This window comes from Schistocerca serialis, chromosome 6, assembly GCF_023864345.2.
Source record: "Schistocerca serialis cubense isolate TAMUIC-IGC-003099 chromosome 6, iqSchSeri2.2, whole genome shotgun sequence".
Classification (NCBI taxonomy): domain Eukaryota; kingdom Metazoa; phylum Arthropoda; class Insecta; order Orthoptera; family Acrididae; genus Schistocerca; species Schistocerca serialis.
The window spans coordinates 161,037,539-161,167,165 of record NC_064643.1 but is presented as its reverse complement, the minus strand read 5'-3'; the positions used below and the strand labels follow the sequence as shown (position 1 = coordinate 161,167,165).

The 129,627-nt window shown below is 41.9% G+C and overlaps 1 protein-coding gene across 1 annotated transcript; it reads left to right on the top strand.

Annotated features, from left to right (window-relative positions):
- The first annotated feature begins 29,663 nt into the window (after positions 1-29,663).
- LOC126484003 (cytochrome P450 6k1-like) lies at positions 29,664-100,100 on the top strand. Its single transcript, XM_050107321.1, has 8 exons — positions 29,664-29,781; positions 38,255-38,481; positions 53,452-53,690; positions 64,201-64,463; positions 68,462-68,661; positions 88,106-88,327; positions 92,913-93,164; positions 99,173-100,100. The coding sequence occupies exons 2-8, from the start codon at positions 38,262-38,264 to the stop codon at positions 99,337-99,339; spliced, it is 1,563 nt and encodes a 520-aa protein (XP_049963278.1). The 5' UTR covers positions 29,664-29,781; positions 38,255-38,261; the 3' UTR covers positions 99,340-100,100.
- The last annotated feature ends 29,527 nt before the right edge of the window (positions 100,101-129,627 follow it).

Genomic DNA, 129,627 nt, shown 5'->3' with positions numbered 1-129,627 from the left:
AATGGCAGAGTGATGATGCATTCTAGAGAGGGAGGGAGATGATGTTGCAAGTGATTTGAACATTTTTTCCACTGTTCTGTCAGGATGCATCAGCCACGTGACATAACCTGCGTTTGACTTGTATACAACCACGTGTTCTGTATGAGACTTAGAGCACTGTCTACTGCGATTGTTAACAGCAAACCTCTCGGTCATCAGAGCACTTCCATCTCAAGTGTGATGAAATGTTCCTGTTTCGGCACAAAGATTTATCCAATGTACTCCATTCCATTGTCACATCTTGGGTATAAAATTGACACTTCAGTTTCATAACTAAGATGATTCTAAGTTAGCGATAGGTGTTTACAGAGTTAGTGGCGTCATGGTGTGTAATTTCACATGTCCAACGCTGCTGCTATGCACTATCTGTTTCCTTATAAGATAGCTCTGTTACTAACGATCATTTTATGTAGGACTGATGTGGGCATAGTATAATTTCTGAACTACGATCAGATGTGAACAGTGGACGCTATACATCTCTGGAAAGCTACATTGTGCACGTATCACACTGAATCGATATTTTAAGGAAGTAGTTTTTTTTTTCATTTTACAGTCTGTTACAACAGTTCATCATAGATAGACCTGCAAGAAGGATGTATGTCATGTGATGGAAATATATTTCTTACAATGGAATATTAACAGCGCTGCATTCCACAAGACTGATACGTCAGAAATTGAAGTAATGTAACATTATAGCCTGTTTTAAGTGCGGAACCGTGTAGCCTTAGGCGTGTGTGTTTTTATGTTCCCTCTTACCAGTACCCTCCAGGTACCGATCTCACATACCAGAACAATGCTTCAAAATTGATAACGTAGGTGATTTACATAAAATTCTTCGAAATCTATCTTTCTGGAGCTCCATCATGCATGAAAGTCACCCATTTCTTGTTCTTCTTAACTGTATACTATTACATCACAACTCTTTCAAATCTACTACTACACACCGATAGGGGGTGCTAACATCCTCGACATGGGCGCATCTGGATAAATATTGTGCACTGAGACAGGCGAGAACCCGGTAAGCTCCATTCATTCACAAGACACGGAATGTAGCGGTCTACTTCTGGTCAGCTGCAGATTAAATTGGTAACGGTGCTGCAGGCCAGGTTGGTCAAGGAGAGTGTGAGGGGATCTTTCAGTCTCTAATTTTATTCTATGACTGCGAGAATGCCCTGTGACTCCCATGCATATAGAGATAGATCATAAATTATGCACTATGCTCGAGGTGATAGAAATATGTAGAGCGCTGTCTGGTATACATTCGTGATGTATATGTTCGACAATTAACAATGAATGGACGTACTGCACAGTCATCTATCTACATTCACAATGATACTCGCAAAGTACAGAACGGGTGGTTTAGCGATGACACTGAAATTGGGAAACATGCTGTTGCATCATTGATCACTGTTGAAATTACTGTAAAATTGCTAAAATTGTTCACGCTATCAACTGTGATGCTTATTATTGCAGTACATCGATGGTGTCTTTTCCATCTCATCTGTCCACTAGTACGCTGTTGGTTACCACATAATGATTGACTGACATCGCTTGTTTGAGATGGAGTAAGAGTTTTGGTGGAGGGGCAACACCTTCTGGGGATGGCTAGCACTGAAACAGTGATCGCGTACCTGACTGCAACATGAGGAATCAGTAAAAATAGAATGCAGTGCCATCAGCTATTCCGCCACTGTGACAGATGAGTTTAAATATAGAGGTTGTCATCACCTTTGAACAGCAGTTTGGAAACGCTCCACAACCCTGCCAAACTCTTACAGTTTCCTTATGTTGCAATTGTCTTTTATTTAAAATCATCCAGTGTCTGCGTGGTGTGTTACGTTAGCAGTAGCAACAACACGATTTACACTATGCGACGTTTAGTTTTCTGTGAGAAGCAATGGATCGGAACGTGTTAATGTCATTTTAGAACCTGACACAAATCTCAAAGTTGTGGCGGGGGAAAAAAAAAACGTATGGCAGTCTACAAAGGGTTTCAAACAACAACATATGGTGACAGTGGGTGTCTCTTGCGACTTATAGTTTGTCGGATATGGTCACCCTCCAACAGTACAGGCGATGCAACTTTACACTGATCTGTACATTGGATCAATACCAGAATATTCAATAGGGTCATCACATGTGCTTGATACCGGCATGCAGACAGTATTTGTTTTCGATGTTTGGGAGGAGAGAGGTGTGGTAAAAATCTTATCAAGTTCCCTATCGGATGAAATTAGTGAAATTTTTATAGGTCGTAATTTTTCTTTGTTGGGTGGTACATAATAACGATGATAGCATGTTGGGGTGATAGACATGAATGGGCCCTGAGGGACGTGTATCTGCAATGGACTGGAGTATCTGCATGTAGTTTGGGGACGCACCACAATGCAGTAGCAAAATCCTCGTCCTCCTCCCAGTTCCTATTCTGCCTTTCTTTGTACTACCTCATGTTACAGGAGCAGGCTTCGTTTGGCGCTGACATTACACATTGTACACTGTTGGCGGAGCTATGACAACATGTTCCCATTTCCACCAAATGGTCAAAACACGGACCTGTCGCACTAAGTCAGGTCATTCTGTTTCTACACAGGTTGCAGGAGGTGGCAGATATAGCTCTTTCCGACATCTCCTCAGTTCTGACTTAAATTGGAAAGATCTCACGCGCAAAGCTACACAAATGGCAGCAGTTACAAGAGGCATAGGGACTATCTAAAATTTTACTGTAGCAGATAGGTTCGAAAAGGATGACTCCTTTTGAGATATGGGAGTGCCAAAATACGATTCACTAGTGGCTGTAATCATTAAAAGAATTCTCCATAGGATCCAACGCAGGTATGTAGTGGAATGGAAAGACTTGATTCCGTATCGCCGACAGCATTTCTACCGGAAAGTGTAGCACTAGCCATCTGAAAAGCCTGTATACACTTTACGACCTCAATCAGCACACCATCTGCCGTTTGTGATCATTCTCAATCAACCATCGCCTATAATCCAGTGGATATATTGCAGAACCTCTGACGTGGCACCAAGACAGAATGCATTACAAATACTGGAGGAATATCTAGCAGCGGCATGAGGGAGCTGCAAATACCGTCTTCATACTGCATTCCTTAGCCGAATCACTTTCTAAATTCGGTGATTTTATTACGAGCTTACACAGTCGGCGACTTGTGACCGCCCTTTCGGTCTGTTAATATACGCTCCAGCGATCACCGTCTATATTCTTTGTAGCGGTATTTGCCTGGAAAATCCACTTCATTCGAAGGTAATGCCAAGCCAGTATAGGTTTTACCATGGATACTTGTGTGCACCTATAGAACCAGGAGCGATTGTGATAGTAACATGGTCGTTGCGATCGTGTTTTTTAACATATGGCGGTTTGTAAGACGATTAGGCACCTCTTTCTAAGACACAGTGGTACCACTCGCAGGAAAAACTTATGAGACATGTCCATCCATCGCTGATTTTCGGTCAATATTATTTCGTATCGCCGGCAATCAGTTACTGGCGAACTATTATACTTAGTAGTAGGGGGTGCGTGATAGGTTCGCCATGAGTATCAGGCTTATAAAATATGTGTGTGTTTCCCGACATGTGCAAAGGAAATGACTATGTTCAGTCATAAGGAAGGTATGGATTTAACGTGGAATACTGCGATAGCAAAGTGAAAAGTATGTCAGATCATAAGAATGATACAGATATCTCTATTTCCAGAGCCACAGCCGTCAGTAGGATGTATTAACGATACTCCACGCATTGTCGAATGTTGTCCAGTTGAGAATGCGATCGTAATATTTAATTGTAAGTACAGTTATTAAATATGTATGTAGCCAGTTTTTCCTAAGACGATTCTGTCTAGGGGTGTGTGGCGTGCGGTGGCCATGGCCTGTGGCGGGAATGATTCACATTTCCCACTAACAGCAGGAGCCATTCGAATGGAAAGAGCGGTTGTGGTACAGGAATGTAGGTCACCTTACCATGTCATTCTCTATACAGCCGAATAACGAACTAATACTTAGTATGTGATGGACTGCTTTCGTGAACACATGTAACTTTGAGAAGATTAAGTATGGACTTCTGTTTGCACTGGACCATTATTCCCTCCCATGTAAATTTTCTGGTTGACTGCTTCTGTAAATTTCGCGCTTTTATTTAGTTGAGAGAACACTGATTGTGGTGTGTACACCTAGCAGGTGGTATCAACCCGATGCGTATCTAGCACATTTTTCGCTGATGGCTGGAAATGAGTTGCAGAGACAGTTCCCATATCGCTGGATTGGACGTGGAGGAGATGTGTCGTGGCTGGCTCGTTCTCCAGAGTTGACACCACTGGAGTTTTTCTTGGGGGGACCCGTAAAAGACATTGTTTATAAAGACCCTTGGTACACAACTAAATTTGGAAGGAGAATGTGGGATTTTTGCTAATGACTGTAATAAACGAAGTGCATAGAGCTGGGAAGAAGAGAATCAGAAGGAAGAAGTTGAGGGCAGATGTACAAGCTTCGAATACAAACAGTAAAGTGCAGTCATAGGCAGTCAATGTCTGAGGCGTCTTGCACTCATAGTCGAAAGAGTTCATTCGGAGACACATTCATGCTGCAACAGCTTGTCAAAACAGGCCAGTAAAGTGGGCAGAGATCCAAAGCACAGCTATAGACATGAGGATGCAGGAGGCAATGGAAACTACTGCATTAACCACACAACAAATTTGACATTTAAAGATAGAAGTCAGTATAGAGAATGGCGTTGTAGGACAAGTAGAGCAAAATATGAAACTGGTAGTCAGTCTTAGCAGTAAATCAGTAAGACTGTATATGAGACGTTATGACGTCGAGCTGAGGACACAGAGCAGGCTGCTTCATGTACTGCTCGAAATATTCAGCATTATTCGTGCTACAGTATCCTAATCAGCAACTGACCTCCATATGAGTCTAGTAACAGAGTGATTTAACACCACACTATAAATTTCTCACATTAAATATCACTTACGTTTTCTCTCGATAGTATTCGTCACAGAAAACATCCGATTTGAAGTCATTATTTTAAGAGACAGAAGAAAAGAAGAAACTAGAAACACTAAACTGAAAATCTTTCGCAAGAAGAACAGAACAGAGTAGTGATGCACTGTTGTTTGGAGGACCCATCGGGCAGGTACTGCCATCTAACCTTGCACAACTGTGCCTTCACTTGCTTTGTGTGCAGGTCATGTCTTACGTTTATTGGCTGAGTATATGTGACTACAGTTGGTCCTTGTGTTGGGTGAATTCGTGTTTGTGATGTATGATGAAAGAAGAGATACGTGAAACTCGATGACAGCACACAGCTTAGTCGAACAGCACCAAACAGTGCTTAACATCCACATCTGATGGTCGAATCACCATAAAAGTGTCACACATCCTTACTTGATGAAATCCTGAGAAGAGATTTGAAGTCTAGTGCACGACATTGGCGCAAAGTGTAGCAATCAGTAACTTCATGCAAATACCTTCCCAAAGGCTTGCCGGCCAAATACTAGCTGTAAAAATTCTTCCAACACCAGATTTCAAACCGGTTACCTCCAATTCTGGCATTACCTCACAGGCGTGAACTATGGACATCTGTTTCAAAGGCGAACACCAGAACAAAAGCACGGGACGAATCCTAGATGGATATTGATGACAGACTACAAGTTATATTAATCAGCAGTTATCAGATATCATTCCACGAACTCTTAAGGTCAGCTGCGTGTCAAATGATAGTCAACAAGTATCCGACTACAACACTTTTGATAATTACATAATTCTTTCAGCAAAGAAGGTTAAGTAACTATTCCAGAATTCGAATCAAGAACAGCTCCCAACACAAGGAATTTAGACGGAGATTCCTGCAGTTTAACTATGCAGCTCAAATCACTTCATAAAGGAAAGTCTCACATTATGTACCACCAGTGAAGAAGAGGCCGAAATACTAGACATGGTTTACCACATTGTATATACAATGACATGGTATTGATAGGTGGAACTTCACAAGACATGGCCTGCATTTTAACAGCAAAGGGAGGGGTAAATTGGCTGGGATGATAGTAAAATCTTTAAGGGGGTTCAAAAGGCTCTGAGCACTATGGGACTTAACTTCTGAGGTCATCAGTCCCCTAGAACGTAGAACTACTTAAACCTAACTAACCTAAGGACATCACGCACATCCATGCCCAAGGCAGGATTCGAACCTGTGACCATAGCGGTCGCGCGGTTCTAGACTGAAGCGCCTAGAACCGCTCGGCCACTCTGGCCGGCCTTTAAGGGGGGGGGGGAGGCAATGAAATTCATGGGAGTACTTCTTTTTTAGGCTAAGATCGGTGTCCAATCATTCAACATTGTTTGAAATTAAGCTTAAGCAGTAGCTCAGACGGGCAGGTAATATAGATGTTAAAATATCACAAGAGTCTCATAACAGTACAGTAAAAAATAATGTTAGGATGTCGCAAGACTTTCATAAAAGCACAGTGAAAAATAATGTTACTATATTGCATCAGAATATCAGGGGATTAGATGAGCTCATTGTTTGTTAGAAGATTTAGAAACTGAGGGTGGAACAGATGTATTATGCCTGTCCGAACATTATCGTCACAGGTATGGAAATGGTAAATGTAGGTGGATATAAGCTTTCAGCACATGTAAGTAGGGACACTATGGAGAGAGGAGGAGTCACATATAAGTTAAAATCTGTCATAGTGTGAAAAATTTGGAAACTAAAAATTTTGTGTAGATTACCATATAGAAGTGAGCTTAAACTAAATACTGTTACTTTTATAATTGTAGCCATGTATAGGTCCCCATTGGGAAATTTCCAGTTATTTTTTAAAAAATTGGATTGTTTGTTGTGCTGTCTGTCAGATAAAGGGAAGCGAATAATTGTTTGTGGGGATTTCAACGCAGATTATCTTAAAGAATCTGATAGAAAGCATCACATTGAAGTATTACTTGGTTCTTTCAATTTCAAATCAGTTATTTATTTTCCTACTAGGGTGGTACAGGAAAGCAGCATGCTGATAGATAATATTTTTAAAGACCAAGATAAATTTAATCAAATAAACAAATTTCCTGTTAAGAATGGTCTGTCTGATCATGTTGCACAGCTAGTTACAGTATATGACATAGCTCTATACATAATGCAAAATAGTCCTCCAAAACAGTGCATTCAGTTAAGGACTTAACAACCGAAAAATTTAGGGAAAGATTGTGACAGTTAGGCTGGGGTGAGGTGTACAGGGAACCTGATGCTAATTTAAAATTTAACCTACTTCATGGTGCCTTTGAAAGTATATTTGAAAACAGTTTCCCTAGAAAAACAGTGAAACATAATTGTAAGAAACCATCTCAAAACTTACGGCTTACCAAAGGGATAAAAATATCTTATAAGCAGAAAAGGGAAATGTATGTGATAGCTAGGATGAGTAATTATCCTGAAACAGTGTAGCACTATTAAAACTACTGCAATGTATTAAGAAGATTTATTAAAAAGTCCAGAAGTATGTCATTATGTCTGAGATTTGCACATCTAATAACAAAAATAAACCAATTTGGAATATTGTTAAAAGGGAAACTGAGAGCACAGGAAGACTGTATTTCTATCAAACTCAATGAAAAGTCGTAAGTAGAAAACAATCTTAATAATCATTTTATATGTTGTAGAGAAATTAGGATGCAGTTATTCATTAGAAAACTCAAGGCAGTATATGGAAGAAGCAATACTTACGAGAGTCGATTGAAATTCTACCCACCTGTCCTACTGAAATTTGGAAAACAATAAATTCACTTACAAATAAGAGCTCACAAGGAACTGATGAAGTTTCCAACAGAGTACTAAAAGCTTGTACCCAACACACAAGTAGGATTTTCAGCCACATATGTAGTAGCCCACTGAAACAGGGCACTTTCCAGATAGACTGAAATACACTATTGTTAAATCATTGCATAAAAAAGGGGATGGGTCTGATACTAACAACTACTGCCCATTCTCACTTCTGACAGCTTTATCCAAAATTCTTGAAAAAGAAATGTATTCAAGAGTAGCATCACATAATGTATTCAAGAGTAGCATTGCATAATTGCAAAAATGAACTACTAACAAAATGTCACTTTGGTTTTCAAAAAGGATCTTCAACAGAAAATGATATGTTTTCACTGATTAAATATTAAGTGCACTCAGTAACCAAACATTACCACAGGGATATTTTGTGATCTCTGAAAGGCTTTTGACTGTGCGAATCATGAAATTCTTCTAGTTAAGCTTAAGTATTATGGTATGAGTGGGACAGTGCGCAAATGGTTTAACTCATAAATAACTGGAAGAATTTTGACTACCACAAAATTTTAAGAAAACACAGTATATACAAATCTGTATAGTAAATGACATGTTGTTGTTGTTGTAGTCTTCAGTCCTGAGACTGGTTTGATGCAGCTCTCCATGCTAATCTATCCTGTGCAAGCCCCTTCATCTCCCAGTACTCACTGCAACCTACATCCTTCTGAATCTGCTTAGTGTATTCATCTCTTGGTCTCCCTCTACGATTTTTACCATCCACGCTGCCCTCCAATGCTAAATTTGTGATCCCTTGATGCCCCAGGACGTGTCGTACCAATCGATCCCTTCTTCTAGTCAAGTTGTGCCACAAACTTCTCTTCTCCCCAATCCTATTCAATACCTCCTCATTAGTTACGTGATCTACCCACCTAATCTTCAACATTCTTCTGTAGAACCACATTTCGAAAGCTTCTATTCTCTTCTTGTCCAAACTATTTATTGTACATGGCTACACTCCATACAAATACTTTCAGAAACGACTTCCTGACATTTAAATCTATACTCGATGTTAACAAATTTCTCTTCTTCAGAAACGCTTTCCTTGCCATTGCCAGTCCACATTTTATATCCTCTCTACTTCGACCATCATCAGTTATTTTGCTCCCCAAATAGCAAAACTCCTTTACTACTTTAAGTGTCTCATTTCCTAACCTAATTCCCTCAGCATCACCAGACTTAATTCGACTACATTCCATTATCCTCGTTTTACTTTTGTTGATGTTCATCTTATATCCTCCTTTCAAGACACTGTCCATTCCGCTCTTCCAAGTCCTTTGCTGTCTCTGACAGAATTGCAATGTCGTCGGCGAACCTCAAAGTTTGTATTTCTTCTCCCTGGATTTTAATACCTACTCCGAATTTTTCTTTTGTTTCCTTTACTGCTTACTCAATATACAATAAACAATAATATCGGGGAGAGGCTACAACCCTGTCTCAATCCCTTCCCAACCACTGCTTCCCTTTCATGTCCCTCGACTCATAACTGCCATCTGGTTTCTGAACAAATTGTAAATAGCCTCTCACTCCTTGTATTTTACCCCTGCCATCTTTAGAATTTGAAAGAGAGTATTCCAGTCAACATTGTCAAAAGCTTTCTCTAAATCTACAAATGCTAGAAACGTAGGTTTGCCTTTCCTTAATCTTTCTTCTAAGTCGTATGGTCAGTATCGCCTGACGTGTTCCAACATTTCTATGGAATCCAAACTGATCTTCCACGAGGTCGTTTTCTACCAGTTTTTACATTCGTCTGTAAATAATTCGCGTTAGTATTTTGCAGCTGTGGCTTATTAAACTGATAGTTCGGTAATTTTCACATCTGTCAACTCCTGCTTTCTTTGGGATTGGGATTATTATATTCTTCTTGAAGTCTGAGGGTATTTCGCCTGTCTCATACATCTTGCTCACCAGATGGTAGAGTTTTGTCAGGACTGGCTCTCCCAAGGCCGTCAGTAGTTCTAATGGAATGTTGTCTACTCCCGGGGCCTTGTTTCGACTCAGGTCTTTCAGTGCTCTGTCAAACTCTTCACGCAGTATCATATCTCCCATTTCATCTTCATCTACATCCTCTTCCATTTCCATAATATTGTCCTCAAGTACATCGCCCTTGTAAAGACCCTCTATATACTCTTTCCACCTTTCTGCTTTCCCCTCTTTGCTTAGAACTGGGTTTCCATCTGAGCTCTTGATATTCATACAAGTGGCTCTCTTTTCTCCAAAGGTCTCTTTAATTTTCCTGCAGGCTGTATCTATCTTACCCCTAGTGAGATAAGCCTTACAACCTTGCATTTGTCCTCTAGCCATGCCTGCTTAGTCATTTTGCACTTCCTGTCGATCTCATTTTTGAGATGTTTGTATTCCTTTTTGCCTGCTTCATTTACTGCATTTTTATATTTTCTCCTTTCATCAATTAAATTCAATATTTCTTCTGTTACTCAAGGATTTCTACTAGCCCTCGTCTTTTTACCTACTTGATCGTCTGCTGCCTTCATTACTTCATCCCTCAGAGCTACCCATTCGTCTTCTACTGTATTTCTTTCCCCCATTCCTGACAATTGTTCCCTTATGCTGTCCCTGAATCTCTGCACGACCTCTGGTTTAGTCAGTTTATTCAGGTCCCATCTCCTTAAATTTCCACCTTTTCACAATTTTTTCAGTTTTAATCTACAGTTCATAACCAATAGATTGTGGTCAGAGTCCTACAATTTAAAACCTGGTTCCTAAATCTCTGTCTTACCATTATATAATCTATCTGATACCTTTTAGTATCTCCAGGATTCTTCCATGTATACAACCTTCTTTTATGATTCTTGAACCAAGTGTTAGCTATGATTAAATTATGCTCTGTGCAAAGTTCTACCAGACGGCTTCCTCTTTCATTTCTTAGCCCCAATCCATATTCACCTACTATGTTTCCTTTTCTCCCTTTTCCTACTGTCGAATTCCAGTCACCCATGACTATTAAATTTTCGTCTCCCTTCACCACCTGAATAATTTCTTTTATCTCATCATACATTTCGTCAATTTCTTCGTCATCTGCAGAGCTAGTTGACATATAAACTTGTACTACTGTAGTAGGTGTGGGCTTCGTGTCTATCTTGGCCACTACAATACGTTCACTATGCTGTTTGTAGTAGCTTACCCGCGCTCCTATTTTTTTATTCATTATTAAACCTACTCCTGCATTATCCCTATTTGATTTTGTATTTATAACACTGTATTCACCTGACCAGAAGTCTTGTTCCTCCTGCCACCGAACTTCACTAATTCGCACTATATCTAACTGTAACCTATCCATTCCCCATTTTAAATTTTCTAATCTACCTGCCCGATTAAGGGATCTGACATTCCACGCTCCGATCCGTAGAATGCCAGTTTTCTTTCTCCTGATAACGACGTCCTCTTGAGTAGCCCCCGCCCGGAGATTCGAATGGGGGACTATTTTACCTCTGGCATATTGTACCCAAGAGGACGCCATAATCATTTAACCATACAGTAAAGCAGCATGCCCTCGGGTAAAATTACGGCTGTTGTTTCCCCTTGTTTTCAGCCGTTCGCAGTACCACAACAGCAAGGCCGTTTTGGTTAGTGTTACAAGTGAAACGTCCCCTTTGAAGAATTATACACGACTGTCCTTAACCTGACACACAATATTTTTAGTGCAACGCAATCTGACTTTCAAAATCCCTACAAAAGTATGGCCCTGACTAACATTAAACTATACCTTTCAGAAATCATTTACCTCACAAAAATCTTCATTACTCGAACTACTGCAATACAGCGAGCGCCACTACTGCCAGCTAAATAAAAGATTCAAACTACGGAAGGCACTAACTACTGATAGGGATAGTTAGCAAATGAAAGATATTAATAGAGAACAAACAATGTATTTACCTTGATAGTCATAATATATATAGCAGTTCATGACAAATTACAAAACTCCACCATCTCTCTCCCCACGTCCACCACTCCTGGCGGCTCACCTCCAACTACGCAACGCTACGCGCTGTTCACATCCATCTGCCGCTGCCCAACACTACAATGGCAGACAACAATGGAAACTAGCCACAGACTGCACACAGGTGGCGTTACCAATAAAAAAACCTAAACAGCCTACTTACATAGCCCCCATGCTTCCCACAAAAAAGTTTACAAATTGTTTTGGGCAGTGCCCAATAATGATTTGATAAAATTTTTCATAATTACAATAACAAAGATATCAAATGCACACACTTATTGATACAATGTTGGTCAAAAGCTAAAATTTTCTCACAGTCTATAAAGACAGTCCTGATCATTCATCACAGTAAAATTGCAGTGTTTTTCTCAAAGGCTGAGCAGTAAAAGAAAATGCACATGGTAGTAGTGGACTTCCATGCAGTCTTGAAGAAGTAGTGTTGTCCTTCCAACGGAAAGACAGTGCTGACTCTCGACATGCAGACAGGTAATGGGCCACAACAGAGCAAACCCACAGCAAAGTCAGTCGAAGTTTTGAAGAGTATTGGTAGGTAGGTCATCACAGAGCAGACCCACTGTAGTCCTGGTAGAGGTTACGGTATTGGTGGGCCACCAGAGGTGCAGACCCACTGCAGTCCTTGTAGAAATAATGGTATTGGTGAGTCATCAAAGATGCAGACGCACTGTAGTCTTTGTAGAGACGGCCAGCAAATATCTGTTGTGACTGTGCAGGTGCACAATCACCATCGAAGAGTCTTGCGGAGAATATAGCAAGTCCATGGACCACCACTTGTGCACTCACAAATTTTTTTTTGAAATGTCCTTCGAACCAGCAATGCTGTTATCCAGTCCCTTGCTGAATTATTAACACACGTGCAAACACTATCAGTCCCTACTTCTCACATATTGTCCATATACTATGACCAACAGAAACGTGTGCAGTGAAATGGAATTTACAAGTTAATAATATGATGAACTGGCGTCAATTACAATTTTATAACATGAGAATACAATTACAAAGGTACAAAATACATCATTAAAAACATAATAATACAGATAACATTTGTAGTAATAGGGGCTTTACAAAAGAATACAAATAGACATATACGTCAGTGTTACAGGAATTATGACATGAGTACATACATAAAAGATCAAAATAACTTTCGAAACATCAACTTCACACATGAGCATTAAAACAAAACAGAATAAATAATGTCTAAACATCTTTACAAAGAAAATAACATAGTATTTGAAAAATTCTACAACATAGGTCTCATCAGCTAAACACATAAAGACAGGATGAACACAAATACACAATGGTACTCAAACACATAGAGGGATGACACAAGAGGAAAGGGCAGGGTTTGTTTTACTGCAGTATTTTGCAAATAAAACTTTCTTTACTTCTCGGAGATCTCCCTTCATTCGTCATTATTCCCAAAAAGTCCTATCTATACCTGCTTTCTGTATTCTATTCATATTTCTTTCAAAATAATTATTTCTCAGTGTACAATACTCATTTTGGCCCAAATCCTTTTCATATAACTTCTCAATGCATTTTTTCCCTATTGTCCATAGTCAGTTTCTTATATAGTCTACCTCCTCTTAAGCTAACTTAAATCTACTGAGCTCAGATGCTAAACTAAGGGACGAAGCAATGCACCAGCACAAAACAATTAATACAAACAGCAATGATAAAAAAATACAACTGCCAAAGCAAGCAGCATAAATTATCAGATCAATTGCAATATTACAACTAATATAAGGCAATGTGCAGCAAACAATAAAAATAAATCAGTAGTAAAACTGGCTTAACCCAGTAATACAAAGTCAAAATCATTAACACTATGCCTGGCAAGCAGCAGCAGCAAATGCTATAAACCTAAACATGACAAAGCTCAAGCAGAAAAAATAGTACACTAAAGACAACAACACAGATAAGGGAAATGTCTGTTCACATCTTAATATCTATGTCATTAAAGTGGTGCACCACAAGAAGTTATTCTACCAAAAAGTTACCAAGTACTTAAAAGAAAATTATGAATGCAGTTCCTGTGAAGGTAAATGTCATTTTGTGCTCCCTCATTTTTTTGAAAAATATTATTATTTACTCGATCTGTAGACAGAAAATATTTATATTAGTACATCTAAAAAATTTTATTTTAACCAATGCTGCAGTGCAGCTAGAAACTAGATATTAAACACAATGAGCAATTATGTACAAAGTAAAGCATAAGAACATCATTCAGTAGTCATGAGGCATTTCATAAGTTAGTAGAAAAATCTCTCAACTAGAGAGACAGTAGTCATAATCAGGTGTATAGACGTAAAAATATTTCTCGTCATTTCATTAGGCATTTCAGTAAATATCATAAATTAAGAGTTCCACAGTGTAATCATATGTTATCAAGTTCGACCGTGTCGTTTTTGCGATGCTTTCTACAAAGGAATGTCGATAGCGAGGATAATGGTCTCCCCTTTTTTTTTTCTACCACCTAATGGCTTTTTCTCAAGGTGGCTGGCACACCTGGCCGCTCACGACGCATTACGTGCAGGTGGTCACTTAACTTTCTTACTGAAATATTTACAACACCAGTTTCCGCTACAGTGACAGTCTCATATAAAAAAATTCACAGGTTAAGAATTTGCGTTACAAATCTGTAGAAACAAAATCCTGTAAATATAACAGAGTCCAAAAAATTTTCGCCAGCATTGTGATACATTCACGCATTTACACACATTTCATAACTCTTAAAGTACGGTTCTTGGTTTCCAACAACCTTTTCCACAAATCAGAGTCCCTAAACACTACTCATTATTCCTTACCTCATTATACATATACATATCCATCGACACTTCTTCAATATTTCATCATGAGAAATACGTAGCATAATAAACATTCCTCAACAACATAATACACATCGTCGTCGTAATAATAACATCATAACACCTCAGTTAAATCTCAAAAACGTCATACCTTTCTGCAATAATTTCAAACCCTAAAAAATATTCTCTGCTCATTTCAATAATGTCATCTACCTCAAACGTACTTTAAAAAACATGATCTCATACCAAATACATCATTCAAAGCTCTTGTAGCATCACAATGGTTCCGAAAAAATATGAACAGTTCAAAAAGTACAGACAAAATACAATTTCATAAGTGTGAGGTTATCCAACTGTGTAATTACATAAACATCTGTCACTGATGTAGTAAAAAAAAGTTTCTTTCTCTGTTAAATGATCAGATAGCTGTGTAATTCTGTGTTAGAGAAATATGGTACCGATGTGTAAAGTTGTATAAGCAAATACCATATTAGCTAGGGCTCCTTGTGCTTGCCAAACACATGGTACACAAAGTAGGCGTGTACCCCCCTGAGGATCAATGTAATTATACCCTCAGGTGTTACAGATTACAGCAATGGAATGAAATGTATCACGGAAAAACTTCATATCATTGTACTTCAAATATCTTTAAAAATAAATGTTTTAAGTACAAAATTAATCACTCAAATGCGTGTCCTGTAGCGCTAAATGTGCGTCTTGCTGTAAGATAATTCTGTGGAAGTGTCGTAATTATCGTCCTCCGAAAGCTAAGTTCTGCAGAAGTCAATGTACTTACCCCATCATAAACGAAAGTGAAATGGTTTGTGTATAGATATCGTAGTTATTACATACATTACTGTGATCAAGAAAGTACTATACTGTAAAGTATTGTTGTGCTACGAAAAAGCCCCTCACATTGTAGCTTACTACTAAAACATGTTTTGGTTTCCAGAAGAATTCAGAAAAACTGTGCGGATATAAAACAGATACACCGCAAAAACAACATTGTAAATTGTCACTCATTAGTAGCGTCGTGATATAATCGTGTAGCTGTCAAAGAAACCAAATGCTAAGTCATCATTAATTCCACAGAAAGTACTTTAAATCCAGAATGTATTTTCAAGTAAACCAAAATGTTGCATTAAAATCTCATTAGCAGTACTGGTAAATGTTCTAAGTATGTGAGCCTTATAGTCATTACGTAAACGTGCAACTAACAAGCAAGAATGAACACACACAATAACACTGTGTCGTCTGTTCACAATAACAATGCATTCGTAATTTCTGTTTAAATAAGTTCTCTTGGTTCTTGACTGGATATTTAACTTCAAACATTGTTGCATATTAACAGATTCTAAGTCTGACAAAGCATACTAGTAATGTAAAGTGAAAAGTTATATGACAAAGACAAAGTTAAAAAGCAGATTATCTTTCAATAAACGGTTTTACATGTGAAATGTGGTGTAAACCTTTACTCTTCCTAGTGCGCAGAGTTTCAACTTCAACGCAATTATCATGTTGTATACATCGGTAAAGAATGCTAAAATTTTTCTCAAGGCTAGCGTCTTATGTTATTTTTCTCGGAGCCAGCGGGCACACGCGGCTGCCTGCTGTGCGAGTCATTGTCTGTCTCTTTGTTGGCGCGCGTCGTTATTGGGATTTGGAGACCTAACTTCTACAAATTCACCGTGACGAGAGGGCCCTGCCCTGTTTAAATCCCGCCAGTTCTGATGCAATTCAGGTCTGTCGTTACGATCATATCGTCTGTCGTCATGTCGGTAGATTCCATAGTTTCTTTCTTGTCGGTCACGTGGTGGAGAATTTCCCCCTGAGTCGTAACTGCGCGCTGGACTGTTGCGTCTAAAGTTATTCTGTCTCCCTTGATAATAATTATTTTGGTTCCCAAATTGTCTGTTTCTCTGATTGTCTCTGTGATAGTCACTACTGCGGAGAGGTGATCTTTCCCTGTAATTATTACTACTCTGCCAGTGGTTGTCATATGGGTGGTGTCTGTTTTGGTCACGATATGTGTTGTGAGAATAGCCTTGTCGTGTCCATTTATTGTTTCTGTCGTCACAGAATTGTGACGTATGTGACCTGTAGTGATTGTTTTCCTGTTTTCGCATCCGGCGAGTGTCTGTGTCAATTTCTAATTCTTGTAGGAGTCCCTGAAAAGCTTCAATGTCGTCTTTGCAACGTCCTGCCAAAATAATATTTCTTAAATGTTCAGGCAATTTCATTAAGCAAATGCGGATGAGTTCTGAGGGGCTGTATGGGTTTGACAGGTACTGATTCTTGTGCAACATGTCTTCAAAATATTTCACAAGACTGGAGAATTCTGATTGTTCGAAATGTTTCATCATTATGATGCCATGTTTTACTCGGTCTTGTGTGGCTTGAGACCAATATGCTGAGAGGAAGGCATGGTAAAATTCTCCTTCACAGTGGCAATCGTGAATGACCGATCGCATTCTTACAGCTGGTTCATTCTCTAAGTAGCCACACATAAATTCTAATCTGTGTTCTAACGACCAGTTGGGAGGACAACAATGAGAGAATTGATGGAGCCATGCTTGTGGATGAATGTCGTTGCCAGAACTTTTAAATGTTTTGAATTTACGTGTAGTAATGAACAGCTTATAGTCAAAATCATCGTGTCGGCGAGTAGCATATCGGTCATTGTTACGTCGTGTCGGCGGTTCCATCTCAAAATTCGGTGCACCCTGCCAATTTCTTTCATAACTTCCGAAATGCGCTGTGTTATTATTTTGTGGCTGTTCCGTATTTCTATGTCCCTCTTCCTGTACTGGAGCGCGAGTGTCCTCTGAAATATGTAGTTCTTGTATTACCTGTGTCAGCTGATCTTGTACTTCCCGGATTTCTCTTTGGTGTTGCGTATTAATTTGATTCAGATTTTGTTTCAGTTTCCTAATTTGTTCGCACTCTTCTGTGTCATTAAAGACTACCGGTTTTGTGTCATTCAGATTATCATCTACCTTCGTAGATAAATTAGTGAACTGATCTGAAAGTTCGGCTACCTTCTCCGATAGTGTGCTTATTTCCTCAGTGTGTTTTTCTGAACCAAGTTTCAGAGTGTCCATTTGTGTTGAAATCGAATCTACTGTGTCCTTCAAGTTTTCCTGAGTTTTTGCAAGTTGCGTAACCGAATCACTAGATGCAACAGAGTCAAATTTAGCTTGCAAGGTCTCATGATTTTCATGAACAATAGTTTGCAGTTCTTTTATGGCTGCTTCGCGATTCTGTAATGCATTTTCATGCCGCGAAAAAATAGGTTGAAAATGCTCACAAATTTGTGTTTTTACGTCATTACAGACTTTTTGACATTTCGATTCGATTTTATGTAACTCAGTAGTTAAATCTTCACGTGTTTGTTCAAGTGTGGTGTCTAACTTTTGAAGATTTTGTTCCATTGTGTCTAACTTTTGAAGCTTTTGCTGTGTTTGTCTCTGATTTTGTTCCATTGTGTCTAACTTTTGAAGCTTTTGCTGTGTTTGTCTCTGATTTTGTTCCATTGTGTCTAACTGTTGCTGTGTTTGTCTCTGGTGTTGTTCCATTGTGTCTAACTTTTCAAGCTTTTAGCCCATTTGTTGCATTAATTGTAATAACAATGCACTGGTGTCTGAAACATGTTCCTCAGTGCTTTTCGGCAGTGAATTTGCACCGGCAACATTCACATTTTGACAAGCGGAAAATGTGTCCTGACTCATTTGAGAAAACGGTGAGAACGCAAAACCTGAATCTACAGTATTTGCAAAATTGTGTCCTGTCATTTCGGATTCCTGAGGCGAGCTGTTGCCGAGCGATCGATCGATAATGCTTCCCTGTTCACTACCTGTTTCACTGTCTACGCCATTGTTTGCAGCCCGCTCCATTTCCCTATGCACACTTACCAAATTACTACTTTGAACATTAGTTAATTCATTACTCGGTGGCGCTAACACACTGCTTTCGTCTTCACTGTCATTTCTCAGTTTACTTTGGAGCCTAGTATTACGTTTTTCACACGCCATTATTGTCACAATATTTCACACGATAACACAGAAAAACACAATTTGAAGAGCAACAATAAGAGAACACATTAACATAGCACTGAAAATAATATCTCGTTAATTGCAAGCGCAGCAGCGAAATACTTGGTGCACATTAACATGCATGCCACAACAACAATGAAAGACTGCAACTACAAAGGAGATCCTCTCTACAATTACGCACTAGCAATAAACAAAAGCTACACTAATTACACAAACTACAAGAAAAAAATGAGAAGATTCCAGTGAGGTATCCTCGGCTAAGGGTCGACATATGCAACGTCCCCTTTGAAGAATTATACACGACTGTCCTTAACCTGACACACAATATTTTTAGCGCAACGCAATCTGACTTTCAAAATCCCTACAAAAGAATATCCCTGACTAACATTAAACTATACCTTTCAGAAATCACTTACCTCACAAAAATCTTCATTACTCGAACTACTGCAATACAGCGAGCGCCACTACTGCCAGCTAAATAAAAGATTCAAACTACGGAAGGCACTAACTACTGATAGGGATAGTTAGCAAATGAAAGATATTAATAGAGAACAAACAATGTATTTACCTTGATAGTCATAATATATATAGCAGTTCATGACAAATTACAAAACTCCGCCATCTCTCTCCCCACATCCACCACTGCTGGCGGCTCACCTCCAACTACGCAACGCTACGCGCTGTTCACATCCATCTGCCGCTGCCCAACACTACAATGGCAGACAACAATGCAAACTAGCCACAGACTGCACACAGGTGGCGTTACCAATAAAAAAACCTAAACAGCCTACTTACACAAGGCCTGATCAGTCAATCATCCAGACTGTTGCCCCTGCAACTACTGAAAAGGCTGCTGCCCCTCTTCAGGAACCACACGGTTATCTGGCCTCTGAACAGATACCCCTCCGTTGTGGTTGCACCTACGATACGGCTATCTGTATTGTTGAGGCACGCAAGCCTCCCCACCAACGGCAAGGTCCATGGTTCATAGGGGTTAAATGACATAACATCATTGGTAAATGTAGACCATGAACAGAAGTCTGTTGCTAAGGCAGAATATCAAAATTTCTGGGTGTGTGCATTGATGAGAAATTTAATTAGAAGAAACACATCGATGATCTTCTGAAATGGTTAGGTTCAGCCACTTACGCTATCAAGATTATTGCAAATTTGGGTGATAAACATACCAGTAAATTAGCCTATTATGCCTATTTTCATTCACTACTTTCACGTGGCATCATATTTTGGGGTAATTCATCATTAAGGGAAAAGGTATTCACTCCACAAAAGCGTGAAATCAAAATAATAGCTGGAGGCCACCCAAGAGTTATCCGGGAAGAACCGTATGGTTCGCAGTACATAAACAACGAGTTGTGCGATTAGCTCCCGCGATAACGTGCAGAGAAATCGCGTGTCACGCTGACTAGGAGGCTGCCGTATCGCTGACGAAATTCATCTGACACGCAGATGCGAGCCCGCCGGCTCTTAACTGCTACTTTATTTCAGGGGACTTCCTGTCGCGCGGGTGCTGAGTCACCTTTGCCCAATGACGGCTTTTGTTTTACCTCTTAACAGTAGAAAGTACTACGAGTTTCCGACTTTGATTGGTTTTCTACGCCCACGCTCTTGACATGGAGTACACAAAATAGTGCGTTCAGTAGTAAACCAAGTTCGTTTCGAATTATTATTATTTTGCTTAGTTCTTAGACACGTTTAAAGAGTCAGGAAAATCTCTTTTAAATAAAGGCAAATTTTGTTGCCATTAATGACTTTTGATAAGCTTAATACTTGTAATAGTTACTTTTCCAGTTCTAGACATACGAAAGACAATGCTGCTTTTGGCCAGCAAGCTAATGTGATCGATATCGCAGTTTCATAGAAGTGGGAACAGAAGAAACTCGTGTACAGGTAAGGTATTTTATATCCAAAGCAGTGGACTGATACATTTGGCATCTGATAAAGTGTGTCACTTCATAATAATAACAATAACTAATAACACAATTAAGTCAAATGAACAATCTGCAAATTGTTATTAAAATCTTACCACAATGTATGTGATTCACAATTAAAGGCAGATTTCCCATTTACTCAAGACGTATATACAGTTCTAGGGTCAACTGAACGTACTGACACCGTGACGTAATGATATTGAGATATCATACATACACACAGGGTTAGTCAACAAATAACTGACAATATTTTTTGTGCCTACATTATTTTTTGGAATGAAAGATGTAGTGACAAACTGATCTATATCTTTGTTTAGATAGAAAGGTGACACTTTGTTTATCGAAAGGTTAAGCTAATACCAGTTATGAGAACTTCGTAATTATTCTCCGATAAGAACGGCATAAATAACTGGAGTGGGGCGCTTTTGCAAGACTCAGAATAGCGTATGTATCGAATCACTTGGATATACGTACGTAACCGATCGCAATATGGGCACGAAGTCAGCAGGGATGTTATGTGGCGAATGCGACGCAGATTTTCTTTGAAGCAGCAGTGCCTTAGGCCCATGTGTGATGGTGGTTCCAAGGCTGCGCAAACATGGACAGTTGTCATTCTCTTCACGCAACTGCAGCGAATGGTATATTTCCACATAATCCCTTTCCCTATACCTGGGGAAGTCCCAAAATTCTTTATGTCGCACTTCCCTGGCTTTAGCTCTTGGCTCTTTATATGCAATCCGTAGCTCAGATGAAGTTTTTCGCTAGAGGCCTCTCTGGCCAAAACAAATTCCGTTTCGTTTCTCTTATTGTTGCAATTTGCCCTACCTCTGCAACAATGTTAGGCCACGTGCAGAAGAATTTCATTTCTTACGCAGTGCGAATGCTTCAGGGTAGAATGAACTGTTTATCTAGCGATAAAATAATTTATAATTGGACCAACGAACTGTGCAGTTTCGTAAAGTTCCAAGGAAATTGCCAATAAAATTCATATTACTATTTTGGAAACAAGGCAGGATGTTTAAAGTATGACGTTTTGTCGACTATAAGGTCATTAGAAGCAGAGCAAAAGTACGGACTGGAGAAGGATGGGAAGGAAACTGTACGCACATTTTAAAAGGAACCATCCCAGCAATCGCCTTAACAGACTAAGAGAAATTCAGGGGAACTGACACATGGAGGGATATGAACCGTTGCGCTCCAGAAAGCGAGTTCATTGTCAGAACTCAGCACCGTTTCGCAGGATACTGAGATTGAGAATAGCAACACAGAAAGTTTTGTACGATTTATGAGCTGTTAGCCGGCTGGAGTGGCCGAGTGGTTCTACGTGCTTCAGCCTGGAACCGCGCGACCGCTATGTCGCAGGTTCGAATCCTGCCTCAGGTAGGGATGTGTGTGATGTCCTTAGGTTAGTTAGGTTTAAGTAGTTCTACGTTCTAGGGGACTGATGACCACAGCAGTTAAGTCCCATAGTGCTCAGAGCCATTTGAACCATTTGATTACAGTAGATACAGAACACTGAAAGAAGGGCATCTAACTACTGAATCTGAAGAATCTGAGTGAAGGTCTTTTGACGTAGTCGTGGGACTATAGATGAAAAGTGGATTCATCATTGTGTGCCGGAGACCAATTTACAGTCGAAAAAATGGGCTAGAGATGTAGGAACGTACTGAAATAGACTGTATAGCGTTTAGTTGTAGGGGAAGAGCGATGACGGCTCTTTCCGCTGTTAAGGAGTTACATCGTCACGGACAATAAGGGTACACCTGCAGCGCAGCAAAATCGAGAGAGTTAAAAAAAATAGTAATTCACAGATAATTAGATCCCAGTCAGGCAAAGAACATTAATCCCCCAATTCAATGATGTTCTTGGATAGTTGTCCGCCCCCCCCCCCCCCCAATTCCCCGAATCGTCGTAACTCCTAGGAGGAATGGATGAATAGGTGAGTAACAGCACCACATAGCGTGCACTCACCTGAAGAAACGTCGCGGATCTTTCTGTTGTTGCGCTATTCATCAAAAACGAACAGCTCATTGCATGGATGGACGTTGTAAGACATACAGTAACGCAAAACTAAAACGAACATAATTACAATGTCTTCGTTTCGAATTCAAAATAGAAAAATCTTAGTGAGACTTCGTAAAAAATTTTTCGTATCTATTGACTATTTTGACGAGCGGGACATTAAGCAGCATTCTTTGCGTTTCATCACTCCAAATGAAATTTTTTGTTTCTTGGTTCTTAGAGAGGGAACTGAAAATCTCTTCCACGACATCTAAACGCTTTGCTTTCATTGTCTCTGACATCCGCGATCTGCGAATATTTCAAAGATTTGTTATGAGCCTTTCCATATCTGTCTTGGAGTACATATTAGCTCCGTACACGCCAACTTTGTTTGTGACACCCGCCATCTTTACCTACATCTACATACATACTCCGCAAGCCACTCCAGACACACTCCGCAAGTGACTGTACGATGCGTGGTGAAGGGTACTCTGTACCACATCTAGTCCTTTACTTTCGTGTTCCATTCACAGATAGAGCGAGGGAAAAACGATTGTCCTTACGTCTTCGTGTGAGCCCTAATTTCTCGTATCTTACCTTCATACTTTACGGCGGTACGTTTGTATGATTGACTGCGTGAACGATTTCTTAAACGTGGAATGTAAAACTTCGACCTTCCTGTTGCTATCTTCTATTGCCAAACCCGACTGGTCAACGAGTAACTGAAGTGGAAGCCAAATCTTTACCCAAGGTATGTCGGTGATAGCTGTTGTATGCTTCACACGTAGACCTTTTCACAGACGCACAAATCTCTACTAATCTTTGCCTCTCGTTATTTGCGCGTTCTCTTTTGATTCGAGAGCGCAACAGCCTTTGCTTCCTCAGCATTTTTCGAATTTCGTTATTAAACCACAGTGGGTCTTTTCCGTCATTCCATTTACTAGGCACATACTTGTCCAGAGTACGATTTACAGTCTGTTTTTCTTTTCTTTTTTTTCCCTTAATTCCTCTGTGGCCATCATTATGGAACTAAATGTTTACAGTTCATTGTAGAAGTGAGATGCTAAAAACAGCTTCTCTGCTCTTTCTAGCAGAAACACTCTCCTAGTCCTCTTGACTGATTTAATAATATTCGTAACCATAGTCGCTATGTTGACATCATGATTACTAGTCTCCGTCTTTATGCTGACGCCAACGGTAAGATCCGGCCTGTCTGTAGTTACAAGGTCAAGGATACTTCCGTTACAGGTTAGCTGCCGAACTAGCTGCTCAAGATATTTTACAGGTTTACTATCCTCGTACAATGAAACTCGATATCGCAACAACCGTCATAAAATATATCTAACGGGAAAAGACGCTTATTTCGTTAAAGACGAAATAAACAGCTAGCATTTCTTTTTACTTACCTTTTAGGCGGAGAATAATTACAAAAGGCAGTATTATACACCGCAGCTGTACGAGGACGCATGACACTCATCACCGTGTGCCACAGAGGCACATAGGCCTAGTCATCAAACATACGTATACCTCGGCGAAACTTTACCGCTGTATCATTATTTGGAAGCTGTCGCACATTTTATTCTCTTCCTTTATGAAGGAAATAATGTCAAATCACGCCATCCCTAAATCTTATTATTTCCTTTTTAAAATAGAGTTATTTCCCTTGCATGAAATCGTCTTCGATATTATGGGATATACGTATTCCGGGCTGGGTGATGTTTATTGTAAGCAGTAGACCGAAACTGCTGGGAAAGTAGCTTCTGACAATGAAGAAATCTCATCTACACTACTGGAAATTAAAACGGAAGCACCACGAAGGCAGCATAAGACAAACCTCTAAGTAACATGCTGAGATATTTTAGTTGTCACCGGAACTTCATTTAGGAGCCGTCCATCTACATCCTCTATAGTAGGAACGTTCTCGAAGCGGGTTTTTCATTCAAAAATGGCACTTGAATCTTAGGTGTTTGAGAGAAATCCGTGTTATGCTTCGGGTAAGAAGCAGAAACTTCTAGCACCCGCTGTCACTTGGACAGCGCCAAGATGGTTTCCTGCAGAACGTAGCCTTTCACCTCTACCGTTCAACCTATGCATCCAAGAAACAAAAACAGAAATGAAAGCAAGGTTGAGCAGTGGGATTAAAATTCAGGGTGAAAGAACATCAACGAGAACATTCGATGATATCATCGCTGTCCTCAGTGAAATTCAGGAAACATTGCAGGACCAGCTGAACGGAATGAGGCTGTAATGACCACATGCAATGAAGTGGGAGCAAACAGAATCAAGACGAAAGTAATTAAGACTAGCAGAAATGAGATTAGCGGCAACATCAAAACTCGGGACTACGAACCAGATGAAGAGAAGAAATTCTTCTAATTTCGAAGTAAGAAAACAAATGATAGGCGAAGCAAGGACATAAAAAGCGGACCAGCACAGGTATGGAGAGCATTAGTCGTCAATTAGGGTCAAATATTGCCTTAGTTCAAGGAAGAATTCCTAAGAATGTACGCTTCGAGCACAGCAGTGCATGGAAACGAATCATGTACCGTGAGAAAAGAGGAAAAGAAGAGAACAGAAGCATTTGAGACGTGGTACTTCACAAAGATGTTGAAAATTAACAAGAGTTGTAGGGTAAGCAATGATGAGGTTCTCATTTTACTAAGATTTGTAGCTCCTCTTGCTGTTCCTCCGTGTTTGCGATTTAAAAATTTGGTTCTTTGAATATCCCCCTCACGCAAACACAATTAGTTTTTTATTTTTTATTTTTTAATATTTACGCAGACATGTTTCGACACTTATGAGTCATCTTCTGTGTGTCAAATTTTTATTTCTGTAAAATACAATAACAATATTATAATAATTTAACTGTTGTAGGCCTAAGAGCTACAATATATGCAATTTGCTTTGTTTTGTTTAGACGCCCACCTTAAAATTACATCGCTAAATGAACTGCATTATTATACACCGTTCTTTGTGTTCTTTTTCGTCGTGTTTTGACAGCATGTCATCTGCAAGCTAGCCATGAAGAAAATTATTGCGTATTTGTGAAGAACCGTTCGTGGGGAGACGTTATGTGCATTTCTGTACTTACATGTTCCGTCACGTTTCGTGTCTCTGGTTGGTGTCTCTGTCAGCTGCTGTTCAGTGCACTGTTTTCACCCAGTTTTTCACAAAATTTTCGCTCACTAGTTCACCTCCCATGCACTTTCACAAAATGTGACGAAACGTGATCTGAGCAGCCACTTCTGACCCCATACTCAGTGAGAAGTATTATGTTATTGTCGCTGTTCACTTGTTCATCATTGGACTTGCGTTTGTTGTGACGCTAATTTTGAATGTTTCGTCAGAACTGGTGTGGTATGGCTGCTGGGAGAGGGCAGAGTGTATACACAGAATATATAGACACTACATACATAGATTTGCTGCAAAATTCTAGAGCATATTCTGACTTCGAATAGAATACATTTCCTGGAGATCGAAAAGCTTGTGTCCCGTCTCTCTCGATACTAGGATAGAGAAGAGGAACACATAAAGTTCTGTAAGATTTATGGGCTGTTGCGCGTCTCGTTTCAACGAGTACGAGATACAAAGGAGCCTTTCAAACTTTTTACACTTTTTCTTGTATTTTATCCAGTTCAGGAACCATGCTGTCTGCTTTAATGTTGGCGCTACAGGAACATGGGTTTGAAAGGATCAAGAACTCTTTAAGGGGATGAAAGTCACACACATTTCAGTCTAACATAGGGGAAAAATAATAAGTCATTAGTCAGGTGAATACTGACAACGAGTCAGAACTTTAATAGCTTTATCCGTCAAATTATTATCGAATTCTTGAATTGCCACGTGACAGGCTGCCAATGTGATCAAGAAGAACGATGTGACGTTTTCGGTTGTTTTCCCAAGTTTCATTCATGGAAAAAAGAAGTGGCATACCATTCACCATGTTCAGTTCTTCAATTCTCCAAGGCAATGGTCGTGACACGTCCCGTGTAAGCGTAGAAACAAGTGACCTTGAGAATGCTTCACAATCGAAACACATTTCCCGTCATACACCTCATCGAGACGAAGTAGGTATAAAGGTTATGAAGCCACAAGTGAAGTGCACGGCTTGCAATGCATCTGATGTACCATTAGTGTATATCATGAAATGAATAGTGATTGTGAAAAATCTGAGTGTAATAGCGACAACAACGATCGTTTGCATACAGTAGATGCAGAACACGGAAAGACGAGGATTTAACAAGTGAATCTTAAGAGTTTAGGGAAAGGACTTTTGACGTCGTCGTGAGACTGTAGATGAAATGAGGATTCATCATTGTATGCCGGACGCCAATATACAGTCGAAAAAATGGACTAGAGATGCAGGAAAGTCCTGAAATAGACTGTATAGCGTTTGGTTGTAAGGGAAGAGCGACGAAGGCTCTTTTCGGTATCAAGGAGTTACATCATCAAGGACAATAAGGGTTCACCTACAGCTCAGCTGAATCGAGAGGGTTAAGAAAAAATACTAATTCACACATAATAAGATCCCAGTAAGTTAAACGACATTAATCAGTGAATACAATGATGTTGTTGGATGATTCAGTAGCCCTCCCCCCCCCTTTCCGTCCACCACCAGGAGGAGATAACAGGACCACATAGTATGCATCCACCTGAAGAAACTTCAAAAATGGCTCTGAGCCCTATGGGACTTAACATCTGAGGTCATCAGACCTCTAGAACTTAGAACTACTTAAACCTAACTAACTTAAGGACATCACACACATCCATGCCCGAGGCAGGATTCGAGCCTGCGACCGTAGCGGTCGCGCGGTTCCAGACTGAGGCGCCTAGAACCGCTCGGCCAATCCGGCAGGCAAGAAACATCGTGGATCACCTTGTTATTACGCTATTCATCAAGAACGAACGGCTCATTATATGGAAGAAAGTTATAAGACATACAGTACCACTAAACAAACATAAACATAATTACTATGTCTTCGTTTCGCATTCAAAATAGATCAACTTCAGTGAGGTTCGTATTAAATTTTTCGTTTCTGTTGACTTTGTCGACGACGGGACATTAAACGGTATTATTTGCGCTCCAAGTGAAATTTTACGCTTCTTGGGTCTTATGAAGGGAACTGAAATTCCATTCCACCACACCTACGTGCTTTGCGTTCATTGTCTGTGACATCTGCGATCTGTGAATTTTAAGCATTTGTTTCCATGTCTGTGTTATAGTACAGATTGGCTCCGTACACCATAACTTTGCTTTTGACATCTGCCATCTTTATTTGCATCTACATACATATTCCGCGAGCCACCGTACAGTGCGTGGCGGTGGGTACTCTGTACCACTAGGCCTTTGCTTTCGTGTTCCACTCGCAGATACAGCGAGAGAAAAACGAGTATCTATATGTCTCCGTATGAGTCCTAATTTCTTCGTGGTCCCTACGCGAAATGTATGTTGGCGGCAGTAGGATCGTTCTGCAGTCAGCTTCAAACGCCGTTTCTCTAAAGTTTCTCAGTAGTGTTCTTCGATACAAATGTCTTCTTCCCTCCATGGATTTCCACTTGAGCTGCCGAACCATGTCTGTAAAACTAGCACGCTGATCGAACCTAATGGCAATAATTCTAGCAGCTTGCCTCTGAACTGCTTCGATGTCTTCTTTCAGTCCGACTTGCTGCGGATCCCAAACACTCGAGTAGTACTCAAGAATAGGTCGTACTAGCGGTCGCACTAGCGGTCCCCTTTACGGGTGAAGCACACTTTCCTGAAATTTTCCCAATAAACCGAAGTCGACCATTCGCTTCTCTATCACAGTCCTCACATGCTGGTTCCGTTTCATATCGCTTTGCAACGTTAAGCCCAGATATTTAAACGAAGTGACTGTGTCGAGCAGGGCACTACTAATGCTGTATCAGAACATTACCGGTTTGTTTTTCCTATTCATCCGCATTAACTGACGTTTTTCTACGTTAAGAGCCAGCTCCCATTAATCACACTAACCAAACATTTTGACTAGACCGTCTTGGATCACTAAACAGTCGCTTATGCTGTACACCACAGCATCATCATCGAACAACCGCAGGTTGCTGCTCACCCTGTCTGCCAGATCATTAATGTATATAGAGAATAGTAACGATCCTATTACACCACTGACGTTTCCCCTGTCTCAGATGAACACTCGCCGTCGAGAACAACATACTGAGTTCTATTACTCGGAACTAAAGAATCATGTACCGTGGGAAAAGGAGAAAAACAATTTGGAAATTAATAAGAGTGGTAAGTTAAGAAATGATGAGGTTGTCCACAGTATTGGTGAGGAGAAGAACACGTGGAGAACATTGACAAGAAGAAGCGACAGGATGACAGGAAGTGTGTTTAGATACCGGGAAATAGCTTCCATTATACTTGAGGGAGTTGTAGGGGAAGGAAAAATGTAAAAAAAGACAGTGATTCAATAAATCCAGGAAATAATGCAGAACATTGTGTCCAAATGTACTCTGAGATCAAGAGGTTGGTGCAGGAGACGAATTTGTGGCGGGTCGCTTCAACTCAAAAAAGTCAAGAAAACGAGGCATGTTTGTGTGCCTTATATTTCGTCTCGTTATGCTGGAGGCATGATTAGAGACTCCGACAACAGTTTTAAACTTAAAAGAAGCTCAACACGCTGAACTGTTAGTACGTATCAGCACAACCGTGACGTCTCCATAACGCCTGACATCGCATAGTCGCGTGTGCTACTGAGCTTATATTGGGGAAGAGTTGGCGCTGTTCGCTATATTTACTACAAAAGCCAACATATTGTCTTATGTGCAAACAGAATAAAATTAGCCTCATACCGATATTTCAGATACTTGCGGAGTATAGTAAGGCGATGTGTGTCCCGTAGTGAGTTGCTGTGTGGCTGACTGGCCCACGGACTCTGTCTGGCCTTGAAGTGATGCGGCGCTTTTATCGCAGAGAGCGTCTGACACGTCACGACGAACGACGCGCCCTCGCAGATTTAAATGCGGCTGCCGTGAGAAGGCAACACAGTCCCCTCTCGACAGCTGCGGCGTAGTTCATATCCCGGACCCAGCAGCCGTCATCGCCGGCCCTACAGCTGCCAGGCGCTGCTTGCTCGTTACAGGTCGGTGTGGGTGTGGCTACCAGTACCCTTTGTACGTCAACTGAAGAATGACTTTGACCAATGACGTCATAATTTACTCGTAGATATTATACTCGCAAACTAAACTGACACTCGGCGCGCTGTCTAATGGGAGCAACTGTAAATGGGAACTGCCTTTACGCTCGCACCCACCAGCCATCACACCGACTGTCAACTTAGTTTGCGCGTATAGTATTAATGTCTTTATTTTCGAGCCGTAGGTAATAAATGGATTATCTTCTGCGGCAAGGCGTCATCATTGTAAACTGAGATAAATGAATGTGTTCTTAAAAAACAGGGCTAGACACTGTGTACGATTTTTGTCGCTTGCATTAATTTAAATCATTTGTTCGTTCCAATTTATTCGATACTTATTTTCGTTCTTAGTCAGTTTGAGATATTTTGGAAGAATCTTTTTTCATTCTGAACAATTTTTACTTTTTGATATTCGTTTGTAGGTATGGATTTATCTGTTCCTATGGATATGAAAGACTTGAAGCAAGATCCATCAACTGCAGTACAGAATACAAATTTTACAGTTGTCGCTTTTTTTTCGCCTTCGCTAGCACTAATATTACTACGATATTTTGCAATCGATACTAGTAGTACCGAAGGCTAAAAGACCGACGTACGAAAAATTAGTATCCCGTACTTCAGTTGACCTAGCAAAGACGCAAAGCGACGTACGTAACATTGGCACCCTTTACCTCAGCTGAACGATGGAGGTAGTATCCTATATAGGTCAACTGAAGAACCGAATACAAATCTTATTTATGTCGCTTTTTCACCCCTGCGCTAGCGCTAGTACTAGTTGGTTCAAATGGCTCTGAGCACTATGGGACTCAACTGCTGAGGTCATTAGTCCCCTAGAACTTAGAACTACTTAAACCTAACTAACCTAAGGACAGCACACAACACCCAGCCATCACGAGGCAGAGAAAATTCCTGACCCCGCCGCGAATCGAACCCGGGAACCCGGGCGTGGGAAGCGAGAACGCTACCGCACCACCACGAGATGCGGGCGCTAGTACTAGTATCCTATTCTTCAGTTGACCTGTATAGTCCAACTGAGATACGAGATACAAATTTTACGTATGTCGAGCTTTTCGCCTTCACGAACACTAGTATCCTATTCTTCAGTTGACCTGCTCAGGTCAACTTAAGTACGGCACCCAGAAGAAGGCCGCTGCAATCGTGGCCGAAACGTTGGTTTTTCTCCAGCAGCAGTAGTTTTTACATTATGACGCGGTACCATACCCAGAAAACTTTTATGTCGACTGACTCTGGCCGCGGAAGCCTATGCAATTATACGGGATATAATTTTACTGTCGTAGGTTTTTTCGCTATCGTTAGTACTACAATGACGATTTTCAGTCGATACTATTAGTACAGAAGACGAAAAGAATTTATATCCCATATTTCAGTTGGCCTACATTGGTCAACTGCAGACTAGGATACTAGTGCTAGCGAAGGCGAAAATGTCGACCTACGTTTGATTTATATCCCGCCGGCCGCTGGTGGCCGAGCGGTTCTGGCGCTACAGTCTGGAACCGCGCGACCGCTACGGCCGCAGGTTCGAATCCTGCCTCGGGCATGGATGTGTGTGTTGTCCTTAGGTTAGTTAGGTTTAAGTAGTTCTAAGTTCTAGGGGACTTATGACCTCAGCAGTTGAGTCCCATAGTGCTCAGAGCCATTTATATCCCTTGCTGCAGTTAACCTATACAGATTAGGTGACGTTCAGGATACAACTCAAATATGTCTACTGAGGTATTCCATGCTAACGTTGCTTCTGTCCCTTTTTCCCCTTTCTTTTTTGCACTAGTATCCCATTCTTCAGCTGAGCTAAATAGGATAACTGAAGAATAGGATTCTAGGACTCAAAGAACCGATGCACTTAATATATGTTCAAAATATGAATGTACATTATATAAGCCCACCGTCTGTATCTCTGTCCTGCATTTCTTTGTTTTTCAACATTCATCTGTTAAATCTGTGCAACACATCATCTCTGGTAACTTCTGACAGTTGGTGCCTTGTCTGCAATAGAAAACTTTCTAGTAGTAACAGCATTGCTCTGTCGTGTGAATTCATGTGGGACTGATGCCTCTAGGCACTATGGGACTTAACTTCTGAGGCCATCAGACTCCTAGACTTAGAAGTACTTAAACCTAACTAACCTACGGACATCATCACACACGTCTATGCCCGAGGCAGGATTCGAACCTGCGACCGTAGAAGCAGCGCGGTTCCGGACTTAAGCTCCTAGAACCGCTCGGCCACAGCGGCCGGCTCATGTGGGACTCCCTGGAATAATCGTTATGAAGTAAGGGTCTACAAATATAGCGAACTGGCATCTTAAATGTACGGTGTTATGCTTAGGTGCAGAACCACCTTTTTAGAAAACCTGTGAGGCGAGATTACCGTCATGGTGGTGGCTTTGTACGCCACCATCTCGAAGGTAAAGGTTAATTTTCAAACAGAAAGGGCGCCATGTGACATGTCAATTCAGATATAGAATTACACGAGACAATAAAAGGTGTCTCTCATCAGGGCACAGTTTCATTCGTCTTCGAGTTGTTATCCGCTTAACACATTCCTCGCCACTTTAGCCAAGTTTCCTGCAAGAGGGGGCCAGTACGGCGCTCTGGACTCACGTTGAATTGTCCAAGACGGCAGATGATGAGGCTTCATCCGTAGCCGCTTCCGATCGTCCCAGCTTTCCGCGTGTCTTTGGCAATTTCACGATGCGTCGCGTCAAGTTTTCACCATGGCAGTGTGAGTATGTGGTCGGCCTGTGAAGTTGGCACTGTTCGAAATCCTCTGAGACAACAAGGGCTCTCTTCTGTCCTGATACGTGTATCGTCTCAGTGAATAAGGCTTGTGTTAACGCCACTAACTTTCACGTCACCTCTAACGAAAGAAATATGTCACAATTCTAGAATGACTAAAGCTATACTCAAATCGTGTTACTGGCCACATTTCCCATACGTCGCATGACCCCCTTTCCATGAAAAATTACGAGTTGCATCCAAGATGGCTGATTCCAAAACGGACGCCATGACTGAAACATATCCGTACAGATTTTCCCCCTCTCCCGTCTCATACTCATTGACTTTAAATTTCTGTTCATCCACATATTTTTGTTCCAAAGGAGTAATTCCACAGCTGAGGGCCAGCCATTAATTGCGTGTCTACTCTGCATCCAGTCACGAATAACGTCGTCCACGATAAACATGACAGTCTTCGAGAAGGGTTTGTACGTTTCTCACAGACAGCTTCGTGCCATTGACAAGAGACCTATGTAGCACTGAATTCCTATATTTGCTGCGGTCCACAAATTGTGCGATGGTAACACTGTGGGGATACACGTGGAATGCCATCGCATGCGTATTTCTGAATCGAGCCTTAAGCAACTGCAGCTATTTAGCGTAACATAACTAACCGAACACGTATATACAGTCTAATGTTCCGTCTTATAAAAGCTGGTTCAAATGGTTCAAATGGCTCTGAGTACTATGGAACTTAACATCTGTGGTCATCAGTCCCCTAGAGCTTAGTACTACTTAAACCTAACTAACCTAAGGACATTTCACACATCCATGCCCGAGGCAGGATTCGAACCTGTGACCGTAGCAGTCCCGCGGTTCCGGACTGAGCGCCTAGAACCGCTAGACCACCGCGGCCGGCTATAAAAGCTGGTAGGTGTATATCAGTATGGCTAAAACAGCGAACACTTTTACAATCATGTACACATATTTCGTGATACCTTTCAGATAACATCAGCTGGAAGAACATTTCATGCACTATCAGCAGTTTTCACCAGATAGGCCGTTGCGCCGTGGTTCTCTTTATCACGCTTATCATGTGCGGATTCCTCGCCCACTTCGATACCGCCTGCAGTGTAGATGTGCACCTGAGAGACTCTGTAGTTTTCGACTTACTGATGATGGCTAATCATGCTTGGTATGTGAGGGAAAATGCGACACGGAACGACTACCAGTTCAATTCTAACTTTTATTCCGATGACGTTTAGCAGAATCACAAAAAAATGCTCAAATGTGTGTGAAATCTTATGAGACTTAACTGCTGCGGTCATCAGTCCCTAAGCTTACACACTACTTAACCTAAGTTATCCTGAGGACAAACACACACATCCATGCCCGAGGGAGGACTCGAACCTCCGCCGGGACCAGCAGCATAGTCCATGACTGCAGCGCCCAGACCGCTCGGCTAATCCCGCGCGGCTGCAGAATGACATATTTCACTATTTTTAATTACCTTACTATGTTTCACTTTTACATATCACGCTTCTTCGGTCAGTTTTCACAGTGTGTTTTGAAATTATGAGTAAATAGTTACACACACATGAGCAAAATTAAAAGTTCCCACCATATTATTTAAACGGATGTGACATCAAAAGCAGCTTTCTTTTATCTAGGTCAAGCAAAAATTGATCTACGGAATAACTTTATTTATGTGGTATTTTCAATTACTCATTTCGTGTGTGTTTCGGTAAACCGTAATTTAGTGGAGTAATACAAATCTTTGTTTGAACTGTTAATGGCCAATATTTTACCAACATTGACGAAGATTTATAAGCAATCTGCTCCCCCGTTTGCGTAGCGAAGAAACAGGTGCCTGAATTTAAGTGAGACCCTTCATAGTTTGGAGATAGTCCAAATGCAGGACGTACAAATAATAGAAATTCAGGTGAAAACCGGAGAGGAAATGCGCAACATTTTAATGGCCAGTAGGCAGTCAAGGGTGTATTAAACACATGAAACTGAAGAAACAGAACAAATTTCGCGGTGCATTCTGCACCTAAATCTACCTGTGCAAAAGAATTGTGCCGAATGAGTGATGTTTCTGTTGAATGCTAACCACAAGTAAATGCGAGAAGGAATGTCTCAGCGTCGTGTGGACTGTTTTAAAAGGAATACCACAAATTTTGAGCAACTATACTTTTAGCTGAATGTGACCTGAGCTCCCAAAAAAAGCACTGCACACAAGGCGGTGGCCGGCCGTTAGAAAGCAGGAAAAACTCAATTTGGGCAACAGGAAGGTAACGACCGCTGTTTTGCTGAATTGGAAAGAAGATCTTATACAGTTCAAAGAGAAAACAGTAACTGTCGAATACTTTGAAACATAATAGACGAACGGAAAGACAGATGATGTCTGGTTTAGAAAAGAGCAAATGGTCGTTTTTAAAGGTGCTGCTCAGCTGGAAATACGATGCACTTGAATTACAAAGTCGTGTGATGTCCACACAGTTCCAGTAGGTATGGAACGTAGCGAGTTCTGTCTTATCCAGTGTAAAAGAAATTTGCGGATGAGAACGCTTTAAGTCCTAGTTGCAGTGTGTACAGCCTGTTCGGTTTTACAAAATACACTAAGGCGAGGGCTGTCTTTCAATCATTTACAAAAACAATGAAACAACAAAACGTATTGTACATATCGTGTTATTGTTTCTCAAGATATTCTCCTTTAAAATATGTACATTTTTGCATGCGCTCAAACGAAATCTGTAAATTGCGTTCCCCACTAATGTTGGTACTTCACAGGATTGCAGGAACTGATATAATTAAGATTGTAAATTTTTGTAGACATGTTCGACACGTCTATCAGCATTTTGCTAAGACAACTGAAGTCCTTTTCGCAGAAATAAGCGCAGATTTATCTTCGTGAACATCGAACAAAGAGTGAGCGGTACTAATCATTGCTTCTTTAACTACTTCCCCGTCACTGAAAGGTTTATTCCCTTTTAGTTAAAGCTTGACAGTCCCTTAAGAAGCCATTATCATGTTACTACTTTGCTTAGCTGCGTTAAAAACAATGTGTCACACACAAATCACGTGACTCCACGTACACTCACAAGCTCTCGAGTTATGCAGGACAGCGTCAAAAAACATTGCTCAGGAATATGCTGTCGGTACAAACAACAACGTTCATAAAGAGCGAACTCACTGCTTGCGGCAAAGTTTTGTTGTGAAAAAAGTGACTCTTCTCCAATATCCACCAATAAAGGTCTAATATTTCTTCAGGGAAAAAATGAGTACAGCTCTGAGCGCACAAAAAATAGTTTTTTGCTGAAATTTAATATCGGCTGGTACCGGCGGAGGTTCGAGTCCTCCCTCGGGCATGGGTGTGTGTGTTTGTCCTAAGAATAATTCAGGTTACGTAGTGTGTAAGTTCAGGGACTGATGACCTCAGCAGTTCAGTCCCATAAGATTTCACACACATTCGAACATTCGAAATTTAATATCGGAAATTGTCGGAACAGAAATTTGCTTACGAAGGGCGCCAGGAGATCTAACAGAAGCGATTTGGGTGGCTTATATATACGCTCCTGGAAATTGAAATAAGAACACCGTGAATTCATTGTCCCAGGAAGGGGAAACTTTATTGACACATTCCTGGGGTCAGATACATCACATGATCACACTGACAGAACCACAGGCACATAGACACAGGCAACAGAGCATGAACAATGTCGGCACTAGTACTGTGTATATCCACCTTTCGCAGCAATGCAGGCTGCTATTCTCCCATGGAGACGATCGTAGAGATGCTGGATGTAGTCCTGTGGAACGGCTTGCCATGCCATTTCCACCTGGCGCCTCAGTTGGACCAGCGTTCGTGCTGGACGTGCAGACCGCGTGAGACGACGCTTCATCCAGTCCCAAACATGCTCAATGGGGGACAGATCCGGAGATCTTGCTGGCCAGGGTAGTTGACTTACACCTTCTAGAGCACGTTGGGTGGCACGGGATACATGCGGACGTGCATTGTCCTGTTGGAACAGCAAGTTCCCTTGCCGGTCTAGGAATTGTAGAACGATGGGTTCGATGACGGTTTGGATGTACCGTGCACTATTCAGTGTCCCCTCGACGATCACCAGTGGTGTACGGCCAGTGTAGGAGATCGCTCCCCACACCATGATGCCGGGTGTTGGTCCTGTGTGCCTCGGTCGTATGCAGTCCTGATTGTGGCGCTCACCTGCACGGCGCCAAACACGCATACGACCATCATTGGCACCAAGGCAGAAGTGACTCTCATCGCTGAAGACGACACGTCTCCATTCGTCCCTCCATTCACGCCTGTCGCGACACCACTGGAGGCGGGCTGCACGATGTTGGGGCGTGAGCGGAAGACGGCCTAACGGTGTGCGGGACCGTAGCCCAGCCTCATGGAGACGGTTGCGAATGGTCCTCGCCGATACCCCAGGAGCAACAGTGTCCCTAATTTGCTGGGAAGTGGCGGTGCGGTCCCCTACGGCACTGCGTAGGATCCTACGGTCATGGCGTGCATCCGTGCGTCGCTGCGGTCCGGTCCCAGGTCGACGGGCACGTGCACCTTCCGCCGACCACTGGCGACAACATCGATGTACTGTGGAGACCTCACGCCCCACGTGTTGAGCAATTCGGCGGTACGTCCACCCGGCCTCCCGCATGCCCACTATACGCCCTCGCTCAAAGTCCGTCAACTGCACATGCGGTTCACGTCCACGCTGTCGCGGCATGCTACCAGTCTGCGATGGAGCTCCGTATGCCACGGCAAACTGGCTGACACTGACGGCGGCGGTGCACAAATGCCGCGCAGCTAGCGCCATTCGACGGCCAACACCGCGGTTCCTGGTGTGTCCGCTGTGCCGTGCGTGTGATCATTGCTTGTACAGCCCTCTCGCAGTGTCCGGAGCAAGTATGGTGGGTCTGACACACCGGTGTCAATGTGTTCTTTTTTCCATTTCCAGGAGTATATATATATATATATATATATATATATATATATATATGTGTGTGTGTGTGTGTGTATTTTGTAATCAACAATGTAGTAGAGAATGACATACACTTTAAACGACACAAATGTCATTGCTTACAAGTATATAGACAGAAAACACATTGCTGCCATAGGTCCGCACCTAGACACAATACCTAACGAATGATATACCACACCTCAAAATTAGTGCGAATTAGATAAGACATGTCATATTTGGATTCAGCAGCCACAAAATAACCTTAAAATGTCGAAATATGGCAGATATGGTAAATAAAACTCATTTGGTGACCAATGCAATCGACTGGCTTACAGGCAGAATTCTGTTCATGAAGGATAACGCCATTTTTCGTAGGAAAGTCCAGTGTAACCATTGGAATAAGTAGTCGTTTTCATGCGAGCCTCGAGAATGAAGCAGTTTCGCAGGAGGCGGTTCAGCTTGGAACACCCGGAGAGTTGATTTTTGTTTATTTTCCTGCTTGCGAGAGTATATCCGTAGATTCGGGTGATTCAGCTTTGTTGTGAGCATGTCATTAGGTGTGAAGCATAGTTAAGACAATCTATAGACGGGGTTGAAACAAAGATTAAATCTCTTTTACTGGTAACAGGTTTCCACGTCCATTCGAGCTTTTCCTGGCATTCCGCCGGATGCTGACGCCGTTTCCCTATTTCCTTTTTCCAGACTGCTGATGGCGCTGCTCCTGGACTCGTGGATCGCCGAGTTGGTCGTCGTCTTATCGGCGGCCGTGCTCGCCCTCTACTTGTGGTTCTCCAGTGCCTATAGTTACTGGAAGAGCAAGGGGGTGCCGTACGCCGAACCTACCGCCCCGTTTGGAAACTTCCGGAGAACCTTTCTAGGCCAGGAAACTGTCGGTGTGACACTGCTGAAGATACACAACCAACTGCCAAGTAAGAAATTTTAAACTGTCGTCAATGATTAGGAAATATACATTATTAATTAAGTGAATCTGTCCTGCAAGCTGTAATGATGTGAAAATGTTCAGTGCGGTTGTAACGCACCATTTTCTCGCCGCGCCTGTGACTTCGTCCCGTGGCTGCAGCAGCCAGCATTCTGGTGTCTAGGACAATGAGATCCTCTGCAGCCTGAAAGCAATGGGCAAGTCTGTACCTGATACTCCTCAGTGGGTTGCGGGGAGGTCTCTGGATCAAGCTCAAGAGCGAGTGACTTTCCCAGGATGGGAGGTGTCCGTAGCACCTGACGGCAACTGCAGTTAGACCGGTATTACACTACCAAATTTCTTTATCCAATATCTTTGTCAAATATCTTTGTCAAAGAAATTTGATGGTGTAATAGGGAACTTTGTCAAATGTCGTCAAATATTTGATCAAATCTAGGGCATCGCTGTATATTTGATCAAAGTAGTCGCTTGTCTTCTGTTCACTGCAATGTGACATGTTACGACGTGGAGCACTAGCATCGCTGCAGCGTTCTCTCATCTGTGTGTTTTTATAAACATTGCCGGTAAATACAATTGGTTATACCGACAACTACAAAATTAATAGAGATGTATAAAGCTGATGAGGCGCTTTACAACGTGAGGCACCCTGAATACAAAAACAGATTAGGAAGATTGGAGACCTAACCTAACCTAACCCTCTCCTGTAGCAAGAAATCGGAGTGTTACAGTGGCCCTGTCTTCTGCAGATATAGCAGTTAAAAAATGGCTCTGAGCACTATGGGACTTAACTGCTGAGGTCATCAGTCCCCTAGAACTTAGAACTACTTAAACCTAACTAACCTAAGGACATCACACACATCCATGCCCAAGGCAGGATTCGGACCTGCGACCGTAGCACGTCGTCGTAAAACCCAGGGCTTCAGCCAAGTACGTTTCCTTTTTTTTCCCCGCTGCTCTTCCGCATGTGCACACAGTACAATTGTGGTACATGCAACTGCTGTTGACAACAAGTTGTTGTTGTCAGCCGTCTTGAACTTTGACGAAAAATATGATGACAGTGTAATACCCCTTTTTAGCGCCACGTCAAAGATCTTTGTCAAATATATTTGACGAATATTTGATTACATCTTTGATCAAATCTTTGACAAAGAAATTTGGTAGTGTAGTACCGGCCTTAGCATTAGCAGGAAACATGCAATGATAAAGCCATAATTCTGTTTTGGCTGTAAGGACTAAATGTCAGTACAATCTAACACCAAAAACAGCACATCAAGAAGGAATTACCTCAATGGGACTGAAATCTACGATAATAATGGAAGCTGAAGAAACCACGCTCGGGACGCAAACCCAGGTCTTCTTGCTTACTAGGCAGAAATGCTGAGCATTACACCACCGCAGCACTACAGTCAACATCGCTATACACACTACCCAAGTCGCATGCCCTCCTCAACACAAACTTCAATTCATATCTCCAGCTTATTGTCCCTCTACACTGATATGAATTGAAGTTTGTGTTGGGAAGGGCACTGGAGTTGAGTAGTTCGTACAGCGGTGTTGACTGTAGTGCTGCAATGGTGTAATGGTCAGAATTTCTGTTTCGTAAGACGGCAGCCTCATGTTCGAGTCCTGGTTGTAGCTTGAATTTTAATTCATTTCTTCGTCTTCCATCATTGTCGTAGATAAAGGTGATACTTAAATGTCTCTGGGAAAATATAATTATAAGGTCAATAAGGGATGTTATGTACATATACTAACAAATGATTACAATTTCAGAAAACTGGATTATTTATCCGAGAGAAAGAGCTTCAGAAACTCAGCAACTGACTAATCCATTGGTCCACCTCTGGTTCTTATGCAAGTAGATATTCAGCTAGGCATTGATTGGTAAATTTGTTGGACGCCCTTCTGAGGGATATCGTACCAAATGCTGCCCAGCTGGCGCGTTAGGTCGTCAATGTCCCGAGGTGGTTGGATAGCCCTGCCCATAACCCTAAAAACGTTCTCAGCAGAGTATAGATCCGACGACCCTATTATTCAAGGTAGGGTTTGATAAGCACGAATACAAGCAGTAGAGACTCTCTCGGCGTGTCAGCGAGTATTATCTCACTTAAACGTGTGCCCAGGATGGCTCGCCATTAAGGACAACCAGACGAGGCATGGAATATCGTCGACGTAACGCTGTGCTCTACGCTGGTTGCAGATGACAGCCAACACCTGCTATGAAATGAAATGGCGCCCCAGATCATCACTCCAGTTTGCTGAAGGCGGACGATTGGTACCCCACCGCTGTCTGGGGCGTCTCCAGACGTTTTTACTGGTGATTGGGCATCAGTTCGATGTGGGATTTATCAATGAAGACACTTGTACTGCCGTCAATGAGATTCCAGGCCAAAGACATGTCTGGGGATACCAACCTGTCGCCCGCCATTCATCCCGACAGCCCGGAGTGATAGAATACCAACCTGATTGTCGCCCGCCATTCATCCCGACAGCACGTAGTGATAGAATACCAACCTGATTGTCGCCCGCCATTCATCCCAACAGCCTGGAGTGATAGAATACCAACCTGACTGTCGCCCACCATTCATCCCAACAGCACGTAGTGATAGAATACCAACCTGATTGTCGCCCGCCATTCACCCCGACAGCGTGGAGTGATACAATACCAACCTGACTGTCGCCCGCCATTCATCCCGACAGCGCAGAGTGATAGAATACCAACCTGACTGTCGCCCGCCATTCATCCCGACAGCCCGGAGAGACAGAATACCAACCTGACTGTCACCTGCCATTCATCCCGACAGCCCGGAGAGACAGAATACCAACCTGACTGTCACCTGCCATTCATCCCGACAGCCCGGAGTGATAGAATACCCACCTGGCTGTCGCTCGCCATTCATCCCGACAGCGCAGAGTGACAGAATACCTACCTGACTGTCGCCCGCCATTCATCCCGACAGCCTGGAGTGACAGAATACCAACCTGACTGTCGCCCGCCATTCATCCCGATAGCCCGGAGTGATAGAATACCAACCTTATTGTCGCCCACCATTCATCCCGACAGCCCGGAGTGATGGCCTGGGGTACCATTTCTATTCATAGCAGGACCCCTTTGGTTTTCATCCGTGGCCCGCTTAGAGCGCAGTGATATGTCGTCTATACTTGACGCCTCGTTTTGTTGCCCTTCATGGCAAGCCCTCCTGGACTTACATTTCCGCTAGATAATGCATGCCCACACGCGGCGAGAGTTTCTACTACTTGTCTTTGTGGCTGCCAAACTCTACATTGGCCAGCAAAGTAGCTCGATCTGTCCCAAATTGAGAGCGTTTCGAGCATTATGTGCAGGACCCTCCAACGAGCTCGAGAGTTTGACGCTCTAACGTGCCAGTTGGATAGAATTTGGCATTATATATGTGATGAGGACATCCAACAACTCTGTCAACCAATGCCAAGCTGAATAACTGCTTGTATTAGGGCCAGAAGTGGACCAACGCGTTATTATTGGATTGCTCAATTTGCGAAGCTCTTTCTCTTCAATACATCATCCAGTACTTCCGAAATTGCAAACATTTGTTTGTCTGTAAATGTACATTAAATCTACCGCTTTACGTGCCGTTGGGATAATTCCGTCGTCGTGTGACCTTTTTTTTTTTTTTTTGCCTCACTGTGTAATTTTAGGGAGCTGTTTCGAACACTGTCTGTAGAAGGTGCTGTTATGGTGTGTGTTTCAGAAGTCGGCAGTTAGTGGCGAAGAAATGTTGGCAAGTCCCCATTGCGCGGGCCTGAGGACCGGAACAGTCGTTTGCACGTCTTATAGGCGAGAGCGGCAGTTTAGTGGCCACACTCATTATCGGTAAGAATCGGCTGGATAGCTGGCCGTGGGGCCACAAGCTAGCAGAAGTTATCGTTCACGAAGGAGACTGCACTTGGCATAGTCTAATAGAACATAATAAATTCGTTTCTTCCCGGTGTAAACTTGTAGCGCTGTGTATCTGTATTCATCTTTTCTGGCTTTAGACCGTTGCCTGATACTGCTTGTGGAAGAGATACTCTGCATGATCAAAAGTATGAAAATGACTTACAAGTTCGTGGCGCCCTCAATCGGTAATGCTGGAAACAATATTGTGTTGATGACTGGTTCCACTCTCACAGGCATACGTCCATTCAGGTGCTGGACGGTTTCTTGGGGAATGACAGCCCATTCTTCACGGAACGCTGCACTGAGGAGAGGTATAGATGTCGCTCGGTGAGGCCTGCCACGAAGTCGGCGTTCCAAAACAGCGCTAAGGTGTTCTATACGATTCAGGTCAGGACTCTGAGTAGGCCAGTCCATTACAGGGATGTTATTGTCGTGTAACCACTCCGCTACAGGCAGTGCATTATGAACAATTCCTCGAATGTGTTGAAAGATTCAATCGCCATTCCAAAATCGCTCTTGAACAGCTGAAAGCAAGAACGTGCTTAAAACATCAGTGTAGGCCTGTACTTTGATATTGCCAAGCAAAACAACAAGGGTGCAATCCCCCTCCATGAAAAACACGACCACCCAATAATACCACCGCCTCCGAATTTTACTTTTGGGACTACACACGTTGAGAGTTGACGTTCACCGGACATTCGCTACAACCACACCGTGCCATCGGATCGCCACATTGTGCACCGTGATTCTTCAATCCACACAACGTTTTCCCACTGTTCAATCGATCAATGCTTACGCTCCTTACACCAAGCGAGGCGTCGTTAGTCATTTACCGGCGTGATGTGTGGCTCATGAGCAGCCGCTCGACCGTGAAATCCAAGTTTTCTCACCGCCCGCCTACCTGTCGTAGTACTTACGGTGGATCCTGATGCAGTTTGGAACTCCTGTGTGATGGTCTGGATATATGTCTGCCTATTAGACATTACGACTCTCTTCAACTGTCGGCGGTCTCTGTCAGTCAACAGATGAGGTCGGCCTGCACGCTTTTCTGCTGTACGTGTCCCTTCACGTTTCCACTTCACTATCAAATCGGAAACAGTGGACCTGTGGATGTTCAGGAGTGTGGAAATCTCGCGTACAAACGTATGACACAAGTGACACCCAATCACCTGACCACTTTCGAAGTCCGTGAGTTCCGCGGAGCGTCCCATTCTGCTCTCTCACTATGTCTAATAACTATTGAAGTCGCTGATGTAGAGTACCTGGCAGTAGATGGCAGCACAATGCACCCAGATATGAAAAACGTATGTTTTTGGTGGTGTCCGGATACTTGTGATCGCATAGTGAATCACTAAGATGGGGCAGAAACCAGTTTGAAACGGGGTAGTGGCAGCGTTAGAAAATTGCAGCGAAATGCAGTAAGGTCTGCAGCAGATAGGCATTTGGTGCAGGGAGTGGCAACTGAACCTTAACATAGACAAATGTAATGTATTGCGAATACATAGAAGGAAAGATGCTTTATTGTATGATTATATGATAGCGGAATAAACACTGGTAGCAGTTACTTCTGTAAACTATCTGGGAGTATGCGTACGGAACGATTTGAAGTGGAATGAGCATATAAAATTAATTGTTGGTAAGGCGGGTGCCAGGTTGAGATTCATTGGGAGAGTCATAGAAAATGTAGTCCATCAACAAAGGAGGTCGCTTACAAAACACTCGTTCGACTTATACTTGAGTATTGTTCATTAGTGTGGGATCCGTACCAGGTCGGGTTGACAGAGGAGATAGAAAAGATCCAAAGAAGAGCAGCGCGTTTCCTCACAGGGTTATTTGGTAAGCGTGATAACGTTACAGAGATGTTTAGCAAACTCAAGTGGCGGACTCTGCAAGAGAGGCGCTCTGCATCGTGGTGTAGCTAGCTGTATAGGTTTCGAGAGGGTGTGTTTCTGGATGAGGCATCGAATATATTATTTCCCCCTACTTATACCTCCCGAGTAGATCACGAATGAAAAATTAGATTGATTCGAGAGCGCACGGAGGCTTTCCGGCAGTCGTTCTTCCCGTGAACCATACGCGACCGGAACAGGAAAGGGAGGTAATGACAGTGGCACTTAAAGTGCCCTCCGCCACACACCGTTGGGTGGCTTGCGAAGTATAAATGTAGATGTAGATGTAGATGTAGATGAAAGCCAAATTTTTACTGAAAATTAAGGTAAATGTATAGCAGTTTACAATTGTTTTAACAGCTTGTATGCATCCGTTTAGCTTTTATTAATATCCCTGCTCTTTTAGTCATACTTTCTAATAGATTTTACAGCTGTTTCGAATATGTAGCTCATGTAACTACGTTTTGTCTCGGGAATTCAATCAAACCGTCCTTTACTGTGACCTTCCGTATTCTTATTTTCTTCTCAACTACTGTCGACAGATTTTCGATTGGGTTTATGTCTGGGATATTCTCAGGACACGGGAGGACAGTAACAACATTTCCATCCAAAAATCTTCCCACATACTTAGCCTAATGTATGGCGCACCATCATGCATAAAAACATAATCTTCACCATTAAACAATTCCTTATCAGGAGACAGACGTCTCTTTTTTAACACGTTGAGGTACTGTCCTTGATTCATAGAACCTTCAACAGTGTACAGGTTCCCTGTACCCTTCCATGAAAACTCTCCCCGACCGTAACTGAAGTAAGATGTTTCACAGTTTGGCGTGCATAGTCATAATAAAGGTACTTCGATTCCCTACTCCTCACATACTGGCAGTTCTTAGACAAGTTTTGATAGTCGTTTGGACCATATCCACAAAAGTTCGAGATCAACATTTGGAAATGAGTTTATTTAATGAAATGTGTACTAATGCATAAATTACACTCCTGAAAATTGAAATAAGAACACCGTGAATTCATTGTCCCAGGAAGGGGAAACTTTATTGACACATTCCTGGGGTCAGATACATCACATGATCACACTGACAGAACCACAGGCACATAGACACAGGCAACAGAGAATGCACAATGTCGGCACTAGTACAGTGTATATCCACCTTTCGCAGCAATGCAGGCTGCTATTCTCCCATGGAGACGATCGTAGCGATGCTGGATGTAGTCCTGTGGAACGGCTTGCCATGCCATTTCCACCTGGTGCCTCAGTTGCACCAGCGTTCGTGCTGGGCATGCAGACCGCGTGAGACGACGCTTCATCCAGTCCCAAACATGCTCAGTGGGGGCAGATCCGGAGATCTTGCTGGCCAGGGTAGTTGACTTACACCTTCTAGAGCACGTTGGGTGGCACGGGATACATGCGGACGTGCATTGTCCTGTCGGAACAGCAAGTTCCCTTGCCGGTCTAGGAATGGTAGAACGATGGGTTCGATGACGGTTTGGATGTACAGTGCACTATTCAGTGTCCCCTCGACGATCACCAGTGGTGTACGGCCAGTGTAGGAGATCGCTCCCCACACCATGATGCCGGGTGTTGGCCCTGTGTGCCTCGGTCGTATGCAGTCGTGATTGTGGCGCTCACCTGCACGGCGCCAAACACGCATACGACCATCATTGGCACCAAGGCAGAAGCGACTCTCATCGCTGAAGACGACACGTCTCCATTCGTCCCTCCATTCATGCCTGTCGCGACACCACTGGAGGCGGGCTGCACGATGTTGGGGCGTGAGCGGAAGACGGCCTAACGGTGTGCGGGACCGTAGCCCAGCTTCATGGAGACGGTTGCGAATGGTCCTCGCCGATACCCCAGGAGCAACAGTGTCCCTAATTTGCTGGGAAGTGGCGGTGCGGTCCCCTACGGCACTGCGTAGGATCCTACGGTCTTGGCGTGCATCCGTGCGTCGCTGCGGTCCGGTCCCAGGTCGACGGGCACGTGCACCTTCCGCCGACCACTGGCGACAACATCGATGTACTGTGGAGACATCACGCCCCACGTGTTGAGCAATTCGGCGGTACGTCCACCCGGCCTCCCGCATGCCCACTATACGCCCTCGCTCAAAGTCCGTCAACTGCACATACGGTTCACGTCCACGCTGTCGCGGCATGCTACCAGTGTTAAAGACTGCGATGGAGCTCCGTATGCCACGGCAAACTGGCTGACACTGACGGCGGCGGTGCACAAATGCTGCGCAGCTAGCGCCATTCGACAGCCAACACCGCGGTTCCTGGTGTGTCCGCTGTGCCCTGCGTGTGATCGTTGCTTGTACAGCCCTCTCGCAGTGTCCGGAGCAAGTATGGTGGGTCTGACACACCGGTGTCAATGTGTTCTTTTTTCCATTTCCAGGAGTGTATTAGTAAATACCCGTTGTCAGTCATTGAAAATTCAAAAGTTCTGCAAGGATTTCCCCCAGTTTAACCACTTCAACTCCCTTCCTGGGGTGATCTGGGGCGTAGATCGGGATCGACGTTCTGGCAGGCCTACTTTGTACAAAACGCTCCTTGTAGTTCCAGCTTACACAATCGCACCATTATCCTTCAACAGACATTTTTCGAGAACAGCAAAGAGTCGGATCCAAAGTACATCCTTCACGGCAGCGGCTGTGACTTCAAGCCCGACTCCGTCGTTGTTGATATCACATAACAACAGAATCATTTCCTAATAGCAGATAAACAGAGACGAATTGCATAGACATTGATATTAATTATTTAAAAAAGTAAGTGAGTGTTAATCCGTAAGTCAGTTGTAACAGTAGCACTTAATTTTTCCTTCCAGTGAGAACTAGAAGTCAGATAATACAACCAGAGTGACTATATGTTGCCTCAGGGTTTGTATATGGAGTAACATCTTCTTCCTTTCTTTTGTCACATCTTGACGTTACGTGACTTACTTATTTAAATACGGTTTGTGAGAGCTGCAAATGAGAGTAAAGACTATAGTAATTTACTCAGGTAAACAAAATGGAAACTAGATCTGCTGAAGCGTAACAGACGATTTTCGTGTGGTTGAAAGTCACTTTAAGTTGAGGGCAGCTCGTTTCGTGTTATCGCGCAATAGGGGTGAGAGTGTCACTGATATGATACAAGATTTGGGGTGGCAGTCACTGAAACAAAGGCGGTTTTCTTTTCGGCGAGATCTGTTTACGAAATTTCTATCACCAACTTTCTCTTATGAATGCGAAAATATTTTGTTGACACCGACCTAGGTAGGGAGAAATGATCATCATGATAAAATAAGAGAAATCAGAGCCCGAACGGGAAGATTTAGGTGTTCCTTTTTCCTACGCGCCATTCGAGAGTGGAATGGTAGAGAAGTAGTATGAAAATGGTTCGATGAACCCTCTTCTAGGCACTTAAGTGTGAATTGCAGAGTAACCACGTAGATGTAGATGTAGATGTAGAGATTGCATGTACAGGTGACATTTATTTCCACGGCATCTAAGTGCTAACCAGTATTACCATTAATCTAACTCCAGTTAGGAATCAGACCTTCACAAGTTAGTGGCATTTCGCTATTGCGATCGATCTGAACTTTTGCTGTACTGATCTGCGAACGCACGTCAGTGAGTTTATTCTGTTTACTTATTCTCTGTACCGGAAAACGAGTTTGAGAAATTCTCCCACAGAAATACTTTTGCACCTTACTATTAACTATGTTACTTACACCGAAGAGCCAAAGAGACTGGTACACCTGCCTAATACCGTGTAGGGCCACCACGAGCTGCCCATACATCCGTAAGAGTACGAGGGGGTGAAACAGCACGATGCGAGGCATCCCAGATATGCTCAATAATGTTCATGTCTGGGTAGTTTGGTGGCCAGCGGAAGTGTTTAAACTCAGAAAAGTGTTCCTGGAGCGACTCTGTAGCAGTTCTGGATGCGTAGGCTGTCGCATTGTCTTGCTGGAATTGCTCAAGTTCGTTGGAATGCATAATGGACATGAATGGATGCAGGTGATCATACAAGATGCTTACGTAGTTGTCACCTGGGCAGAGACGTTTCAGGGGTCTCACATCACTTCAGCTGCACACCATTACAGAGCCTCTACCAGCTTGAACGGTCCCCTGCTAACCTGCAGGATCCGTGGATTCATGAGGTTCTCTCCATACCCGTACACGTCCATCCGCTCGATACAATTTGAAACGAGACTCGTCCGACCAGGAAACATGCCACCAGTCATCAACAGTCCAAAGTCGGTGTTGACTGTCCCAGGCGAGACGTAAAGCTTTGTGTCGTTCAGTCATCAAGGGTACATGAGTGGGCTTTCGGCTCCAAAAGCGCAGATCAATGATGTTTCGTTGAATGTTTCGCCCGCTGACACTTCTTGATGGACCAGCATTCAAATTTGCAGCAATTTGCAGAAGGGTCGCAGTTCTGTCACGTTGAACGATTCTCTTCAGTTGTCGTTGGTCCCATTCTTGCATGATCTTTTTCCAGTCGCAGCGATGTCGAAGAGCAGACGTTTTACCGGATTCCTGATATTCAAGACACATTCGTGAAATGGTCATACGGGAATATTCCCACTTCATCGCTACCCCGGAGATACGGTGTCCCATCGCTCATGCGCTGACTGTAGCACCACGTTCATACTCACTTAAATTTTGATAAACTGCCATTGTAGCGGTAGTAATCGATCTAACAACTGCGCCAGACACTTGTTGCCTTATATAGGCGTTGCAGACTGCAGCGCCGTATTCTGCCTGTTTGCATATCTTTGTATTTTTATGCCTATATCAGTTTCTTTGGATCAAATGGTTCAAATGGCTCTGACCACTATGGGACTTAACATCTGAGGTCATCAGTGCCCTAGACTTAGAACTACCTAAACCTAACTAAGGGCAGCACACACATCCATGCCCGAGGCAGGATTCGAATCTGCGACCGTAGCAGCAGCGCGGTTCCGGACTGGAGTGCCTGGAACCGCTCGGCCATGCCGGTCGGCTTAGAGCAAAGATTCTGTCAACAATTGTATTCTGTGTTTTGTATGTGTGGGTGTGGATGTATCTGTGTGTCGCTTGGATCATGTCAATCAGACGTAAGGAGATAAGCTAGCTGCCTGATATTTAGAATAATTACATTCGCTCAGGTTGCAAGTTACACCTGGTAAGTGGAATTTGACGGAAGAGAAGTGGCATCGTTTCTGTCTACATTCTGTTGTGGTGGCCACGTGGGGGTGGTGATACAAAATCATTAAGTATCTGTGACATATGGTATACTCCTGCTGTCGGAGTTAAAATACATGGTGCCAGGAGAGGATATTGATTCAAATCATGTTGGTTAATTTCCGTCGGAGCTATTGCAGAACATGTTAAGTGGTTAGAAACTCCATGAACTTTCATGACAGTGTGCTAACCAATATGGAAGCAGCAGTGGCGACTAAACAGTCAGCAGTCAGAGAAGTGAGAGACAATTAAGACTGTTACAAGAATATTGCACTGAATGTGTACTGACTTTGTTTTTTCTCATACCACGGAACTTGAAAGTAAGTGTCTAACAGCTTGAACTAATTACTGTGCTTGGAGGATATTGGGTTGCCTTGTGACCTGTGTTTTTCTCATACGGTTTCACAGAACGTATATGTAAATAATTGTGTAAAAGTTTTGTTTAATTAGCTTATGTAATGCAGTTTCGTTTTTTCAGTCTTATTTCGCTCCAGTGAGGTTAGGCCAGCAGGTAGTTGGATTTCACAAAAACTAGAAAAATAAATCTCGCCAAATTGTTAAACTTTGTGACAAATCATTTCCTATGTATGAATAAAACAAAACTCATAAAACTGGACAAATTTGTAAAATATTTATAACTCGGCGTCTGAAAAAAGTACTAGATCAGCCCATCATTGTGGAAGATGAACTTACACCTACTTTCTGTGTCTTAGACTTAATGTAGCATTGTTGTCCTGAACTATCGGGTAACTTTGTGATAATTAATGTGTATTTCAAACTCCTAGCACCTAACTGCACATAAAAACTACATTCCTATCAAAACTGAAGCTATAAAGTTCCATATATGTGGAATTTAAATGTCACAGTACATATTGTAAAAATGTCCTTAAGTTGCCCACTTCTACGCTACCACTCTTTTTCTCATTCCTAGATAATTTTTCTCTCTACAAACTGCCCAGCTGAACAGTTTTGTTCCGTTGTTCAAGAGGCCACCTTTCCCCTGAGCGTTTTTAGAGGAAGTAGTAGCAGTCATTTAGCTCCATGATTGCCTGGGGATATACTACTCAGGCACAAACCTACATTCCTGAACAAGCCTGTTGCAACTGACTTGTGGCTGCTGGATATAGGTAGTCCACTAACGATAGTTGGCCCTCAGCTGTCGCACACTCCACCGCCATGTAGCACACCTTCAGTTTTCTTATATTTTTATTCAGGTTTTTAGCGCTCTTCCAGTATCAGCGATTATCCAGTTTACCCATTATATGCGCCGCCATTAGATGGCTAGCGAACATCAACACCATACCAGATTCGCCTAAACCGCAGCAAGCACAGAATGGTCACGTTTGCTGGGATTCGCGTTACAGAGAGCGAGTGGGTTTTGAAATGTCAGAGACGCGTCGCGCCACACACGACTTTGTATTTGTCTCACAAGGGGAGCAAACGGCAAGTGGACTTTTGTAGTTTGGTATTGTGAAGTTCAGAACTCAAATACACCTCTTTCAAAAAGTTCGATGCAACTCTAGAAAATTCTCGAGAAAATCGTTTTTTAAGTTTTCCGATCACGTCTAATATTTTTCGACAAACAATGTGGCTCTGTGGTAGAGTGCTCGCTCTCTTGGTGAAGGCGGAGCGCGGGGGGGGGGGGGGGGGGGGGGAGGAGGGGGCGGTTGAATTGAAATCCTGTCAGATCCAGCTTTTAAGTGGAAATACATCTTTTATGAGTATTTGCGTGAGGCGTGAAATAGTAAAAGACAGAAAAAATAATTTTTATTTTTTTAGCTACACAATCTTCGTTAAAATTCTTTTACACGGCATCGGTAATCAAGAATTTTTGTTTGTAATGAATACTGGATTTCTGTGTCCAATATACAATTGTTGTTGTTGTTGAGGTCTTCAGTCCTGAGACTGGTTTGATGCAGCTCTCCATGCTACTCTATCCTGTGCAAGCTTTTTCATCTCCCAGTACCTACTGCAACCTACATCCTTCTGAATCTGCTTCGTGTATTCATCTCTTGGTCTCCCTCTACGATATTTACCCTCCATGCTGCCCTCCAGTGCTAAATTGGTGATCCCTTGATGCCTCAGAACATGTCCTACCAATCGATCCCTTCTTCTAGTCAAGTTGTGCCACAAGCTTCTCTTCTCCCCAATCCTATTCAATACCTCCTCATTAGTTATGTGATCTACCCATCTAATCTTCAGCATTCTTCTGTAGCACCACATTTCGAAAGCTTCTATTCTCTTCTTGTCCAAACTATTTATCGTCCAAGTTTCACTTCCATACATGGCTACACTCCATACAAATACTTTCAGAAATGACTTCCTGACACTTAAATCAATACTCGATGTTAACAAATTTCTCTTCTTCAGAAACGCTGTCCTTGCCATTGCCAGTCTACATTTTATATCCTCTCTACTTCGACCATCATCAGTTATTTTGCTCCCCAAATAGCAAAACTCCTTTACTACTTTAAGTGTCTCACCTTCTAATCTAATACCCTCAGCATCTCCCGACTTAATTTGACTACATTCCATTATCCTCGTTTTGCTTTTGTTGATGCTCCTCTTATATCCCCCTTTCAAGACGCTATCCATTCCGTCCAACTGTTCTTCCAAGTCCTTTGCTGTCTCTGACAGAATTACAATGTCATCGGCGAACCTCAAGGTTTTTATTTCTTCTCCATGGATTTTAATACCTACTCCGAATTTTTCTTTTGTTTCCTTCACTGCTTGCTCAATATACTGATTGAATAACATCAGGGAGAGGCTACAACCCTGTCTCACTCCCTTTCCAACCACTGCTTCCTTTTCATGCCCCTCAACTCTTATAGCTGCCATTTGGTTTCTGTACAAATTGTAAATAGCCTTTCGTTCCCTGTATTTTACCCCTGCCACCTTCAGAATTTGAAAGAGAGTATTCCAGTCAACGTTGTCAAAAGCTTTCTCTAAGTCTACAAATGCTAGAAACGTAGGTTTGCCTTTCCTTAATCTAGCTTCCAAGATAAGTCGTAGGGTCAGTATTGCCTCACGTGTTCCAATATTTCTACGGAATCCAAACTGATCTTCCCCGAGGTCGGCTTCTACTAGTTTTTCCATTCGTCTGTAAAGAATTCGCGTTATTATTTTGCAGCCGTGACTTATTAAACTGATAGTTCCGTAATTTTCACATCTGTCAACACCTGATTTCTTTGGGATTGGAATTATTATATTCTTCTTGAAGTCTGAGGGTATTTCGCCTGTCTCATACATCTTGCTCACCAGATGGTAGAGTTTTGTCAGGACTGGCTCTCACAAGGCTGTCAGTAGTTTATATATATGTATGTAATATACAATTAGAAACAAGAATATGTGTATTTTTCATAAAAATGACTATTAGATACGAGCACATATTTGATGAATACTCCATTTGAAAGACAAAGGTATTCGAGCTAAATGGAAGAAAAAGTAATGACCCAAACGAGCCTCGAATTAAGAATTACCAGACTTGTCTACCTTATGTATTCTTCACTGCAGGAACATGAAACTGTTTTTAAAACTTGCTCAGTCTGGATGGAACCCAGGTCTCTCACACAGCGAGAGAGCACTTTATCCACTGACCGCCCACGCTACTAGTCGTAAGATACCTACCTTATTTCATTGTAGCAAATGTGTTCGGAAAATTTCAAAGTCGATTCTGTCGATAATTTTTTTAATTTGCAGTAGACTGCTTTCGAAGAGGTATATTTGAGTTCTGAACATGACGTACGATAAATGCAAAAAATTACAAAAATCCGACTGCTGTGTGTTTCCATTCTCAGCTGTGGATATAGTTAACACCGAGAATCAGTAGGGCAGCTGTGGTGGCATGTGTGCATTATTACGTCTGATAGATCTGTGCCGTTAGTTTATGTCGTAGCACTAATTATTCTGTTTTTATGTTTTTATTTCAGGAGAGAGGTATGTTGGGTTTTACGGATTCCGTCGCCCACTTCTGCTTGTCCGTGACCCTGAGCTGATTCGCCACATCCTTGTCAAGGATTTCGGGACATTCCACGACAGAGGACTTTTCATCGATGACGAAGAACCTCTGAACAAACATCTCTTTGCATTGGGAGGAAAGAAGTGGCGCCAGCTGAGGATCAAGTTAAGCCCTACGTTCACATCCGGCAAACTGAAGGGCATGTTCAAGGTGAGTCGATGCGCGACTCGTCAGCTGTTGTTTACTGATGTAGATCAAAGAGCTTTTCTGCAAAAACTGTTCTTGGAAGTTTCGAAACTTTCCCTTATGTAGAGAATGCTGGCAAAGCGGTCGATGACAATAAAAGCCTGTTTGAGCACTGTTTGGAGCCTATAGGTTCTGGATCGATTATCGCTGCCTTAGGATATGGTCTTTTCAAAACCTTACCGTTCAGTCGTCTTACTTTTCTTGCTGGTATACAACTGTTTCGCTTTAGCGCACACTGGTGTTCCAATAGGCATTGGAAACTTCATTTACGTCATGCGCTTCAAAGGTGCAAACGGAATATAAATGGAACCTCGCCAGTGCGGAATTACGTCAAAAACTCGCCTACTGTCCGCTCACAGCTAGATCCTCTCAGAAGGTTCAAAGTCTCACACAAATGTCCCATTCTACTCGTGTGCTGTCATCAAAGTCTTAACGGTCAGTCCAAATCACTGTGAGGTTAGGAGTGAAATGCGACCCAGGACACCAGCTCACAGTCTGCCGAGCAGAGCTGTGCGCCAAAATATACGTCCTAATAACATAGTAGCTCGTTAAAATATTAGTGTAATGTTAGTTTCGGCATTAGGTCAATTCGGTATGCAGATATTTTATTATAAATACACAGTGCCACTTACATTTGCATGCAGTTCTTCTTTTTAAAATAACGGTTGGTCTTGGTTATATGGGGATACGAGCACTGCTAACATAACGGGCTATTACAGAAATCAAAATTAAATGTGGTGCAATCGTTATAGTATCACACTACATAATGTGATCCTCACATAAAAGGTTTTTGTTCCGTAGAGCAGCATATAGCGGTATATTTTGACACCCTACATCGAACGCAATTACAGAGCGCTCTTTACGGTATGATACAATTACAGATATACATTGTGCAACATCTGAATATGTTTTAATACAGTGTAATTATAGGATAGCTGGTAGGACAGCGTTCTGAGAAGCAGTCTATGAGCAATGAACTCGATACAGATAAAAGAAATTAAATGGTACATAACGGTGGAGCTACACCATTATGGCAAATAGGAAGATATTGAAAATACCTTCCTTATAAAACTTTTAACGGACCTGTTTGTAATGCTTTATTACATGTTAGAGAACGAGGTTGTGATTTTTGTTCTGTTTTCCGCTAGAGGAAGTTTCGATCCTTTCTTTTTCAAAAGATTATAGCTTGGAAAATATATTGCGCTCACAATTTGTGTTGAATCGATTGCTGGATAATTTTTTAAAATCCTTGTCCATTGTTCGACGTTACATTATTTGGAACTGTATCATCTATGAGGATCACTCCAAAAGAAATGCACAATATTTTTGTGAAAATAGAGATTTCATTTTTCATGTGTGAAAGTTTTGCAGTGTGTAGTACATCCTTCGCGCTTGTTTTCAAACTTAGTTCAACCTGTTCCCGTGAGTGGGGCCTTCACAGCATGTCTTCAAGATGGCTGCTACACTTGACGTTGGATATGTTTCCAGGATGTTGACAGTGCCTCACAAAGGAACAAGAAAAACAGTATGCAGCGAATATTTGGAACAGTACGAGAAGGGTGGAGATGAATTTCTTGGAAGAACTGTGACAGCTGATGAAACATGGCTCCATCATTTTTCACCAGAGACGAAGAGGCAATCAATGGAGTGGCATATGCAAATTCACTCAAGAAAAAAATTCAACACCACACCTTCTGCTGGAAAAGTTACGGCTACCGTGTTTTTCGATTCCGAATGACTCTTGCTTGTGGACATCATACCAAGTGGAACCACCATAAATTCTGATGAATATTTGCCGACACTGAAGAAACTTCAAGCTCGACTGAGTCGTATTCGACCACATCGGCAAAATCAGGATGTTTTGCTGTTGCACGACAATACACGGCCACATGTCAGTCAAAAAACCATGGAAGCAATCACAAGACTCGGATGGACAACACTGAAACACCCGGTTTACAGTCCTGACCTGGCTCCATGTGACAATCATCTCCTTGGTAAACTGAAAGACTCTCTTGGTGGAACAAGGTTTGAAAATGATGACTCCCTTGTGCACGCTGCCAAACAGTGGCTCCAACAGGTTGGTCCAGAATTTTGCCGTGCGGGTATACAGGCGCTGGTTCCATGATGGCGTAAGGCAGTTGAGAGGGATGGAAATTATGAGGAGAAATGAAAATATTGTTCCTAACGGATGTAGTTGTAAAACTTTCAACCATGTAAAATAAAAGATGGATTTAAAAAAAACAGTGTATATTTCTTTTGGAGTGACCGTCGTACATGTAGTCCTACTCAGTCTATCACTATGATCTTTACCGATTACGTCTTCAGTTGAACTGTTTACCTATTTTGTTCCTCTTCTATCTGGGTTCTGATTTGAAAGGTTTTGTTTCCCTTGCGCTAATATTTTTCCACATCGCGTGCATCTTTTTTGTGTATTCTTTAAAGGCCAGATAAGTCTCAAGACACTTTGTGAGCTACCATCCTGTTTTGATACAAGTAACTCACGAACGTAAAACACGTAGCATTCTGGCTCTAGTGACCAGTCGCACACAGCTGCAAAACAATTTCAATTTTTAAACGATGACAAGTTGATAATGTCTTTGCAGATTTGTTAACTACGATTTAATGAAAGAAACGTAGCTGGTGTTTTTTACAACAAAGAAGCTAAGTGCCACAACGAATATCTTTGAGTTTCACTGATTTATCCTTTAAAAATACAACTGTTATAGTGGTACTAGTTATTTCAGTACACTTTAACTGGCAGCCAGATTTATTGCTGACCCAAAATATCTTCACAACAGACGGTTAGTACTTAAAACCGCTAATGTGTATTAACACATTTCTCTACAAAACTTTAAAGCCAGCCTACGTTCACATTTTCTAACAAATTCTAAGCAAAGATGGGCTCATTGAAAGTCCCAGAAATCGACTAGTAGGCCTACATGTCCATTTTCCGTCAAAAAATCAATCACAAACTTGACTACTTGTGTCCTGGAGACAGAGGTCCTCACCCTTTCGACGCTAAACACAAAGTCGCCAATACGCTGGAGTCTGCCCCACTGGCTACTCTCGCCTGCCATCAGTACAGGCTGCCTACATTGCCTAGCCCCCACCATCTCTTATTACAAAAAGCCTCCAGTCTCCAAGGGCCTAGGGCATACAGAGGACGTGCGTACACCTCGGAACCGTCGGTATTATACTTAATCAGTGTCATATCTGTGGTAGGAAAGGATCAGAGGTCCAAGCACTAATAGCAAGCAATGAAGATCAAATCGTTAAAGGTTCTGAAAGCTGTCTAAAGCCGGAGATAAGTCCAGGCGATATTTTCACAAAGGACCTAACTGTGTTTAGAAAGGATAGATTAAATACACAGTTGATGGTGGCGTGCTTGTTGCTGTTAGTAGTGTTTTATTTTGTAGAGGAACTGAAGCGGATAGTTCCTGTGAGTTAGTGGAGGCTATACTTGACTGTCAGGATAAATTAATAATTGGTTTCTTTTACTGACCCCTAACTCAGGCGAATCTGTTGATCTACAGTTAAAAAAACTTGAATCACATTTCAGATATGTTGGTGGTAACTACAGTCTGCCCTCGACACGTAGGCGAAAACATATATTTCAGGTCGGTGGTAGGAATAAATCATCGTCCTATATTGTACTAAATGCTTTGTCCGAAAATTATTTTGAGCAATTAGCTCAGGAGCCCACTCGATTCGTAAATTGGTTGCGATAACTTACCTGACCTCTTCGCAATAGTACATCCCCGGCGATTGCTCACAAATAACCCTGGGTTCGGTGTGGGCCCGCGGTTGGGTGGGTGGACTGCTGTCGCCTGTTGTGGGGTTGTGAACCACTGAGGGGTACGGGCGGGACGAAACCTCTCCGTCGTTTCTAGGACCCCAGTTCAAAACACAATACACAAGCATATATCAGGTGTGGGTTGAATTCAGATAAATAGTACTGACGACAGTTGAGAGATTTGTACCGCATGAATTAATAAGAGAAGAAAATTATTCTCAATCGTACACAAAACAGGTCAGAGCAATATAGCAAAAGCAACGACAAAAATCATGACAAATTTAAAAGAATGCAAAATCTCCAGAATTAGTGACGTTTTAAACAAGCTCGAAATTTTGCGCTCACTTCAATGCGATATGTTTTCAATAGTTTTCACAACAAAATCCTATCTTGCAAAAAAAATCCATAGATATTATACAGCAGCGGCAAACCATAATCAATAACTTCACTGCGCGATACAAATAGTAATATTACCGAAAGCAGTGCCACTAAAGAGGAGTTCACCACACACGACAAAGTAAATATTCCAGAATTTGAATCAAGAACAAAAAATGGGTCAAATGATCACCGTAATAAAACGTGAGAAATCAGAGCTTGCATGGATGTATTTTGGTGTTCGTTAATCCCGCGCACTGTTCGAGAGTGCAAAGGTAGAGAAATAGCTAGTGTGGAGGTGGTTCGATGAACACTCCGCCACGCACATAAGTGTGAATTGCAGAGTAATCGTATAGTTGTAGATGTAGTTTGCTTCCCACTGGCCCTAGCTATCGTCTTCTCCTTAGCATGGTCACACCATCCCAGTGACGATCTTTATTATTACACAATTTTTCACAACTGTGATCCAGTTGGCCTACGCCAATTAAAAAGAGCTGTGTAATAGTTCGCTCTCCAACACTGACTAAAAACACATCAAACACTAAGTATTAAAAATGAATGACGCTTCATAAAATATTATACCAACAAAGATGGTTCAAATGGCTCTGAGCACTATGGGACTTAACATCTGAGGTCATCAGTCCCCTAGAACTAGAACTACTTAAACCTAACTAACCTAAGGACATCACACACATCCATGCCCGAGGTAGGATTCGAACCTGCGACCGTAGCGGTTGCGCGGTTCCAGACTGAAGCGCCTAGAACAGCTCGGCCACACTGGCCGGCTGAATCAAGAACAACTAACATCATCAATAACTGAGAAGTGGATATCTTCGGAGTAGGAAAGCAGCTTAAATCACTTAACAAAGGCAAGTCTTCCGGTCCAGATTGGGCACCGATTACGTTCCTTTCAGAGTATGCTGATAGAATAGCACCATACTTAACAATCCTATAAAACCGCTCGCTCGACGGAAGATGCGTAGCTAAAGACTAGAGAGTTTCATAGCTCACATCAATACCCAAGAAAGAACACAGGAGTAATCCCACTAATTACAGACCCATATCACTAAAGTCGATTTTTCTGCAGGATTGTAGAACATACACTGTGTCCGAACCTCATAAATTACTTCTAAGGTAACGGTCTATTGTCACATACAACGGATTCAGAAAATATCGTTCTTGGGAAACATAGCTAGCTCTAAAGAGCTAGTTATGTTTCAAGAAACGAAGTAATGAGTACTGTCGACAGGGGATCTTAAATTGAGTCCACATTTCTAGATTTTCAAAAGGCTTTTGATACCGTTCCTCAGAAGCGGCGTCTAATCAAATTCATGTCTTTGCTGTATCGTCTCAGTTGTGCGACTCAGTGTCTAATTTCCTGTCAGAACGGATCCGAAGAAACTGCAGGAAGGCCATCGAGTAAACCGGAAGTGATATCTGGTGTTCCCCAAGGAAGTGTTACGAGCGCTCTGCTGTTCCTAGTCCATATTAAGGATGTAGGAGACAATCTGAGCAGCCCTCTCGCGTTTTTTTACAGATAAAGCTGTCTAATAAAGTCACCATAAGATTAAAAACAGCTGCGAAATGATTTAGACAATACGTCTGCATGGTGCGAGAGGTGGTAATTGATTTTATATAATGAAAAGTGTGATTCCATCCGGGTGAGTACTGAAAGGAATTCGGTTCGACGATAAATCACGCAAACTTAACGGCCGTAAATTCTACTAAATACCTAGGAATTACAGTAACGAACAACTTCAATTGGAGCTATCACATAGATAATATGATGAGTCAGGCGAACCGAAGTCTTCGTTTTATTGACAGAACGCTTAAAAGATGTAACAGACCTGCTACAGAGACTGCCTACACTACGCTTGTCCGACCTCTTCTGGAGTACTGCAGCGCGGTATGGGATACCTTAACAAATAAAACTAACAGAGGGGATCTAAAAAGTTTAAAGGAGCGCAATTCGTTTTGCATTATCGCGAAATAGGGGAAAGAGAGTCACATATGACGTGCGAGTTGGGGTGGTAGTCATTAAAACAAATGCGTTTTTGGTTGAGACGAGATCTTTTCGCGAAATTTCAATCACCAACTTCTCCTCTGAATGCAAAAATAGTTTGTTACCGTCCACATACATAGGGATAAATGATCACCGCAATAAAACGTGAGAAATCAGCGCTTGCATGGATGCATTTTGGTGTTCGTTAATCTCGCGCACTGTTCGAGAGTGCAAAGGTAGAGAAATAGATAGTGTGGAGGTGGTTCGATGAACACTCCGTCAGGCACATAAGTCTGAATTGCAGAGTAATCGTATGGTTGTAGTTTGCTTCCCACTGGCCCAAGCTATCGTCTTCTCCTTAGCATGGTCACACCATCCCAGTGACGAGCTTTATTATTACAATATTTTTCACAATTGTGATCCAGTTGGCCTACGCCAATTAAAAAGAGCTGTGTAATAGGTCGCTCTCCAACACTGACTAAAAACACATCAAACACTAAGTATTAAAAATGAATGACGCTTCATGAAATATTATACCAACAAAGATGGTTCAAATGGCTCTGAGCACTATGGGACTTAACATATGAGGTCATCAGTCCCCTAGAACTAGAACTACTTAGACCTAACTAACCTAAGGACATCACACACATCCATGCCCGAGGCAGGATTCGAAGCTGCGACCGTAGCGGTCGCATGCTTTCAGACTTAAGCGCCAAGAACCGCTCGGCCACACCGGCGGCTTATACCAACAACTTTTATATTGTCACTAACCTAATACATAAATATCTTGCGCGTTTTTAATATCAAGAACTGTTAGTTAAATGAGGAAAATAAACTTAGTTAGCCGACCGCTGTGGCCTTGCGGTTCTAGGCGCTGCAGTCCGGAACCGCGGGTCTGCTACGGTCGCAGGTTCGAATCCTGCCTCGGGCATGGATGTGTGTGATGTCCTTAGGTTAGTTGGGTTTAGGTAGTTCTAAGTTCTAGGGGACTGATGACCTCAGAAGTTAAGTCCCATAATGCTCAGAGCCATTTGAACCATTTCAAACTCAGTTACATCTCCATGATGTGATCTGTGCATTAAATGTTGGTAAGTGTGAAATGGTGGGCGGTGGGAATTACAACCCAGTCACACTTGGTATGCTTCTCGTGTTGAGACTCGATGTTGCCTGCTGCGAACGCTAAGCATTTCGGCCATTGTTAATGGCACAACATAGTCTGTCCGAACGATGGCAACTGCTTTTTTTTCCAGAGAAATTCACCAAACATCCTCATCTTCATCTACATGGTTGCTCTGCAATTCACATTTAAGTGCCTGCCAGAGGGTTCATCGAATCATTTTCATACTACTTCTCTACCATTCCACTCTCGAAACGCGCGTGGGAAAAAGGAACACCTAAAGCTTTCCGTTCGAGCTCTGATTTCTCTTATTTTATTATGATGATCATTTCTCCCTACGTAGGTGGGTGTCAACAGAATATTTTCGCATTCGGAAGAGAAAGTTGGTGATAGAAATTTCGTAAATAGATTTCGCCGCAAAGAAAACCGCCTTTGTTTCAGTGACTTACACCCCAACTCGCGTATCATACCAGTGACACTCTCACCCCTATTGCGCGTTAACACGAAACGAGCTGCCCTTCTTTGCACTTATTCGATGTCCTCCGTCAGTCCTACCAGGTAAGGATTCCACACAGCGCAGCAGTATTCCAGCAGAGGACGAACAAGTGTAATGTAGGCTGTTTCTTTAGTGGGTTTGTCGCATCTTCTAAATGTTCTGCCAACAAAGCGCAGTCTTTGTTTCGCCTTCCCCACAATATTATCTGCGTGGTCTTTCCAGTTTAAGTTGCCCGTAATTGTGTAATTCCTAGGTATTTAGTCGAATTGACAAATGGTTCAAATGGCTCTAAGCACTATGGGACTTAACACCTGAGGTCAACAGTCCCCTAGACTTAGATCTACTTAAACCTAACTGACCTAAGGACATCACTCACATCCATTCCCGAGGCAGGATTGGAACCTGCGACAGTAGCAGCAGCGCGGTTCTGGACTGAAGCGCCTAGAACCGCTCGGCCACAGCGGCCGGCTCGAATTGACAGCCCTTAGATTCGTGCAATTTATCGTATATCCAAAATTTTCTTTTAGTTCCCATGTGAATGACCTCGCACTTTTCTTTGTTTAGTGCCATTTGCCACTTTTCGCACCATACAGAAATTCTCTCTAGATCATTTTGTAATTGGAATTGATCGTCTGATGATTTTACTAGACGGTAAATTACAGCATAATCTGCAAACAATCTATGGGGGCTGCTCAGATTATCACCTACATCATTTATGTAAATCAGGAATAGCACTACCTTGTGGAACGCCAGATATCACTTCTGTTCTATTCGATGATTTACCATCCATCACTACGAACTGTGACCTCTCTGACAGGAAATCACGAATCCAGTCACACAACTGAGACGATACTCCACATGCAGGCAATTTGATTAATATTCGCTTGTGAGGAACAGTATCAAAAGTCTTCTGGAAATCTAGGAATATGGAATCGATCTGAGATCTTTTGTCGACAGCACTCATTACTTCATGGGAACAATATTTTCTGGATCCGTGTTGGTTATGTACAGGGTGTCCAGAAAAGGACTCCCTGATTTCAAAATTAAATATCTCGAAAACAAAGATCGATAGAGGAATGCAGTAAACGGTATGTTTATTGTGAAAGCTGTAAGAAGTTTATACAGCAGTTTGAAATAATAGTTACAAAAGCTGCTAACAGATGGCGCTGTAATCGCCATACGTAATGCCTAGTATAAATAGTGATCCGAAGCCCAGAGCGATCAGTTCCACTATTGAAACGTGAAAGGAGGTTAGCGTACCGAAGGAAGAGATTAAAACCATGTACTCCATTGAACAACGCGTTTTTCTATTGCTAGAGTACCACAGGTTAGAAGAGAGTCCTACGGCAACAAGGCGAAGTTTTCAAGCACGATTTAATGTTCCAAAAGGACCCGATGCGAAAACCATTCGTACGCTCTTCGCAAAATTTCTACGAACAGGCAGTGTAACTGATGATCTAGTGGGGCATGTTGGCCGCAAGCAAACCGCAGTTACGCCTGAAAATATCGCCACAGTTTCTGGAATTATTCAGCGAAATCCAATGTCATCCGTACTGAGAAAGAGCCTACACATGTTTCCATTCAAAATTCAAACACACCAGGCCATACCCATACAAGCTGTGCAACAAAGGGTTGCCTTTGCTAATCAGATGCTCACAATGATTGATAGTGAAGGATTTTATGTTCGCTGCATCTGGTTTACAGATGAAGCTCACTTCCACCTGAATGGATACGTGAATAAGCAGAACTGGCGATTTTGGGGTTCCGAAAAGCCATATTGGTGTGAAGCGAAACCCCTGTATTCCCCTAAAGCTACTGTGTGGGCTGCAGTATGCAGAAGAGGCATTATTGGCCCTTTTTTCATTTGAGAAACGGTCACTGGTGCGCGTTACTTTGCAATTTTGGAACAATTTGTCGCCACACAGCAAGCGTTAGAGGATCGACCAGGTACTGAATGGTTTATGCAAGATGGAGCCCGACCACATCGGACCGAACAAGTGTTTCGCTTTCTTGAGGAATACTTCGGGAATCAAGTCATTGCTTTGGAATATCCCAAATTTACTGGTGCAGGCATGGATTGGCCTCCATATTCGCCGGATTTGACTCCCTGTGACTTTTTTTTGTGGGGCACAGTGAAAGACATGGTCTACCCGAAGCATCCCGCCACGCTGGACGAGCTTGAATTGGCGATCTCTGTGACATGTGAATCCATTTCGGTTGAGACACTACGAAATGTGATGGTGAATTTCATTCTTCGTTTGCGCCACCTCTGTAGTGCCAATGGTGAACATTTTGAAAACATTGTGATGTGATTCTTTGCAAAGATTGTTTTCATACGATTATTTCATTTATGTATGCTGATATGAGCTGTACAGCCTACAGCGCCATCTGTTAGCAGCTTTTGTAACTATTATTTCAAACTGCTGTATAAACTTCTTACAGCTTTCACAATAGACATACCGTTTACTGCATTCTTCTATCGATCTTTGTTTTCGAGAAATTTAATTTTGAAATCAGGGAGTCCTTTTCTGGACACCCTGTATTTCAACTACGTGAACAGCACACTGAAGATACATTTTTTGAATGAATAGATTTGCAAACATGTTCATAACCTTACGCTGTGCTAGTTCTCTGAAGCGTGCTGTTCTGCTACCGACGCTGGTAGTGACGTGGTACGTATTTCTGTGACAGACGATCCAGGACTGCGGACGCGAGATGGCCGACGTAGTGGGGAAGATGGTGGACCACGGGGAGTCGGTGGAGGTTCGCGAGCTGATTGCGCGCTTCACCACTGACGTCATCTCCTCCGTCGCCTTCGGCCAAGAGTGCAACTGCCAGCGGAATCCTGACCACGAGTTCCGACAGTGGGGACGCAAGATCTTTGAGCCTTCTGCGCGTACGGCCATCGGTTTCCTTCTGACCTTCCTCAGTCCAACGTTAATGAACTACCTAAGGTGAGACCTGCAACACTTAATTCCTGTAAATAGATCCATTTGATGTAAGGGGAATGGGAGATCCTCATGGTAGAGTGAGTGAGACGCTGTATTCACGCTGCAGAGAGCGGTATTTAAGTGTCCGCTCAGTCTTCCAAATTTAGGTTTTCTGGGAGTTCTACACGTCGCTTTCGGCAAATGCTGGAATGCTTCCTTGAGAATGACACCTCTGAATTAGTTCCCAGTCCTCCTATAATCCGAGCCTCTTCGTCGACGGAATGTTGAAACCCCAATAGGGCATTTATGTTACAGAAAACATTCTGCGTTTCACTAACTTGGCTTACGGCCGCTGTCTTGCTACTGATTCTGCTTTTCAGATCCTTGAACAGGAACTTCCGCATGCTTTCTTCCCCATACCTGGATTTTAAAGTTTTCTCCAACCTAGGAACTTTCAGAGAGCCCTTACCGATGAACAAAGTAAGCGCATATGGACTATGAGACCAATTGAGTGATTGGATTGAAGAGTTCCTAGATAACAGAACGCAGCATGTCATTCTCAATGGAGAGAAGTCTTCCGAAGCAAGAGTGATTTCAGGTGTGCCGCAGTGGAGTATCGTAGGACCGTTGCTACTTACAATATACATAAATGACCTTGTGGATAACATCGGAAGTTCACTGAGGCTTTTTGCGGATGATGCTGTAGCATACCGAGAGGTTGTAACAATGGAAAATTGTTCTGAAATGCAGGAGGATCTGCAACGAATTGACGCATGGTGCAGGGAATGGCAATTGAATCTCAATGTACACAAGTGTAATGTGCTGCGAATACATAGAAAGACAGATCCTTCATCATTTAGCTACAATACAGCAGGTCAGCGACTGGAAGCAGTTAATTCCATAAATTGTCTGGGAGTAGGCATTAGGAGTGGTCTAAAATGGAATGATCATATAAAGCTGATCGTCGGTAAAGCAGATGCCAGACTGAGATTCATTGGAAGAATCCTAACGAAATGCAACCCGAAAACAAAGGAAGTAGGTTACAGTACACTTGTTCGCCCACTCCTTGAATACTGCTCAGCAGTGTGGGATCCGTACCAGATAGGGTTGATAGAAGAGCTAGAGAAGATCCAACAGAGAGCAGCGCGCTTCGTTACAGGATCATTTAGTAATCGCGATAGCGTTACAGAGATGATAGATAAACTCCAGTGGAAGACTCTGCAGGAGACACGCTCTGTAGCTCGGTACGGGCTTTTGTTGAAGTTTCGAGAACATACCTTCACCGAGGAGTCAAGCAGTATATTCCTCCCTCCTACGTATACCTCGCGAAGAGACCATGAGGATAAAACCAGGGAGATTAGAGCCCACACAGAGGCATACCGACAATCTTTCTTTCCACGAACAATATAGAGATATTCAAAGCACCTTCCGCCACACACCGTCAGGTGGCTTGCGGTGTATGGATGTAAATGTAGATGAAGATGTGCACTTAATGTGGAGGTGCTGGACATGTTGGAAAATTTAAGTTATACAATCTCGCACTACCTCACCGCAATGGCCTCACTATGTATGGAGTGTCTCCATGTAATGATCCAAAGTTTCAGTAATGGCGCTGGAGAGTAAATCTGTCATTTTCAGACGACAGAAATGGCCACGCCGAAAATTATGACGTCAAACGTGTTATGGGATATCTCAGCCTGTAAGAAACATGAGAATCTACAAGTCATTCTTAGTATAAAGCAACAAACTGTACTAGGTTGCTAATAGTACATACTTGTCAAACATATCGGGAGGGTATATATCTTTCACTCCCGCCGTGTTTCGTGCACCCTTATAGTGAATTTGTGTTTTTGCTTCATGGGTTCCCTCCTCGATATTCTCTGTGGAAAATATGTGATAGGTCGCTTAGCTCCACCAACTTCTTTCAGGCTAAAATCACACGGTGGTTAAGCTATTTCTGTCCATCACCTCAATGGAAAGATCGGACAGAGAGCTTTGTCATTCGTTTTCTGAGGCCTCGTTGATTTCGCTTTGCCCGACATGCAGCAGAAGGAGTGTTTTGGGGTTTCAAGTATTGCCTGCAAAATCGGTCACAGGATGCATTAATGCTTATTCAATAGGGTATTTGCTAACAACGTTAAAACAAACATTGAACCATGAACTCTAAGTGTAACTGGAGAATTATCAAGCCCTGAGCATGAGCCAATGCTGGTGTTAAAGGCTGCTGCTACATTGGTCCGATGATTTAGTCTAACCCAATGATGGTGTCTCCCACCATTATCACACGCCATGTGATATTTTATTTTTATTTATTTTTATGACTACTCATTTCTTCAGGCAGATGAAGAATATGAGATGAATTCTGACTTTTCCAGCTGAGTTTTCCAGCGAGCTGTCCGCGTCGCTGGGTGTTCTATGGACATCTGTGGCGGTGGTACCCATTGTCTGCGCATTTCTCCGTAACACACGGTACGAGCCAGTGTACAGAGATTGTAAGGGTGGTTTTACGCCGCCGGTGAGGAGCATGACATGCGAGCAGTGATCTAGGTCCTTATGCATGTAACAAAGTGGCGTCCCGTGACAGAAGCTTTTGGAGGATGGATGCGCGCGACGTGGTTCTGCAGTCGACATAAGAAATCCGTCTGGTCTTGCGAGGGAGTTTGCAGTGTACCTGCGTCAACGAATTAGCCAGGAAGACGCAAGGTCTCTCCGTAGGCCAACACCGCAGCCGAAGAATCAATATCGGGCTTATAAGCTGTTTGTAGATCAAGAAGAACCATTGGAAGAGACTAAGTCCATCTGTTTCCATAGCACATGAATTCCGCCTTCAAGGAACATAGCCGCAAATCTGCCAAGCTGCGCGAACAGGTCCTATTCAAACTGCCGTCCACAGCTAACCACGCTGACGCAAATGTAGAGACTAATGTTTCGGCGGTAATGGTACCAATTTCCATTGGCCATGGCCAACGGGTAAAACGATTGAACATTGTGAAAACGTAGCGTTGACTGTTCGATGGAGGAAGTGGTCGCATAGCATCTAGATTTATATGGGAAAAACGTACTGTTCCATCTACATCTTTGGCACTGTGAACATGTCCTTGTCCATCCTCGACAGTGCCTTTCCGTGCCAACTCACACAAAACGTTGGGGAAAGAGTCGAAAAACCGGACATACTCCTCGATGGCACAAGTTCTGGATGCTGTAAAAAGTTTATTTTCTGAAAGCTGGTAAAAGAAACAGATGAGGTTGTCCACGAGAGAGGTTGCAATAGAGCTTGACATCTTCTCCCAGAATGTTGACGAGCTGCAACTGTTATAGTGTCACGTCGTCGTTGACGAGCGTCGTTCGGAGTTCCTAGTCTTCTTTTTGTGCTCGGGCCAGAGCAGAAAAGTCGATTGAACTCGTCGCGCTGTTGACGCATGAAATGTACTTGATGTCAGTACTGAACTAAGCTACGAACTCTAGATAGTTCAATTGGTGTGGAGAACAGCTGTTGAAAGCAAAAGTCAACGATTTATGGTTCGTGAACATCTTGAGCACTTGCTCTTCGCCTAGATTGCTTCATATACTGCCAGAAGCTCACGATCGTAGGCGCTCCACATTCTTTGAGATGCTGACAGTTTTTCGAGAAAAGTACACCAATGGTTGTCATCTCACCGCTACTGTAGCGCCGCGCCGATAGCCGCCTGGCATCCACCACTAATGCAAGACGTGCGTCGAGCATAGAATGAGTTAGGAACGCTGCGTCAGCCATGATCAGTCTCGCGGCCGAAAATTCGGAATGCATCGCACCAGTCCATTTTCGTCTTAGGACCAGTCAGCATCGCATGTTGTTTGCACACTCCTTGTGGATCACAACCTGATAGGAGCTTCATTTTTTCTGGAACAGCACCATCTATCATTTGCCGCTACATACAATATTTTGGAAATGTTAGACAAGTAATCGTCTTTCACAGTAGAAAGGGGGAACTGCTTTTAGGAGTCGTTGCGTTAATACTAAATAATTATTATCTTTTTTGTAGGGTCAAAGGAGGAACGACAGACGTCAGCAGATATTTTCAGCAGATGGTCGCAGACACTGTCGCTTACAGAGAGAAGAACAACTACAGCAGGAAAGATTTCATGGACCTCCTCATTCAGCTCAAAAACAAGGGATATGTCGACCCTGACAAAGGAGAGACAATGGAGAACGGGCATCAGAATGGTGTTGGCACTCCTGACAGTAAGTCACTCTTTCTCTTCTTGTTCTTGCTGGTGTTTAGCTACACTCACAGTGTCCTGTCTTCCAAATGGCACAAAGCCATCGTGTAGGAATATCATGTTCTTTGTGCGCCTACGTATCATATAATCTCAGATTACATGTTCTATGGTTTGTAAGTTGTGTTTCTGTGGTGTATGTGAGGGGGTCGGTGGAAGAAAGTGCTGTCACTCACTTTAGTAAGAATTAGTTTGAACCCATTATCTCTTGTGTTTACGAATGTACCACATGCTGGTAACGTGTACTTGGATAAGTACCACTAGAAAATGCTGTCTACTAGCTTAATTGCTTTGTGTTACTACATTTCTGTTCTTGACTTTGAGTGTAACCAAATATATAACGTACAGTAGTGCAAAAATACTTTCTTCTGTATTATAACATGCGTATCTACACAATGTGAAGCACGAGCTGTGAGCTACCAGAGCAAAAATGCTTCTGTTGCACCAAAAAAAAGGGGAATATGTTTTTCTTTAAAGACTCTGACAGAAAAGTGAGCAACTGGTTGCCTCGATCCTTATTCAGCCTTTCTCACCACAAATTTTGGCATGTGAACATATTTGCACTCTTTGAATACAGAACATTCTGATTTATCCAGTCTCTCTTTGTAGTTAAGCCTTGATATTCAGCAGTTCCCTCTAATTGCCACCATCTATACAGGGTAATAGTGACCGGGCCAAATATCTCACGAAATAAAAATCAAACGAAAAAACTACAAAGAACGAAACTCGTCTAGCTTGAATGGGGAAACCAGATGGCGCTATGGTTGGCCCGCTAGATGGCGCTGCCATAGGTCAAACAGATATCAACTGCGTTTTTTTTAAATAGGAACCCCCATTTTTTATTACATATTCGTGTAGTACGTAAAGGAATACAAATGTTTTAGTTGGACCACTTTTTTCACTTTGTGATAGATGGCGCTGTTATAGTCACAAACATATGGGTCACAATTTTAGACGAACAGTTCGTAACAGGTAGATTTTTTCAATTAAAGTACAGAACGTAGGTACGTTTGAACATTTTATTTCGGTTGTTCCAATGTGATACAGGTACCTTTGTGAACTTATCATTTCTGAGAACACATGCTGTTACAGCGTGATTACCTGTAAATACCACATTAATGCAATAAATAATGGCCCAGTCACGATCAATGGACCACTCTGTATGCGTCTCTCATTGTTTAAGTATATCCCACTGCCATTGTATAGACTGTCTCTTCTTATCTTTCTTTACTTCCACTCCTTCACCATACCTTGGCAGCTCACAAATTTTGGGGGTCCAACTTGTGTTTAAAATATCAGGGCAGGATTCGCCCTCCGCTATACCTACGTGTTGAAGCTTGCCGGTCTGGGAGGGTCCAGATCCCCTGAGCCTATGTATGGTCTCCATTCATCTGTATTTTTCATTTCCACTGTCTCCTCTCTCCTTTGTTCCCACTGTTTCTTTCTCCATCCTCCTCCATCTTTCTTTATTTTTTACTACCAGTGCCTCCCACTGACCATCAATATTTCTCCTCTCTTTGGCTCCCACTGCTATTGTCTTCATCCATCTCTCTTTCCCTTTCACTGCTACTTTCTCTTTTCACCATCACTGTCCTCTCTCTCTCTCTCTCTCTCTCTCTCTCTCTCTCTCTTTCTCTCTCTCTCTCTCTCCCCCACTGGTACTGTCTCCTCTCCCTTCCACCATCACTGTCTCTCTCTGTTACTCTCTTTTACCCCAAAAAATCATCAATACGTTTGCAGGACTGAGGCAGCTGATTCCCCACTTTTAATTCAGAGTCTTTTAAAGAGGTACATATTCGTCTTTTTGTGCTAAGACTGAAACATTTTTCTGGCGGATTCTATTTTCTTCACTGTTACAGGAAGATGTGCTATTCATATAAAATTAATTCTGTAGGTCAGTAAAATTTTGAGAGTTTATGTACTTCGACACTTAAAAAGCATATCAGTATGAATAATATAAGGGTAACAAAATCGCTTACGTTAACCTATAAAGTCTTATTCGTGAAGAACTGCAGACTAAATGATTGTGTGATCTCAGAACTCTTGCAATGATCCTAGAACCCTTGCCCTCTGCGCCAGTTAAAACTACATTTACTTCTCGGACGGATATTACGTTCATTTTTTATGCGCTTTGGTAAGGTAACTTTGAACCTCTGGACCTTGGTAACGGGTAATGATATCGAAAACAGTTTCGAAGTTCCCATAGAATATGATCTGAAGAACATATGGAAAGAATGTCGACGATATGCCATGAACAGAAATTACAGAAGCGGCCATCTCCACAACTAATGGTTTTTCGTAACCAAAAATCATGGTCTTCTGGGGTTTTCTCAGAAACCGCCCGTGAAGAAACAGAGCTTTTATAAGCTGCCTAAAGTTAACCCTAGATCACACCTAATGCGACAGAACCGTCCAATTAGCTCAATTTGCCTGGGCTGGAGGGAGTCTGTTATATTTAAATTGTCTTAGTGATCAACAGAACGGGAGATATGACGCCCTGAAATATCGCATTTTCGTGCACAGCCGGATAAAATCAATCATTGTGACGTAATGTCCTTATTGTGATAGGACAGCTCTTGTTCTCCATACACGTAAATGATCCTACGGCTAGTATGAATAGCAATCTGCAATTGTTTGCTGATGACGCTTCAGTGTATGGGAAAGTGCCATCGTTGAGTCAGTGCAAGATACAGGAAGGGTTGGAGAGAATTTTTGTGTTCTACGGTGAATGGAAACTTGCTCTGAAAGTGGAAAAATCTTAGTCAATGAGGATGAGTAGGAAAAGTCCGCTCCGGTAGCTGAGTGGTCAGCGCGACGGAATGCCGCGCACAGGGGCTCGGGTTCGATTCTCGGCAGGGTCGGGGATTTTTCTCCGCTCAGGGACTGGATGTTGTGTTGTCCTCATCCTCGTCATCGCGTTGTGTTGTCTTCCACATCATCTCATCCACCGCGGTGGCGACAGGAAGGGTATCCGGTCACCCCTTACTAAATCAAACCATAACCATGCCGACCCTGTGCAAGTGCGGGACAAAGGCACAAGGAAAAGAAGAGTAGGAAACACAATCCTGTCGCGTTAGAATACAATGTTACTGGTGTGCTCCTTGACATTGTCGTGTCGATCTGATATTAAGGCGTGACATTGCAAATGAATATGAAATTGAACGTACACGTATGATCGGTTGTAAGAAGGTGAGTAATCGACCTGTGTTCATTCGGAGAATTTCATGAAAGTGTAGCTCATCCACGAAGGAGTCGACGTATTGAACACTTGTTGGACCCATTATCAAGTATTGCTCAAGTGTTTGAGACCCGCACCGGGTCGGTTTAAAGGAAGGCATCGAAACAATATAAAAATCGTGCTGCTATATTTGTTACTGGTAGGCTCGAGCAAGACACGAGTATTATGGAATTACTCTGTGAGTTAAAATGGGAATCCCTGGAGGAAATAAGAAGTTCTCTCCGCATAACGCCATTGACTAGAGATTCGCCATTTGCCGCTGACTGAAAAACAATCCTATGGCCACCAACATGCATGTCGCATATGGACTGCAAAGACAAGATGAGTGAAATCAGGACTCATACAGCAGCATATAGACTCCGTCTGTGAGGTGAACAGGATAGGGAGTGATTAGGTACTCTCCGCCATGCACCGATGGAGGCTTGAGGAATATGTTTAAGATTTAAGTGTTACACAAACTATAGTCACTGAAGCACTGTTAATCCATATCGGAAGTAGTATTCGTCTTTTCCTCTATATGTACCTGTATGATGCAATCTTCCTTCAGACCCTCTTAATGACGCTTCGATGCACACGGCTACTTTCATCTTCCTAGAGTACATCATTTTTCAGTGCAAAAGTAATATAGAAGCAGTAGTGTCCAGTCTGACGAATTTAACAATTTATGGACAGGACTTTTACTAAGCTTTAATTAAATCTCACTTTTTCTCCTTACATTTAAGCACAAATTAATTGTACCAGCCACGCGGTTAGAGGCGCTATGTCACGGACTGCGCGGCTCCTCCCGCCGGAGGTTCGAGTCCTCCCTTGGGCATGGGTGTGTGGGTCGTTATTAGCATAAGTTAGTTTACGTAATGTGTAAGTCTAGGGACCGATAACCTCACCAGTTTGGTCCCGTAGGAATTCACACCCATTTGAACACTTTAATTGTACAAGACATTTAACAAATATTTTTGGCTCAAAATAAGCAGGCCACTGAGTCAAATAAATGCCATGTAAGCTACAATTCATCCTCAGCTTTGTTCTGGCTGCGGACACTGAAATACTTACGCAAAATATGTTGTGACTTGGCAAGACAGCCAAGCCACTAGGAGGTGAAGCCGAAAGGCACGCGTTTAAGCTCACGCAGACTGGCGTGAGGTCTGGAACAGGTAAAGTAATTGAGACTAGCAAGTAAAGTACGTAGCTTCTTGAATACTTAACTTTAATCCATAGTTGGTGAACATCTGTCTGACGGTACATGCATCACAAGATAAATAGCAAATGATAATGGCGCCTTGCTAGGTCGTAGCAAATGACGTAGCTGAAGGCTATGCTAACTATCGTCTCGGCAAATGAGAGCGTAATTTGTAAGTGAACCATCGCTTAGCAAAGTCGGCTGTACAACTGGGGCGAGTGCTAGGAAGTCTCTCTAGACCTGCCGTGTGGCGGCGCTCGGTCTGCAATCACTGATAGTGGCGACACGCGGGTCCGACGTATACAAACGGACCGCGGCCGATTTAAAGGCTACCACCTAGCAAGTGTGGTGTCTGGCGGTGACACCACAAAATATACAGTAGTGATTTTCCAGTGGGAAAATGACCCACGAGAAAGGAAGGACAGGATTAACGTCTCGTGACGACGTTGTGTTAGAGACTGAGTGCTAGGCGTGATCAGCACGGTTATGACAGGAAATCGTCACGACATTTAATGAGGAAACATTGTTCACTCTTGCTATTCAGCGAGATAAACGAAGTAATTTATCATGTATTTGCTCTACTGTTGCCAGTCATAATTTTCTGAATTTCCCGCCACAAATATGCCGCACGTCTTGGGATCTGTAGTGGAAAAGGAAAAGAATTTTATACCTGCCCTTTTATCTGGAAATCTTCAACGTAAGAAGCATGTAGGGTGGGCGTAACATAATGCGTTTTGCATACGCAGTGGACTATGTCAGCATTAGTTGAGTCAGTAACTCTTAGAGGCCCGAAAAATTCGCAATTTGCGGTAAATGCGAATAAATATGCGAAAATGCGAAATTACGTAATAACTTCTATTTCACAGCGAATTGCGTCCAGGTGGACTATTTTATCACAGGTAGTTTGAAATAGCTTTATTTTCTGTCCATAAATACCGAAAATCCACTCTGTTGTCGATTACTTGTACTGCAAAATCATTTAATGTAGCCCAGCTTATCAAGATAATGTACCCGACAATGTGGGTACAAAATGAAAAGTACACGAACGCAACGATATATCAGTGCGCTCGGTGCTCTGGTCACACCGATTGTGGCCAGTGAAGATACATGCTGCGTAATCCAACACAGGACTCAGTCGTGGGACCTAGCATCTTAGGACAAAGGAATGCTTACGTTTGTCTGCTAGCTAAAGTTCAAAATTTGGAATGATGCGGACACTTTAACGAGCCAGTTTTAGGTGGCAAGTGTTTTTGTAATTTTGGTTCCGTTACAAAACACTAAAATATGAGAGCTGCAAAGCCTGTAGAGGCACAGAGAACGACAGCAGCACTCCTAGTGGCATGGCAGTAAGCTTGGAGTTCGAGAAAATATGGCGTGGAAAATATTTTTAATCCGAAATACGCGATCAGATGACAATATTCTTCATTTATACTTCACGGCTGGGCCTCATAGTCTAGAAGGGAAGTGCGCACCTGTAAACTGAAAGGTTTTTGTGACCTCACTACATTCAAGAAATCTTAATCACCTCTTGACTATTAAATAATTTATTTGTGAAACTCAGTACTGTAATTTCGACTATGTAGCTATTATGAAGGAGAAATAATTCCACCTTAGCACATTTCAAAATTTAAAAATTATCTGAAATGTCATGACACAGAAAGTGGTTTCACCGTAATCTGCTCCTTATTACCCTCTTGTTCGTGTAGCACTCTTTGAATGGCACTGTCAATATATACCTCGTATTCTGCTAGTTTTGCATGCGTCTCTAATATTGTATGGATAAAACGATTCCCTATCTGCAAATGCTAAAAATGAAGCAGTAGTTATGCAAACGTGTTCACACATTATTAACAGGTACTCAGGTACTACAGACAATACATTTTAGCAAAAATCAGTGCAGTATACTCATCCTCCCACTCCAATGAAAATTTAAAAGCAAATAATACACACTCTCATGCTTTCATCATTGTATCTACTAGTGGATTCTGAATAACTAGAGTTTACTAAATGCAGTAGCATTCAGTACAGTGGAAATAAGTTCACACTATACCACACAATCTCATGTACAGATATGCGCTCCATGTATTATATTTTTTGTGCATAATAGTACCTGGCACGATGGCTTCTGTCACTAATACCACAAAGCGTACTCACAATCAGTGGCAAGAAGTAACACCATTCAATGCAGAAACACATATTCATTCCGTGACAAGATGTAATACGGTTGAGTACCATTTCTGTCAATAGCCCTCACATGGAGTTCATTAAATGTGAGAAAGTACGACAAATGGATGCAAACTATAATAGAGTAGAACATGAATAATGTACTGGTACTTACAGCGCATTTAAATGTTGTAAGACAAAAACAAACATGGAATCATTTATACCACGCAGTATTACAGACGGAAGCAAAAATCAAGCAGATTATGAGCAACACATTCACGACACAAGTCAGAGTCCAACTCACACACACACACACACACACACACACACACACACACACACACACACACTACGTCGTAATTAGGAACACAATCATATGAAACCAGCTTTGTTTCGAAAGACAGCAAAACAAAAAAAGGCTTTAAATCATACAGTAAGAAACCGAGATGATGAGCTGATAAACTTGCAACAGTCCAAATCGCCTGGCAGCGAACCAACATCATATTGCCGGAACTTGCTCTGTAACTTTCACCCCCCTCGGTTTCGTGAAATGCTGGTACTTGTCAAGCCTGAACTACCTTGTTTACCCCGGCTGCTGTAACCGAGCAGTTCTAGGTGCTTCAGTCTGGAACCGCGCTGTTGTTACGGTCGCAGGTTTGAATCCTGCGTCGTGCATGGATGTGTGTGACGTCCTTAGGTTAGTTAGGTTTAAGTAATTCTAAGTCTAGGGAAATGATGACCTCAGATGTTAAGTCCCATAATGCTTAGAGCCATTTTAACTATTTTTTTTTTTAACCTCGTTTACGACACTGCCAACATGAGCAAGGAATTGCGTGGTAGCCGTTACGGAATGCTTTGTGTTGCACGTTGCTCATTGTTTTCTTATTTTGGTATCAGTGAAGAACCTAATCCTGCTCTATCAACGTGTTCTCTTACGACCATCAAAACTGTAGTGTCGGTAGCTGGGCCGACACCGTGAAGTTGATGGCTGAAAATGAAGGCTAGACTAACGCTGTAGCCGATAGTGCACGCAAGGCTAAAGCAGACGGGCGTGAAGTCTGGAACATGAGAACTTATAAATGAATAAGAAGAAAAGTAGGTAGATGCTTATTACTTATCTTTTATTGAGGCCTTGGACTACATCTCTCTTGAATACTTGTAAGCTATAGGCACTGATACAACTGGCTCCTTGCTAGTTCGTTGCCATTAACTTAGCTGATGGCTATTCTGTCTCTCGGCTAATGAGAGAGAAAGGCTTCGTACAACTGGGCGATAGCTAGGTTCGCGTACAACTGGGCGGTAGCTAGGTTCGCGTACAACTGGGCTGAGTGCTCTCTCGTATCACGAGACCTGCCTTGGTGGTGGCGCTAGGTCTGCGATTACACAGTGGCGACACGCGGGTCCGACATGTACTAAATGGACCGCGGCCGATTTAAGCTACCACCTAGCAAGTGTGGTGTCTGGCGGTGACACCACATTCCTCCCCCGCAAATCGGCGAACGGTCGTGTGATAAGGCTTCCGCCCGCCGTGGGGAGGACCACATGTTGACGTATGCGATGAGGTGGGGAGCCTAACAACAGGCGAGGCTGTGCCACCCGCACCCGGCCATCCGGTCCGAGGGGAGCTAGGAAACGCCTGCAAAACTAGTCCAGGGTGCACGTCAACATGCGGTGTATGCGCCCGTAATAAGACAGGAGGGACCGAAGGGTCGATTTCCATGGCGTCGGGGTAGCCGACGCGCGATGACGTCATGTGGTCCGGAGCGGGCGGGAGTTCCATGGCGGAGGACAGCTGGTCACGGGAAGCGATCGGCGGCGCGTGACCCTGGGAGGCGCTTGGCGGCTGCAGCGAAGCGTCTAATGCTGGCGGCGCCGGCGGGAGAACAAGCGGCGGCGGCGGCGGCTGCTGCTGCTGCTGCGGCGGCGGCGGCGCGTCGCCATGGGGCAAAATGGAAGGCATCGTCGGTAACACCTGGGGATGAGGCGAGCCAGTAGATGGGTCCCCAGGGCGCTGACCGGACGGCACCGTCGCTGAAAGCAGACGGGGAGCGGCAGAACCCGAGCGACGACAGAGGCGCAGCTGATTGAGATGCCGACGCACCTCACCAGAGGCCCCCAAAACCAAATACATCGCGCGGCCGAGGCAGCGAAGAATGCGCCCTGCGAGCCAACGCCGTGAACCGCGATAGTGGCGATAAAATACAACGTCGCCTGGAGCAAAAGCAGGAGTCTGCCGCGGCACAGGAACCTGATGCGGCGGATGCAGCAAAGACATCAAGGTGCGATGAGGACGACCGTGGAGCAACTCAGCCGGCGAGCGACCATCTGAGAGCGATACGAAGACAAAAAGAGCAACAATGCGTTCTCCCGAGAATGCGACTCTTTCAATTTCAACATCTGTGACTTGAAAGTCCGGACCAAACGTTCAGCGGCACCGTTGGACTGAGGCGAAAACGGCGCGGATGTCAGATGTTGAATACCATTGGCCTGGCAGAATGACTGAAATTCTGCGGACATGAATTGTGGGCCATTGTCGGAAACAATAGTCTGCGGAAGACCTTCAATGCAAAAGATAGCAGACAACGCTTGGATGGTGGCGGAGGACGTCGTGGAAGACATCCGGACAACAAAAGGAAAATTACTGAAGGCGTCGACCAGAACCAACCATCGAGCATTCCAGAATGGACCAGCAAAATCAATGTGCAAGCGTTGCCAAGGGGAAGTGGCTTTTGGCCACGCAAAGACTTTCCGCGGCGGTGCGGACTGTTGTTCGGCACACGCCGGGCACGAAGAACACATAGTCGTAATCGCAGCATCGATTCCGAACCAAGTACAGTGCTGACGAGCAAGTTGTTTCGTTCGCACTATACCCCAATGTCCTTGGTGAAGAAGCCGTAAAACAGAGGACTGTAACGAACGTGGGACCACGACTCTGGACTGATCATTATCAGAACGCAACAACAAAACACCACGTCGAACAAAAAGTCTCCCCTTGTGAGCAAAAAATCGGCGAACCAACGGATCCTCGATCCGAGACTTTGACAAAGGCCATTGCGTAGCAACAAAACGTAAAACAGTAGCAAGGACAGGGTCAGCAGCTGTGGCTGTAGCGACACGACGAAAATCAATCGGAAACGATTCGACCACTTCATCGGTTTCCGAATCAATGAACATGCAAGCAAGTTCGGAAGAATCGAATGCTTTATCCTCAGCAACAGGCAAACGGGACAACGCATCGGCGTTTCCGTGCTTAGCAGTGGACCGATACAAGATATCGTAGCGGTACTGCGAGAGGAAAATAGACCAGCGAATGAATTTCTGCGCTGTACGTGGAGGTACAGGCTTGGTCGGATGAAAAAGCGATGTCAAAGGTTTGTGGTCTGTGATGATGGTAAAGTGACGACCATACAAGAAATCATGGAACTTAGTAACACCAAACACGAGAGCCAAAGCTTCTTTATCTGTGAATAATTTCTTTGCGCAGACGAGAGCAATTTGGACGCAAAGGCAATAGGGCGATCATGGGAGCCAACTTTGTGCGCAAGCACAGCACCGATCCCGAAATCCGATGCATCTACCATCAACAAAAGGGGTTTCTGGGGATCGAATGGCGTAAGGCAAGTATTAGAAAGCAACGCCGATTTCAACTGGCGAAAGGCGCGTTCACATTCCGTCGTCCAGACGAACGGAACACCTGTACGGCGTAAGCGATGAAGCGGAGCTGAAATGAAAGAGGCATTGCGCACATTCACTCACACCTTGTGATTCTACATTGTTCAATGTTCTGGCGACCTCCTGACGCAATGCGTGGGGAACATTGCGCGCTCTGAAAAATTTCGGTTGCGCGTTTCCTTCCAGTTCCAAATGTGCTTCATAGTTTTTAGCGCAACCTAAGCCCGGTGCAAAATTGTCTGCAAAGTCTTCACATACACTAGAACCACTGTCTGTAGGCACAGTTTGATTCACTCATAGGACCTGATTTACAATAGACATGTTAAACAATTGAAATAAATCTAAGCCAAACAAGTTCACTGCAGTAGAAGAACGAAGAACGTAAAATGACACAAGTTTTGTTTGTCCCTTGTATGTTGCAAGAAGGCTGCACTGTCCTAACACAGGAATGTTCTGTCCGGAATATGTAGTTAGCTTAACATTTGCGGAACGCAACGGAGGTTTGCCCAGTTGTTTGTACGTGTCGTGATTGAGCAATGAAACTGCAGCTCCGGTATCGAGCTGGAATGGTATCACTTGGCCGTCAAAGTCTAAGTCCACAAAAAGTTTATTGTTCTGCTGACGACAAGAGCGACTGTTTTGTGCAATTGGAACAGACACTGGTACAGAATCACTAGCTAATTGACGCGATTTCCGGCGACGTCGACGCACAGTTTTTGTGGGACGAACACAGTTACTGTTAGAGAAAGTGTCACTGGACGAAGTGGAATTAACGACATGAATGTCCATAGGCGAAGGTCCACGAGCCTGAGTGTCCTTGGTTCGATTCCGGCGCGAAGCAAAGGGCCTGGAATGATTGTGATTGTCTGATCTGAGCTTTTTATGGCAAACACTTTGAACATGTCCTTTCTGATTGCAGAAAAAGCAAATAGCTTGGCGTGACGGGCAATGTTCACGCGAATGTCTAGTAGCACACCGCGGGCATGATTTCACTGCATTTGTGGGCTGGCGCGGCACACCTGGGTTAGCACGCGGCGGTCGCTGTGTCGACGTGCGCAAGGCCCGGTTACCGGGCCGCGCAGCGCGTCCAGCGGGCCGGTTAATGTTACACACGGCTGGCGAAGTTTCAAAAGATTCCTGAGCACAGTCAAGTGTGTCTTGTCTATCCAATATGTCTATCACTTGTTGAAGGGAGGGATTAACCAGTTTCAAAATTTGCTCCCGTATGCGAACATCAGAAACGTTCTGTGCAATTGCATCACGCACCATTGTATCTGAATAAGAAAGACCACAGTCGCATTCAAAGGCACAGTCCCTAGTAAGTCCTTGCAATGTTGCTACCCACTCCCTATTAGTTTGACCGGCCGTACGTTTTGTACGAAAGAACGTATACCGTTTTGCAACCACATTAACTGTTTCTTTGAAATAGGCATCTAATGCAGACAAAATTTCCTCGTAGGACAGAGTTGCTACGTCTCGTCGGGGAAACAATTTCACTATCACACGGTAGGTGGACACACCGACACAAGAAAGCAAAAACGGCTGCCGCTCATTACCTTGAATTCTGTAGGCAGCGAGGTGGAAGGCAAACTGGCGGGACCACTCTTGCCAGGTCTCTTGGTTCGGGTCGTAGTGCCTAAAAGGCGGTGCAACGGCAGGTTGTGGCTGCGGTAGCGGTGAAGCGGCTGCGGCCGCATCGGTGTGCAGCGCACGTTGACCCTGGACGAGCTGTCCAAGGGCATCCAATAACGCCTGCGTCTGCTGATTCTGCAAGCGATAAAATTCGGACAGTACATCTGGAGAATGTGGCGAAGCCATAACACAATTAAATGTAAGCAATCAGAACACTTTAAAATGTCGCCAATGTTGCAAATGAATTAATACAAACTCTTTTGCTCGTCGCCAATAAATGTTGTGTCGGTAGCTGGGCCGACACCGTGAAGTTGATGGCTGAAAATGAAGGCTAGACTAACGCTGTAGCCGATAGTGCACGCAAGGCTAAAGCAGACGGGCGTGAAGTCTGGAACATGAGAACTTATAAATGAATAAGAAGAAAAGTAGGTAGATGCTTATTACTTATCTTTTATTGAGGCCTTGGACTACATCTCTCTTGAATACTTGTAAGCTATAGGCACTGATACAACTGGCTCCTTGCTAGTTCGTTGCCATTAACTTAGCTGATGGCTATTCTGTCTCTCGGCTAATGAGAGTGTGGTGTCTGGCGGTGACACCACAAAAACAGCAGTGTGAGTCGGGGATCCCTATGACCACATGTCAAGTTTCTGCAAAGACCATGCGTCAAGTTCTACATTTGCAGATGTGCAAAATATGAATATAACCTGGCTGCTCTGTGAGAGGGCTTGTTTCCATTCACTGCTCCTCTATAACTCTAGTTTGTTTATGCTCGCTGTCTTCTGCTGGTTTATAGTGTTCACTGTGTGTAGTATAGTGCTGTGTAGTGTAGTGTTGTATAGTAGTGTAGTCCAGAACTATAAATTAGAAAATTTGTTATACATCAATGGTGCATAGTGCAATAGACCAGTAAATCTGCCTTCTGGACGAACAGATATCTGTGCACCAGAAGGCCAAATGACTGTACATAGATTTTTTTCTATTATTACTATTTTCTCTTTTATATAAGTGTTCTATCTAGATTCCACTCTTAAAGAGCATAATATTTACTTATTATTAACATATTTGTTTTAATTACATTAAAATATTATGTACTCTTTTCATGCCAGATCAAGTGCACATTCAGTGTGTTCCTTTACACCCAATCATCCAGAACATTATGACCACCTACCTAATAGTCAGTACGTCCACCTTTGGCATGGATAAGGCAGTGACACATCAGGGTGTGTAAGCACTGCGGCCCTGGTAAGTCGCTGGAGAGGCTGGCACCATATCTCCAAACACAAGTCACCTAATTCCCGAAAATTCTGCGAGGGGGGGAGCGGGGGGTGATGAGCACATCCCAGATGTGTTCAGCCGAGTTCAGACATGGCGAGTTGAAGGGCTATCACACCATTTTAAACTCGCCACTGTGTTCTTCAAAACCACTCCATCACACTCCTGGCCTTGTGACGTGGTGCATTGACTCATGGAAAAATGCCACTGCCATTGGGAAACATGATCGTCATGAAGGGGTCTACATAGACTACAACCAGTGTACAATACCCCTTGGCCATCAAGGTACTTGCACAAGCTCTACTGGATCCATGGATGGCCATGTGAAGGTCCCAGAGCATAAAAAATGGAGACACCGGCAACTTGTCTCCATCCTGCAGTACAAGTTGTTCCCCTGGAAGATAACAAATTTGCACTCTCCTATTGGCATGATGAGGAAAGTATCAGTGTTCATCAGACCATACAATGCTCTGCCATTGCGCCAACGTCCAGTGCCATTGGTCACATGCCCATTCCAGTTGTAGTTGCCGATGTCGTGGTGTTAACACCAGTACATGGATGGGTCGTCAGCTGGGGAGGCCCATTGTTAGGAGTGTTTGGTGCACGGTGCATTCAGACACACTTGTGCACCGCCCAGCGTTAAAGTCTGATGTTAGCTCCACCACAGTTCACTGCCTGGCCTGTTTTACTAGTCTGCCCAGCTTATGACGTCCAACATCTGTGATGAGAGGTGGCCGTCCGACTCCACGATGTCTGGACATGGTTTCATGCCGGTTTCGCCACATGCTGGAAACACTTACCAAAGCACCCCTCAAACACCTGACAAATCGTGCAGTTTCGAAAATGCTCATGCTGAGTCTCCACACCATCACAATCTGCCCTCGGTCACACTCATATACAGGACGGAGAAAAACTGTGTCACAACATTTTAACCCCGGATAGATGATGCCAGAAGGAATCAAAATTACTATTGTTGTGTAGATTGACAATGTACAGTTTTTAAACTATGAAAAATTGGCACCACACTCTCCAACTGGCCACATGATAGCCCTCTTGCTGGATGCTCTGGACAACACATGACCACAAATGCTTTGCCTGCCGGAGATCGTGGTATAGCCAAGGTGGTCCACATGCTCAGTGTTAGTGTGCCAGCCTTCCACTCTGGGGGCTTGGGGGCAAACCTTCCGGGGTCCTCACACACCCATTTTAGTTTCATGATAAGACTTACTGGGAACAAACTCATTAACAGCTGTTAGTTTGTGTTGAGAAAGTCTTTTACAAAATGTGTTGGTCTTGAAAAGGGCTTTTTCGTAGCTAGGACATTGTTTGCTTAAAGCAGGTGCTCAAACGTGCAGCCCTCTGACGTGACACAAGCTTGGTGACATCGAATGGTGTTTCGCCAAACTCTTTCAAAGATTTCTGGCATTGCCCTGATGTGATTGGTGGCATGTTGAACGTGGTCCATTAAATCCTCTTTGTTTCTAGGTGCTTTGCATCCGGTTGGGTGAACTAGAAACTTGAAGGATCACCACATGAAAAAGTCCGGTGGCGTGAGGTCTGGTGATTGTGGGGGCCATGTACTACGAGCACCTCTACCAATTACCCGGGCACTAAAGAGTTCATTTAAATATACATGCAAAGCACAACTGTTATGTATGGGCGCTCCATCATGCAGCAACCACATATGTAGCCATATGTGAAAGGGAACATTTTCCAGCAGGCCACATAGAGCTTCTTGCGAAAAGTGGAGGTAATTTGCCCCGGTAAGTCGAGGAGGTCATCCACAATGCCTGCCCAAATGTTGAGCGAAAATCGTTCCTGGTGTCTGTGGACATACAAAACTTGAGGATTTCCCCTTGCCCAGTAATGAACGTTTCAAATATTGTAAAGGCCATCCCAATGGAAGATGCACTCCTCGGTAAACAATACAATGGCGGGGAAGTCGGGATCTCATGCAACACATCGCAGGAACCACTGGCAAAACCCTAGTCTGTGTTCGTAGTTCGCCACGGGATTAGGTCTTGGACAGGGTGAAAATTCAATGGATGCTGGCTGTCATCCTTTACAAACCCCCAGACTAACCGATGAGTGACCCCCATGTCGTGTCCAGCAGCTCGAGTACTTGTTGTAGGTGTTCCTGAAGTGCTTGAGAACAGTCTCTTCAAATGCTGCATCCCATCATGTTCGAGGTCTTCCAGCATCACCATGATATTCCACTAATGAGCCTATTTGCCAAGTCGCTGGTGAATTGCTGTGGATGTTTGTGGGTGTGGGTGGCATCCTGCTGGGTACCATTCCCCATACAAATGTCAAGCTCCATGTGTATTACCATCGCCTAGTCCATAAACAAAAACCATGTCTCGTTGTTCTTCAAACAAATACTGAGCCGCTATGCTTACTGTATGACTAAATCGCAGGTGATGTGTGTGTGCTCCAAAGTCAAGCTTACGTGTGAATGCCTCTGACGTGAGATGGAGACAAACAACAAGACCTATTTGACAAGAGCTCATATCACATTGGGCCAGTGACGGGGCAAGGGACATTTGTATGCATGAACCGACAACCATAGCGCTGCCCGTCAACCGACAAATGGCAACAGGTCAATCCCATGGCCAATGGGAGCATGTGGCGTTTAAAAATGGTGTGTTGTCGACCTACACAACATTAGTAATTTTGGTTCCTACTGGCATCAGCTATCTAGGGTTAAAATTTCTTGACACAGTTTTCCTCCACCCTGTAGATCATACACCTTACCCGTTCTACACATGGACAGCACATTCAAATGGTTCTGAGCACTATGGAACTTATCATCTATGGTCATCAGTCCCCTAGAACTTAGAACTACTTAAACCTAACTAACCTAAGGACATCATACAACACCCAGTCATCGTGAGGCAGAGAAAATCCCTGACCCCGCCGGGAATCGAACCCGGGACCCCGGGCGCGGGAAGCGAGAACACTACCGCACGACCGCGAGTTGCGGACACACCACGTTCACTGATACTACATGCACCATGTGTGTGTCTGACTAGCAGTCATTCCTTGCCAAATGACACTGCTATCTCATAGATGGGTTTATACTGATAGCAGGTCATCGCCTGGATGGGTTCATATTGATAGTAAGTTGGTAGTCATAATGTTCTGGCTGGTCAGTGTATTACAGACTAAAAGGAAAAAGTAAATAAACTAAAAATAATAAATGTCCACAGTATGCACTGTTGAGCGACAGGAAAACAAAACCTGTTAATGCATTTCGACAACTCCAGAAGTCTTCCCCTAACATGTGAAGAGTTATTTTCAGCTATATTTCTATGCTACATACATTGTCGATTCTATCCATAGTGTTGTCAAGTATGTGTCGCACAGCCATGAATGCCCACAAAAGGTCGAAATCAACACTCTGCAATTTGTAACTAGCAAACGTGGTAGGAAAAGTAAAACAATGTCGAAAAACATTTTAAATCAGAAGTGTGAAAATGATGCTGTTTCTCAACAGACATAATCATTAAATGAAAACTTAAATAGACCTAAAAGAAGAAAATAAGCAAAGACCATTTCGGGAAATAACTGTTAAAGGCTTTGCAAACACAAACATTCCAGTTAGAAACCCCAAAATCACCATTTCTTTCTTTTCAATCAGTTTCATAGCTCTCCAGGAACGTAACATAACAACCATTACATTTTTACTTATAATCATCTGTAAATAAAAAGATGTGAATTTTGTCTAAAAATATGCAATTTCCCAAAAACAGATGCGAATTTTGTCAAAAATAGCTGCAACATTTTCAGTTCCCTAGACTAACATCTGACTTGGCTACTGAAAGGCAGTATTCCCTGATAAACGAAATAATATAACATTTATTGTTGGAGAACCGCTTCTGTAGACATCATTGCTGACACATGCCTATGAGGTGGCATTGTACTCTGAGGTTGACAGCTCATATCTTAGGAGTGGGAAAAATTTTCGCAGCTAATATTTGAGTGGCAAAAAGAGTAAAGTTTCAGATGACCAGACTTGGTGCAAATGTCCTGGAATTTAACTCCAAAAGTCCCCATGACATTGCATGTAATGAGGACATGTAACATTGCTGATGTTGATCTGTTTATTGAATGGGGCACTAAACCTGCCAGTTCCCTTGATGCTATTGGAGATGTATAGGCTGTGTGTCAGCACTGAATTTCAACCTCTCTCTTTTCTCATCGTGCAACACAACCACAATACCACCCTCTACACTCAACAGACACACTGAAGACACAACTCTCACACAGTGCGGAAAGCTGCCAGTCTGCAACAAGGAAAATGTGTCTTCCCAACTAGGCTCAGGTCTCCCTCTGTTAACAATGCCATATGGCTCTCTCCTTCTAACTGGCTGCACACAGATTTAAAAACTATCTTCTTACCCATGGCTACATCCATCTATGCACCTTATTCTCTGCTGTTTTATACCATGCAACACCTGGGCAGATGTATACTCTATCTCGGGTACTCTGCTGTGTGGCATGATCTTTTATGTGAAACAGCCTGAAAAAACTATTGCCTTGCTGCGGCGTCATTCTCGCAACCTGGTTCATACACTAACTGACATGTGTACTCCAGTCAACTAAGTGTAGAAGAGAAATATGAACAGGTCATTTCCAAGATTTGCATATGGCACACCACCTTGTTTCCATGTCCACCCCTGTTCTCGTACAAGTATCTTACTCCCACAATATTTTTAAACAAATAGTCACATATGTACAAAATTTGGTTGAAATTGTTCCAGGGCTTCTAGAATAATATTTTTATGCCAACCTTTTTCACCCTCATCCTCACACACAGTAATTTGTTTTCAAACAGGAAGTGATAAGTGTGCCAAGTTTGGAAGACATTGTTTCACAGAGATGGCTGATATGTTATTGTCTATGCACACCCATCCCCTTCCTAACAAAGGGGTGTAACACCATCTGCACTGCCACAAATCACCATAGTGACCCCAATCGAATATTTTTTTTATATTTTGCCATGGCTTCTCATCCCTGGAGGTATTACAGGTATAATTCCCACATAGTATTACCATATAAATAATAACACAAATAATGAGTCAGTTACATACAAAATTTGGTTGAAATAGCTCCTGGCTTTCCTGAGTTATGCTTCTATATCACACTCTTTCCACCCCCCCCCCCCCCCCCCCCCCACTCTAAGGGAAGCAGGTGACTCTTACACCCACAACGTTTCTCTCCACAAAGTAAGGATAATGTATACTGACTGTTGTTGAAATTGATCCAGTAGTATAGGAGATGTTTAACATACATACAAATATTTTTATACTACACTAGCTTTTTACTTATGGCTATGCCTACGTCCAAATATGTCCGAGTCTCTATTGTTTCATCGAATTAATAAGGAAAAATTTAAATCTCTTCCCTAATCTACTTTTTCCCTTCTCTTTCTCACTCCCTTCTTCACACTCTGTCCTTCTTCCTCTTCACATGCTCTCCTTCTTAAATCTGCCTCCTTACACACTTTTTCCTTTCCCACCTGCACAGTAGACCTCCTCATCTTTCATCTCTCTTCTACGCCTCCTGCTCTTCACCTCTCTCTATGTCTACCCCTCCTCCCCCTATCCTGTGCATCACCTCCTCCCCCTCTCTTTGTCCATCTCCACCTCCCCTCTCCCTGTCCATCTTCATCTCCTCCTTTCTCTGGTCATTTTCCCCTCCCCCATGTTTCTGGTCTCTCTTCCTCCCCCTTACCTCTGTACCCACCTCCTATGTCATCAACATCCCAATGAGAGCCACAGTATTTCTTCATAGACCATAAATGGTGTGTGTATAAGCTCGTTTGAAATCAATTCAGTGGTTTAGGAGGAGATGTGGAATACACACAGACACACACACACACACACACACACACACACACACACACACACACAGCCACTACAAGTTCAGTGCTTGATTTGTGATGATATAAGCCGGTACCCAGTACTGATGAAAAGGAATCAGATCCGCACATTTTATGATGTGGTACAAAACAATTTTTTTTATGTGTACAAATATTGTATTTTAACTTTTAAAATGCTCAGGAAAGCATAAAAATAACATTTTAATAAGTCTAAATTTTGAAAACAGCCACCACAAGCTCACAGTACCAGAACCTCTGTTTTTCCAAATCAAGCACTGACTAAAACCATTACTTAACTGAATAATATCCCCTTTCACATTTTATGACATAGTCAGCTGTGACAGAAACTTTTATCTGTCTTCCTACAGAACTGTCAATGGATGACTTGGCAGCACAGGCATTTGTCTTCTTCATTGCGGGGTTCGAGACATCGTCAACGGCGACAAGCTTTACTCTGCACGAACTGGCACTCAACCCAGATGTACAGAGCAAACTACGTGATGAAATTGACACTGTGCTGAAGGAAAACAATGGTGAAATTTCCTACGACACCATCGGCAAAATGACTTACCTCGACAAAGTGGTATCTGGTAAGGAAAATCAATCTTCAATTTGAATTCCACTTTTAAGTAAATGTATTACACTCTATTCAGATATGTTACAGCAGAACCTCCCAGCCCAGGTTTCCATAGTGATTAGCATATTGTGCATACCTTCTTCATCATGTACTGTCATTATACAAGTCAGAATGAGTGGCAAGGTTCACCCACGCGCTTATACAGTGATGAAGGAAGGAAGGAAGAATTGTCACAAATTGAGTCCTCAGAAATTGAACATTAACTCGGACTGCAATTACGAAAGAGAGGGTTCACTTTTAGCCTTCATTTGAGGTGCCATACTGGCCTCAAACTAAACAGATTCAGAGAAATAATAGAACCCATTTCAAAAAACTGTTTAAAGTTTCGAATCTACAGCCTATTTACTATAAACCAACTATTGATTATGATTCAGACTGGGAGCATGTGTATCTGCCCTGCACCCATACAAGAAAAACATCTAAAGAATCTGCCAAATATAGCTTAAAATGACATTCACAGCTCACTTACAAATCCATAAATCTGGGAATTTTGCTTACCATATTTACTCGAATTTAAGCCGCACTCGAATCTAAGCCACACCTGAAAAATGAGACTCGAAATCGAGGAAAAAAAATTTTCCCGAATCTAAGCCGCACCTGAAATCTGAGACTCGAAATTCAAGGGGAGAGAAAAGTTTTAGGCGGCACTTCCAAATCGAAACAAAGTTGGTCCATTGTAATATGGGACACAATTTAGGTTGAATGAATGATGATACAGCTGTAGTAGTTTGGTTCGAGACGTAAGCTTAGCAGTTAAGCTTTACCAGGTAGCCGTTGTTATGCGTCAGGCACTCCGTCCGTATTTATACGGGTACCCTTCCTTTTTCATATTTTTCTTTGATCTGACAAGTGCAGTTCTCTTTGTTATGGGTGTTTCCGTCACTCAAAGCTGAAAATGCATTACTGTACTGTGTCATGCATTGTTTGTGGCATTCCGAAAATGAGGGTTTACGGTCTGTCGCCGTACGCTACCGCCGCTTACAATTTAAAAAACAAAGAGAGGAATCATCTCATTAGCGAAACAATGGCAAGAGACTGCTGTTCGTTGCTACTTACACTGCTGCTTTCTTTGATAATGATCAACAAGAACCAAATAATAGACTGCGTATGATAGAAGATGTTCTGAACGAGAATTTAGCGAAAAATTTTTCCGTTTGAAAATCTTTGCAGACGCCTCTTTAGTACATTACATTATGCACAGAAATTAGAGTCATCTTAGATTTAAAAATCTAGTCAATTGCCGTGCTTCATTTCTGACTGTATCACTATTAGGCATAAGAATAATACGAATATAAACATGACATGGTATGTATATTCTTCCGCGTCTGCTGTTGTCTCATTCTAGTTTCGTAGTTTATTAGGCGGACAGGATTTAAATGAGATAGCAGCAAACACAAAAGAATACATGGCAAAATGTTTGTATTCGTATTATTCTTATGGTGAAGAGAATACTGTATGTGATTCACAATTCATAAAAGTTCCTATTAGCAACCATTTCTTCTCACAGTTAGGAAACAATTCAGAAAGCAGAGTTGGCCATATTGACAAATATCCCAAACAGTCTTGCCAGTCGGATTTTCGTAGTACATTGAAATGCTGCTACGTTCGAAGAGGCACAATACGGAATTTGTATTTACTTCGTTGGATAATGTATGAAAATGCAGTGGTCGAAACTCGGGGCGGAGAAAAAAAAAAGCTCGTCTTCCACCTTTTTTTAATTTATTTACTGACGCAGAGGTTTTGGTGCCAGTACTTGTCTTTGTGCCTGTGAAGCATGTCTGCGTAGCGCTACATATATTCGACGACAGAAGTTAGTTGTGGCGGCACCTACCAGCATTTTTCAGAACTTCCGCTTACTTTGCACTCGATTCTAAGCCGCAGGCGGTTTTTTGGATTACAAAAACTGGAAAAAAGTGCAGCTTAGATTCGAGTAAATATGGTACAGACATTTGAACTTTGTCTCTGCCCACTGATTGACATTACTCAGTACTAAATCCCCACCATTTTCTTGAAATTTGGCACTGGTGTACTGTTGGTATAAACGTAGAAAAATATAAAATTTTACTGAGATATATCAACTCATTTCTGAATTAAAGAGCTGCAAAACTATCATAAATGGTCCCAAAAATGGGGAACAGCAATTTATAGAATTGCTGTAGAAGCTACAGACCTGGGATACATACCATTTTACAGAATTTTTTACACCCTTTCACATGGTATACAATAATACATAAAGCAAATTTAAAATTTTAATTTTTTTTCCAAAAATTTCCCAGTTTATTCCATGAGTAGCTTATACTGTTGTAAATTACATATGGTTCTAGGAGACTTTCCTGAAATCTATGCCTTTTGCTAGACCCATCCAGTCCTTTTCCTTCACTCCTCTTCCTTCCCCTTGAGCCCTTCTGCTGGAAAAAGGAGCCACTGGCTCCAGGGGCTTCTGTAATTATGCCGCTACCGATTAGTGAGTAGATTTTTTATCTGTCCAATTACATTATAGTGTCAAAAATTGTTTTATTTTCTTGTTGTAAAACCTATTTTTGTTAGAAATGTCTTTGAAAAAGATTGTTTTCATAGGAACGCTCTCTTTCTCAGTTGCAATAACTCAGGATTCAACATATTTCGGTAAGAATTGATGAATGCAGATGGTGGGTCTTGGGCATGGCTACCATAATGTGCTGAAATTATAAAATGACAAAAATAACAATGGTTATAACAAGGGTTATTTCTGTAATGAATTCTGCAGTTAGAAGAAATGATCTTACATTTGTGGAATATTTCAGCTCCACATTTTGCTCTCATTCAGAGCATCAAGAATATTCTACTGAATGAATTACTATTGACCTCCAAAACACTCAATGGTTGACTGTAGACAATGATAAAGATAAACAAAGACCACCCGGACTTGTCAGAATAAGCCTGTCTCACAAACATGACACTAGCAATTAAGGGTTATACAGCAAATGCTAACCCCACTATATTGTCTCACTGCAATTAGCCATGTAAAGCTACAATGACTAAATGAGAGATTTAGCAGAATCATGGGAAATCAATTCTAGAAGTTTGTGTGGATTCTGAAGTGAAAAAAAGCTCTGTTCTCCACATTCCTGTGGACAGTTTAAAGTAGTTCCTCTTCCTCCTCTTCAGACGCTTACACTTGAGCTATAGGTTTTTTTTCTGGCAGACAATCACCTCTGCACACAACACTGGTCTTGATTACCAGTAGCCAATCTGAGTTCCATTTGTTGACTTTCAACTGAATGAATGATGACATATTGTTATGTAGGCGCTTGGTCATCTGGCACTGTGGAAGCAATGACCTTCCCTCCCCTGAAGAGATATTCACTGCTACTCAGGAAGGGAAGGTGACAAGGCGACCTTTTCACTGTACCCATCACAACCAGGTGTAATGCTTTCTGAATCTCTGTTTCATGATCCAAACAGGAAATTGACTGGCTGTTTACTAAAACTGCAAGCAGTTGCCGGTCGGATCCATCACTTACATACAAGCATGAGGGTTTTGTTCCAGACTATGACTACAACTGCATGCCAGCACAGTAGTAAATAAGGGGGTGCAAGAACAGCAGCTGCAACAACCTAGCATAATATGTTCTAGACATGAGGAAAACAATACGGTCGTGTTGTTACCCAAACACTGAGGCTAATCCAGAAAGAGATCATACTGGCTAAATGTATAACAGGTACTGCAGTATGATTCATGGGAACTGTTACCAGGAAATTAATCATAAATTGAAAATAGTATCTACCATTATTGCTAGCTAGGTATTTAGCACAACAATCATTGTTTCAGGCCATAGTCTACATCTAACATGAAGAACACTTGAACACAGTGCAAATCTAATTGATATGATCAAAGTATTGGTAAGTTGTTGGAAAGAGCAAGTGTGGGCATACTAAAAATGAGATTTGACATGAAGAAGTGACCTACAGACAGGTTATTTACCTGGCTTGGCTGTAAATTCTGTAGAATAGGCAGCAGCATCTGGTGTTGCACCAGCTATGGCGGCAGTGAAATATAAAGAAAATCATGATGTGGTTGTTAAAATGAACATTGCTTAATCTGCATAGGAACACCTGATTTCCTCTGCTTGCAACACTTGCTAAACATATGAATCAGTCTGTACAAGAAAGCAGACCAAGATGGATGCCCTAGGGTGAAACTACTTATACTAATGATGTCTTTGTCCTATAAAAGAAGACTTGTCTCCACCAAAATCTAATTCAGACAAAGTACAGGCACAGAATGAGAGTGAGGTGAGGTGTATTCATATTTTTATTAGCTTTCTATATGAAAGAACTACCAAAGTTGTGTATACAGCCTCCTTGGATCTAAACTTATTAGTATATCAAAATTTGATTCATATAACTGCTCCCTTTTAATCTTTATTAATTAAATGGTCCTATTATTTAAGGGAATGCTCTCGATGTTTGTCCTCTGATACAGTTCATCATAATTTTATCATATCAAACTATCATTTTGCTCTCCCTTAAATATTTTTTTTTCTTTTCTGTTCCAGAGTCTCTCAGGAAATATCCACCAGTACCATTTCTGAACAGAGAATGCAACCAAGACTACAAGATTCCCGACAGTGATGTCATTCTGGAAAAAGGAACTCCAGTAGCGCTGTCTGTGCTGGGCCTACACTATGAACCCAAATATTTCCCTGACCCTGATCGTTTTGATCCTGAGAGGTTCTCCGAAGAAGCCAAAGCTAGGCGACACCCCTATGTCTACCTGCCTTTTGGAGAGGGACCACGCATTTGCATTGGTAAGTAGTAAAGATAAAAAACTCTGTGAGTGTAAGTCTGATGTTGAGGCCTGCACACATTACAAATCAAGGCCACTACTTCATTTCTTTCTACTACATTCCATGAGTCTGATGAGTGTAAGAACAGTGGCACTGTGGTTGCTTCCTACCTATTCAGTCATTCTCTCTCACTGAATTGTGCAGGAGTGTAAGGCTAGTTGTAAAGTTCAGTGTACAATCTTGGTGTCATAAAGTATTACTATCAGGGCAAAAATAACCAGTTATCAGGATCAGAAAGGTCTAAAGAAAACTGTGTTTTGTGAAACTGTGGAGGGTGTGAGACATAAATGGACTGATGCAGTGTATACGACTGCAAATATTCTCCATATGAGGAAGATGCTCTAGCCTATGCTTCAAATGGAAAACACACAAAGTTTTTCATTGCAAACAAAATGGTTGTGTCCTTATATATTCCACCTCCACCATGTATAAAAATGTGGTCTGTCAAAAGAATACATGACTCAGAGCAGAACTACTGTTGTTGCAGCCAAAAACAAACTACTCATGATTCTTTTGGTCATGGCATCTTGTATTTATGAGCTGGTAGTGTATTGTACTGATTATCATTCATTTTTGTAACCTTTTCAATGAGGACTGCAAGTTTATTTTACTGCTTAACCACCATTTAGAGAATATGTTTGTACGGAGATGTTCATAAATGTATAATATACATACACACACACAAACACACAATCACACACAAAAATAATACCCATAAATACACATACATATATAAATTTAATATGTTGTTGTTGTGGTCTTCAGTCCTGAGACTGGTTTGATGCAGCTCTCCATGCTACTCTATCCTGTGCAAGCTTCTTCATCTCCCAGTACCTACTGCAACCTACATCCTTCTGAATCTGCTTCGTGTATTCATCTATTGGTCTCCCTCTATGATTATTATCCTCTACGCTGCCCTCCAATACTAAACTGGTGATCCCTTGATGCCTCAGAACATGTCCTACCAACCGATCCCTTCTTCTAGTCAAGTTGTGCCACTAACTTCTCTTCTCCCCAATCCTATTCAACACCTCCTCATTAATTATGTGATCTACCCATCTAATCTTCAGCATTCTTCTGTAGCACCACATTTCGAATGCTTCTATTCTCTTCTTGTCTAAACTATTTATCGTCCATGTTTCAGTTCCATACATGGCTACACTCAATACAAATACTTTCAGAAACGACTTCCTGACATTTAAATCTGTACTCGATGTTAACAAATTTCTCTTCTTCAGAAACACTTTCCTTCCCATTGCCAGTCTACATTTGATATCCTCTCTACTTCAACCACCATCAGTTATTTTGCTTCCCAAATAGCAAAACTCCTTTACTACTATAAGTGTCTCATTTCCTAATCTAACACCCTCAGCATCACCCGACTTAATTCGACTACATTCCATTATCCTCGTTTTGCTTTTGTTGATGTTCATCTTATATCCTCCTTTCAAGGCACTATCCATTCCATTCAACTGCTCTTCCAAGTCCTTTGCTGTCTCTGACAGAATTACAATGTCATCGGTGAACATCAAAGTTTTTATTTCTTCTCCATGGATTTTAATACCTACTCCGAATTTTTCATTTGTTTCCTTCACTGCTTGCTCAGTATACAGATTGAATAACATCATGGAGAGGCTACAACCCTGTCTCACTCCCTTCCTAACCACTGCTTCCCTTTCACGCCCCTCGACTCTTATAACTGCCATTTGGTTTCTATACAAATTGTAAATAGCCTTTCGCTCCCTGTATTTTACCCCTGCCACCTTCAGAATTTGAAAGAGAGTATTCCAGTCAACATTGTCAAAAGCTTTCTCTAAGTCTACAAATGCTAGAAACGTAGGTTTGCCTATCCTTACTCAAGCTTCTAAGATAAGTCGTAGGGTCAGTATTGCCTCACGTGTTCCAATATTTCCACAGAATCCAAACTGATCTTCCCCTAAGTAGGCTTCTACTAGTTTTTCCATTCATCTGTAATGAATTCGCATTAGTATTTTGCAGCCGTGACTTATTAAACTGATAGTTCGGTAATTTTCACACCTGTCAACACCTGCTTTCTTTGGGATTGGAATTATTATATTCTTTAATGTACATATATGCATTGGTGGAACAGAACGTGAAAAAGGACGTCTTGTCTGAGAAGTACAATTTTCAGTACAAGCAAAAAGTTTGATAATGTTTAAAACATCTATTTTCATTTTTTGTATAGTACAGTAATTTACATCATTCTGTCCAATTTGAAACTTGTTTGAATCCAATAGGACTCAATAATACAATTAAAAGCAATCAACATTAGTCTTCTGAAAACAGACCTCTCATCATTATGGAGAAAAAACATTGGGCTGACAAAAAGCCTCTTTTCTAAATCTTCAGCTGCATATGCACTGCTTCACAGAATAGCACCTCCTTAATTTTAGAAGCATTTTAACGACTTCAAATTAGCTTTGTGTAAAAGAAGAGCATTTTGTGAATAAAACAACACCAAACAAGAGAAGTGGTCCATTTTTATATGAGAACTGTAAATGCCTACAAATGCTACCAGTTTGCAGTTGACAGACCTAAAACAACAGCTGACAGTTGTCATTACTGTAGTGATGTAAGCCTACACCTACAACACATGTTAATCCTGCTGGTTCTGCTGTAAATGAAAATGGTGAAGTTGCTGTGAACAGATGTTGTTCCAGTGGTTGTCAGCCTCAAGACTGATGTGATGCAGCTCTCCATGCTACTCTATTCTGTGTGAGTCCTTCATCTCTGAATATTCTGGATCTGCTTAATGTATTCATCTCTTGTTCTCCCCCTATGATTTTTACCCTCCATGCTTCCCTCCAATACTAAATTGGTGGTGATCCCTTGATGTCTCAGAATGTGTCCTATCAATCAGTCCCTTTCTCTAGTCAGGTTGTGCCACAAATTTCTTTTCTCTCCAATTCCATACTGTACCTCCTCTTAGTTGCATGATCAACCCAACTTACCTTCAACATTCTTCTCACCACATTTCAAAAGGCTCTGTTCTCTTCTTGTGTTCATTTTGTGTGTGTGCGTGTGTGTGTGTGTGAGTGTGTGTGTGTGTGTGTGTGTGTGTGTGTGTGTTAACAAATTTCTCTTCTTCAGAAATACTTTGCTTGCCATAACCATACCAGCCCTCTCTACTTCGGACAGCATCAGTTATTTCACTGCCCAAAGATCAAAATTCTTCTACTACTTTAAGTGCCTTGTTTCCTAGTCACATGGTTTTAATTTGACTACATTGCATTAACCTTGTTTTAGTTTTGTTTACGTTCATCTTACATTCCCCTTTCAAGACACTGCCCATTCCATTCAACTGTTCCTCCAAGTCTTTTGCTGTCTCTTGCAAAATTACAATACCATTTGAGACTTCAAAGTTTTTAGTTTTTCTTCCTGGACTTTAATTCCTACTCCCAATTTTTATTTGGTTTCCTTTACTGTTCATTTGCTGTACAGGTTGAATAACACTGAGGATAGGCTACAGCCCTGTCTGACTCTCATTCTCAACCACTGGTTTCTTTTCATGCCTTTCAACTCTTATAACTGCAGTCTGGTTTCTGCAGAAATTGTACATAGAGTTTCACTCCCTGTATTTTACCCCAGCCATCTTCAGAATTTCAAAGAGAGTATTCCAGTCAGCAGTGTCGAAAGCTTTCTCCAAGTGTACAAATGATATAGGTGTAGGTTTGCTTTCCATAAACTATCTTCTAAGAGAATTCTTAGGGTCAGTATTGTCTTGCATATACCCAAATTGATCTTCCCCAAGATCAGCTTCTACCAGTGTCCCCATTCTTCTATAAAGAATTAATGTTAGCATTTTGTAACCATGGCCTATTAAACTGATAGTGTGGTAATATTCACACCTGTCAGCACCTGATTTCTTTGGAATTGGAATTATTATATTCTTCTTGAAGTCTGAGGGTACGTTGCCTGTCTCTTATATCTTGCACACCAGATCACCCTCCAAAGGTTATCAGTAGTTCCAACAGAATGTCATCTAGTCCCGGGCCTTGTTGTGAATTGGGCCTTTCAGTACTCTGTGAAATTCTTCTTGCAGTATAATATCTCCTACCTCATCTTCATCTAGGTCCTCTTCCATTTCCATAACATTGCCTTCTAGTACATCTCCTTTGTAAAGACATTCTACATACTTCTTCCACCTTTCTACTTTTCCTCCTTTGCTTAGGACAGGTTTTCCACCTCAGCTATAGTTATTTATACAGATGGTTAATTTTCCTGTAGGTGGCATCTATCTTTCCCCTACTGATTTATCCTTCTAAATTCTTTGGAATTGGAATTATTATATTCTTCTTGAAGTCTTAGGGTATGTTGCTTGTCTTATATCTCTAGCCATTCCTGCTTAGCCATTTTGCACTTCCTGTTAATCTCATTTCTTAGACATTTGCAATTCCTTTTGCCTGCTTCATGTACTGCATTTTTATATTTTCTCAACTCATCAATGAAATTCAATACAGCTTGTGTTTCCCAACAAGGAGAATTCATTGAATTCAAAGAACAACTAAAATTTTATCTTCTGGATAACCACTCCTATTGTTTAGAGGAATTTTTTGGCAGTGTGTGACACTTTGTGTTGCGTTTGATTTTACACATTACTCTGCAAACTTAATCTGAAGCACTGGTATAAAGCTTCTTGATAGAATGCCATATGTATCAATTAGACTGTAATCCTTGTATTTTGTTTATATGACTACTATTACTACAGTCATCTGGCTTATAACTGTAGCAGTTGGACCTGACTTTTCTTGTACCTGTCTACACGTGATTGAGATTGTAAGCTGTATGAATTATGACCATTTACAAATGGTTATTACTGAAATCATCTGGCATGTTCTACATCCTAGTGATATATTTGTGTGATGGATCTATGGAAACTAAAAATAAATAAAATAGGTAAATAGATGATAAGGGATCTCAACTCAATCTATTCTGCATGACAGAGCTTGGTGATATGCAACATATGTAAAACCTTAGTTGCTTTATATTCTTGGAGGTATGTATTGTCTATGCAACCAACTAAAGGCAGTTTGTTTGTTGCCATATGTGTAAAAAAGGAAACACGTATTACAGACCACTGATGATTCTTCCCAAATAAATGAAGCAAAAGGCATATGACAATAAATAAACTACCATTAATTGGTTGCGTAGATGGTACATACCTCCCAAGAGTTAATGCATCTTCTTTACAGTAAGTAGCAATCCATATTTTCCTATATTGCTGATACTCCTACCTAGAGTTTGAAAACTTACCTACCTTCTCCTATGTAAAACTGTCATGGCAGGCATGTTATCTGATCCTTTGCTTCAAGTCTGATGGTGGAAGGTTGGTTGCATAGGCCAGTAGTGGATCAGCCCACTACCAGTGAACTAGGATCTGACCTCCCTTCACACTCTATTAGTCTGTAGCACTCTTGCAAAGGCATCTGTCACAGCACATACCTGAAGCCACATCCTGCAGCCACTGAATACATGTAGCTGGACTGTACATGGCATATTTCACTGACATTTCTCAATTAACATGAGTATAGTTTCTCAATTCACTGAGAAACCTCTGATACACATATTACATTGTTGGTTGGGCATATTAATGTTGAGGTCATGATATTAACCTGTTGTCCCACAATTGTCACCTGCATTTCTTCAAATGAAGCGACATTTTTGTTTGTTACTCAGGCTCAAAACGCTTGGAAATTGAAAGTTGATAGCCCTAGTCTCTGTGCTGTGGGAGTTGATATTGTCATTAAAAGAAACACTAGAAATTTGGAGTCTCCTGCAATAGCAAATTGAACAAGATCTATCTGAAATATATATATATATACTATTAAAGGGAGATTTTGATGACATTTTAAAGAGAGGCATTGTCTCCCTGATGAAGAGGTGCAGCATATGTTGATTCAGCATATCATGATCATGCTTCATACTTAAGATTTCTATACATGTTTCAGGTATGAGGATGGGCCTGCTGCAAACCAAAGTGGGTCTTGTGAACTTACTGTCAAAGTACAGTGTGCAGCCTACACAGAAGACAGTAGCAAAACTTGATTTCCATCCTAGGTCCTCAATCCTCATGACCAAAAGTGGAATCCACATTCAGTTCGTAAAGCGTTCCTAGGAGGACAACACTGAAGAACAATATCATGTCAAAATTCATCCATTTTAGTGTTGTTTATATATGTAAGCACTATGATTCATAGATAGTCCTTACACAGTGGCTTTACTGTATGGAAGACTATTGTGCACAGTTGTGTTGCCCCCAATCTTCAGTATTGTACTTTTAACAGCACATATTATGTTTATGTACTTAATATAAATAAACACAGTTTCTTTATTTCAGTCATAACTACTTATTTAGTTAAAGAAAAATATTATTGCAACTGTTCTTTGTAAGATTCCAAAAAAGGGCAATCACAACAGCCACTATCAGGTGCTGCCATTGAATAGCAACTTTAAACAACTGTCTCCAGGTTGACTGTCCTATCTGACAGATACCGACAGCAGTGCTTTCTCTTTTGTTTTCTCGATGTGATTAATTAATGGTGTGCTTCTGGGTGTTCTGATGAATTTTTCTCTCTTTTTGCTTAAAAGCATACCAATCACCAGTTGCAATGTTGAGGTGCTGCTATGGTGCACAAACGGTACATCAGTTGAACACAGCTCTATGCTTTTGTAAAAGAACATTTTGATGTAATTTTATGAGATAGATATTTACAGAAATGAAATTATTTGAATAATGGAGCTATTTGCTAAAAAAAACTATGGTGACAAAGCATGAAGTTAGTAGTTTGATAGTTCCAAGAATTAGTAATGTTTCTGATGTTCTCAATACCATTCATGTACGACTGTCATATTAATAATATTAAAAATATATTGATATGTTGTGTCTTCTAATTTATTTCAAAAAATTTGCTGCTGCTTTCAAAATACATTTTACTGTGGAATGGCAAATGGTGTCTTCACCATCAGGGCCCATAGGATGAAATTACAACAAATAAACAAACTTTATCATGGTTTGTGGACACAGCAGTGCTTGGAAACAGACAAAATCTGGCATGTGCCTCGATGGCAGTGGAAAACTATGTAAAAATTACACTCAAGTCTGCCAGTGTACAATGCATCATGCAGATTCTACCTTCTCTTTCCTTCTCATTCCATCTGGTAATTCACCCTTGACAAGGGTTCTGGGTGACTTTTCTGAACACTCTCCACATCCTAAAATTCATCAGTCCTTTTCCTTCACTCCTCATCCTTCCCCTTCAACCCTTCTACCAGAAGAAGGAGCCACTGGCTCTGAAAATTAGCAAATTTCAGCACCTATTTATATATGAGTTCTCCTGTCATCACTGGATCATTAGATTGTTTATTGATCCAGTTGCTTATAGATTCTACTTTACAGGATTCACCTTCTTGTATTGCAAGTTAGTGCATTTTGTATTTAGCAACATAAAGGGTAGGATCTTACACCACTTTCAAAATAAAACAATACATATAATTAAACATTCATTCATCAGATTACATCTTGTCATTGCAGAAGATTAGATTAAACTGAATACTTGTTTTCGAATAACATATAACATTTTCAACCTTGGACGGAGGAAGTCATCTAATATTTGGGCATGGCGATCAGTAATTAATGTTACTCACTGCCATAGAAACCTCCAAAAACATATAGCTCAATGATGCCAAAATGAAGCCATGCAGCCCCACACAGTCATACATCCACAGTGCATGAGTTTCTTATGCAGTTGACAAGGATTACCTTCTGTGTGGTTCTTGACATTTTTGCATTTTACTGAATATTCTATGAGGTTTTGGGATTGCAGCCAGATCATGATGACTTCTTGCCAAAATATTTTGGCTCACAACCATTCAGCCATCTTCTCAGGTGTCCTTGGTGTCCAGTGGCAGACACCTGAAGATCGCTGAATGGTTGCAACCAAAGTATTGTGGCAAAAAGTCAATGTGATCTGGCTGTGGATTACCTTCATTGAGTGGTGTCTAGCAACCATAATTCTGTTTATGTACACCATAATCTAGATTAAAATGAGCCTCACCCAACGTTAGAGTGCTTTTTACATGTGTGGCTTGCCTTCAAAAAGTTCCAAGAAGCACAATGTGAAGGCTCATCAGGCAACTTTATTTTGTTTCTTTAGTTTCTGTACAACCTGCAATTTGCTTGAGTGAAACTGCATGTTATCATGTGTTAAGTGAAACGGGGAATGATCTGCTGCTGTTAACAGCACCAAGTGATGTCTTATAGCAGAACAGTGAGCTCTTCAGATGAGTGCTTCATATGCTGCCCCTCCACTTCCTCCGCAGTCTGCTGCATCCTTTGCTGCCCTGGGATATTCTTTTCTGCACAAGATGCAGTAATCCTGAATTGTTGGACCAACCATACAATCATTTTTAATCATGTCTTTTCAACCTGAGATGGGGATTATAGAGTTGTTGAACAGTGAAGGGAGACTTGTTATTTTTTAAATACATCAACGGCAAATGCCTGATGTCCAGAATCCCACAAGCCCATAATCAAAAATGGCCATTATTCCTTATTGTAGCAGATGTATACTAATGTATTCTAGCAGACAAAACAGTAATGAAATATTATGTGACTCAAATCTGCTATTCATTCTGTCTCACCATGTACTACTGATGTCCCTTTATCACCTAGACTCAAATGAACTTGTTGCAAGATTTTTGTAACTCTTCAACATTGGAATAATATGTGAAATATTGAAATGAAATTTTAATTCTATTTGCTCTAAATCTTTTTGAAATTGCAGCTCATATTAATTTCATCAGATCCAACAATGTGGTAGAATTCTTACAGGGGAATGGAAGACCAAGGGGAAGATGGTAATGCTTCCTGTTGAAAGTAAGATCCAGAATAACAGTTGAATGAAATGAAATTTCACTTGACATAGATTTGGGATTAAGGTAAAGTAAAGCAAAAGTGAAATATGTAAACAGTTGTAGAAATTAAACCAGTGATTGCACAGTAGCAGAAGAATTTAAATACCTGCATCAAGAAAAAAAGGTTGACATAAAAGGCAGAATAGATGGAAAAAACCTGGTGACTGTTAGTGTGGCACTGATTTTAAAAGCTCATGAAGACAACTCCATTATGATCATGCATGATGAGGGTTAGTAAAAGTCAGAAGATCTCAAAATATAAAATGTATGGCTATGAAACAAGATCAAACCACAAAATTTGAGAGAAAAATACGAAATTTGTACAAAAAATTTAACTTTCATTACCAGATGTGATTAGCAGATCAGTAGATCCATGAGTTTCAGAGCTTAGGTCACTCTAAAATCCACACCTTCTTCTCTGCCATAAGATCAATTGACAATACAAGGAGATATCGGGCTGCAAAGTCCCTTATTACTTAACATGATATTTGATCAAATTACATATTTGAAGCATTTCACTTGTCATGCTGCACAGAGCATATGCAAACGTGATGATGATGATGATGATGATGTTTGGTTTGTGGGGCACTCAACTTTGGCTACCCCATGGGGCCCCAGCCTTTGCAGCATCTTTTCACTTCCATGTTGCATGTCTATCCTCTTACTATTCACCCCCCCCCCCTTCCCCCCTCGTACCTAGGGTTTGCATTGTCTGTAGCTGACATAATAACAGTCCCACCACTGTTTTTCATTTTCATTCCCTTTTCCTTTCTTCGTTCACCTTCTCCTATCCTTCCTCCACATTGGTGTATGTGGCTCCTCTTTTCCTTCTTCATCCCTGTGCACTCCTGAAGTCTGGCCCATATGTCTGATGCATAACAGGTGACTGGGTAACACTTAATTCCCAGCCCCAGGTCAACAGGCAAGGTTCGCACGTACCCTCTGGCACAGACCAGGCCCAGGGAGCTGCTACCTTCCCAAATTGCCAATTGGTCCCTCTGTCAGGTGTTTGGGGGGGAATGAACTGAGGTGTGAACAATTACCTAAGGTGGGTGCACCCCCTTGTGAAGGGGGCCCCAATGGGAAGGAGCACTCCCTCGGAGGCACTGGCGAATTTTCTTGCAATGAGCCAATCATCTTCACAGTTAACATCTACAAACTGTAAACAGAAAGAGGCTCACAGTTCAAAGACCCTGCCAGCTGCATCATGGTTCCTCTTGGTTTCATGTACTGAAAATGGACAGTCTCTTACAAAAGTAAATCTGTTTATTATTCAAAAGGTGTTGATGCAATTGCTGGCCCTGTGAAATGCGGCTCTGGTTTATAGAATGGCATTTTGCTTTTGGAGACTACTTCTGACTCTCAAGCACAACCAGTGCTTGCCACTTTGCTTCTCCACAACTATCCTGTCTGTGCCAAAGCCCATAAATCTCTGAACTCTTCCCATTGTGTTATTTACACTAGGCTGCTTGATGGTCTGACTGAGGTCAAAATCCAAACATACCTCTCTGATCAGGGTGTCATTGCCATCCATTTGGTGATGAAAAAGGTAAATGCATCCTTAGTGCCCACACACTCTCTTTTTCTCATCTTTGATAGAGTGGTGCTTCCATCCAAGATCAAAGCAGGCTATGAAGTTATTACAGTCCGACCGCACATTTCAAACCTAATGCACAGCTACCACTGTCATCGTTTCAACCACACTCGAATGTCTTGTCAGCAGCTGGCCAAATGTGTAACCTGTGGTAGGAATGCATACAAGAGTGATCGGCTGCCTCCTTCTGCCTGCTGTAGCAACTGCAATGGCTACAATGCCACCACCTCTCGAGATTTACCCATGTATCCCAATGAGGGAGCTCTACAGGAGATCTGGGTAAAGGAAAAAGTTCCTTATTCGGTCACTTGAAAGTTCTTCACTAGTCAGAAACCCTGCGTTCTACCATCTGCCTCCTTCTGCCTGCTGTAGCAACTGCAATGGCTACAATGCCACCACCTCTCGAGATTTACCCATGTATCCCAATGAGGGAGCTCTACAGGAGATCTGGGTAAAGGAAAAAGTTCCTTATTCGGTCACTCGAAAGTTCTTCACTAGTCAGAAACCCTGCGTTCTACCATCTGGCACTTATAGTACTGTTCTTGTTACATCTCACTCCATGAAGGACACGGCCATGCAGACATGCGACCTCAAATTCAGCTCTGACATCGTGATATCATGCAGTGTTATGAAAGCATCACTGTCCCCTCATCCAGCTGTGCAACAAGACATCAAAACCGACAAGCTGGAAAGGACAGAAGAAATACTCCCGTAAGGACCTCCTGCATCCCTCCAGCCAGCCAACACCTGAGTCTTCCTCTGCTAACCAGAAAGGCTCAAAGAAGTCCAACAAAGGCAAAAGGTCTTCTTCTCCTTTACTGACTTGAAGATCCTCTTCGATGGTGTCACTATGTGATACCTTTGCCTGGCTGGCCTCCGTGTCGCCAGTGCACACCACCAACCATTTTTCTGTGTTGAAATCCGCAAGCCAACAGCACAAGAAAGCCAACACTTCTGTGGACCTCATGGCGCAGGATCCTCCTTCATCTGTGCCCTGTAGCAGCGAGTCTTCGCAAACACGTCTGACCCTCTTACGCCACCTCAATACTGTCCACCTTTGTGGCATCTGTTTGGCCACTGGTGCCTGTTACCTAGCCTGGTTGAGAGTCTGTATGCAGAAACTGCTGAACTACCACTGTCCTACTGCCATGACTTTCTTCTCAGCAGGTATGCATCCCATTTGTCTGTCATGCATAGCCACCCATCCTATGTCCCCTTCTTTGATGACTCTGATCACCAGTATGGGGCACATCCCTCTTCTCTGTTACCTCCTGGAGTTCACTTTCGGCCCTTGCTCTGGCAGCTTGACATCACACTACATATCCGCCCCCGGTAGCCGAGTGGAAGACCACGATGCATATATTTGCGCAGTTAACCTTGGTAGACAGCAGGTATGGTAGACGGAGGGGTAATTGGAAGATGAACGTCTCCCACCTGTGATACAGAATGCCGACACATGCTGGAGGACGCGTGGCATGGCTGCCTCCGTCGACAAAATTCTTTCAGTTCCGTCCTGCAGTGGTGGATCGAGTGTGCGAAGCCAGTTTTACAGAGGACGTTAATAGGTTATGGGAAGGAAGTTTCTCAATGGCAGCGCATGACCACTGAGTTTTACTTTACGGCTCTCCGGGAACTATTAGCTCAACCACCTACACCAGAACGCCAGACAGCCGTCCTCCGAGTTAAACCAAAGCTGGTACAACTTGCAATGCAGAGGATGGCAGGTACGATGATACGCACGAGGTCACAGGATTTCCTGCCCAATGATGTTCCCTCAATGCATTATGTGATAAAGGAAAGAAGAAGAAGATGCAGGAGTTTAATACATGAGATCGATCTCAGCGATGGCCGTCGTTTTACAACACAAAGGGACATAGCACAGGCGTTCACGGATCATTTTAGCAGATTCTATGCGAGCAACAGGGAGGGTCAGAGGGACCTGGGAAACGTCCTGGAAGAGATCCCAGACATGATGAGTGTGAACGGGGAAGCGGACGGGTTATCTGAAATTACGTGTGAAGAGCTGGAGGAAACAATTACATGAGGTGCTTGCAACAAGTCCCCAGGTCCAGACGGATTCCCGTTGGAATTTTACTGTATCTTTGTGACCCTTATGACACCGATGTGGCTATGTATGTTTAATGAGCTTCTGCGGCAAGAAGTACCGGTTCACATTCAATTTACGGAAGGGCTCATGATACTGATACCGAATCCCCGTGGTGGCAAACAGCCTTGTGATTATCGCCCCTTGACCCTACTTAATAGTGACTACAAGATCTTCATGCGCATCCTGGGAAGTCAAATCAAAAAGTCTCTGGATAATCGAATACATACCGATCAGACTTGTCTTGGCAGCATCAGTAATATCCACACAGCCTTGGGAGACTATCGTGACGTTGTCACACTCATGGCTGCATGCCGCCTTCGGGGGGCGATGGTTGCAGTAGATTTTGATCATGCTTTTGATCATGTGGATCATGTGTACCTCGCGGCGGTGCTGAACACGATGGGTGTCTCACCATTATTGACCAATGCTGTGATGCGGCTGTTGCATGGCACCAGATCAGCGATGGTGGTCAACGGAGGGAGAACTGAGTATTTTAAGATCTTAAGATCAGTGAGACAGGGTTGCCCCTTGTCGATCCTCCTTTATGCGATCGCCTTAGAACCATGCCTCACAGGCCTTCGCCGCCGTCTTACCGGGATCTCCCTACGGCATTTATCATTCAAATGCAGAGCATACGCGGATGATATTGTGTTCCTCGTAGAGAATGAGGGGGAGACTCAAACAGCACTGGATTGACTACAGACGTATGGGATGGCAGCTGGAAGTGTGGTCAACTACCGAAAATCACAATTCATGCATGTGGCATGTGGACTAGAACCAGGAACGGAAGGACCCTTACCTGTGGTGGAAACCCTCCGCTGTTTGGGTATCACCTTTCATAAAGAGACAGCGAGAATGGCTGCGGACAACTGCCGAAGACTGTTACTCAGAATCCGCACGACAGTACGACTAAACGACCTACGGTCGATGGATATGCTGCAGCGAGTGTTACTCGTCAATCTTTATCCCGCGCCCATGATGTGCCACCTGACACACCTTCTCCCCTTGACACGCACGATGGCTATAAGGATTCAGGCAGCTTTTGGGTACTATGTGTGCCTGGGACAACTCTTTAAGGTACAGTACAACATGCTTACCCTCCCAGCGCGAGAGGGGGGAGTTGGTTTAGTGAACGTGCACGAGAAAGTGCGTGTCATGTATATTAATACTATGCTCAAACGGTGGCGCAACAGGAATCACTCGCTTACGGGGACGATCATGAAAGAACTCGTACCAACATCGCATCTTCCTCCAGTCGGTGTTGGCCATATATCGCCCCCTTTAACGTACCTGCACACGTTCATCGTGGAACACAGTTACGTCCGAGAGTGTTTACCAACGACCTGACAGTCAACATCGAAGGTTGTGTACCATCTGCTTCTTCGACAGATTGCCCGGAATAGGGTGGAATGGAAACATCCAGCTGTTAATTGGCACATGGTGTGGCGCACGGTCCACCATCCCCACCTACCTACATCAGTCAGATCAACATGGTACATTGTTGTCAACCGAAAATACCCTACAAATGATAAAAAGTATGCAATACATTTGGCGGATTCACCCTTGTGTCAGCAATGCAGCGTGCTGGATACGGACGACCACGGGCTGGTCTGCGGCGAGGCATTGCCTGTCTGGACTCTCGCAAGAAAGATAATAGCGTTCATGCTGCGCACTATCTATACAGCAGTCTGTTCTGACATAGTATTTTTTCCAGAGGAATCGTATTTTCCGCTTCATAAGACAAACGCAGTGGCGTGGATCACAGGTATGACGGTCCATTACATCTATAGAGACACACATACGAACTTACTGAACGTCCTGGATTACTGGCAATACTTGCAAGCCCACACAAAACTATTACGGCTACAAAAGTACAAGGATTGGTATGCCAATTTCCTAGTAACGGTTTTTGCGGACCCGCCATATACTTGGGGTGAGCTGGGTGTGCAAAGATGAGCGGCGGTGCTTTCGTTGTGAAACCGACCAAGTAAAGTGATCGACTAAGAACACTATGTGAGTATGCAACCTACGAAAAACTCACGCTTGCACAGTTAGCAAATGGATGTACATCAAATTTTGTTTTCATATCTACAAATACTTTCTTTAGGGTGCCGGAGGTGGCCCCACTTTGATTTTGTTGTTATTTCATGCTGCATGGTAGGACAGCAGCGAGGTTCCTTCCAGGACAGTTATCATGTGTCAGGACATACTATGTTTATTTTGTGAATAATAAAGGTTTCTGTTTCTCCTACCTTCCTTCATATAAAAAAAAAAATGAATAAATAAATAAACACCCTCACTCCCGAACAAAAAAAAAAAAAAAAAAATGTGGTCAGCGTGACGGAATGTCAATCCTAAGGGCCCGGGTTCGATTCCCAGCTGGGTCGGAGATTTTCTCCTCTCAGGGACTGGGTGTTGTGTTGTCCTAATCATCATCATTTCATCCCCATCGACATGCAAGTTGACAAAATGGCATCAAATCGAAAGACTTGCACCAGGCGAACGGTCTACCTGACGGGAGGCCCTCGTCACATGAAATTATTATCACACTACATGCAACTTTTCCAGTGGGTGTGAACCCTTCACCACCTTGGTTTTGTGTGGCAGCCCATGTTCATCTTGGTCTTCATTCACTTCCTAAAGACACTACTCCACCCTTGCACTATCACCTTTAGGTTCATGACTTTTGCATGGAACTTCATGATAGTACCTTTGAGTACACTGATGGCTCTCGGACTGACCGTGGTGTCGGATGTGCCTTCATCACTGGCGCTGACATTTTTCAGAATCGACTTCCAACACACTGCTCAGTATTTACAGCAGAGCTCTTTGCCCTGTATCAGGCCAAGGAGTACACCTGGCAACACAGGCTTTTCAATTGTGCCCTCTGCTCAGACTCTCTCAGCACCCTTCAAAGTCACTGTGTACTGTACACCGCCCATCCTGTAGTGCAATGGGTCCAGAGAAACTGTCACTTGCTCACTCCTGATGGAGCCACTGAGATATTTATGTGGTCATGTCAGTCTGCCATGAAATGAGGCCACTGATGCTGCTGCCAAGGCTATAGTTCTCATACCTCAGCCCACTAGTTCTAAATTCCCTCTGATGATCTCTGTGTTGCCATCTGTCAGGAGTGGTGTCACTTTGGCATCACCACTGGTCCCCTCTGCATGGGAATAAGCTCCAGGATATTAAGCCCCTCCCAGTGGCTTGGACGGCCTCCTCTTGGCACTCCCGCTGAGAGGAGGTCATTTTAACTATGTTGCGTATTGGGCATTGCCTTCTTAGCCATCACCATTTGTTAAGTGGTGCTCCCCCACCACATGGTGCACATTGCGCCCAAGTTTTAACTGTGTGTCATTTCCTGATGGAATACCCATTTTTTAAACATTTATGTTCCCACATGGGTTTGTCGTTTGAGTCATCAGCTGTTTTAGCAAATGACACATGGGCTTTTGACCGCTTTTTACTTTTCATCTGTTGTAGCAATCTGGTGAAGGAAATTTAGTTTTTAGTTCTGGAACTCTGTTTCTCTGTGCTCTACATTTCTGTTTTCAGCTGTCTTCTCTTACATCGATTGGGATTGATGTGTACCATATTTACTCGAATCTAAGCTGCACTTTTTTTCCAGTTTTTGTAATCCAAAAAACCGCATGCGACTTAGAATCGAGTGCAAAGTAAGCGGAAGTTCTGAAAAATGCTGGTAGGTGCCGCCACAACTAACTTCTGTCGTCGAATATATGTAGCGCTACGCAGACATGCTTCACAGGCACAAAGACAAGTACTGGCACCAAAACCTCTGCGTCAGTAAATAAATTAAAAAAAGGTGGAAGACGAGCTTTTTTTTTTCTCCGCCCCGAGTTTCGACCACTGCATTTTCATACATTATCCAACGAAGTAAATACAAATTCCGTATTGTGCCTCTTCGAACGTAGCAGCATTTCAATGTACTACGAAAATCCGACTGGCAAGACTGTTTGGGATATTTGTCAATATGGCCAACTCTGCTTTCTGAATTGTTTCCTAACTGTGAGAAGAAATGGTTGCTAATAGGAACTTTTATGAATTGTGAATCACATACAGTATTCTCTTCACCATAAGAATAATACGAATACAAACATTTTGCCATGTATTCTTTCGTGTTTGCTGCTATCTCATTTAAATCCTGTCCGCCTAATAAACTACGAAACTAGAATGAGACAACAGCAGACGCGGAAGAATATACATACCATGTCATGTTTATATTCGTATTATTCTTATGCCTAATAGTGATACAGTCAGAAATGAAGCACGGCAATTGACTAGATTTTTAAATCTAAGATGACTCTAATTTCTGTGCATAATGTAATGTACTAAAGAGGCGTCTGCAAAGATTTTCAAACGGAAAAAATTTTTCGCTAAATTCTCGTTCAGAACATCTTCTATCATACGCAGTCTATTATTTGGTTCTTGTTGATCATTATCAAAGAAAGCAGCAGTGTAAGTAGCAACGAACAGCAGTCTCTTGCCATTGTTTCACTAATGAGACGATTTCTCACTTCGTTTTTTTTTTTAATTGTAAGTGGCGGTAGCGTGCACAAAAGCAAGCCACGCCGCAAGCGGCGACAGGCCGTAAACCCTCATTTTCAGAATGCGACAAACAATGCATGACACAGTACAGTAATGCATTTTCAGCTTTGAGTGACGGAAACACCCATAACAAAGAGAACTGCACTTGTCAGATCAAAGAAAAATAAGCAATCAATTCAAACCAGACAAAGCATGTGAAAAGGAAGGGTACCTGTATAAATACGGACGGAGTGCCTGACGCATAACAACGGCTACCTGGTAAAGCTTAACTGCTAAGCTTACGACTCGAACCAAACTACTACAGCTGTATCGTCGTTCATTCAACTTAAATTGTGTCTCATATTACAATGGACCAACTTTGTTTCAATTTGGAAGTGCGGCCTAAAACTTTTCTCTCCCCTTGAATTTCGAGTCTCAGATTTCAGGTGCGGCTTAGATTCAGGAAAATTTTTTTTCCTCGATTTCGAGTCTCATTTTTCAGGTGCGGCTTAGATTCGAGTGCGGCTTAAATTCGAGTAAATACGGTAGTTGTTTTCTAACTTCTTTCTGTCTTTGTTTTCTATAGTTTGTACATGGGAGCATATGACCCTAGTTATTTTTGCACACTTAAACAAAACAAACAACAATACATTGTGATACACAAATCAACAGACTACAATCTAAGACTCAGCTGTCAATTTATTGACAGTAATACATACTCTAAACTGCCAACATTCTGCTGCTCAGCAAAATTTCTGAATAAGTAACTTACTTATTCAGAATTTGCAAAATTTGCATCACCTTTTATATAATAGAAGTACACACAAATAAAAGAAATAGCACTGTATATGAAGATTCATGATAATCTTATTCAGCAATATAAGAATTTGAAGAAGAAATTTCTAGAAGTTATATTTTTCTGAATTATTTTCTAGTTTGAGGCAAATATGAACTCTAATTAGTTAATATCACACAGCATAGATCTGAAAAGAAAATGTGGCTCCAGACTGAACTGAAATAACAATCAAAAACATATATTGAATTAACAGAGCCACTTAACATTTGATCTTGGAATGTTACAACATACTGCATTCACAGCAAACAGAGTATATTATTCTGTTTTTAATGGCAGCAATCTGTATACATTATACTGAGGTGACAAAAGTCATTTGATACCTCTCAATATTGTGTTGGACCTCCTTTTGCCCAGCGGGATGCAGCTACTCGATGTGGCAGCTACTTGATGTGGCATGGACACAACAATCATTGGAAGTCCTCTACAGAAATACTGAATGATGATGCCACTGCAGCCATCCATAGTTGTGCAGGTGTTGCAAGTGCATGAGCTTGTGCGCAAACTGACCTCTTGATGATGTCCCGTAAATGTTTGAGGGCTGGCCAAATCATTTGCTCTAACTGACCAGAATGTTCCTCAAACCAGTCGTGGCCCAGTGACATGGTACCTTGTCATCCATAAAAAATTCATTATTGAAACCTTCATGGGTTTTCAGCCAAGTGGCGTGGTCTTCTAGCCGCAACGTTTCAATGGATTGCGTATCCATCATCTTCAGGCAAAGTGTCAGGGTGCTGTCTGTCACATGCCTTTGTAGCTGCTGGAATGCTATCAGATTCCGGCCACCAACCAATTATGTGCCAGTGGAATCGCACCAGGCGATTCGCACCACTGGTGGTGGGAGGGACGCTCGTGCGGGCGTCAATTCTCAGCGTCTGTTCATATCAGTGCCCTTCACAGTCCCTTTTGTACTGGAGCGTTCTTGATGAATTTTCCTAACTCCAGGATCCCAAGCTGTACTGAGATGGTAACCACTGTCTTGGTTAATTAAATTTTCATGCAGATGAATCTATACCGCTTCTTTTGTCACAGAATCCCAAAATCTGAACTTCTTTGTTTCTTCAGATTCGAAGGTATGCTTTTCATTGATGCTGTGTTCTGCCACTGTGGACTTGTCAACCTGTCCAAGATGCATGTTTCTTATATGTTACGTACGGCGCTGTGTAGTGCAACAGTTTTAATGATGGTAGCAATGATGGAACCAGTAGTGATGAGGATGAGGTATTTGAATTTATCATCAATAATGACGGCAATGTGTTACATAAAGAAAGAACAATTGAGGATAATATTAGGCCTAATGAAGAGTAAGAGCTTCATGAGAGTGATTATGACGAAGGTAACCATGGTGTCTGCCATTTGACTGTGCCTGATAATTGTTTTGGTAAACAGGATGATAGTTTTTCCAGGGAACAGATTAATGAGGATTTGTTGTACGAAGAAGATCATATGGTAAGTAAAAAGGCAGTGTGGCATCCTGCAATATCAGCAAGTGTATACTGTATAAATGTTAAGTGTTTACTTGATAGTGATTTGAATGGCATTTCACATGCATTTTTTGAGTCTATTAAGAACACAGAGGATATAGTAGTTAAGCATGTTTGTGGAATAAAAATTATTGATTCTACTGGTAAGCTATCAAAAAATGTGAAACGAGAGGTACTATTACTGTGGAATTGGCAGGACAGCTGTTGGAGTGCAATTTCTTGGTGATTCAAAATCTCAGCACAGCAGTGATATTTGGTATCTATGTGATGCTGTGTTTATTCTGGTTTTTGAAATACAATGAAAATAAATTGGTGTCATGGTTAAAGGATTTCTGTCAAATAAATAGGTAAGGTAAAAAGAAAATGAAAGGTGTGAGCATATGTGGAGGAGAAGGTGCAGATTATCTGAAAAATATAATTAACATCTGAAGTAATCAGATCATGTGTCAAATTAATATAATTTGGTGCAGCAGCAGTGGAAATATGCAGTAAAAACAGTCTTGAATACTAGGTCTTAATATTAATTATGATATTATAAAAGTGTTTGTGTTCAGTGCAGTCAGTATATGGAGAAAACTATCTACCTACAAAAGTGTGTCGTAGTACAGCTTCTTCTAACATTAATGAAGTACAACTTTAAACATACTTGCCTGGAATAATGTGTATGAAAGGAATAAGCAATATTTGTATGTATGTCACCCTTCAGGCTAGAATCTCAAGCAGTTTGATGGAATACAGTGAAATAATAGTTTTTCTAAGTGAAGATATTGTCTGATCATTAGTGAGAGTTAAGTTTGCCTTAGCAGTGTTTTTCAGTAGAATCAGTTTTGCATTGGATATGCAGAGCAGGTGTTTATTTATTAGATAATGAAGTAATAATGAAATAACAAAATAATGAATAATGTTAAACTTTAAATGTCTCTGCAGTACCGATATTTTTTGAGAATGCAGTCCACTAGCTAACGAGGTAAGGAATGTAAGTAAAATAATGGAGCTGACAGACATGATTAATGAAAAAGATAACTGGATACAAACAACTGTGGTGTAACTATAATGAGGATCTATTTCTGATCTAGGCAACATTGGGTGCTGTGTACATTGTGCAATTCATGACACTGCAGCTGGGAATGAGAGCTTAACAGAAAGGGCAATACTTTAGTGAGATACAAGTCATATAATGCTGCATTATCAATCTATATGTTATCTGGAAACTTCTATTTGTGTTCTGGGGAAGTTCTGAGGAATTATGAGCTTATAAGTGGTAATACTCGAACAAAGAAAAGTAATTTTGATTTTTTGAGGACTTAATTTTCTGGTTTAATGAATGTAGCACTCAGAGCTGAGTGGAGAAGTAGGGCAATGATTTGGTATAACTTCCATCCCCTTAATTTTGATTTGAGCAGTAATTAATTTATGTGATGGTGACTCTATTTATTTATTTATTTTTCATAATGTAATGGTCAGTAAATCTATGCTAATGCACATCTGAAGTTTTGCAAGAGGTAATGTACATATTTTGGACATTAAGATGATGAGTCTATAAATTATGTGAATTTCAAACCAGGACTTGGTATTTTAGTGATTTTGCAAGTGGAGAAGAAACAAACATCTTTCAAGTTTAATCAGTTTTATACACAGTTATGTCGTACTGAAATGTGCACTTGATTTAAAATTTTTACTAGTCCACACCTTTCATACTGTTTTGGTTGGCAGGAGAGCCAACACCGTGTTACTAGGAGGAGGCCGAAAGGCACGCGTTTTAGCTCACGCAGGATGGCGTGAGGTCTGTAACAGGACAAGGAAATTAGAATTTAGAAAAACGGATGTAGCTGGTGGAATACTTAACTTTAATCTGTTAATGAAGAACATTGGTCTGGACGGTACATGATTCAATATCCATAGTAACTGATAATCGCGCCTTGCTAGGTCGTAGCAAATGACGTAGCTGAAGGCTATGTTAAACTATCGTCTCGGCAAATGAGAGTATATTTTGTCAGTGAACCATCGCTAGCAAAGTCGGTTGTACCACTGGGGGGAGTGCTAGGAAGTCTCTCTAGACCTGCCGTGTGGAGGCGCTCGGTCTGCAATCACTGATAGTGGCGACACGCAGGTCCGACGTATACTAACGGACCGCGGCCTATTTAAAGGCTACCACCTAGCAAGTGTGGTGTCTGGTGGTGACACCACACATACTATAGTCAATATTAGTGCTAATTATTGTGATGTTATGAGAACTATGTAACATCTGTTTATGAAGTAATGACTGTAATTTTTCACAAGTGTGAAACATTTTTTCCCTATACTTAGTTGGAATTAAAAATGAGTATACTAAATTAGGAAATTTTGTCTAATTTTTTCGTGTTCTGTGGCGGAGGAGAACCACCTCCAAGGGAACTGATAGCAGTGCATTTCCTTACTAACTGCCACTTGGACCTGTTGAATGTGTGGATGACTGGGTGAGAAAATGTGTTAAAACTCCTTAAAAGAGTGAAAGTGTTTGTGAAAAACACTAAACACTGAAAAAGTGAAATTTTCTGTCTGAAATTAAGTGCAATTCACAGTGTAATTTAATTACTTGCAACCCATGAGTATTTATTCCTTGAAGAGGACCTGTATAATGTGATAAGTATCTTAGAATGTATTCTTTGTTAATCCAAGAACGACTTCACTTATGATGAAGATGCCTATTTTTATTAAAAATATAACTTGTGGATATTTTGTGCCATTGTACAATATGCTATATGTAAATACTTTGTATGGGGATTTTCATATGGCCAGTTTATATAAGTAGAAATTTGAAAAACATATGTAATGTTGTTTTTGATAAGATTTCTTATTAGTTTGTTAAATCCACTTTCTAGGATCACTTATGGTCATTGAATTGCTGAGTCAGCTATTTACAATATTTATCTGGTCAATCCAATAAGGGGGTAATGTGTCGAAGCAAGCTGGTATCTCTTTACTTCCTCTTTTGTTTTGCCATCTGCCTCCTTAAATGCATTTTCTTTTCTTTTCTTTTGACTAATAACCATTAAAATACATGAGTACAATCTGAATTTTCATAAAAGAGAAAGGTTTGTATTCAGTCTTAAGAAATATAGCACCAGATCTAATTTTGTGCTTAGTTTTGTGTACGTAATTCATTTCCTGATTTCTTTTGACTATTGTAGCTAATATCTTTTGCTATAGGGTGATATCAGTAATTGTTTCATGACTTGGAGATTCTATTGTTGACCTATAAACAAATATAAATTCCATACTAATTATAAACATTTGGAAGAAGAACAATTGTGATACTTAAAGTATTTATTTGGCTATATTTGAAAACATACTAGCAAAGCCAGCTCTTGTTTAATTCCAAAATAATTACCAGGTTTGTCAAAAGTATTATTTGTATAACTGTATCTGTTAACTTCATTACTTAAACAAACAATCCAGTCCAGCCTTTGTGGTGGAAGAAACTGTTAAAAAGAACCAATTTTTCAATGTATTCAGTTAATCGAATTAATTACATTTTAATTGTAATTGAACAATGTATAGTTTGAGCACCTATTATTGTGAGGATGTATAAACAACCAATTTTTTTCCTGAGACAGTCAGTCCAAGGCGGATTTTCAGATGGGTATTGCAGTGGAATTCGTGTAACACCAATAGACCCTGTGTTAAAACAATGACGGTGTCTGTTCAATTGATTTGAGAAATACTGTCACACATACTGTATTATTCTGAAATAACTGTGTGGTTAGGTTTTTATTGGTCATAGACGTTCAATAGCAAATTATTGTAGGAATATACTGATGTGTGCCTGCAAGCTATTAGCGACGATTATCTAAATTTACCAATAGTGAATTAGCCATAAATCTGTGTAACATTCGGGGGTTATGAACAGTGACAGTAAAGAACTATGAAATGCAACTGTGTGACTGTTGGCTACATCACTTATAGTAGTCAGTGTTGAACTTCCATCCCCCATTTTTCAGCCAGTATAAAAACGCAGTACGTCGACACTGAGGACTATCAACGAAGAATTAAAGCATGCGAACATCACAAGATGTTTGTATGGGTGCACGGCAGGAAGGCCTTCAACACCAACACAAAAACAGATTGAGATGAGTGTCAGTAAAATACACAAAATAGAAAGGTAAAACAGCATGGAACAGGATAGTAGAAGTGATCCACAAATCTACTGTCCAATATTCTTGACACTGATTTGTTGTTGAATCTTAGAGCGTATTCTGAGCTCAAATATAATGAGGTACCTAGAACAGAATCACCTTCGCAGTGCCAGTCAACAGGAATTTTGAAAATATTGACCATATTAAAACCCAACTTGCACTTTTCTCACATGACATACTAAAAGCTTTGGATCAAGGCCACCTGGTAGATGCAGTGTTTCTTGATTTCCAAAATGCATTTGACTCAGCACTGCACCTGTGCTTATTGTCAAAAGTATGATCATATGGAGTGATCATATGGGGTATCAAGTAAAATTTTTGACTGGATTGAGGAGTTTTTGGTAGGGAGGACACAACATGTTATCTGGGATTGAGACTCATTGTCAGATGTAGAAGTAACTTCGGATGTGCTCCAGAGAACTGTGTTGGTACCCTTGTGATTCATGTTGTATGTTAATGATATTAATAGTAAAATCAGGCTTTTTTCAGATGACACAGTTATCTATATGAATCACTATCTGAAAGCCAGTCAGATCTTCGTAAGATTCATAATGGTGCAAATATTGGCAACTTGGTTTAAATGTTCAGAAATGTAAAATTGTGTACTTCACAAAATGAAAAAATATGGTAGCCTATGACTATAATATAAATGAGTCACTGTTGGAATCAGCCAACTCGTACAAATACATGGGTGTAACACTTTGTAGGGACATGAAATGGAAAGATCACATAGACTCAGTTGTGAGTAAAATGGACAGTAGACTGCAGTTTGTTGGTAGAATACAGGGGAAGTGCAATCCATCTACAAAGGAGATCACTTACAAATGACTCATGTGATTGATTCTAAAATACTGCTCAAGTGCCAGTTTGTTGGTAGAAGACAGGGGAAGTGCAATCCATCTACAAAGGACATCACTTACAAATGACTCATGTGACTGATTCTAAAATACTGCTCAAGTGCATGGGACCCATACTGAACAGGACTAACAGGGGATATTGAACATATACAGAAAAGCATAAATGGTCACAGGTTTGTTTGATCCTTGAGAGGGTATCACAGAGATACTGAAGGAACTGAGCAGGAGGATTCTTAAAGACAAACATAAACTATCCTGAGAAAGTCTATTAAAGTTTCAAGAGCTGGTTTTAAATGAAGACTCTAGGAATATTCTTCAATCCCCAACATATTGCTCGCACAGGGATCATGAGGTTATAATAACTACATGCATTCAAATAGGCATTCAAACAATCATTCTTCTTATGCTCTCTGTGTACAACATATTGCTCGCACAGGGATCATGAGGTTATAATAACTACATGCATTCAAATAGCCATTCAAACAGTCATTCTTCTTATGCTCTATGTGTAATGGTACAGGAAGAAACTCTAGTAACAAGTACAATGGGTCGTAACCTCTGCCATGCACCTCACAGAGGTTTGCAGAGTATGATGTAGATGTAGATCAGCTGTTTGTATAAGCTGAAAATAAATCTCCCTTTAATATTCATGGAGTTATGTGGAATCAACATCCCTGAGTCCTAATATTATGAAGAATTGCCTATGGAGTGCATAATTAGGTATCCTTTCATTTTATTTTTGAATATCTGGGGATTTTCCATTTCTTACCTTATGTGTGGTGGTATTCTGTTCTAGATTTTTCCACTATACTATAAAGCACCATTCTAAACTGTAGCCAACATTAAGTCAAAATTCAGCAAGACATTCCACCAACTGCCACTTCAAGCACAATGAAATGCTTCTCATCACATGAGTTACCCAAAGTTTGTAGTCAACTGCTAGGTTGATGATTATCTTGTTCCCTTTTGTACACATATTTCACACTTGTGTGTTTGTAGCAGCATTATGCTCAAAATATACCACAAATTCTCTAGATAAAAACTACCTTCAATAAGGTTGCACTGTTGCTTTTTTCCAGTTTGTTACATGAGGAGAAAATAAGAGAGTTAATTTGTGCTATAAAAGTTTCACATATGTGTAAATCACATATTTACAAGTGAAAGCAAACATAACAGTGAGATTTTATGATGCTAAACGTACTATGCCATACATATTTGCTTTTAATGAGAAAAAAGTCTGCATCATATATTCTGTGTAATGAAAACTAGCAGTATACATCAATAGTTATGGGATACAGTACTTCACATTTACTTTCTTACTTCTTATTTTGGAGACCCTCTGCAATGGAAACATATGTTTGTTTGCTTATAGTGTTCTGTTATTTGAGACTCGAAGTTAATTAGAGAATTTTCATTTGTGTAGATGGAGAGCACGTAGTATTTCACTTGCATGAGTATTGTTTGACATGAATGTTACTGCCAAGCAGTTGTCAATATATAAGATATTTTTTATGTCTAAAATGACAACGTTTTGAAAAGCTGAACTTTATTCCATATAATGTCCCACACCCATTTCAGTGGAAATGGTGTGTCACCTGGAGAATGCTTTAATTTTGATCCTTCAAATACATATGTAACCTGCAAATCAAAAAAACAAAAATATTAAAACAAAATTATTTAACACATTATAGTTCTTTCACTGGCCAATACAAAACTTTATAATATCATGTTTTTATCTTAATTTTACTTTAAGTAATCCATGATTTTATTGGTACATATGATGGAAGGAATACTTAAAAATGATGTATACAATAAGGAACATCCTGGTAGAATGTAAATAATTTAGTAGTAAAGAAAACCATACTATGGTGTCACCGCCAGACACCACACTTGCTAGGTGGTAGCTTCTAAATCAGCCGCAGTCCGCTAGTATACGTCGGACCCGTGTGTCGCCACAATCAGTGATTGCAGACCGAGCGCCACCACACGGCAGGTCTAGAGAGACGTACTATGATTTAGAATGGAATTATGTACTCTGGTGGGAAGCTCCCAACTAATCTAAGGCAAGAAATTGGAAAGCCCTACAAATTAAAAAGGAAATATAAAACATACTTCACTAGCCATGCTTCTACAAATTATCTATCAAGATTCATGGACTGAAAATTCCTATTAATTACATGGCAAGCAGCAGTGTTTGTATAAAACTCTATGACAAGTAATAATGAGCTATAATAGTACTCTGTCTTTAAAGATGTGAAAATGTATCCTTCCAAAATATCATTTTAATCAAGTAAATAATAGCAGATAAACAACAGCTACCCAATAAAATTCAGGAGGCAGCAGTTTCTTTTAAAAAGCAGCTTTCTTCCTAATTTATTTGATTAAATTTTGATGGAATATGCTTGAATAACACTAAGCAGTATTTATTTATTTATAGTATGATGACAGAGAAGTATTATAGTTTGATCACAAGAAATACAGACAACTATTCACAACAAATACATACATTTCTATACAGATAGGCACAATCACAAGTTCGTATGGGTTCAGTGCTTTAAGTCCAGATTGGAAATTGAGTCAGAAGATTCTGCAGACAAATTGTAAAGGTCTTCCATCATTCCTTTGAATGCTCTAAGGGAACATGCAGATGTCATGTGATATAAGGTTTATCATCTTTTCTCAAGGGAGGGCTTCCATCCCCATTGGTGTAGCAATGTTCCACATGTGCTGCAGTCCGTTCTCACATGATTCACTATGCACCACTGTCATCTCAGCAGATGAAAACCTGCTGGTCACTCACAGGAAGTTTAGATGAACAGATTATGCCCAATGGGAGAGTGCTCTAGCCATTGATTGTTCCACACTTCTTGTGTTGAAGATTGTGTCCTGCAGGCTGACTGCTGTGTGTCATGATGGTTTTATAGACCTCTGTCACCAGGTTTCCAATGAAACTTCTGAATGAGTTGGTAATAATAGTGAGTTGCTTTTTATTCTTGTCCACATGTTCAGCAATGACTGTGAAATCCTTATGTATGGTTGCAGAATATTATTAAGTACTGATAATCAGCAAATGTTTGTGGGGCAAATACACCCAATGATGAGGCAGATTTCTTGATTGCACTATGTCAGTTATTTTAGTGTGAGGACAGTTTAGTCATGTGGGACAGTAGAATTCTGTGACTACTATGAAACTGCTAGAGCTGATGATCCTAGAACTGTTGTAGTGGTGTTCATGGTAGCTTTTGTTAATTTTTGGAGCAGATTGGTCCAAGATTTGATTTTAGTTGCCACATTCTGGAGATGGGCTTTGTGTGTCAGAGGTCTAGGGTCACATGTAGGTATTTTGGATTGTTGAAATATTGGAAGCTTTGATCCTGAGTGATCATATCAATTGCATCTGCATAAATAAATTTCCTGGACTTTTTTTCTGGAAGGTTGTATGAGTACAGATTAAAAATGAATGGGGTCATCATTTATTTTGTGAACTTTGCTTTTGAAATTCTCTGAGAACACCTGGAAGTATCTGTCATTCAGTAGGTTGCTGATTAGAGTGGTTAGTTTCTGACATTGAATGACACTGATAAAACTGAACTGGAGTTTGTCATTCCATACAGTATCATAGGTTGCAGTTGGATCTAAGAAGACCCCCCCCCTTCCACCATTTTTATCTTCTGCTTCTCAAAGGCATTTTTGATATGAGTTGCTATTGCTATCACCTGTTCCTCACATCCTCTTCCTGGTCTAAGCCAACCTTGCTCTATTGGGATGTGTTTGTTGATGGCTAAGCAGATTCTGTTATGAATGAGCGTCTCCAGGTGCATGAACATGAAACTACAGAGAGCAATGGCTGATAGTTTTCAACTCTAGATGGATCTTTGTTTGGTTTTAGTGCAGCAATGATAATACATTCCTTGAAGAGATGTGGCAGATGACTTGTCTCTAAGGTATTGGAAAAGAAAGTCTTCAGCCATTTGACAGCAGCAGGACCACTGTACAACAGCAACTTGGGTAAATACTATGAATGCACGATGCCTTCTTAAGTTTTGCATTGTTTACAGCTTCTATGGTCTCTCCCAATTGAAATGGGGTGGAAAACTCAGATGTTTGTGGAGCTGACCATATCCCTACTTTTAAGACATGTCTCACTCCTATTATGATGTGTTTCTCTCTCTTTGACTTGGAGGTGGAGATCATGTGATTGGCCATATCACCTAAATTAATGTTGCATTTTTGTCAGGTAGTGGTGTTTGCTGTATCAAGCTTTTTCATTAAGGACCAGGCCTTCCTGCTGTAGTGAGTATGATCCAAGGAAGCTACAGTTTCTTTCCATCAGTTTTATCTGCTCTCATTTAGAACTAAGCAATATAAAGATAGATTATCATTAACATGGTATACAGATTAATTTTCTTTTATGTTTTTGTCTCCTGCTAATGTATTTCTTCACTCATTCCCCATCCCTGAAGGGGATCCTTGACAGCTTCTATGGGACATGATGAATGAATGAATAAGATTTACTGAGGATCTGATGCCATCTCTGATATCACATAAACAGGACTGAAACATTGCTAATATTTCTAATGATGTCCTTATTCAAAGCTAACTAATACAGAATACACATCAGAATACACATACACACACATTCACCTGTTTGGCTAGACCTTGCCAGCCTATTGCAATTTACTGACATAGCAGCTTAATTTGGGTGTGGAGTTGTGGAGGTGGAGTGTATGAAGGGAGAAAGGAGGAGGTGGGGGAGGGAGAATTGGACAGAATTGTGACATGTGAGAGGTTATTGTATACAGAGGTGATGTCAATTTTTGTATCCCGCCTGGATAGAAGGTGCGTGGTTCTGCTCCTGTGAACTGGTTCTGTAATGTAGACCGAGAGTGAAGGAAGCAAGTAGGAGCAGGAGAGGTGAAGCACTTTGGTACTGCATGTGACTTTAATACTTTTAATAGAGCCAAAAACACAAGTAAATATCAAATGCTTGAATAACTTTGGCTAGGATGAGCATGTAGGTGTGAAGCCATAGTCCATGTCTAATCCTGCAAAGCTTGGATGACTATTCTGTATAATCTCAAAACTAATGAATACTCTTTGCTGTCCAAACTTTAACTGAACAAAACTAATACAAAGTCTCAATAGCAAGCTAGCCCACTCAGTAGTAGAAGCATATTTCCAGGCCATCTGCTCTTGATGAAAATGCGTGAAATCAAGACGGCACTCCCTGAGCTCCACAGCATTGGCCAGAGGGTGCTGTGGTCAGCGTAGTTAGTCTTCTCTCATAGTGCCAACTCACGAGAGAGAGCACTTACGTTGTGGCATCGTAACTATCATCGCAACATCAACAGTGATAAGTAAGGATCCAGGTGGCCACCAGGTGAGGATGGTTTAGAGGTGAAGAAGGAAGTACTTTATTTGTGATATGGAAAGCTAACCTATGGACATACACTCCTGGAAATTGAAATAAGAACACCGTGAATTCATTGTCCCAGGAAGGGGAAACTTTATTGACACATTCCTGGGGTCAGATACATCACATGATCACACTGACAGAACCACAGGCACATAGACACAGGCAACAGAGCATTCACAATGTCGGCACTAGTACAGTGTATATCCACCTTTCGCAGCAATGCAGGCTGCTATTCTCCCATGGAGACGATCGTAGAGATGCTGGATGTAGTCCTGTGGAACGGCTTGCCATGCCATTTCCACCTGGCGCCTCAGTTGGACCAGCGTTCGTGCTGGACGTGCAGACCGCGTGAGACGACGCTTCATCCAGTCCCAAACATGCTCAATGGGGGACAGATCCGGAGATCTTGCTGGCCAGGGTAGTTGACTTACACCTTCTAGAGCACATTGGGTGGCACGGGATACATGCGGACGTGCATTGTCCTGTTGGAACAGCAAGTTCCCTTGCCAGTCTAGGAATGGTAGAACGATGGGTTCGATGACGGTTTGGATGTACCGTGCACTATTCAGTGTCCCCTCGACGATCATCAGTGGTGTACGGCCAGTGTAGGAGATCGCTCCCCACACCATGATGCCGGGTGTTGGCCCTGTGTGCCTCGGTCGTATGCAGTCCTGATTGTGGCGCTCACCTGGACGGCGCCAAACACGCATAAGACCATCATTGGCACCAAGGCAGAAGCGACTCTCGTCGCTGAAGACGGCACATCTCCATTCGTCCCTCCATTCACGCCTGTCGCGACACCACTGGAGGCGGGCTGCACGATGTTGGGGTGTGAGCGGAAGACGGCCTAACGGTGTGCGGGACCGTAGCCCAGCTTCATGGAGACGGTTGCGAATGGTCCTCGCCGATACCCCAGGAGCAACAGTGTCCCTAATTTGCTGGGAAGTGGCGGTGCGGTCCCCTACGGCACTGCGTAGGATCCTACGGTCTTGGCGTTCATCCGTGTGTCGCTGCGGTCCGGTCCCAGGTCGACGGGCACGTGCACCTTCCACCAACCACTGGCGACAACATCGATGTACTGTGGAGACCTCACGCCCCACGTGTTGAGCAATTCGGCGGTACGTCCACCCGGCCTCCCGCATGCCCACTATACGCCCTCGCTCAAAGTCCGTCAACTGCACATACGGTTCACGTCCACGCTATCGCGGCATGCTACCAGTGTTAAAGACTGCAATGGAGCTCCATATGCCACGGCAAACTGGCTGACACTGACAGCGGCGGTGCACAAATGCTGCGCAGCTAGCGCCATTCGACGGCCAACACCGCGGTTGCTGGTGTGTCCGCTGTGCCGTGCGTGTGATCATTGCTTGTACAGCCCTCTCACAGTGTCCGGAGCAAGTATGGTGGGTCTGACACACCGGTGTCAATGTGTTCTTTTTTCCATTTTCAGGAGTGTATATTGGAGGTGGAGGTCTATTAGACCTGAGATTCTTTCGATGAGGATATAGCAACCAACTAAGCATTTAGAATGGTTGAGTCTATGGATTCTGAGAAGTTTGTAGAAAGTGGGTATGCAGGAAATTAGTCAGGATGAGAAGTGAGATGGAGTTGGGGGAGAGATTCTGAGGTGGCTCCAAAACTGACCAAAACCCAATATTGAACCTTGCCTCTACAGGTTCCTCTCTGTGCATGAAGGTTCAGTAATAATCTTGGTGAATTACAGTGATTACCTAACATAAGGTATCTAACATAAGCTACTGCTGTTGAAGCACCTTGCCAAAGTAAACAATTCTGATGAAATTAAGGACCTCGAAAAAACCACTAAGAAATTGTATAAGAAAGAGTTACAATTGGCGAAACAAAGATACAACACAAATCTCATAAAAAGTAGTAAAAACCAATGCAAAACAACCTGGTCAGTAATTAATACTGTTAAAGGTGAAGTCATGAACTTTGACAAGACAGTCCCAATACCAGCAGATACATTCAATAAATATTTTGTAAGCTGTGCTGATGATATCAAAAAGTATCAGTAAACCCTATGTAACATGTATAGATTATCTTAATAGAGCAAACCTAAATCATAATAGGGCCAAATCATCATCGAAACACTTTAAAGAGGTATGCCAACATGAAGTTCTTAAAATAGTTAAAGAAATGAAAAATTCACACAGTACAGATATTTTTAATATGTCAAACAATCTATTGAAAGAAATCATACATTACATTGCAGCACCATTAACATATTCTATAAACCTGTGTCTCATAGAAGGGTTTTTTCCCTGATCCTCTCAAACTGTCCAAGGTAATTATAGTCTTTAAGAAGGGTGTCAGATCATATCCTGCAAACTACAGACCAATTTCACTAATTCCAGTACGAGGAAAAGTTCAAATGGTTCAAATGGCTCTGAGCACTATGGGACTTAACTGCTGTGGTCATCAGTCCCCTAGAACTTAGAACTACTTAAACCTAACTAACCTAAGGACATCACACATATCCATGCCCAAGGCAGGATTCGAACCTGCGACCGTAGCGGTCGCGCAGTTCCAGACTGTAGCGCTTAGAACCGCTCGGCCACTCCGGCCGGCACTAGGAACAGTCTTTGAAGGTATAATATATCAGAAGATGTATGAGAACCTAGAACTAAATGATATGTTAAGTGCATCACAGTTTGGTTACAGAAAAGGAAGGTCAGCTATACATGCCATAGAGCTCTTAGTATGAGACATTCTAGCAGCATTTGAGGACCATGCGCACACACAGGTAACCTTATGTGATCTGAACAAAGTTTTTGACTGTGTTGACCACTCACTATTGCTCTCTAAACTTGAATACTATGGAATATGTGATAAAAGTTTAAAACTCATCAAATCATACCTTAATAAAAAGAAACAGGTGGTGAGTTCAGGAAGTCATCTGTCAAACATACTCAAGGTTCAACACTAAGTGCTGCAGGGATCTAAATTGGGACCACTTATTTTCCTTGTACACATAAATGACTTACCAGGAAACATAGATGTAAAGACACATATGTATGCAGATGATGCAACTTTTCTATCTGTAAACCATGTACTTGATAATCTTGTAAGTGATATGAAATTAGCAAAAGAAAATGCAACATCATGGTTTGTGCAAATAGTCTGCTATTAAATGAGGAAAGGACCCAGAATATGTGGTTCAGTCTATCAAAGACTACAAAAATATAAAAACAAAAGGCAAAGTTTTTAGGTATCGTACTTGACAACAGTCTAACATGGAACTCTCATGTTGATCACATAGTGGTTAGGTTGTCAAGAGTTATATATTTGTTGAAGAGACAGATGTGTTGTGTGACATTTGAGAACATAAGGACAGTGTACTTTGCCTTTTTTCAATCTGTTTTAAGTTATGGGTTAATACTCTGGGGAAACAGCAGAAAAACAAATGAAATTATGGTGATCCAGAAGAAAGTAATCAGAGTAATGGCTAAGGTAGATAATAGAACACACTGTTCACCATTGTTTATTAAATATAGAATTTTAACAGTTATTAATTTATATATTCTTGACAGCGTTAACTACATACTTGCTGAACTACCTAATTTAAGTGTAACAAATCAAAGGCATGACTACTATAGAAGAACCTGTACTTCTCTGCTGTTGTCACAAAATAGATTAGCTAAAACTAACAACAGTCATAAGCATATGGCAATTAAAATGTATAACAAATTGTCTAAAAATGCACCAATCAAGCCTGACAAATTATTTAAAGAAAACGTACATAACTTCTTGTTAACTAACCCATTCTATTCATTAGAAAAATTTTTAGAAATGCACAATATCAACTTAAATATGTAAAAATTTATTTTGTAAAATTAATAGGTTAAGTGAACTGACAAATTCTATTGCATGTAATAATGCTTAATGACCAATAAAGAATCTGAATCTGCCGTCTGACTGATTCATCCACCAGCAGGTTTTGCTATGGTGATCCTATCCCACATATACAGCAAAACCATCTGTCCTTAATCAAGTTATTTATGAGTAAAGGAGACGACTCTATGAACAGCACATGCACTTAATTGTTAAGGAGCATACACAAAAGAGAATGAAAACTTTAGTACCTTGACACACAGGTATGGGACCTGGCTAAGAGTGGTGCATGATGAACATAATGTGATGGTGTGGACTGGAAGGGAGACAAAGGACAGAAGGAGGGAAAACAATTGAGTAGAGGGTGTTGGGGAAGTGGGTTAGTGGAGGATGATGTCAGAAATTGAGGTCAGGAGGATTACAGGAGTGAAGTTGGTTTGTATTGCAAGGATAGCTGTTATCCACATAGTTCACAAAATGTGGTGCTGGAAGAAAGGATCCAGATGGCTCAGGCTGTGAAGCAGCCATTGAACTCTCGCATGTTGTGCCACTGAGTGGTCAACTTTGTTCTTGGCCACAGTTTGGTTGTGGCCATTCATTCTGGTAGAGAGATGGTTGGTAATCATGCTCACGTAGAATGCTGTGCAGTGATTGTAGCACAGCTGGTATACGGCATGGGTATTTTCACATGTGCTCCTGCCTCTGATGGAATATTTATCGATAACCAAATCTGAACACCAATCTTCTCTCTGGACACTGCACTATAGCTGGTCCCTGGAAAAGAGAGAGTCTTGTTGACAAACATGCCCAACCCATTACCTGCACCTTAGTTTCCCACGTGAAAGACACAAAACGCCTCTTACATTGAAACTTCCTGGCAGATTAAAACTGTGTGCTGGACTGAGACTCAAAATTGGAACCTTTGCCATTTGCAGGAAAGTGCTCTACAAACTAAGCAACTGAAGCATGACTCACGCCACATCCTCACAACTTTACTTCCACTAGTATCTCACCTCCTACTTTCCAAACTTCACAGAAGTTCTCCTGTGAAACCTGCAAGACTAGCATTCCTGGAACAAAGGATATTGCAGAGCCATGGCTTAGACACAGCCTGAGGGATGTTTCCAGAATGAGACTTTCTTTCTGCAGTGGACTGTGCACTATTATGAAACTTCCTGGCAGATTAAAACTGTATGCCAGACTGAGACTCAAACTTGGGACCGTTGCCTTTCAAGGGTGAGTGTTCCATGTGTGATGAAGAAAGCTGGGACATTTTTACTTCCCCTCTTTTTTTTCCATCTGCCTCCTTAAAATTCATTTTTGAACCAATTATCATTAGATATACATGAGTATCATCTGCATTTTCGTATAAGAGAAAGGTGGGACCTCAGTCTTAAAGAATATAATGCCAGAACTAATTTTGTGCTTAATTTTATGTATGTAATTGATTTTCTAATTTATTTCAACTATTCCTAGTTCGTATCTTCTATTATAGGGCAAAATCAGTGATTGTTTTGTAACTTAAATTCTATTGTTGATGTATAAACAAATATAAATTCTGTACTAATTGTAAACATGTGGAAGATGAAATACTAGTAATATTAATGTGTCTATTTAGCTCTATTTGAAAACATGTTAGCAAAGCCAGTCCTTTATTACTTCCAAAGTAATTAACAGTTTTATCAAAAGTATTGTTTGTGTAATTATATATCTCAATTTCATAATTTAAACAAATAATTTTGGTTAACCCATGTAGTAGAATAAACTGTTAAAAAGAACCAATTGTTTGATGTATTCAGTTAATTTAATGAGTTAAGTTTTAATTGCAATTTCTGTAAATTTAACTTCAAACAATGTGTAAGTTCAGTACCGATTATTGTGAGGATGTATAAGGACCCAGTGGTCACAGGACAGTCAGTCCATGGCTGAGTTTCAGACAAGAAACCTGTGTTAGAGCAACAACAATGCATCAACATAACTGTGAATTAAGTGTAACACAATTAGACCATGCATTAAACCAATGACAGTGTATGCTCCATACACACCTGATTATTCTGAAAGAACTGTGGACTATGTGGTTATGTTTTTACTGCTCATAGATGTTAAATAGTAAACTATTGTAGGAATATGTGGATGTTCACCTGCAACCTGTTAATGAGGCTTATTGAAAGTAAAACAATAGTGCACTGGTCACATAACTGTGTAATATTGGAGGGGGGGGGGGTTGTGAACAGTGAAAGTAAAGGACTGTGCATCTGTTGGCTACATAATTTACAGTTGACAGCCAGTACATTGACACTGAGGACAATCAACAAAGAGGTAAAGCAGGGAACATTGCCTCACTATGAACTAAGTTACCCAAAAATCACACATTCCCCATTCTCACAGCTTTACTTCCGCCAGTACCTCATCTCCTACCTTCCAAACTTCACAGAAGTCCTCCTGCAAAACTTGCAAGACTAGTGTTCGTGGAAGAAAGGGTATTGCGGAGATGTGGCTTAGCCACAGTCTGGCAAAGCACTTGCCTGTGACTGACAAAGGTACCAAGTTTGAGCCTCAGTCTGGCACACCATTTTAATCTGCCACTGAGTTTCATATCACTGC

Coding starts and splice junctions, on each gene's coding strand:
- LOC126484003 (XM_050107321.1), top strand. CDS start 38,262: ATGGCGCTGCTCCTGGACTCGTGGATCGCCGAGTTGGTCGTCGTCTTA. Junction 64,464..68,461: donor ACGTTAATGAACTACCTAAG/GTGAGACCTGCA, acceptor TCTTTTTTGTAG/GGTCAAAGGAGGAACGACAG. Junction 88,328..92,912: donor CCTCGACAAAGTGGTATCTG/GTAAGGAAAATC, acceptor TTTCTGTTCCAG/AGTCTCTCAGGAAATATCCA.